At 41.7% G+C, this 136,371-nt stretch overlaps 1 protein-coding gene across 6 annotated transcripts; it reads left to right on the top strand.

The window, feature by feature from the left end:
• Positions 1-46,467: 46,467 nt before the first annotated feature.
• THRAP3 (thyroid hormone receptor associated protein 3) lies at positions 46,468-114,756 on the top strand. Of its 6 annotated transcripts, none has more exons than XM_088461233.1 (13): positions 46,742-46,770; positions 50,665-50,718; positions 71,766-71,823; positions 86,877-87,037; positions 95,222-96,076; positions 98,101-98,730; positions 100,606-100,778; positions 102,350-102,461; positions 102,572-102,656; positions 103,988-104,166; positions 107,315-107,516; positions 113,699-113,842; positions 114,407-114,756. In XM_088461233.1, exons 4-13 carry the CDS (start codon positions 86,910-86,912, stop codon positions 114,620-114,622), a joined length of 2,724 nt encoding a protein of 907 aa, XP_088317359.1. In that variant the 5' UTR covers positions 46,742-46,770; positions 50,665-50,718; positions 71,766-71,823; positions 86,877-86,909; the 3' UTR covers positions 114,623-114,756. The 6 variants fall into 6 exon arrangements, with proteins under 6 accessions (XP_088317140.1, XP_088317359.1, XP_088317066.1 ...); XM_088460940.1 differs by lacking the exon at positions 46,742-46,770 and adding an exon at positions 46,828-46,846; XM_088461148.1 differs by lacking the exon at positions 46,742-46,770 and adding an exon at positions 46,828-46,846 and having other exon boundaries at positions 114,301-114,499.
• The last annotated feature ends 21,615 nt before the right edge of the window (positions 114,757-136,371 follow it).

Below are 136,371 nucleotides of genomic sequence, written 5' to 3' on the forward strand. Positions count from 1 at the left end.
AACAACAGCAGCACAGACCCCCAGCCCGACAATACTGCACCCTTGAACAAAAGCAGCACAGACCCCCAGCCCGACAATACTGCACCCTTGAACAAAAGCAGCACAAACCCCCAGCACGAGAACACTACACCCTTGAACAACAGCAGCACAGACCCCCACCCTGACAACACTGCACCCTTGAACAACAGCAGCACAGACAGAGCACGTCTGTTCTGCACACTCTCTACAGCCGCAATGAAAATGGCACCGATCACCGGGACCGTTATAGAATATAAACCTGCGAAAATCCGACAGTGGGAGAATGACATTTTGCATTTGCGTTTTCGGATCCTAGTAGGAGAGGAAAACCCAAGCTGGACCATCTCTACTTGTAATGGGATAAATACTTTATATATATATATATATAATATATATATACAATCCAAACGGCTCGGCACTCACTATAATCTGGTGTAATGGACCTGGGTGCTCGCTGAAGAATGAAGTATATATAAACGAGGTGCAAAGTCACTAAACGTGACAAACACACAGCGTCACTCCAGGATTTTGAAAAATATATTTACTGCAAATACAACGTTTCACGGCCTTCTGGCCCCGTCGTCAGGTATACAAAACATACAAAACACAAACGTACACTTACCTAAATACCCCACCCAGTGATTGCTGAATCAAGGACTGCCGCTTAGCCGCGATCATGTGACCGGAGGGCGCGAGTCGCCTGCATAATGACGTCACGCGATTCCCCTCCGGAGGTTGCCATGCCAACCTGATACACTCCTGCGACCAGTGGCTGTCTGCAAAGAAACAGCACATAAATGTGTGTAAACAAGTGCTCATATAACACAGTACTGTCAATGTTAAGTACATCTAGTAGCTTATTGTGACATCACAAAGAGATGTATATCATAGCATACCAAACTGGAATCAATATAGTGAATACCAGGTGCAATATATGCCATAAACAGCCTATACATACTGATAGCAGAACAGAGGGCCCAATACAGGATAAATGACAGTGGCCCACATCTCATGATAGTATAATGGAGGGGACAAAATAGATACCCATTACCCTGGCCAAATGAGTAATTAACCACTAATGAATGATAAAAAAATAAAAAAATAAAAAATTGCATAATGACCAAATCAGCAACATGGCAAAAATATAAAAAATGTCAAAAAGATACGTCATACCCTCAACCAAGTGATAATGTTGAAAAAAGGTTTATAGAAATGAATTCCAGGCAATACGTTCATTAAGGCCATGGGGTTGTACGGTGTTCATTTTCAGAATCCATTTAGCTTCCAGCTCCGTAAGAGCTGCCACTCTGTTACCTCCCCTAGGTGATTCTGGAACGTGGTCTATGATCTTATAGCGCAATGTGGATAACTGATGTCCCATTAACTTGAAATGTTTGTCAACCGGCTGATCAATATCTCTTCCAGACAGAGCCATCCGTATGGCTGACCTGTGCAAAGCCATGCGTTCTTTAAAGGCACGAGAGGTCATGCCTATATAACACAAAGAGCATGGACATGTTATTAGGTAAATGACAAACTTGGTGTTACATGACAACACATGTCTGATCTTATATTTCTTGCCAGTGTGTGGATGATGAAAAAAGTCTCCTGTCTGCAAGAAGCCACACGTCACACAAGATGGACATTTATAACATCCAGGCTTTTTATGTATTGTCGTAGGGTCTCCAGACTTGTGATAATCTGTTATATCTGCATGAACTAATAGATCTTTCAAATTTTTGCCACGTCTATAACATACCATCGGTTGAATGTTCCGAAAGGTAGGAAGATCCTTGTCTCCTGACACAATAGGCCAAAACGCTCTCGAAGCCTGGGGTATTACTGCACTTGAGGTAGAGAAGGTCGTGACCCAGGGGAAACGATTCTGACCTGTTTTTTTTAAATTCGTAGTTAGCAAATCTTCTCTATTAAGAGCTAAGGCCCGCTGTTTGTCCCCTCCATTATACTATCATGAGATGTGGGCCACTGTCATTTATCCTGCATTGGGCCCTCTGTTCTGCTATCAGTATGTATAGGCTGTTTATGGCATATATTGCACCTGGTATTCACTATATTGATTCCAGTTTGGTATGCTATGATATACATCTCTTTGTGATGTCACAATAAGCTACTAGATGTACTTAACATTGACAGTACTGTGTTATATGAGCACTTGTTTACACACATTTATGTGCTGTTTCTTTGCAGACAGCCACTGGTCGCAGGAGTGTATCAGGTTGGCATGGCAACCTCCGGAGGGGAATCGCGTGACGTCATTATGCAGGCGACTCGCGCCCTCCGGTCACATGATCGCGGCTAAGCGGCAGTCCTTGATTCAGCAATCACTGGGTGGGGTATTTAGGTAAGTGTACGTTTGTGTTTTGTATGTTTTGTATACCTGACGACGGGGCCAGAAGGCCTTGAAACGTTGTATTTGCAGTAAATATATTTTTCAAAATCCTGGAGTGACGCTGTGTGTTTGTCACGTTTAGTGACTTTGCACCTCATTTATATATATATATATATACTGTATATATATATGTATATATATAATATATATATATATATATATATATATACATATTGAAAGTGGCTCTCCTCTAGTGTTGAAAGAAGCAATAAATAATTACAGTCCGGTGCCCTCCGAGCTATGCAGGAAGTCCGTGTAGCCTCATACAAACGATTCCAAACCGGCGACACTCAACAAAAATAAGACACGCAACAGGATATATTTTTCACCCTGACGAACATGCGTGAATAGAGCATTGAATCATTGGAATATATCTCATTGTGTGTTTTATTTTTCCTGAGTGCCGCCCATTTGGGATTGTGTATATATATATATATATATACATACAGTGGCGTAACTTCATCCCAGGTGCCCGGAGGCAAGATAAATGGTGCCCCCCCACCCCCCAAATTAAAATGTACCACCCCCTAGCACCTGTGCCAGCCGCAGCTACCACTACCCCCTATGCAGTTCCTTTTATACAGTGCTCCCAGTAGTAATAATGCCCCCTGTAGTAATTCCCCCTGTAGTAGTGCCCCCAGTAGTAAGGGCCCCTGTAGTGCCCCCAGTTGTAATGCCTTTGTAGTGCTCCCGGTAGTAATGCTCCCTGCAGTTCCCCAGTAATGCCCCCTGCAGTGCCCCAGTAGTAAGTGCCCCCAGTTGTAATGCCGTTGTGCCCCCAGTAGTAATGCTCCCTGCAGTGCCCCATTAGTAATGCCCCTTGAAGTGCCCCCAGTAGTAAGGGCCCCTGTAGTGCCCCCCAGTTGTAGTGCTCCCAATAGTGCCCCCAGTAGTGAGGCCCCTGTAGTGCCCGCAGTAGTAAGGCTGCTATAGTGCTCCCATAGGATGCCCCCAGTAGTAAGGCCCCTGTAATGCCCCCTGTAGTAAGCTCACATGCCTGCGCACACACACACAACACTTAACTTAAACCCGGTCCAGTGCCTGCTTCCATCCGTCCCTGGCACCAGCTCCTCGGAACTATGGGAGTGATGTCATGATAGCGGACTGTGGGACCCGGAAGCTGGAGCTCAGGAGTGAGTGCCGCTGCCGCTGGTGCTGGAGGGGGGGGGGAGCGAAGAGAGGGAGCGCCGATTAGCGGCGCTCCGTCTCCATGCAGCTCCTCCTCAGCAGTGCCTGGACCGGCCGGGTGACAATGGAGCCAGGCAAATTGTCTCCGGGAGTTCCACCACTGTATATATAGTATATATATATATATATATTTATATTGTGATAGGATCACTGGTAAAGTGGTCTGTGGCAGGTACATTTGTCCCAGATTCCTGTCATTATGTGTTTTAAACCCCCAGGAGAAAGTCTGCAGTGTAGCAGGCTTGAGTTTCGGCTTTTTGAAAAGCCGGTTTGGGACCTGGGGGTTGTGGGTGAGAGGAGAGGGAGGGCTCCACCCACGGCCACTCCAGGTTTTGGTTCTCGCAGCCTGGTAACAGGTTGTTAGTTTTCCACCTGAGAGTGGCCAATATAAGCCTAGTGTGTTTAGGGCTGATGGTCTCACCTGGGAGAGCAGACAGGGAGTTTGCTCAGAGACACTTGGAAAACCTATCTGTGAGTACTGTGCTGTGCTTTGTTGCTGGCGAGGGCATTAGGCCCTGCCAGGTTCTGGTAGTGAGGGAACTACCTGTGAAGTTAGTGCCCCGACAGGGCTAGGATTTATATTTATGTTTTCTTTATGTTTCTGACATTGTACAATAAAGACTGGCGCCGACCAGCTTGTACTTGCATCCAGACTGGTGTGCTGCTTCCCTGCTGCTGTGTGTGTGTGTAAGGAAGGAGTCCTCTACCCAGGAGAGGGACCTCCTAATCTGACTGTGTCACAATATATATATACTGTAGAATCCCTACAGAAAAACCAGATGCATTTCAGTGGACACCTTTAAATTTAGTAGAACCCTAAGACTAAAAGATCATTTCGGTAAGGAAAAAATACCTATTGGCATTACAGAACCACAGTGTGAAGGATCTACAGTAGGAAAAGCACTATTAAAATTTAGAAAACACTCAAAATTCGATCCAAATACATCAAATTCATCTATAAAAACATTTACAAGAATGCTTAAACATAAAGTTGGGGCAATACCAAAACAAAGGTCTAATCATAATAATTTAACCAAAGGAGAACATAAGGCACATAACATAAGGCATAAGGCACTACAGGACATCATAATTCGGAAAGCCGAAAAGGGGGGCTCGGTAGTAATTCAGAGTTTAGAGAAGGAGCTAGACCAAATATTGAGAACAGCGACTAATGAGGGGAACATAACTGAAGAAATTAGGGAAACTTTAACTACTGATTTCCCTATAGTACCCATCTTCTACATGGTGTCAAAGGTGCACAAATGCACCATAGACCCACCTGTCCGACCAGTCATTTCGGCCTTTGTACCAACCAGTATCTGTGTATTTAGATTTATTCTTGAACCCGTGTTTGCAGAATACCCCATCAAGGACACTTCAGACCTGCTTAATAAATTACAGTATAGGGGAAGGTTGCGCTGCGCTCAGCCTGGTGTATATGAATAGTAAAGAAGAGAATTATGCTGTGATCAGCCTGGTGTACAGTAGATAAATATTGCTATTCTTGGTGATGTTGCCCGGGGTCAGCTTCTTAGGGTAGGCAGTACGGTGGCCGGAGAAATAAGAGGTTAACTCCGGACTTGGCTATCCTCTAAGTGGAATCGGACAACAACGTAAAGCCTGTCTCCAGGCTCTCGCTGTGAGCGTGCTTCCAGAGTTCGAGTCTTGAGCCATGCTCAAGACCCGACTAGACCCAAGGGACTAGTCGGGTGTTGAACATAGCTCCCCGGGTCCTCTCTTGTTCAGAGACCATACAGACTGGAAATTATGTGCTGAGTATCACAACTTGTTTCTTTATATAAGATGGCTTGTTTAAACCCTGCTGGGGTTAAGGCTTTTTCTTAATGGTGTGCTGGATGTAGTCCTTGTTTCAACTGGACTTTTCTATTATATATATAAAAGGTCAACACAGAAAATGTTTACTTTTTTTTTTAATCCTAGCCCTCACCCTAGTATCAAACCCTAACTCTCCCCCTGGTGCCTAAACCTAACTGTCCCTTTCCTCAGCCTAACCCTCGGCCAAGTGTCTAACCCTAAAAGTCATAAAAAACTGTCAACCTTTTTCGTGTCGACTCGTTGACCTTGTCCACCATTTCCTGTTGACCTAAGTCACTTTGTATGGGGGAAGGAATTCCTATGACACTGCTTTCACTATGTGTCTAATTGTCATCTGTTGTCCTCTTCCCCGCTATTACAGAACATTTTTTACGTACTCTTGAACATATTCGTGAGTACCTTTGGTGTACTCATACCCCAGGTTGAGAACCACTGGTTTAGGGTATAGATGCAAACCTTTCTTGCCAAGTCCCTTGCCAACTGTGAGGGTTGCAGGTACTATGTGGGAAAGAGGGCTGGAGCGGCAGTAGATGCAAAATAGCATAAGGAAAAGTGTGAAGAGGATGTAAGTGACTAGATTATTTGTGAAGAGTATAACAAATAGTGACACTATAGTAAATACCACCTCAAGTACCCTATTAATGTCATGACTAATATCATTGACATATGTATAAGAGAATCAGCAACAGTTTATTACTTTTAAAATTTATATTGATCCAGCTGTTGTGCTTCGAAGTGAAATACAAAGATAATTACTGTCTTTGAAAGTAATCACAGAGAAAAATCCTTTTTATTATGATTAGTCTTTATTATGAGCAGCTGTATAATATACATGACATTTACACGTTTGTTTTATAAACAGTTGTTGCCCATAGTACAACAAATTGCAACTGGTAATATTCTGTTTCATCTGATATTTGTATAGTAAAAGGTGATGACAGATATTTCCATTAAGTCTAGGTCAAAGTATCGTTTCTAATATGAACATTTTGAACATCATCTGACACCCTCTTTAAAAAGTATTTCTAAACATCTTATTTTAGTAGCTGGCTCCATGCTCCTGCTGGTAACAGACCTTCGTGGACTATAGCCAAGTACTGGGACTTATGCCACTACAGTCATCTTCTCCTTACGGACATCTGAGGACTGCACTGAGCCTGTTAGGTTCATCTTTCAGGTCTTAATCAGAGTCCAACTGTCACTCTGCCCAAATATTTTCATGACATCTTACAGCTCTATTTTAAGGGCCTTTTCTGATGCTGATAAGCCATCTCCACAATATATTGCTGGACAAAGGTTAGGAAATTGAATTTCAGTTTGCTATCATCCCCCATAGTAACTAAAAAGCTCCTCTGATCATCCATTTTTTATTACATGTTAATGGGGGCAGATGATAAGGAGTCCTTTCATTTGCAACTGGACCCGGTGACCTGGCCATATCTGTCCATATACCCTAACTCTCACTCTAATACCCTAACTCTTAACACTAATACTCTAACCCTCACCCTTGATCCTAATACCCTAACCCTTAACCTTAAACCATAATATTAAAACCCAAAACCCTCTCAATTAATCCTACTACCCTAACGCCCCAAATCTTAACCCAAACCCTATTATTCTAACATTAATACCCTAACCAAATCCCTAATCAAAAACAAATACCCAAACAGCCTGTGCTCCAGGACTGCAGCGCAGTCCTCACTCAGGAGGACCACACCTTGATATATACAGTAGACAAAATGAGTGGTCCAGAGGGCGCTGTCATTGTATGTAGTGTAGTGGTCTTTTCTATATCCCAGATATAGCAAAATACATCCCTCTCAGAGAAAAGAGAAAGAACATAGTCTGTGGATTAATCCAATGTATATGCAAATATTATAATATGGGACCAAGAGACCTGTAGTTAACCCACCTAATTAAGGTGAGGTGCATTCATCAAAATGTAGCTTTGCTTTTCTCAATCTTCATTAGTGTGTGCAGTAGGTAAGTAATATAAACATGTATCACCCTTAAGGAAATTAACTCACCTGGGTACAGATATATGCGCTCCCCAAAAGGTTTCTTTGTATATCCCAATGGTACAATTGCAATCTTGAGAACTTCATATGCTTTAAATGTAAAACATTAAGTCCAAAGAGCCCAATAATTTCCAAAAATATATATTTTATTCCACAAAGAAGAAAAAACCTCATATGGACCACTCAAATCCCTAATCCAACTCTACCTCTAACCCTAATAACTGCACCCTTAAAAGGCAGACTAGATGTGCCAAATGGTTCTTGTCTGCCATCAAATTCTGTTTCTATGTGACTGTATCATGGTATGTGGTAAGAGGTAGATAGTGGAAGCAGGACCTACAAGACTGCAGAGCACAGATGTAGTTCTATAAGCATCAGCACATTCTGACAACCACTGGCAACCAGTAATTGTACATTTATATTATATATTCTTTGATTGTTTCATCAAGTTAACTAACTTATCTTTACAGTGTGTGCATCAACACATGGGTTAAAACAGTGGTTCCTGAACTGGGTGCGTGGCACTCTGGGGTGTTGCAGGGAATTTGCAGGGGTGCCATTGGTTGTTTGTCCAGTGCCATGGGTTGGTGTAGTTCCACAGCAGCTTAAGTGCTGGAGGTTGCCTACCCCTGAATTACCAAGTGCTTTGATTATTGTTCCAATATACAGTCTTTGGGTAGGGAAGACTAGGAGCATGCTTCTGAAAATTCATCTAGCTAACATAAAGAAAGAAGAAAAATAGTAAAGGAATTAGAATGGTTTGGAAAGAGGATAAAGTAGTAAGTAATGTTAAACAAAGTAAACAAACATTCATGGGCCTTATGCAATAGCCTGTAAAATACAGACACAGGCCCGATTCTAGTCGAATCTGCTTGTATATTTACAGTAAACAAATGTTCCCGACGCTAATCAAAAATAAATTTGTAATCTATTTATATTAAAGCAATTGTGCAAAGGTTCTTAATATATCAAAAGCAGCAGGTCATTGATAGTGAAAACAGACTGCGCTAATGAAAAATTTACTATAAGATGACAGAATTCACATGCATATAAGGACCAGTCATGGCTCCAAACTAAAAAATAAGAACTAATAATTTTATTATTTTTATATTTATTAAAATATGTAAATACCAATATTCAATAAATGTATTAGTTCATTATTATTTTTTAGTTTGGAGCCATGACTGGTCCTTATATGCATGTGAATTCTGTCATCTTATAGTAAATTTCTCATTAGCGCAGTCTGTTTTCATTGTTTTTTGTCTGTATATTTACAGTGGCAATAACTTAAAAGGCAAAACGGGCAGACTCGCTGGAATCTCCCCTGTGTCTGCATCTCACATGCTATGGCATAAGGCCCTCTGAATGTTTTAATTACTAATAAATTAATACATAAATCTTCACTAACCTAGTTTTAATATTTGCTATATTAGCTGCAGTTAGAGTTGTAAATCTAGCATTCCTGCTAGGATTCTTTCAGGTGGCACCACACCCTGCCCCTTTTTTAAAAGTCAAATGCACCCTGCCACTTTTCCAGCGCCCTTCTGGGACCACTGCGCTGACAGACTGCAGAGCTGTCTCAGGGCCTGATTCAGGCCCGCTAGCGAGCGCTGAGCGCTCGCAAGCGGGTCGATGGTGCCCTAATGCGCATGCGCACGACGAAGGGAGCTCTGTTGTGCGCATGCGCGAGACCCGAATAACGACGGCCAAGCTGTCGCTATGGGTCTCGCACCAAAGGGGGCGTGCTGTCGATGGTGATTGAGTTCCGCCCCCCTCCTCGCGGCCTCTGCTGCATGTGTACAGGCAGTCGGCAGACCGTCCATTCACACTGCCCGATGGACAGATATATCTGCAGATATGTCTGCCATCGGCTGTGCAGCACAGCCGACGCAATATGTCTGTGAGCAACGTCGTTCACAGACATATCGCTGGTACACACTGGCCGATTGGCACCCAATATATTGGCCTTCAATTTATCGGCCAATATATCTGTCATTGTGTACCCAGCTTAAGCAGTGCTGATTTGTACTACAAATCGCCAATGTCATCTGGCATGCCCTTAGGAAGGGATTACAGTACTGTATTGATTATTCAGTGAAGAGAGAACCTCTACCCTTTTTAGATATATTTTAGATGCTGCTGGTGTTATGCTTCATATTGTTCTATTGTTTTCCTAGCACAACCTGATGCTTATTATGAAATACAGGGCCTGATTCAGCAAGGATCGCTATTGCGATAGCAGCTCCGTAATCGCACGTATAGAAATTATGCTAATGAATGATATTGCAATGCCGGCACACTGCCAACATAGAGACGCCCACTTCCTCCCACTACTGCATTCGCACATGCTTATACATCGGGAACATCGAGTAACATCGGTTCCTCATGCAGATGTACATCAGTTCCTCATGCAGATGACCGTACTTAGAAGTTGCTAACCTCATAGCACACAGTGAGTACTCAACCTGGCTAATTTATGCATGCCCATGCATCGGCGTTCAAACGAACAGGCACGCCTGCGTTTCTTCAACCACAGCCCGTCACCACCCCCAAACGCTGTCCTGACGTCACTCTTTCTGCGATGGCTCTGTAACTCCGTGAGTTGATCGCAGAGCAATCGCAATGCTAACTCACACACGCACACTGCAATCCATACGCATGCGCAGTACACAACAATCAGTCGTCTGCGTACGCTATCACAATAGCGATCCTTGCTGAATCAGGCCCACCGTACATACTTCCCATATACAAATAGTGAGGTGATAGTAACCTCACTACTCAGAACTGTAAGAAAACCTAGACAGTGAGGGGTAAATTTACTAAGATTTGAGTTTGGTTGAGTTTTTTTTTTTTCAATCTCGATTTGCATCGGTGAATCTCAGGTGATTTTCCTGTTTTTAAACTCACAAATTTACTAAGAAGTGAGTTTAGGTGAAAGTGAGTTTTCCGTTGGTGAAGTAGATCAAGATATCTCCCCAGAGTTGCAAGTTTAGATAAGATTACTCACTTGAGTTTGCAGTGTTTTCTCTCTGCAAAACTCTCCCGAGCTAGCAGTCTGCACATATCAGTGAGATATGTGCTGGCTGCTTGTGTGTTATACCTGTTAAAGAAGAGTTAAATCATTAAAAAAAAATTACGTAGGGTCCCCCCCAAAAGCATAACCAGCCCCGGACTGGTCAGCCAGTCCTGGTTCCAAAAATTACGGCAAACAAAATGAGTAGGGTTCCCCCGTGATTTAGGAACCAGCACCTGGCTGGCACGTGAGTCCCAGCCAATGAGCGGACGCTACATGTAAAGCTATGGTGGTGAGGATCTATCCTGTTTCGTTTGATTGACATCCACTCTTGAAAATATAAAAAACGGACATCACCCTTTTTCCTTTCCAGAACACATAAGGATAAATTTATATTTTTTTTGTGTATTGACATTACTTCACATATGGTTTTTTTGTTTGTGCTTGGATTTCATATATTCCACGGAGTGGATCATCGCTAGAAAAGGAGAAATCTTCATGTCAACGACCTCTATGATTTAAGTATATTATTTATATCTGTATCGCCTTAGATCTTTTTCCCACTGTTTTTTATTCTGTATTCTTTTACTTGTCTGGGCAGGTATAGGGATTTAGATTGGGCTGACACAATTATCGTGCGCCAGAGTTCTACCTTTTTTTCAATTTTGTGCTACATGTAAAGCGGCCGCTGATTGGCTAGCGGCCTGTGGGAAAAAACAGATGATTATGGTCATCTGTCATTTCGCGAGGTGCAAGTATTCTGTGACACCCGTGGGAGTCAACCCTGGGAACTCCAACTAGCACTACTACAACCAGCATGCCCTCCTAATACTGGATCACTCATGCATCTCATAACAACAAACACAAAATGGCAGCTTCTCAATCAATCTGGCAATATTATTCAGGTGCATGAAAGGAAGGGGTCATACCAAGTAGAAAAAAGAGGGGGGTTTAACCCCTTATTGTTACTCAGCACACTGAATTATACTTGCAACAATATATGAAGATTATATGGTAATAGGAATTCAGAGATATTAGTTGCATGCATTTGCAAATACATGGGAAGCTGCTAGGCCGCGTCACGGCTTCTCTGTCACTAGCAGTCTCTAACACTAAGCAGTTCACGTCCGGGGAGCAGGGCACCCCAAAAAATGTCCAGCCCAGGACCCCCCCAGGGCATCACACGGAAAAAGGAAGAAGGGTGACAGTGAAGTGTAAAGTATAGATGTGTAAGTTTAATTAATAAGTGTTGAAAAAGGGGTTAAAATATATGTGAAACATTACATGAATAAAAGACAAACATTAAAGGTGATGTGAAAAGTAACTATGTGTATTAAGTGGTGATGCCATGTGGAGGCCCAGCCAGAGCAGCCTTGGGGGCCCTATGCCCAAACGCTTACCCCAAATGTAATATATTCTTGCACCTATTCGTATGGTTCACGCAACTTGTTTTCTTATTTTGCCAAGAACGTGGAGGACAGATCAGCTGGTGCAGGTAAGTATGTGTGAGTTGGTTAGGTGCCTGTAATAAAGTTTTACTGGATTCGGTGTGTGTGTACTGTAGTTTTTTTAACTATTTATTTTACAGTGGGGGTATGAGGGAGCCCACCAGCTGGCACTTGTAGTTCCACAAGTGCAAAAGGGCAGGCATGCTGGACCTGTAGTTCCACTGTAAAATACAATAGTTTGCTACTATTTTACACATTATTACCCCCGCGCCTACGGGTGCGGGGAAGAGCTCCGGGCTTCAGACCAAGAATGGGGTTTCGGTAGGGTGTACCCCTTTTTTGGTGGGTCCCCGACTCCCCTGGGAATCCCCAGCTTGGAGTGAGAATGCTTTGGCCATGGAGACCCGGTAATAGGGTCTCCTGGCTGTGGAAGTACACCCCGGTCGGTTTGGGTCCGGTGCTATTTTTAAATATAGGGGGACCCCTACGCATCTTTTTCCCTCTATAATTAAAACCAGCACTGGCTCTGCAGCCAGGTGCTGGTTCCTAAATTATGGGGGAACATACATAAATCACAATGATCTGTGTATGTTTCTGGCAAACTCGCAGCTCAGGTGGGTGAGTGTTTGAAACTTCAATTTCTCTGCGAGTTTGCTCTAAGCTCACCCGAGATTGAAATCTCGAAATCTTAGTAAATTTGCAAACTGATTCTTTTTCATGAAAAGTAGTTCCGAGTTTGCCCGATGGTGAGAAGATTCGAGTTTGCGATCTCACCCGAGTTTTAGGAGTGAGATTAAAGAACTCTCTCCCAAACTCATATTGTCATCTCGACCAAACTCGAATCTTAGTAAATTTACCCCAGAGAGTCCAGCCCTGCAAAAAAGTACCACCAGATCTTCACTGTGTGGGACAATTATGGAACAAGGAAACATAAAATTGGGGGATACTGGTCTAAGGTACAATTATTGCCAATAAGTTCCTGGGACAAGAAAGACTTTCAGCAGAGACAGCTTTATCTGATGTTCTATTTGTTGGTGGTGGTGGGTGGAATAATGTTAATGTGGTTTATTAAGGAACATTCAGCAAATGGGTGCTGGTTGCATTTCAAAGTCAATAGCTTGATGTTTTTATGGATTAGATCTAATGCCTAATTGAACATTTTGTGAAAGAAACTCTGAAGTCCTCTCTCAAGGGTCCGTTGTTAGTTTTCCAGGTTGCTACACTGTAATGTGCCAGTATAGTTTGTTTATGTGCATTCCCAGCTTGACTTTCAGCATGAATTCATGTTTGACATGCACATAAACAAACTATACTGTACTAGCACATTACAGGAAATCAACCTGGAAAATGAACAAGCGTTCAAAGGTAGACTTCAGAAATGGAGGAACTTTCTTCTTTCAATCTTTTACTGAATTAAACTCCAAGTTCAAAATGTAATAGGGTGAGAGTTTAGAAAATGTGAGAGTTTAGCAGTAAACCAGTGATTGCAAAATACGCGCTATAGTGCGTATTTACACGCTACAGCAAAGGATGGACTCAAGTGAGTGGGTCCTGCAGGACGCGCTCTGTGCACACCGCAACAGCCAGTCCAGTAGCTTACCCAGCATCTCCCCATCCAATCAGCGCCGGGCGGCACCGTCTCCTCGTCCAATGAGGACTAAGATGTGTCCCATTAGCCGCCCGCCCCATCCCCGGCTCGCCGCCCGCTATCTTTTGGATGACACAGTGAGAGCCGAGCACCAGCTGCTGCAGCAGCTCAGTGCATCGGGTACTGTAGGATGCAGTGACACGCGGAGGTGGGCATGGCTGTGATGTATCTCCTTTGCAATGAAGTTCCTTCAGAGCCAGCGTCTGATGCTGGGAGGAGAGTATGGTGGAGTTTCCTGCTGCTGCGAGATGACAGCAGAAACAGGCGGCTCCTGTCCGGGGGAGGATATAGGTAAGGAAACCCCCGTGGCCCCAGGAGTGACACCGCGTCACGCGGCTGCACTTCTCTGAAAGTGCACACAGTTGCTGGTAACGGCTCCAGGGCAACTCGGAGACATAAGAGCCTGGGGCTTCAACCACAAGAGGCATCTCCAGCACCAGAGGACAGCTGAGAGAGTGACAGAGGGTGCACTGTCTTTGCGGCAGCCTTCTTTCTGTGTGACTGCACTGTCAGGTGTATATGTTCACTGACATAGTGGATAACTAAGTGTACTTGTGGCAGTACTGTTTGGGTAAAGCTGTCGTGTGTATGTTATTCCTTTCCATTCACTTATTGTTTTTCAGGTACAGGGCTGCTAATCACAGCCCTGTTGCCCCCCACATACCATCATATCATCAGAGCCCTGCACCCCTCACCCCATTATGTCATCACTGCCCCGTGCGCCTCCACCCAATATATTATCACTGCCCTGTGCCCTTCCACCCCATCATATCATCACTGCCCCGTGCCGCTCCACCACAAAGTCATCACTGTCCAGTGCCCCCAACGTCATGTCATTATTGCCCCATGGGACACTACTGTGCAGTGCCAGTGTTTGCTACAACACGATTGAGCAGTACCGCTAGTGTGTGGTGGGACCCGTCGGTGCAATGCCAGTGAAAGCCCATAACCCCGTACTTGCCCCTCAGTACTGCCAGCTGTTTACCCTTGCCCCCTCCCTATCCCCCTCCTTGCCCCCCAGCAAATTCTGTCTGCATTTACCCCCTTACTACCCTCAGCACTGCCTGCCCTTGCTCCCCCTCTACCCCCAACTGCTGCTTGCCCTTACCCCCACGACCCCAACTGCTACCTGCTCCCAGAACTGTCCCATCTGCTGCATGTTCTCACCCCCCATAATATGTGATGGGACCCAGAACCAGTGGAGTAGGACCCCAATTTTTAAAAGTGAGGGGTCCCTGGGACCCACAAATTGTTTCCTCAGCGCGATCACTGGTAAACTCTCACATTGGTCGACTTTTATCTTCAAAATGGAAAAACATTTGGATGAGAGTTTAAATCATTCGTTTTTTTAGTCTAAAATCATACGAGTTTGCATATTCTTAGACTCTTACATTGGCCGAGTTTAAAAATTGTGAGTGTTTACTGCTAAACTCTCACATTCTCTAAACTCTCACCCTATTACACTTTTAGCCTCAAATGTCTTTTACTGGCAACGGACAGTTGATCTTATTATTTAGCAACCCCTGTGATGTTCTATGTTGCTGCATGGCATTTGGATATGCACCTGCTATAGCCCTCTATAGCAGCGAGTAATGGTCTAGATGTTAAAATTTGTCTTTAATGTCATGTGAAATCTAGTATTTAGCAATAAGCCTAATGCATTCATCCCAACTGATGACAGGAAAGTCTCAATATGAAGGACAGCTTTATGCTGCAGGTCAAAATTGTTTGCAATTACTGTATAGTCCAGTGTTTCCCAAACTTTTTTGAATAACAGCGCCCTAGAGTACCAACATTGTTTTTCACAGCACCCCTAAGTTTAAGTTTGTTATTGATAAATTCAGAAGTAGTAAAACAGTAAAGTGAAGTAAATTGTGCTTACCTGTCACCTTTATGTTCAGTTATGTGGTGGTGGACTGGTTTGAACTTCTGTTTGTTCACATATTTACATTACATTGACCATAAATAATTTGATTTGGTGCTGGACCACCAACATGAGGCACCCCTTCAAGTGTCCCAAGGCACCCCAAGGTGCCACGGCACACAGTTTTGGAACCACTGGTACAATATATTCTATTGACAGTATCACGGCCAGGGTATTTCAGCATGGCGCTAGGCGGGTGTTACCTGTGAGGTTGTTGTGGCGCATGCTGTCTGGTGGCGGAGCTGGTGTCTGGCGGGGGACTTTGGCTGCGCGCGTTGTTGTGTGAGCCTGTAGTCACTCTGCACCGGTAAGGCCTGGCAGCGTCTCCGTTCCGTTTGGCATGGGCACCGCCATCTTGCCTTCTGGCCATGTGATGCGGCTGGCCAATCCTGGTGAGTCACATGTTCCCTCCGGCCAGTAACAGCACGGCATGGGGTATTTAGGAAGGGTCAGTGCCTTCCTTCTTTGCCAGTGCAACGTGTATCTCAGCCTAGCTGAGAGGGAGTTCTCTGTGCTTATCCTGTTCCTGTGAATTCGCTGTCTGCCAGTCAGCTCCTAGCTTCCGCTGGACTAACCCGCTTCCTCCATCACCCTTGCCCATACCTGAGTGCCTGAGCCTTGCGACATGCTGCTCATTTGCCTTAGTTCACTACCTGCATTCCTGCTTGATCATTTTCAGTCTCACTACCTGCACACCTGGACAGCTCTAATTGTTTCTACTTGGACATTAACCCATTACTCCCACCACAGAACTCTTGTGCACATTTATATATTCCTGGACTTTTATTTACTGCCATATTTTATGTCTATTCAAGCACATATTAAAAAACCTAGGGTCTGATTCAGACCCGGACGCAAGTGGCCGATCGTACGTTCGGCGTACGTGCCGAAATCTGTAAATTTAAGCGCTTGCACGTAATTTCGAACGCACCGAAAATTCCACCCCAAAGTCTACCGACCCCTCCTCTAGCTAATGAGCGAGCCAAATAGCGAGCGTACATCCACAATGTGGCTTGCAGGGAACGCACGCACAAGTACAAACCGGAAGTGGGCCTGTCAGATTCCGATTACCTGCTCGTTTATTCTGCCTACCTCCTTCAATCGTATCATGCCAATCAATATATCAATTAGCTTAATTGCTCTTCACATGTGTTCGTTTTTTTTTTTTGTAATTGCAATAAACTTTACTCTTGTCCGTGTTTGTGTTTACCCGCAGAATACGTACGGTTTAAACAATAGCTTTCTTTTGCCAAAATACATGTTTGAGCCAATTATCCATTTGTTTTCCGTGTTTTTACCCACGCATATTTTACTGGGTTCATTTCTTTATTTAAATTAGCTTACGCATGTCACTGCATCAAGCCTATCATAACTCACAATAGATTATTGGCCCTGTCGAACACATGACTCATACACTAACCAATAGAATGGTTCCTATTAATTTCCCAACTACATTAGCCAATCAAAATTATTTTCTGGTCTTTATTAAAACTGTTTTATTAAAAATACACCATTGCCATCATGAGAGCCTCTGCATTCACCAAGCGAGAGCTTCTGGTTTTAACAGAGGTGATGGACAGGCGGATCACCAGCCAGCCTCCCCCCATCAGCAATCGTGAAAAGCGTGCCGCCTATGCGGAGGTTCGCGGATGCCTGCGTTCCTTCGGCTCACGCCGACAGATCGGCAAGCTGGAGCTTTGGTTTTCATGTTTATCTTTGTGGCCCTATCTGCGTGTGCATGTTTTCTGGTTTGGCCTGTTTATTCTTTGCACTCATATCTGCGTGTGCATGTTTTCTTGTTTGGCCTGTTTATTCTTTGCACTCATATCTGCGTGTGCATGTTTTCATTTTTTTGGGTTAAACAATTAGCGTTTAACAAGGTGATGTTCTAAACTAACCTCAATTTGTTTTCCATCATTTAGGGGCCGAGCGAAGACTACGGCGTCATCGCCGGCAAAGACGGCGCTCTCGTCCCCTCTCCCCAACCCCCAGCCAAACCTCCTCTCCCCAAAATTCCCCCTCCTCCCCAGCCTGCCCAGACCCTGTCGCCCATCCCTCTTTGCTATTTCCCCTCCATCCCAATTCCCCCTCCCCTCAACCCACCCCTCTCTTGACCACCCCATCTCCTGAATCGGTGATAACCCCTCCCACCTCCTTGGGAAATTTGACCACCTCCGAGGAGGACGAGGGAGTGGTTTCGGGGCCAGCCGTCATTCATAACGGTATGTTTCCCTTTTATCCTTTTTTGTTGATGAAAATGTGTTGATCTAATCCTTTGTCTGTGCCTTTTCCTTTTGTTTGGTTTCAAAAAGTTTGGTTATATATCTGTTTGTATTTACATTTCACAGCTGATTTGCCCATACACATATCCCACATGGCAAAACAGTCAAACTTGTATGTCTGGCTTACGGTTGCTATTTTTTTATGGTTTTTTGTTTGTACATTTTTTTGGGGTTCTGGGTTTTTTGTTTAATGTGGTTTTTGCAACACTATTATCACTTTTTGCTAACTCTCTTTTGCTTGAGCATTTTTTGAGATTCATAAATCATGGATTCATTGTAGTAAGCACCACAATTTTCTAACCCACAGAGGACCAAAGACGTTTGGCGGACCTAGCCGGGTGCGTCCAAGTTATGCGGGGGCACGTGATCGGCCTGCTGGTGGTCCTGGATCGTATGGCAGGGATCCTGCGTCCCTAATTTTTTTGTTTTAACCCTCAAATTATTTTTCAAAAATAAAAAGTTACATTTTGAATTCAGTCTCATTCCTTGTCTCAAAATCTTAGATTGTTTAAACTTACATAAGTAGACTCTTGCAGCAAGTATTTGCAACAAATGTCACTAAGATTGTGTTATGTTGTTTTTTTAAAGCAGGCACATGAAACAGCTAACACTAACAATAGGTTTTGCGAGTTTCCAGATGTTTTTTATTTTTATTTTAAAATTTACATGTAACAATTTTGTGTGAGACCTGCTTAGGCCGAGATTCCAAAGCATACTGATTCTACATAATACCTTCTGGTGTTGGTTTTGACCCACAAAGCATGGTTAAATAATGTGCAAATTGCCACATTACAGGATTAACCATTAAGCAAATTTTACGTGGGTGAACCTGCTTACACTTGCTTGTAATGTACCAAAAATTTTTTGGGATTCCAAAATCAAAAAATTTAATCACCACATAAAAAAAACACAAAGTGTTGGTTCACAAACAATACACACAGTGATAACAAAATGTAAAAACCAGCAAACACCATAATAAAAATTACAATAAAAATCAAGAACTGGTTGACGAATGAGCATGCCAACATGATTCCACACATGTTGCGTTGCCAAATTGGGTCCAGAATATATATCCAATGTGTCCCCATGAAGTAATTTTTTGGGAGCAGGAAGTAGTCATCGTTTCAGTCCAAAAGATTATGAAATAAAACACAAGATGGGAAATAAAAAAACAATTAATTTGATGGTCCAAAAAATTCCTTTCGACATTGTGTCAAATAACTTCTTTTGCGCCAATAATTACCTAAAGAATCTGGCCACCACATCATCGCGTATGGCCCCCCACATACTGACCTCCGACCAACCTCGGGGGGCCATCCTCAGGCAAGGCATCCTCTGGCTGCATTGGGACACCACTCCTTATGGCGATGTTGTGAAATATCCCACACAGGACCACAATTTTCGAAACCATATCCGGCAAATACATGAGTTCGCCACCAGAGCGGTGGAGGCATCTGAATCGGCCTTTTAAAAGGCTGATACAGCGCTCCACCACTTGCCTGGTGGCTGTAAGTGCGGAATTAAAATTACTTTGTGGCCCTGGTGTGGGAGCCAAATAAGGAGTGAGCAGCCAGGGCGTGCAAGGGTAGCCACTGTCTCCTGTGAAAAAGAAGTGACAACATCAGGAACACTGTGTATCAAGCTTAGCATTGGTATGTACTAAAGGTCTCCACTTACCCAGAAGCCACGCATCACCAGCTTGTAGGTTGTCTAATTTTTGCCATATCCCTGATTGCCGGATGACGAATGAGTCATGTGCACTCCCGGGTAATTTTGCATTCAGGGACAGGATCTGGAGGGAGGCATCACATACCACCATTACATTCAGTGAGTGATAGTGTTTGCGGTTCCTAAAAATGGCCTCCAGCCGTGCTGGAGGCTGAAGTGGTATGTGAGTACCATCCACAACCCCTATGATGTGTGGGAAGCCAGCTATTTGGTAAAAATTGGCCTTGGCCACACTAAGGGCACCCATATCCAAAGGCATTTGAATAAAATGATGGAGGTGCTTGAAAAGGGCCTCCATCACTGCCCTCAGGATCCTTGAAGAGGAGGATTGGGATATTCCCGCAACTATTCCCACCGTAGTTTGAAAGGATCCTGAGGCACAGAAATGTAACACCGCCATAAATTGCGTAAGTGGTGGTATTGCTGTAGGACTGTCAATTTGCCACTCAAGATCACTCTCTATTAATGAGAGAGTGTTTATGATGATTTGGGGCGGAAGACGGTAGCGCCTTAACACCTCATCATCGGGCATTCCAAAAAGGGTGACACGTGTTCTATATATCTGGGGCCTTGCACGCCTACGATGCCTACGCCTGGGACGAGATTGAGGTTGGTTGGCTTCCGGGAGCATGGCCACAACAATCCGACCAAGATCAACCTTAAATGGCAAGAATTGAATTTAAGGTTTGTTTGCCCCAAAAAAGAACGAAAAATACTTATCTTTACGATACAATCCAATGATGCTTACATGCCGGAGTATTGCCATGATTTACAAAAAATCAAAATACCAGAACAAGGACAAAATGTTTGGTGGCCATTTAGGATTCTTAATTGGGTAAAAGACAAAACATAAAAGGGGATAAACACAAATTTCTCCAAAGAACAAACCGACAGTGCGCAGACTTCCACAATTTGGGGCCCAAACAACAACCAAGATTGGGAACGGTAAATATCACCCAATTTAACTAGAGAAAATAAGCAGACAAAAATGCGCTAATTAGTTCGCAATTTAACTAGAGAAAATAAGCAGACAAAAATGCGCTAATTAGTTTGCAATTTAACTAGAGAAAATAAGCAGACAAAAATGCGCTAATTAGTTCGCAATTTAACTAGAGAAAATAAGCAGACAAAAATGCGCTAATTAGTTTGCAATTTAACTAGAGAAAATAAGCAGACAAAAATGCGCTAATTAGTTCGCAATTTAACTAGAGAAAATAAGCAGACAAAAATGCGCTAATTAGTTCGCAATTTAACTAGAGAAAATAAGCAGACAAAAATGCGCTAATTAGTTCAGACATTTAGGAAACACAAAAACAAAGAAAAAAACTGTAAGGTCCACAAAAGATGCGTAAAAAAAGACATGAACATTTAACAAACAAGTGAAAATCCAAACTTACCAATACAGGATATAGAAGTCACCGAACAAAAAGGTCGTTGGGGCAGAGCCAAAAGAAACCTACAAAAGGAGAAATTTTAAAAAATTTTGGAGCCAAAAAAAAAAAAAAGGATAGCCAAATTTAACAAAAGGAAGACGGAAAAAAACTTACCAAAAAAATACACCACAACTAAAAGAACCACACCAAAAAAAGCGAACGGAAAGATAAACACAAAAAAAACGCACTGAAAAAATCGCCAAACACCGCCAAATAGAATTCCCGCCAACAATCCACTCCGACCAACGTAACCTCCAACAAACAACACCCGCCACCTAGACTCGAGTCGGCCAAAGCCATAAATAGTGTTTCTTTTCTCGCTCAAATTAAGGAGGGATCATAGGAACGCACAATCAATGATGCAGACAAATAATAAGGACGCATGTATAAATACGTCACGAGCAAAAAAAAACGGTCTGGTGTATTTCTTGTTTTGGTATGAGAAATGGCTAGAGACCAGCCAAACAATGGCCAAGAGGCGGCCGGTAAGTTTTTCGGGCATTTCCAATCAAGGATTATTTTGAGGCAGAATATAGTGAAAGTTGGCCAGCTAAAATTTCACAATTTTATTGAAAATAGGTGTTGAGGATGACATGGAAGAGGCTGCTGGGCCCAGTATTCCGGGCAAAGCAGGGAAAAAGAAAAGGCAGCCACAATTCACAAGAAAGGAGATGGAGGTTTTGGTTCAGAAGTGTGTGGACATCCTGCTACAGGCAGACAGGAATATGGGTGCAAGCCAGAAGTGGAGAATGTGGGAGGAGATAGCCAGTGCAATAGGGTGGGTGATTATGTCCGTCTAGCCCGGGATGTCAAACGGCGGTAAGTAAAAACTTGACCACCCAAAAAAAACAGGGTCAAATAATGCATGAATAATGGTTACTTTTTCACCCACAGATGGCAAGACTTCAAATATCGCCTGAAGCAAAAAATGGCTGACAGGGCTAGGCATGCAAGGGGGACAGGTGGGGGTCCCACCCCTGTGTCATTGGAGTTTAATGATTTGGAAGAGCTGGCACAGGGGTGTGTGCAGGATGTGGAGGTGTTTGGCGTGTCCAACATGGATACGGGCATGCCAGACTTTGCGGCTCCTCATGTTGTCCCAGGTAAATGTTGTGATGTAACCAACTCTGAAATGTTAATGTGACAATATGTAGATTGTAATGTTCCTCTTTTCTCTTTTTTCTCACAGAGACACAGGAGGATGAGTCTGCTCCAGAGGGGAGCCTTGGCCGCAGAATTTCTGCTGGCTCTGCAGGGGAGGAACCAGTACATCCGGCTGAGGACCCTGCAGAAGCCAGTCCTGGGCAATCCCCCTCGCAGGCAGTGGCACTCCTCACAAAACTCAATTTTAAATCGGATTCCCATACGGAGATTCTGCAGAGGATGGACGCCAGTCTGCTACGGGTGGCTGAGGCCCTGGAGCAAAATGAGGCGGCCAACATGACCATTGGTCAGGCCCTGGCTGAAAATACCAGGGCCAACATCAGAATCGCCAATGCCCTGGAGCAGCTCGTTCGCCAGCACATGGTGGAGCCGACCTCCCTTCCTGCTGGAACATCAGGATCCTCCACCTCTGGCACAACAACAGCCATTCCTCCAAATGTGCCTAGCCCTGTGCCTAGTCCAGAAGCCACAACATCTGCCTCTGGACAGGCCAGCCAGAGGACATCCCGGAGCCGGTCTGGCGCCCACCCTACCCCAGCCAAACGGGGAAAGAAACGATGACAGCACTGGCTACTTTGCCCACACTTCTTCTGTGCTTGCCCCATATTCCTTTCTGGCCAAAACTTCCCTCTCCTTTCTTGTGAATTGTTTTTTCTATTTTTGTCTTTTTTGAACCAAAAATATCATTTTACAAAAATAATGTACCAAAGATTAGTGGGTAACAATGACCCCAAAAATGTACGTGACAATGCACGATTTGTTTTAAAATGTGTTTTGAAAATAAAACCTACAAATTGTTCTCAACTGTATTGTGACATTAATTGAAAATTGGTTTCTAGTTAATCCTGTCCCACAAGGAAAAAACAAAATCTGAGTTTGGGAGTTTCCAAAAATCAAGGGTTAAAACAAAATGTTACTTTAAGGAACACTTTGGAAAAAAAAAAAAATCCAGCCCAATGCAAAAGGTTACAATACACACAAACATGATTACAATATTGTTACAAAATCCAAAAATACTAACAAAATTGTAAAATACATTCCTACAAAAAAACGCTAATTGATTGTGTAATCCTGAATTAAGCAGCCGAGATTTTCAGCTGCGTACGGTTTTGTGCTATTCCAAAGGAAAAAAAAAAAAACATTACAAATTGGTTTTCAATCCAAAGTTGATTGTTTATCTGACAAGCCGTGATAAATCGATGAAACATCGAGGAGGCCCGGGCCAAAGGACAAGGCCATCGCCATTGTGGTCGAGTAATCCAGACCCTAAGCTGTGCGAGCAGTTTGAACGGAAAGAGGATCAGCCAGTGACGTATGAGTTGGTACGAACACATTGGACGTTCGCATGAGCTAATTTATGTACGCCCCAAAAACGCCTCGCCACGCCTGCGTTTTTCCATCTCCACCCCCGTCAATGCCCAAAAATGGCCTGTTCTGTCAATCACATTTGACATGTCACTTCCTGTTCGCAATTTGCCGAACGAGTGACAAAAAGCTCGCAATCTGCCGTACGCACATGCAGTGTTACACCGATGCATGCGCGGTTTCTCAACATCGGAACGCAACGAGCGTACTGCTGTTAACGAGCGGCTCGGAATGAGGGCCCTAGTTTTTTATTCAAACCCGCTTCTGTGATCGCTCCCGCTACCACCCCGGGTCCACAAACAACCCAGAACATAACAGTTTGCACTGGCAAACATGGAGCCGGCCACGGATCAGGAGTCAGGAGTGGATTTGCTCCGATGCATTTCTGGTCGTTTAGAAAATCTGGAAAACATGCAGCATCAGATGGCTCAATTTCTGCAAGAGATGTCCAAGCGACAGGATAGTTTGCAAACTTCCTTTTCTACCCCTGGAGTACCAGCATCTACATCCGCATCAGCGTCTGGGAATACAGGAGGCAGATCATCTCCCCGCTTACATCTTCCTTTACCAAGTAAATTTGACAGCAACCCTAAACTCTGCAAAGGATTCCTAAATCAGTGTGACAGACATTTTACCCTGCAGCCTGACAACTTTCTAACTGCAAGAACTAAAGTGGCTTATAAAGTCTCTCTGTTATCCGGCCAGGCGTTGGAATGGGCTTCCCCACTCTGGGAGCGCTCGGATCCGCTGCTGGATAATTACGCAGGCTTTGTGTCATCCTTCAGGAGGATTTTCAAAGAACCTGGGTGTACTGTATCAGCATAATCAAACATCATGAAACTGAGACAAGGGGTCCATCCTGTCAGTCAATATGCCGTGCAATTTCAAATTTTAGCATCAGAGCTCAGATGGAATGAGGAGGCCCTCACCTCGGCCTTCTGGCATGGGTTGTCAGACCGACTAAAGGATGATCTAGTCACTCGAGAGCTTCCTACTAATCTGAACGACATGATTTTGTTGTGTATCAAAGTTGACCTACGCTTCAGGGAACGTCAGACTGAAAAGCACAGAACTCACCGGCAAAGGATATTTGCCCCTTCCATTTCTACCCATCCCATTCCTTCTCCTACTGAAGAGGAGCCTATGCAGGTGAATCATACACACCTCTCCAAAGAAGAACATCTGAGAAGAATGCAAAAGAACCTCTGTCTGTACTGCGGAGAGTCCGGTCACCTGCTCATCTCCTGCCCCCGTAAACCGGGAAATGCCAAATCCTAACTGACCCTGGAGACATCAAGTTAGGAGTTATGAGCCTGTCTCCAAAAATTAAAGATTTCACGATTACCCTAGCTTTGGATCTTAAACCCAAACCTGTCTTTGCTACTGCTTTACTTGACTCGGGAGCAGTCGGAAATTTCATAACGTCTAGTTTCATAGATAAATTTCAGATTCCTTGTTTGTCTCTCAACCATGCCATCTCTCTGACCTCTATAGACGGACGCCCTCTAACTAACGGGATAGTCACCAAAGAGACTCAACCAGTATTGGTCCAAATTTGGGCACTTCATTCTGAGTGCTTAAAATTCCTGGTGATATCAGAGGCCTCTCAAGAAATTGTTATTGGTCTACCCTGGTTGCGTCAACATAATCCCAGGATAGATTGGACTTCTATGCAGATTCTGTCATGGGGTATGGACTGTCAGAAATCCGTATTCCAAAAATTCGACCAGTAAGAAAGAAAGTTCCATTCGTTTCTTCTGCCATTCCCAAGGAATATCAGATGTTCGCCGACGTGTTCTCTGAGCAGCAAGCAAATATCTTACCTCCTCATAGGGAATGAGACTGTCCAATTGAATTGATACCTGATAAGATACCACCTCGTGGTCGTACCTATCCGCTGTCCTTACCTGAGACTCAAGCCATGACTGAGTACATCCGGGACAACCTGGCAAAGGGGTTCATTCGCCCCTCTACTTCACCTGCCGGAGCTGGGTTTTTCTTCGTTGGCAAGAAGGACGGTGGTTTAAGACCATGTATCGATTATCAAGGCCTTAATGACATTACTGTAAAGAATCGATATCCTCTTCCCCTGATTACTGAGTTGTTTGATAGGGTCAAGGGCTCTGTCATTTTTTCTAAATTAGATCTGAGAGGGGCTTACAATCTCATTCGTATTCAAGCTGGCGATGAATGGACGACCGCTTTTAATACCAGAGATGGACATTTCGAATATTTAGTAATGCCTTTTGGATTGTGCAATACCCCTGCTGTCTTTCAGAGTTTTGTTTAATGAGATTTTCTGGGACCTGTTATTTGTTTCAGTTGTTGTCTATCTGGACGATATACTGATTTTTTCATCCTCTATAGCTAAACATCAAAAACATGTTAAAGAAGTTTTGACACGTTTGAGAAAGAACCACCTTTACTGCAAACTGGAGAAGTGTGTCTTTGGAGTGCCCAGTGTACCTTTTCTCGGCTATGTAATTTCTGGCTCCAGTTTAGAAATGGACCCCAAGAAGGTACAAGCAATTCTGGATTGGACCCGACCTCAGACACTGAAAGCCATCCAGAGATTGTTGGGCTTCGCCAATTATTATAGACTCTTCATTAAGGGATTTTCTACATTGCTGGCTCCCATTACAGCCTTGACCCGCAAAGGTGCTAATCCTGCCCAATGGTCACCTGAGGCAGAGTCTGCCTTTCATCTTTTAAAACAGGCCTTTATCTCAGCACCAGTTCTTCGACAACCAGATCTGGACAGGCCTTTTTTGTTGGAAGTAGACGCATCATCTGAAGCTGTGGGAGCAGTCTTGTCTCAACATTATGAGGACAACCGAGTCCATCCTTGTGGGTTCTTTTCTAAAAAATTCTCACCTGCCGAAAGGAACTACGCCATAGGTGAGCAAGAACTACTAGCTGTAAAGTTGGCGTTCAAGGAATGGAGATATTTGCTAGAAGGCGCCAAGTTTCCATTTACTGTATTTACGGACCATAAAAATCTCCTATTTCTCAAAAACCTTCAATGTGTGAGTCCTCGTTTGGCCCGCTGGGCAATATTCTTTGCGAGGTTTCAGTTCACCCTGACCTTCCGGTCTGGAGCACTTAATCAGAAGGCTGATGCCCTATCGAGATCTCTCCTCTGTGATGATCAATCTGAAAATCAAAGCAATACCCCTGTCTTGGAATCAAGAGTTTTCGCCACATTACAAGTTCAGCCTCCTACAGGAAAATCGTTTGTGGCCCAGGAATTAAGGAAGCGGCTTCTCCCTTGGGCACATTCCTCTCTCTTCGCAGGACACTGAGGCACTCGAAAGACATTGGAGTTCCTGAAAAGACACTATTGGTGGCCTTCTATGAAGGCAGATATAATGGAGTTCATCTCTTCCTGCTCCTCCTGTGCCCAACATAAATCATCACGACAAGCTCCAGCTGGGGAATTGCTTCCACTACCTACTCCATCAAAACCATGGACGCATCTCTCCATGGATTTCATCACAGACCTGCCAGTCTCTCAAGGCTTCAATACTATCTGGGTTGTAGTAGACCGATTCTCTAAGATGGTTCACTATATACCGTTGAAGAAGTTACCTTCTGCTCCTGACCTGGCACAGTTGTTCATCCAACACATATTTCGTCTTCATGGCCTTCCTGCTGAAATTGTCTCTGACCGTGGTGTGCAGTTTACTACAAAATTCTGGAGGGCTTTGTGTTCTGTTCTTCAAGTGAAGTTAAACTTTTCCACGGCCTACCATCCGCAAAGCAACGGCTCCACCGAGAGAGTTAATCAAGATCTAGAGACTTTCCTAAGAATCTTTATGTCATCTTCCCAGGACAATTGGGCTGTCTTGCTGCCATGGGCCGAGTTTGCACATGATGCTTCCTATCACTCGTCAACTAACCAAACGCCATTTCAGGTTGTTTATGGCCTTCATCCTCGTGTTCCCGAATTCCGAAGCCTGCCTGGTTTTGATGTTCCGGCCGTGGAGGACACGGTGTGGAATTTTGCTGCCATCTGGACTCAAGTACGGTCTGATTTGTTGAAGGCATCCTCTCGCTATAAGACCCAGGCCGATAAGAAGCGTAGAATAGGTCCACGCATGCAAGTTGGAAACCAGGTCTGGTTGTCTACCCGGAACCTTCGTCTAAGAGTTCCTTCAATGAATTTTGCACCCCGCTTCATTGGTCCCATCACCATAACAGAAGTCATTAATCCAGTGGCCTACCGTTTAGTTACCCCCATACCTAAAAATTCCTAATTCCTTCCATGTTTCCTTATTAAAGCCCCTGGTCCTGATTAAGTTCCATAATGCTCTACCTGCTTCTCCTTGAGTCCAGACGGAGAGAGGAGTTGAGTTTGAGGTCACCCAGGTCTTGGACTCTCATCTACGCAGAGGTCATCTACATTATTTGCTGGACTGGAAAGGTTACAGTCCAGAGGAATGTTGCTGGACCGATGCTCGTGATGTCCACGCTCCCACGCTCATCAGGAGATTCCATTCTGCCCATCCGGAGAAGCCTGGTGAGTGTCCTGAGGCCACCCCAAAAGGGGGGTACTATCACGGCCAGGGTATTTCAGCATGGCGCTAGGCGGGTGTTACCTGTGAGGTCGTTGTGGCGCGGGCTGTCTGGTGGCGGAGCTGGTGTCTGGCGGGGGGCTTTGGCTGCGCGCGTTGTTGTGCGGGCCTGTTGTCACTCTGCGCTGGTAAGGCCTGGCGGCTTTCCGTTCCGTTTGGCATGGGCACCGCCATCTTGCCTTCTGGCCATGTGATGCGCCTGGCCAATCCTGGTGAGTCACATGTTCCCTCCGGCCAGTAACAGCACGGCATGGGGTATTTAGGAAGGGTCAGTGCCTTCCTTCTTTGCCAGTGCAACGTGTATCTCAGCCTAGCTGAGAGGGAGTTCTCTGTGCTTATCCTGTTCCTGTGAATTCGCTGTCTGCCAGTCTGCCTGTCAGCTCCTAGCTTCCTCTGGACTACCCCGCTTCCTCCATCACCCTTGCCCATACCTGAGTGCCTGAGTCTGCTGACATCCTGCTCATTTGCCTTAGTTCACTACCTGCATACCTGGCTTATTATTTCCTGCATCACTACCTGCATTCCTGCTTGATCATTTTCAGTCTCACTACCTGCACACCTGGACAGCTCTAATTGTTTCTACTTGGACATTAACCCATTACTCCCACCACAGAACTCTTGTGCACATTTATATATTCCTGGACTTTTATTTACTGCCATATTTTATGTCTATTCAAGCACATATTAAAAAACCTAGTTTTTTATTCAAACCCGCTTCTGTGATCGCTCCTACTACCACCCCGGGTCCACAAACAACCCAGAACATAACAGACAGTGATCCATGTATGCTGCATTGGTGTATAGGTGTTTGGTGGGATAAATACACGAGACAAGCCCTATCACAATTACCAGTGTTCCAATAATAGTAGTAGTGTAGAAATGTACATTCTGACAGTTGCAAGAATATTTCTACATTGTAAGGTGGTCACAAGAGTTCTCCCTGTATTATATATCGGTCACAAGAATGCTCTATATAGTGTGGCAGTCACAAGAATTCTCTCAGAACTATTTGACAGTCACTAAGATACTTTCTGCATTGTATTGGAGTCTCAAGGATGCTCTCTGTATTATGTGGTGGTCACAGGGTTACTCCCCGTTATGTGTCATAGTCAAAAGAATGCTTTCTGGCTTGTGTGGCAGTCACAACGATTCCCTTTGTAATGTGTTGTGGTCACTAGAATGCGCTACGTATTATGTAGCATTCACAAGGATGTTCTCTATTGTGTGGTAGTTACTCTGAATGGTTGCTGTAATGTTCGACAGACATAAACATGCTCCCTGCATTGTGCATCGCTCAATGTGCAATGCTCTCTGAATTGTATCTTGGTCTTTTGGATGGTGTCATGCATTGTTTATAGATCAATAGTATTCTCTCTCTTAGTGTTCACTCTAGCACTGGCAGCAGGCAGGGCGCCGGAGCCAGAGAGGGCACCTTTGTGTGCGTGCCTTCGGTGCGTGTGCCGGAAAAGTTGTCATGGCCATTGAAAAGGGGGCGTGTCTATAACATGCGTCCCCTTTTCGTCACTCTTGGGTGCGTGCCCGGCACTTACGGACATGCCGGGCTGCCCCTAAGCGCTGCAGACAGGTAGAATAGATGGAAACTGCGACCCGCGGGTGAAGACGGCACCTGCAGGCTGTGAGGGCAGGGCGCTTTTTGCCCTCCTTCTGAAGGGCAGGGTGCTTTTGCCCTCCAGAAGGAGGGCAGGGTGCCCCGCCCCGCTAAAACAGCTCTGTATTTTGCAGGGTCTGCATTATCCTTAAGGTGACCAGATCCCTATATTTATAATAAGTTGCTCACAGCAATCTCTGGCTTGATATCGCAGGCAGCAACAGAACCACTTGCAGGATTGCATTGTCAACTAAAAATGGCAACTGCTCAATCAATCTATTAGTATTATTCAGGTGCATGAAACTAAGGGGTAATACCAAATAGAAAAAAAGGGAGGGTTTAACCCCCTATTGTTCCTCAGCACACTGAATTATACTTGCAACAATATATGAAGACTATATAGTAACAGGAATTCAGAGATATTAGTTGTATGCATTTGCAAATATATGGGAAACCTCACCTTTAATGTTTGTCTTTTATTCATGTAATTTTCCACATATATTTTAGCCCCTTTTCAACACTTACTAATTAGTCTTACACATCTATACTTTATACTTCACTGTCACCCTTCTTTCTTTTTTCGTGTGATGCCCTGGAGGGGGTCCTGGGCTGGACATTTTTTGGGGTGCCCTGCTCCACGGACGTGAACCCCTTAGTGTTAGGGACTGCTAGTGACAGAGAAGCTGTGACACGGCCTAGCAGCTTCCCATGTATTTGCAAATGCATGCAACTAATATCTCTGAATTCCTATTACTATATAGTCTTCATATATTGTTGCAAGCATAATTCAGTGTGCTGAGGAACAATAGAGGGTTAAACCCCCCTCTTTTTTCTACTTGGTATGACCTCTCCCTTTCATGCACCTGAACAGTACTGCCAGATTGATTGAGCAGCTGCCAATTTTTTATTTGTTGTTGTGAGATGCAAGAATGAGCCAGTATTAGGAGGGCATGCTGGTTCTAGTAGTGCTAGTTGGAGTTCCCAGGGGTGACTCCCAGGTAAGCTGGCTCTTAATTTCAATGCATTTATGTACGTGCCTTTATCATGAGGCCTTACATTTGACAAAATATATATGTGCCTTTATTATGAGGCCTTATAATTGATATACAGTCAGGTGCATAAATAGTGGGACATTGACAGAATTTTCATATTTTGGCCTCTATTCACCACCACAATGGCTTTGAAATGAAACAAACAAGATGTGCTTTAACTGCAGACTTTCAGATTTAATTTGAGGGTAATTACATCCAAATCAGGTGAATGGTGTAGGAATTACAACGGTTTCTATATGTGCCTCCCACTTTTTAAGGGGCCAAAAGTAATGGGACTATCAACTCAAAAGCTATTTCATGGACAGGTGTGGGCTATACCCTCGTTATTTCATTATCAATTAAGCAGGTAAAAAGTCTGGAGTTGATTCTAGGTGTGACATTTGCATTTGGAATCAGTTGCTGTCGACTCTCAATATGAGATCCAAAGAGCTGTCACTATCAGTGAAGCAAGCCATCATTAGGCTGAAAACTCAAAACAAACCCATCAGAGAGATAGCAAAACATTAGGTGTGGCCAAATCAACTGTTTGGAACATTCTTAAAAAGGAAGAACGCACCGGAGAGCTCAGCAACACCAAAAGACCCGGAAGACCACGGAAAACAACTGTGGTGGATGACAGAAGAGTTATTTCCCAGGTGAAGAAAAACCCCTTCACAACAGTTGGCCAAATCAAGAACACTCTCCAGGAGGTAAGTGTATATGTGTCAAAGTCAACAATCAAGAGAAGACTTCACAAGAGTGAATAGAGGGTTCACCACAAGATGTAAACCATTGGTGAGCCTCAAAAACAGGAAGACCAGATTAGAGTTTGCCAAACAACATCTAAAAAAAGCCATTACAGTTCTGGAACAACATCCTATGGACAGATGAGATAGATGAACTTGTACCAGAGTGATGGGAAGAGAAGAGTATGGAGAAGGAAAGGAACTGCTCATGATCCAAAACATACCACATCAGTGAAGCATGGTGGTGGTAGTGTCATGGCGTGGGCATGTATGGCTGCCAATGGAACTGGTTCCCTTGTATTTATTGATGATGTGACTGCTGACAAAAGCAGCAGAATGAATTCTGAAGTGTTTTGGGCAATATTGTATGCTCATATTCAGTCAAATGCTTCAGAACTCATTGGACGGCGCTTCACAGTGCAGATGGACAATGACCCAAAGCATACTGCAAAAGCAACCAAAGAGTTTTTTAAGGCTAAAAAGTTCAATGTTATGCAACGGCCAAGTCAATCCCCTGACCTGAATCCGACTGAGCATGCATTTCACTTCATGAAGACAAAACTGAAGGGAAAATGCCCCAAGAACAACAAGCAGGAACTGAAGACATTTCCTTAGAGGCCTGGCAGAGCATCACCAGGGATGAAACCCAGCGTCTGGTGATGTCTATGCGTTTCAGACTTCAGACTGTAATTGCCTGCAAAGGATTTGCAACAAAGTATTAAAAAGTGAAAGTTAGATTTAGGATTGTTTAGTTTGTCTCATTACTTTTGGCCCCTTAAAAAGTGGGAGGCACATATAGAAACCGTTGTAATTCCTACACCGTTCACTTGATTTGGATGTAATTACCCTCAATTTAAATCTGAAAGTCTGCAGTTAAAGCACATCTTGTTTTTTTCATTTCAAAGTCATTGTGGTGGTGAAAAGAGGCCAAAATATGAAAATTCTGTCACTGTCAAAATATTTATGGACCTGACTGTATATTACATTTGGGGTGAGAATTTGGGCATGGGGCCCCCGAGGCTACTCTGGCTGGGCCTCCTCATGGCATCACCACTTAATACACAGTTACTTTTCACATCACCTTTTAATGTTTGTCTTTTATTCATGTAAATTTTCACATATTTTAACCCCTTTTTCAACACTTATTAATTAGTCTTACACATCTATACTTTACACTTCACTGTCATGCTTCTTCCTTTTGTCATGTGATGCCCTGGGGGGGTCCTGGGCTGGACAATTTTTGGGGTGCCCTGCTCCACGGACGTGAACCCCTTAGTGTTAGGGACTGCTAGTGACAGAGAAGCCGTGACGCGGCCTAGCAGCTTCCCATGTATTTGCAAATGCATGCAACTAATATCTCTGAATTCCTATTACTATATAGTCAGCATATATTGTTGTAAGTATAATTCAGTGTGCTGAGGAACAATAGGGGGTTAAACCCCCCCTTTTTTATTACAGGATTGCATTGTCCTCTGATGAAGCAAATAGAAAATGTTGCACATCAGCAAAAAACTAAATGGAGCGCAGAATAGACAAAAACCAAGATGGAACAAGAAGCTGTTTAAAAATGACCCAAATTAGGTATTTTTCAACGAGTACAAACACCTTCAGGTTCGTAAACTGTGGAACATCACCAAGTACAGACTGTATTGAAGACCTTTCAACGCCCATGCTGGTGTCATGCTCAGAAAATGAGGTAGTATCAATGGCTTTAGTCATGGATAATATTCATTATGAAGATACCCTTCTGCCACTGCCAGCCAACAGCCAAACAAACATAGAAGGTTAGTCAAGTTCATGAACAAACACAGCCTCACCAGGATGACAATGTTGGCTTTCATTTACCAGTTACTGCAGCACATCCAACGGACAGAGCACACTACCCTGTAAACATTGTTGATCCAGACATTAAAGCTTTCATCATAGAACATGGATCCTGTAGGCCTGTGGGACCATTTCCACGTGATGAAAACCGTAGAAGTTTTACTGAGTTCTACTATGAGAAACTGTCAGATTGTGGAACGAAAATACCAAGAATGTGGCTATGTTATTCACCAATACTACACAAAGTGTACTGTGAACCTTGTTGGCTGTTTGCGGAACGTAATAGAAAAGGATACCAAGAAAGCTGGGCATCAAGAATTTCTGCTTGGAAGGGACTGTCTCAAAAAGTGACGGATCATGAAAATAGCGCCATACATACAAGTGCTTGTTGCGTGTTTGATCAATGGAGGTTGCATGGAAGAATAGACAAGGAAATGGAGAGAAGAATACAAAATGACAAAAACCTTTGGAAGAAAGTCTTGGATCATCTGCTAAATGTTACATTGACATTGGCAGTTTGTAATTTGCCATTCCGTGGTCATCATGAAGATATTGGGCAGCCGAACAGTGGAAATTTTCTTGCAATTGTTGTGCTTTTGGCTGAATACTATTCTGTTCCTAAGTAACTTTTGGGGAATTAGTCTGGTGCTGCTAAGTATAAAGTGAAGTACTGTACCTAAGTCCAAATATTAAAAATGAGTTCATTCAGGTACTTTCCTCATATTGACGAATGAGATGGCTGAATAAACATTCTATTCAATCCTTATGGACACGACGCAAGACATTTCTAAGTGTGATCAGATTAGTGAAATTTTCAGATATGTAACTGTAATTAAGGATGAGAATAGCAGACCAACAGAGGTACTGATTAAAAAGACATTTCTTGGATTCCAACGGATCACTGACCTAAATGCCTTGGGACTGACAAAATTCTGAATGGTTTACAACAAAAAAAATTTGATGTGTCAAAATGTGTTGGCCAAGGGTACGATGGAGCTGCAGCGATGAGTATCCAAGCTAAGATTAAAAAGGTAGAAAATGCTTTGTATGTCCGCTGTGCATCCATAATCTGAATTTGGTTGTGAATGATAATGTAGAAGAAATTCCAGATGTTCAAAAGTTCTTTGACGTCTTGCAGAAGTTGTACACTTTTTTAGCAGTAAGCATTAAGCGTTGGAGTCTTCTAGAACCGTACCATGAATTTAAAAGTCTGAATATACATGGTCATTCTAATGTGACATTGAAGAGATTGTGTCCTACTCGGTGGGCTAGTAGGTTTAATGCTGTAATGGCAGTGCTGCACAGATTTATTGTAATAATGAAAGCACTAACACAGATCATTATGGTAGGAAAACCAGATGAAAGAGCTGAGGCTAGCGGCCTGAAAAAAGCTATGGAATCTTTTGAATTTGTTTTCATCCTTGTTATTTGGTACAAGGTCCTGAAATCAGTTCAAACAACTTCTAAGTTGCTTCAGGCAAAAGATGTGGGCTTATCAAAAAGTGTAAACTTTCTGGCACAGGCTACCAATGACATGACTGAACTAAGAAAGAATTTTCAGCCAACCAAGGAGGAAGCTGTGGCATTAGCAAAAACTTGGAAGACTGATGCCAGTTTTAGCAAAAAACGCTCACGCACTGTATCAAAACACTTTGACGATTTGGCCCAACACGAGCCCTTCAAAGACCCCGAAGATGCTTTTAGAGTTAACATGTTCTATGCCACACTTGATGTAGTTAACGCACAACTCAAAAACAGGTTTAAAGGTATGAGGGAAGTTGTAGACAGATTCGGCATTCTTATATCTGCCAACTTGTTAAAGGCAAGTTGTAAAAGAAGAACCTCCGCACAGGATTTATTGTTGACTATAAGAAGAATTATATATATTAAACCAACAGTACAGAAAGGCAAAAATAATTAACTGGGATTGTAAAACAATTATCAATGTTGGTGGTGCTCCCCGGATAAAAAATTACATCAGATACAGACGTTGTGTTCTCTGCTACAGAGCAAAGAAAAAAAAAGAGTAATTCCTTTGTGGGGGCACTCGTATCAAATATCATATAGTAGTTAAGACTTAACATTTAATAGTTTAATTAAGATTAAATGCATCATTAATCCTTAAGATAATGATTCATACATCTATGACATATCCAAAGTATTATAGTAGGTGTAAGTGGTTCGTATATTTGAACCAGATTAGTTCCTAGTATGTACAATGATACCAGGAAAGGGTCACATATAATATGGTGATCAAGAATATTGAGAAATAAGTGAGGTATAAAAATGACAATTAAATTTGTCTAATATGATCCTGTAGGGATAGAGATCCTATCCACCATTCTAATCATGTCAGTACATTAGTTTCTCCAGATCATATATAGTGACAAACATAAACAAGCAAAAAGGGTTTCACACTGCAGTCTCATACATAGAGATTATCATGTGTTGTCTTCACAAAATGATAGCCAATTGAATTGTCAGGAACTGCAAAAGCGGCAATTCCCTTAAATAAACAGTTCAAGCAGTGTATGTATATACAAATAAATAAATCACATAAGAAATTCCCCGCTTATTATGTACCGTATATACTCGAGTATAAGTCGACCCGAATATAAGCCGAGGTACCTACTTTTACCCCAAAAAACTGGGAAAATTTATTGACTCGAGTATAAGCCTAGTGTGGTGTTGAGGGGTGTTTTTTTCCTTCCTTCTTTTCCATTTGTACACACCGGCCATTGCCAGCTTGTTTAATCCCAGTATATCTGAAGCAAATTATTCTATTTTTCATATAATAACTATCAGGTTATAAGTAACATAAATATATGAACTTCGCAAAGTGTTAACCAGAATTATATACCTTTTAAATCATTTGGATAATTTCCTTTCATAAAGATAACGATGCACACAGTGTTATAAGTAATATGTTTTTATATTCTTCAAATCAATCTTCATAAAATCAATGCTTTTTAAAATACAATATAGACGAGAGAGAGAGAGAGTGTAATATATATGATTGCCGAGTGTGTGAGTGGGGGTTGTTGGGACCCTTTGTCCTATTGTTCAAACCGCATGGTCTCTGAACACAAACTCCATTTTAAAAACTCACATTGAAGACTCCCATAATGCCATGTTCTGGAATACCAATACCTTCACCCACTACAAATGTGTGATATCTTTGGACCAAAACAGTACATTATATTGTATACCAGTGTCTAATATTTTCAACTTCCATGATATAACACTGCATCCACTATACTATACAAGCTTTTCAGATACTATAATGTTGTATAATACATATAAGCTGATTCCTCTGTAATAGTTAAAAATACCACTATACAACTCATAGTACACAATTCTATCATAATACTATAAAGCATCCACCAACCACATGGACCAACTTCAATTTCCATTAGAGACATGGGTCAATGGGGGAAGGGGGAGAGCACATGGAATTTCCTTTGTTCATACCACATGGAGGTAGCATCTTTAAATTCCCAAACTATGATAATATATAACTTCACAATACTATCACAATATGGCTAGCAATCTGCAACTCCCATGGAACCACAACCACTAGCTGATATCAAACAAATATACATCTACAGATTGCAACATTTCACCCAATCTCCATCCCAATCCCAACCACACAATGATACAGTCAGACCACAAGAATACAACACACACCAAACCCATCCCACTCAGACTATGCCACTGTCCAAGCACATGGGAAGGAAGGGGGAAAAAGTACACCTATATCACAGCCAGCTATATGTATAAAACTGAACCCAAATCACTACAAACTATCTATACAAGCTATAAACAGATTAAATCAAAGTTAGTTACAAATACCCATTATAGGCTAACTAATGTACAGTTTACTTAGCCATTATGAGCAGATATCTCCAGGCGATTGAAGCTGCATCTTGGCAGTCTTCTGGGGAGAAAGTCTGCTGTCCTTGTGTCTCCCTGGTGTGTCCTTGCAAGCATGTGTGTTTCTCCAAGTGTGTGTGAATGCCATCCTGCTCTCCCTCACCTGTGTCTCTGTAGAGTGTTTGTGTGAATGCCCTCCTCCCATTCCTCACCTGTGGGATCTTGCCCATAAAAGGACATTCAAACCTTATTGTATAGGGTCTTAGGCAGGAAGCTGTGTCTTTTAGCTAGGGTAAACAAATGCTAATTAGATTGTATTGTGAGCTGGTTTCTCTGTTGATATTTCTAAGCTCTGGGAAAATTATCACATCTCATTTAAATATTTTGGTTTTAGCTGTATAAGGAATTATTATTATTGATTTTAATATACACACTGTAACATTTCCCCCTTTTGTGAGTTCAATGACATCTGACAGTTGAACTGACATAAGCTTGTGTATTATCACTATTTTAGTGTATGTGTTATGTGTATGTTCGTTGATCGTACAGGTGGTGAGAAGAGAGAGTATTCAGTTTGGAGAGAATCATAACAATGTAATTTTCACAGTTCAAAATAAAAGGTAATGAAAGGGCGGAGAAGTATTGGTCCTCTCCTGCTTCGCATATGTAGATGGAAAAAACCTTCTTTGAGTGTATGTAAGGATAAAAAATCTTTCATATGTGAACCAAACCCTTTCCTAATTTTTATTAACATTTGGAATCAAAAGCCTATAGTTGTCATCTTCGCCACATGGGATGAGGGCGCACTTCTGGAGTGTTGTCATCTTGGACATCTGCTTTGGATGATCCGTATCCTGGTCCTTCCGATCTGTTCCATCTGATCATCTTCCGATCTGTGTTCCGTCTGATCATCTTCCGTTCGATCATCTTAGGGTTTGTGTAGTCATCTGTCAGGAATATCATCTGTCTGCAGCTGGGCCTTGTCAGCATCTAAATAAGAAATTGAGAGATATCAGTACTTTTGAATGTCTCCATCTTTCCTACCAAATCTGATGTCTTGTCTTCCATACGATCTGTCTGCAGTCTTCAGATATCCTGCTGTTGACTTGACTTGCCTACATGGACGAAAAACAGATTCTCCGTGCATTAGAAGTCCCTCCCACCCACTGTGATAGTTTCGAATTTTGTCTGCTCCATATTGGAGTTTCCAAAAATCACATATCATTAACATTGACGAGTGTTACAGACTCAACTTTACATCGTTTTCTCCACTAGGTGGCATTCAAGATCCTACAATGCCTTTGTTTTTCTCATTTTCTATGAAAATCTCCAAAAAAATATCCCTAATCTGGGAAATTCTAAATTTCCAACCTTCAAATACCCATGTAACACCCCCCCTTTTCTCCTGACAATAATCTGTGTATTAATTGTTGAGGAGAATCAGGGAAGTCTTGGGCCATTTGATCTACTTTAACCTGCATTCCGATATTCAGCGAAAATAGAAAGAAATGTTAGTTTACATAATACAGACATGCCAATATGTAACTAATTCCTATCTATTCCAAACATATAAACAGTTAATAGATATACCCAATTACTTATTAGTAATAACAGAAAATCATTCTGTGGAACCTGTTTAAATAATAAGACCATTTTAAAACAACCTTAAATGTAATTTTTTTTCATTAAAAACCCTTAGCAATTCCAGGCATTACCACCTCTGCTGGGAAATGGATGTGTATTTCCCCTTCTACAACTGGTGTTTCTGAGAAAAAAAACGTACATTCCGCTGAGTTATTGTCACTGCAACAATTTAAAACAGTATGATCATATGCATATTTTTATGATCTATGGCAATCCCCCTGTTCTGGTGAATGAAACCTCCACCATTGGGTTATCCATAATACCTACACCACAATTTAACTAGATTTTACAGGGATTTATGAACACAACAATATCACGTTTGTGCATGTTACTAACTATCACTTGGGATCTATAAACACAATTCCTTATGACCTGTTACCAATTACAACAGTTCCGATGTCATTTACCACATACGTCACTTCATGAGATATACACAGTATTTTCAGCTATTAATATTTCCAAGATCCTACAAAAAAGACCTTGTCCACCCATCTTCCAATTTCTTTGAATTTGGTCAGGGGTTATAATACTTACTTACTACCACTAGGGGATTTTTGAATCCTTTACTCCGATATACATAATTTATACCATTATACTTTACCTGTATACACCTGGGATTTAAAATGAGCAGGATTTTATACCACCTGTCTGTTTTTAACCCATATTATACCATATACAGTCTTAAGAACAATTGCATATACCATAAACATTGCTATAAGCATAAAAGTTAAATCCATTATCACCTGTCATCAGTATCATAAGGACGTCTCCTTATTTACTGCTGTAACGACAAATCTAGATTTCCTTATTTCTGCTTTTCATATGATATCCCTACTTCTAAGGAACATCCCATGTCCAACGTTCTGAGTATTACGCATATCACATTGTTCATCAATATTTATAATGTTACGTATATCGCTGTCTAAAAAATCATATTTCCTGCAGTCATATATATCTACCTCATGACCTGTTTACCTAAAGGGAAACAATTATTTAGACATCCTAACATCTGTGGCATCTTAAATGAAATGATCAATTTTTACCATTATTACAGACTTCGCAAACCTGCGATTTAGTCTTTTTCAACCATTCTGCTTACCAGTATATATAGAACGATTATTACAGGACTCATTGCAAACCTGCTATAGGATCCAATTAATCATACCCTGCTTAGCAATACATCAACTGATTCTAAGCTTCACACCGGTGTCACCTATATATATCTGTTACAGAACTAAATAAATGGGTTAAACACAAATACCGCCCTTTGCGAGTTCCTTAATCTATTTATGGAAATCCATATCTATCTGAGTTATGACTAGTATACAGGGTCAGACTGGACCATAGGGGTACAGAAAACCTCCGGTGATCCCCATTGTTCCAGTCTGACACTGCTGGTGTATTACTTTTTCCTGTCTGTAATGGTGGAAATGAAGTCCTCAATCCTTACTAGATTGGAGAATTTATTTTACAGATCTGAGATCACCCAGCGAGAGTAGCTAATTCACGCCATTCACAGGTTCTCAGTGCGCGCTTCTCTGCTCAAAATTCTTACCGCGTCGCCAAAATGCAGTACCCGCTCAGACAACTATTAAAGACATGCTTCTGTAGGAAGTAATGGTTAGAATTAAAACAACAGAATGCCTTACATCATAAGCAATAATTGCTTTACCGTTATTATGGGTCATGTCAAAAATATCCATGACATCTCAGATATTCATAAGCATCTTAAATCTCTTTGAACCTTGCTAACCTTTCCATACAGTTTTCTTACGTATCCTATCCTATACCACCAGACCCCAGACACTGGGTCGTCATCGCTTATGCTCTATGCATGTATAGCGACCAAAGCTTCATGTGAACTAAACATGCAAGCTTTCACAGGGCTAATACCGCCCTTATATTCCTTGACAAAACACATCAAGTCCCTGATTATCTTAAACAATGTATTATGCATATTAACAAACCTTCAAACCATAACTGTAAGATTATATGTGGTTTACATGCGATCTAATACACAGATAATACAGTATAACACACCACATGTTAGAACTTACTCAGAAGTGAATTTCTTAACCTAAAATAAATCTATAAACTGTTGTATTGCAAGGATTTTTCAGACATGCTAACTACACACAGGTGAGTACATACAAACTCTACACAGAAATCGTGTGTACAGCACAAATTTCTCAAAACTCCTGTATTGCAGCCATGTGTGTGTTCAGTAATGCCATATTACACATATCCCTGTTTTCCGAGATTGTGTGTAAACCTCCCCCCCTTTTGTTCAAAATTAGACATTGAGAACAACAGAAGGTAATGATTGCAAATCATAATTCACATTGGTGCTGAATTCTAGCTCCTGTATAAATCATGATTATTCTACCAAACATCATAAAATTTGCCAATTGTAATGTATGTTTGTGACATTATCAGAACACACAACATTGGAACAATCCTGCAATACATTGCAGTGCAATAGGTAAAATAATTTTACCATCACTAAGATAAATTTCCAATTTACATTCATTTGCTTCAAATATATGGAAAATTAATATTTTATCAAAAATTATTATTCATATTTGTGTTTTCTGCGATTAATTATGAATTCTCCAGCACTTCAAAACATTGGTACAGGTACAGTGCATGTTTTAATGTGTGACCTTAATGCACAAGTTTCACTGCAGATATCTGGCAGACTCTCAGCGGCTGCTGATTACACCAAACACGCAGCTGCCGGCTCCGGCGGCTGTGTGTTTGGCAGTGTGTAGCGCTGACCGAACTCCGTCCGGTCAGCGCTACACTTGACTCGAGTATAAGCCAAGGGGGTACTTTTTCAGCACAAAAATGTGCTGAAAAACTCGGCTTATACTCGAGTATATACGGTAAGTCTAAAAGTACATAGATGCCCTGTATTATACTGCCAGGAATATCTGCTTTCTAATCATATGCCACAAGGGCAGTGGATGATAGATGAGAGAATCCATGGTAGTTGTTCCATGGCAGAATTATAGAAAAAGTAGGACACTTCTGCTGTCTGTATAGGAGTTAACTCCTAAAATTCCTTATTGCCAAACATTGCAGGGTAATGTAACGGGACCAGATGAGAGGGTGTCAGAATACCTTATGTTCAGCAGTGTGCTGAAATATAACAGTCCTGTCTGTGCAGACCAGGTACTCCTGAGGAAGACTGTCATTATAGTTGAAACGTACGTCGGGCTGTTGCAGCGCTGCTGCTTATCACTATATAAGTAAAGGAACATTTCTACCTACTAAGAGTAATAAAGTGCAAGGCAGCAGTGTTGTGAGAAGCACATAAACCATTCAGCATTGAAGATATTCAAGTTGCTCCACCAAAGGATCATGAAGTTCGCATAAAGATGATCTTGACGAGATCATAATTACCACTGGATTCCCATTGAATGATCCAAGCTTAAAAGCATGTATAGGATCATCAGGAGACTCACCCTCTGACAAAACCGTCATTACCTGTAGCGGAGAAACGCATAAGGGGTCTACCTTGTTTGCTACAAGCTGTTTTTATGCTCCAGCCACCAACTGCTCCAGTCAGGCATTGAAGTCTATGTAAGATCCTAACAACACAAGGTCCGTCAGCGATGATAGATGAGTTCCATCTGATGCATACAAATAGGCTGTTATAGTCTCTTCTCTAGCCGGCCAGCGGTAAGCATTTACCATTTCAACATTGTGATGAGCTAATTAGCCCCTATATATCTTCATACGGACTGTGATGTAGTACTATTGACGCCAATACATAAAACTGTTACAATCATGTTGCGGTCTGCTCAAACAGTTCAGGCTGATCACCTGCTGTTCATGGGTATTGAACTTTGTAAAGATACGGACACTAATTATATAAACAGGGGCTTTTAATACATAAATACCTTGGTGCAGACAATTATAAGTTTTTTCAAATACCACCAAACACAAATATCACTCAATCATCAAGCAAATAACCATATACAATTTTTTTTTTTACCTATCTGGATGTCAATTAATATTGTGTGGAGCTGAAACGTAAAATGGCTGGACACCGTATTTTAACAAGAGGTGATTCCCTTTTTTTTTATATACAACAGATTTGTGAGCTAGCATTGGAATATATCAGTTTGTATTCTTTATATGTGTGTATACATTCTTCTTTCTTAATGTATTCATATTCATGTTTTTTATTGTATATCCATGTAATAAACTGTTACATTTTTTACATATATAGCGCTCTTTGTCTGAATAAGTCAATCTAAACTTACTAATATCAGCCACTTAGGCAACCCAATGTGTGAATCGACAATGTTTTCAGGCTATATGTCCTTTTAAAAGAATCAGTGAATTCACATATTACTCACTTTTAGGAGCAGCTTTTTAGGTACCATTTTAGTTAGAAACACTAGACCTTGTGCGCCTGACTTCTATGTTGTCATATTTTTTATATGCGTCATGCCTATATTCTGTGTGGAACTGCGGGTGTATCTGCATGTGAAATGCTACGTTACAGTGTCAGTGGCTGTAACAGCCTAACATTGCAATAGATTATTATGTATTGCACTACTATTACAACTCTGTACACGACATATTATCCTGTGATGATTTATCCTGTGGTGCAAATATCCATGCAATGTAATGCATTTCCAAAACTATGACTACAAGTTGCTGTGTTGTTTTTAATTTGTTCAATTGTCTGCTTGTTGTTTTTTTGCATATATTTTAGCCGTTTTCATTTGAGTCACATTTTACACAGACACACACCTTTGTGCTTCTTTGTACCATTGTATGATTATTTATTTTTCACACAATAATCTGCTTCATTATTAGATTGTGATTTGTGGATGTCTGTCATAGAGCATATGTGATTATTTTACAGACATCTATTGGATTTGAGAAAAATTTTTTTTTTTTCTATTGAGAATGTTCCTTATATGTATGTGGTGTTGATATACCTTTTAGAATTTGGATATGTTTTAACTGGGATCTCTAATAATATAACTTTTTCTTCCACAGTTTGACAGTTATGGCTACCTTACAGCCTGCCAAACCGTACCGGGGTACCTTGCATAGTTTTAATCTGCTGCCTTGTTCAAGTTGGTAACTCGCAACCTGTGAGAATAATGTACTTATAAGCCCGGTATCCTTACACCATACATATACACTTCCATGTAGTATACGAAAGCGGATGGTTCTCTCCATGTGTGGCTGGATCACTCTGCATGGTCAGCGTTTCTGGCTGACAACTGGGCAGTTATCGTGTGGATGCATGGCACAGATGTGTGTCATGGGAGTGTAGTCTGACAACCACCCTTGTTTGAGACTTGCAGGTGGAGATGGAACGCCTGTTTCAGAGGAATCTATTGCACCCAGCATGGGTGAGTTCAAGTGCAGATACTAATGAAGCAGAGGGTGTAGTTATGCATATGCATTAAAACAACGATACTCTCATTAGCATAATGTAGTAAATCAGGCAGCCGTCGATGTCCACATATGCCAGCATTTCATGGGTCAGAATTAGGCCCTAAATGTAGATATTTACCCATATGTTGTGTTGTATGAATCTATGCAAAGGATCCACCCTATCCCTATGCTTGGTTTCAAAGCCATCATTATAATCAGAGGGGTATAAGTATGGAGAGCACACATGCTGAGAAACATTTGTGTGTTTATGACACGTATTTTATAGACAGCTGGGGTACAGGTATAGGTGAGCACATATAGAAAGTGATTAGTATGTGCACTTAGGGGATCATAGGAAAGTCAGGTCTTTAAATGAGACATATGCACTGTTTTAATTATATTTTTGCATAGGCATGGTGAATAAAACAGCTTTCTTTCCTTAGTAAACAGTTGTCATTCCGCATTAAGTGATATGTATAGTGAGGTACAGGTATTTGAGAAAGCATGTGTAAACTGATTACTGTGTGCACTTAGCGTCATTGGCAGCGTGCGAGGCAGGGAACTCTGCATCCACCAACGGAGACCCTGGCCATGGCCCTTGTGGAAAACGGGGGCAACGCCTCCATTTCTGGGAATGCAGCCCAAGCACACGTTTGGGAGCAGGATCACAGAACGGGTCCAAACAATCAGGTTAATGTACTAATCTGAATCAGGCCCATGGAATGGATTTATTGGGGTTTTGTTTTTGCACTGAACTGTTCACAGGCATTAGATTGTATGTCATTCTGTATATTAGGTTGTGTACCTTGTTTCAACATTATTTTAATAAATGTTTTATATACACCTATGGCCTATATTCAATTAGAGGCGAAAAGTCGGAAAACTTTCGCCTGCCCGACTTTCCGCCTCCTTCACCTGTTTTAGAGGCGGAAACTTTACGTACTCGTCCCCGCTTTTCTCCATATTCAATTCGTAAACAGGCAAAACGGAAAGTGGCGAATGCAGAAAGTAATGTCAGAAGTGGGGAAATCAGTCTATACCCCCCAAAAAGATGCACGAACATAGGGAATCAATGTAGATGTGTACTAATAGCCCTAATAAAAGTGTTTGGGGTACTTGTGTACTTTACGGACTCATTGCAGAGAGAACCCAAGTTTCCTGCACTCATTATTATTATCATCAATCATGGCAATGTATAAATCCCCTTTATGGAGAGGACCCTGACGTCAGCAGCCAGTGTCATTCCCTACCATCCAAGTGGGCATACAGGGGGAATATAACCCTGTGGTGAGCCCAACAAGCCCACGAGGGGACAATAGGTGTGGACAACTATCGGTACTTGTGTACGTAAAGTACACAAGTACCATTTAAAACATTCATTGGGTTCTCTCTGCAATGAGTCCGCAAGGTACAAAAGTACCGTATTTCAAATTGCTTTTTAGCGTCTTTGCAAAAGTGGTGAAGAATGGCATAAAGCAGTAATTTTTTTGTGAAAATAAGTAGTCCAGTCAAATTTGGGGTACTTGAAAATGGGTGCTAGCATATTTTTATGTCTGTAAAGTGAACTTTTAAAAAACATGAAAAACCACCCTCATACATGCACCTGCAATCTCAAAAACGCTTGGCCCCTCCTTACAGCACCCCAAGAAGTCTATTTGGCTAGTTTTTATAGTTGTTCCCCACTTTTTCGCCCCCAAAACAAAAGTAGTGTTTTTTGGTTGATTTGTCCTTTGGGGGGCTGTTCCAAGGGTTCTGAGTCATTTCCCCACGTTTGCACCCCAAAATAACCATTTTGCACTTTTTTTCACCTGCTATTCATAGGAGATACTTTTCCGCCTATTACAATGCATTGACTTTCCGCTTAGGCGAAATTGTCCTGAATATGGAGATACTTTGAAAACAGGTGGAAAGTCCAAATCCCCGTAAACTTATCTCCAAATTACACTTTTCGGCTCTAATTAAATCCGGCCCTACAACTGAAAAGGCGGTCTAACTCCTGTCTAGTGTCGTTTCTCCCCCTAGCCATTTCTTGTTTCCTTTTTGTAGGTGACTAGCCGCCCAGTATTGGATCAGCATGGCTCTTTGAAACATCATCAGGTATTTTGTGTAGTTTACATTTTGCATCGATACTTTTCTGTGATTCTATCTGCAGGAAATGCGTCTCAGGCAAAACCCTCATGCGCCGCAGCGGATTGGACGATAGTGTCGGCCATGATGAGGAAGTTATCAACTACGTCTGACGTATATTCCAGTCCCCCCTCTGTGCTGCCGCCGCCAGGCGTTACTAGCAACTTAATACAGTATAGGTATAGGGACGGGACTCGTATTCGTGCTGCAGGGGTCAGAGTGACCCAGTGTTCAGCCCCGCCCCCCAGGGAAGGCGTCACAGTGAGCGGTGTGCTGCTGCTGGGGACTGTAGCCCTGAGTTGCTCTTCCTGTTATTGTAGCGCCAGCGACACTTCCCAGCATCCCCTACGCGCCGAGCAGTGCACCCTGGGAGGTCTCTGGGGCAGCACCTCGCAGCTTTCCACGAAGTCTGCGGCTGCGCCGATCGTATAAGGAGGAAGAGAGCAGTCTGCATACACCAGGTGAGCGGTCAGCGCCGTGATGCGGAGGCTCCGGGATGTGTCTATTCGACGCCCGATCCTCAGCTGCTTATGCTAAGTGCGTTACAGCTAATGGGCGCCATTTTATTCCCGGGGCTTTTCCCGCCGCAGCCGACTACCTGGCCTTAGCCAGTGCTTTACGTGACCCCCGGGTCATTGTGGCCGGTTCTTCTACGTATGTGTTGTCTAGATGGTGGACAGACTGCGGCCTGCCCCCGGTGTACACTGTACAGCAGGGGAGCCCCCTCACGGGCCCCGGCTCTCTGTGTGTAAACAGCAGTTCTACAGGGGGCAAAGGGCGCCGGGGAGGCGGCTGCTGGCGGTATCAGCATAGGGGGAGGGCAACATGGAGTTTGCCCTTTTTACCTGCGGAAAAGTCTGTCTGTGTGTGTCGTAAGGTGCAGTCATTATAAAACATCTTACACGCAAGCAGTAATTATACGTTTCATGTGACTGAAAAAATAAAATCTGCAGTCATCATACTAGATCCATAACTATACGTTTTAGTGAGAATCAATTGCCCCCCTCCTTAATCATTTTGGAAATAGATGAAGTAGCCATCGGAAACCAATAGTTTGCAGCCATCAATGTTTCCAATCAGATGGTAATGCATTTATCATGGTTGCCGCCTTTGCATAATTTTCAAAGGTGCAATTCACAGATGACCTGCGACAACTGGTGGAGGAGAAGGGTTCAGAATATGGGGCCAAAAGTGAACCCTTGCAGGTTCGCTTCGCCCGCCACGCGTTGGACATGGTTTATATTCCCCCTCTGTCTACGTGGATAGTAAAAGTGGTAGCTGACCGGCTCTGTCGTAGCGGTTCACATTGGTTGACGCCAGATGTCCTTCTGCCAACTTGGATCTAGCATCAACCCATTTTGTACTTGATGGAATGGGTCATGTTGGTGGGTCTCAATTCAGTAGAAAGGAAAAAAGTACTTCTTTGTAGGGCACACTATGGAATGAAGAAAAAATATATATATATATTTTTATTGTTGGACTCATTTTAGATGGGAAGTCCGGACTAGATTTCACTTGGTAATCTATAATTCAAGTGTCCGATATTCCAGGAGGCAATTATTAAAGTACATATACACTAGACAAATTGTAAATCGAAAGGTGAAATATGTGATGGATATGTAGAAAAATAGGAAATGACAATAATAGTATAAAAATATGCCACCTCTGCCTAACATAAACAATTGAATGGACAATCACTTTTTAATTAAGGTCCTGAGTGTCCGTACATATGAATGAATGCATTGACAAATTAATGCAATGGAACCGCAAGGTATGAAAGATGATTAAATATAAAGTAATAAATAAGGACGTCCCAAGGTATATATGTTTATACCTTTTGCTCTACACAAATATAGAGCCTGTTAATCACACCATCAAACAATACTATATTCAAAATCAATCAGTTTTGAGAATAGGTTTCAATAATATGTATTTGTCAAAATATATGCAACCCATAGAAGGATGAGAATATCAATGGTCAGAGATATTGATACTTATGCTGGGCATACACTCTACAATTATCTGTCTGGTGGGAAGGAAATTCTGGTCCCTTTTCTAGTGTTTGGGAGCAAATTTCTATTGTTATTTGCTCCCATACATTACCAGGTTTTAATTCCAACCAGCCAGATTGGACAGATATCTGACAGATAATTGTAGAGTGTATGCCCAGTATTAGCAATTATGTTGAACAAAGTACCAGCAGGAGCTGGTTGCAAGCATAATTAGTGCAGTGGCTCAAATCGCAGTATATAATATACTCTGGGCCGTATTCAATTAGCCGCGATAAGCTGATTTCGGCGAAAAGTTTCCGCCGATGACGTAATTTCGTTAGGCGAGAACTTATCCCTGTATTCCATTCCAAAGGCTTTTCGCCGGTACGGAAAGTCAATGCATTGGAATAGGTGAAAAAGATTTGCCTATTAAACCAGGCGGAAAAAAGTACAGAATTGGGGTTTTGGGAGTACAAACTTGCGGGAACCAGCTTGCACCCTTGGGACAGCCCCCCAAAGTTAAACTGTGTCAAAAAAAGTATAAAAAAAAAACAAACTTAAGAACACCCCAAAAAAGTACTTTCATTTTGGGGGTAAAAAAACCCCCAAAGTTGGGGGCAAACTAAAAAAACTAGCGAAATAGATTCCAGCGGGGTCCCCAAGTATGCCCCAGGTGTTTTAAAGTTTGCAGGTGGTTGCGGCAGATGTATTTTTAACGTTTTTTTTAAACTTCACTTTAGCAACTTTAAAATATGCTAGCACCCATTTTCATGTGCCCCAAATTTGCTGGGACTACTTATTTTCACCAAAAAAAACTGCTAAATGCTATTTTTCACCACTTCTGCAAAGATGCTAATTAGCAGCTATTGAGAGCATTTAAATACCCTAAATACATTTAGCAGGGCTATTTGGGGGTATCTAGAGTGATCCCCAATGTCAGTGCATCTTTTGGGGGTGTCAGGCTGAATTCCCCAAATCTGACAGGACTTTTCGCTGGTTTCGAATTCACCAGGTTCAGTTTTCACTGATTTGAAATTGAATACGGGAATAAGTGGGGATGAGCACGATACTTTTTCGCTTGCAAAACCAGCGATGTCAGCGAGAAGTCTGGGACTTTTCGCAGCTAATTGAATATGCCCCTCTGTATGCAACCACTTGAAGCTTCGATATCCACTAATTCCTGTGAGTATGTGTCAGGGGTATTATTGCAGGAAAAATTTACAATTTTATTTGGTCAAATGCCATCTTGAGCATATAAACCTTTGGCTAGACAACCATTAGAAAAAAAAGGTGTGTTAATCAAACCTGGACTTGAAGGTTCCAGGAATATTTGGGGTCCAATGCCTATATATAATATATATATATATATATATATATATATATATATATTCGGAGCTCTTACAAGTCGCTGACTGTTGCTGTCCCCGTTTGCCTTGGCATTGGACGGGCAATGAGCGCGTCTGGACCCGGGGATCTTGGTAGTTCTCATGTTTACCTGCTACACCTCCTGACTCCAGTCTTCGCAAGGTATTTCCTTCTCTGCTGCACTCTCTTCAGGCACGCTGCTGTGCTTGTCCTGTGCTGCGGCTGTATCAGGACATTACACAGCAGGCACACCTGACAGCAGATGCAGCTCTGCCCTCAAATTTTAATTTCTCTGAGCCATTGTGCCTGCCTAGTGTTCACTCTGGGTCCAACGCCAGACCTAGAGAAAGGAGGCGTGTCTTTAAGGCGCGCACCCCTTTCATCACTCTTGCGGGCATGCCCGGCACTTACGGACATGCCGGGCTGCCCCCAAGCTCTCCCTTCTCTGTGAATAGATGCCGGGCACATGCTCCCGGCATCTATTCACTGGCGATGGTCTTTACTCTGCCGTCTTCCCCACTAGCGGGCTGCAGGTGAGGATGGCACCCACAGGCTGTTTTAGCAGGGCGCTACCAAAAAGGGGCAGAATGCATTCTGCCCTTTGAAATCGGGCAGGGTGCAGCGCCCCACTAAAACAGCCTAGCGGGAATGCTACTACCCGCTCATTGCCCGTCCAATCCTTAGGAAAACGGGGACAGCAGCAGTCAGCGACAGATTAGTATGATCTGCGCAGTACCTCTGGTACTGGAAAAATGTCGAGGAGACCCTCCTATTTTCCAGTAACCAGAACTTAACCAGCCGGGGGGCTTACACTATAGCAGGGTGACACACGGTGAGGGGTCCCCCTGCCGTACTGTAAAACCAGCCCTAAACTATGGTTCTTAACAATCTTTCGGAATGATGAAGATAAATCCGTTTACTTGAACTTTTGTTTAATAGAGTTGTTAATGTTGGACTGTTTTAATTGCATTTATGATAAATCTCTGTTTTCCATTTTAGGTGTGAATCCACTGCACTGGTGAGAGTTAATAGTTTAAGACAAGGCACTGTTTGGTAAGTGAGAAATACACATTTGTCGTCAATTTTTCTGGGTATATTTTAGGGGTTTCCAATATTTAATTGTTTTGTACATACCCTCCTATATTTTTCTAATGGTTTTTTTTTTTAATTTAGAAATTTATGGAGCTTTTATGTTAACAATTTTCAAACTCTATACTCAGGGCACTATAACAGTCCAGATTTTAAGGATATCCATGCTTGAGCACAGGAGACTTAATACCTCAGTCAATTTGATTTTACCACCTGTGCTCAACCATGGGTTTTTCTAAAACTTCAACTGTTGGGGTGCCTTGAGGACCGCGTTTGGGAACCTCTGGCTAGGACACTCGTGTCATATTGGATGCACTCCCATGGCAATGAAATATGTAATAAGAGAATAAAAAATTAATGTAGAGCTGCTAAGTGGGACTCGTCCTAAGAACTGTAGAGGTTCAACCGGGGGGGACATAACTTACCAATAGGCTCCTTCTAAAGTTGATGTCGCCTGGTACCGGGAGGGGACCAAGCTTGATCAGTGTTCCTCCCAGAAAATTTTACCAGTCGGGTGGCATTAAGAAGTAGTCGGATGGGGGCAGTGTAATACCTTGCAATAATAAAAAATGCTGATAAATTTTTAAAGACTCTTGCAGATATTGGCCACTTGCTGGCTGAACACAGATATAAATTTTGTCCAGCAATGAACGCTGATACACAGTTCATGTTTACACTCTCCATCTACCCTCTCTGCAATGTTCCTGCCATACAAACTGTGCCCTGCCTCTTAAAGATGGAGGAGGGAACTCTGATGGCAGGGAGATCTGTGTCTCTGCCTGTCACAGTAACATAAGCGAAGCACAACTCTGATCTGAGACACAGTCACAGATCTCCTTCCCATGGGAGATCTCTCCCCTGTCTTTAAGAGTCAGACCCCATCAGATTGCTCCCGCAGAGTGAGCAATCAGCAGAATTTTGCAGTTATGTGACCTACACAGAGCTCAGCCAGTAGCACCCCATTGCTAGGCTAGCAGTGGGGCACTATTGGCTGAACTTTGTATCGGTTACATGATCGCAATGGTGGTTATGCTCTGCCTAGGGTACAATCTGGGGGAGCTATTTGATTGGTGTCATCAAAGTGCCGGGTGGCATGTAAAATTGTGAAATTGACCTTGGGGAGAACACTATTGATGATATCAGTAAGCACCACCACTTCCATGATAAACATTACAGCCTTTAAAAATCCAGTAAATAGAGGAGAGATAATGAAGTGCTTTATCTTCCCCCATCCTGGCATCCACCTACTCATTGCTACCCTCTTTTGAAGAAGGGGGATCTCCTTTATCTAATGATGTGACTTCTGTGAAGTTATTCTCTGGTGAATGTGTTATCACCAGAGAACACCCTTCACTTCAGAAGTCATTATGAAGTCCACAAACGGGGATATGTCTCACATCCCAGCGTGTTTCCTGTTAGCGGTTATTATATGGCGATCACCAACAATTTCAACCTGGGGGAGAGCGCTTAATGTGTGTGATTTTTTCCATCCTGGCTCCTACGCATTCGGGGTTACCCTCAGTAGAAAGAGGGGGGTCCTTTCTTTCAAACAATTTGCCTGCTTAGTGTTTATTTATTGGTGATCACTAGATAAAAACTGAGGTCTGTCCTATTGGGTCATGCGAGCTTTTCTCATGACAAACTTGCAGCGTGAATTGGAAATCCATCGAACTTGTATTGATTTTTCAGAAGAAATTCAAATTTTTTTTGTGCGCACCCCCCTAAGTAGATGAAAAGATAGGGAAAATCTTTAGTTTATGGTAAAAATGTCAGGACAGTGTGGAACCTATGGTGCGCACCTCACAATGAATAATCACGCACTTTTGTTTAAATAGTATACTTCGACCAATAAAGACATGTGCTTTTTGAGGTGATTTTCTCTAAAAATCTCAATGGGGCTGTTAAGCCAACTAAAGGATTTCTTCCGCACCCTCTCGAGGATGCGAGGAGAAATTCCATTAATGTGCCAGCTGCAAAGCTATTTACAAGACCTCGGGGCCGGCACTTTAGGGCCGTACTCCATTAGACGCGAAAAGCCGAGATCCTCGAAAAATGGGTCCGGGAAGAAACCCGATTAATGTGCTGGCCGCGAGACTAACGGCCTCATGGCCGGCACTTTAGTCAGGGAATGCTGGTTCATGCGACTAAACACCAAGGTTAACTTGTAAGTGTCGGACTAAACAGTGCGCTGATTTGAATAGCTCCGGGACCAACTTCGTGGCCCTATTCAAGTCCCACTGAATTGAATCTTCCCCTTAAGTTGTTGTAGTCGATCAATTAAATAGCTCTGGACACAAGTTACCGGAGATATTCACAGCGTGCTGAATTGAATCGGCTCCTGTCAAAGTTTAATTGATGATACAGGTATGTGAAGGCTTTTTACCTTTTACAACTTGTATTAAAACACAAAAAAAAAAAACAACACTTTACATAAATTTCTATACCCCACAATACTGGAAAGGCTTAATTTGATGAAAAACACTTGCTGGCTATCATTTTTCCACCACTAACAGTGCAAAAACCAGCCATTTGACATCTTTTAAGAACCTCCAGTACTTTCCTTATGATCACAGTAAAAAAAAAAACCAATAACTTTTTTGGCCTTTCTTGGTAAATTTATTTCTTTTGAGTAGAAATAGATTAACTATCTAGGCAACAAGAAAAATAAATCAAGAAGCACATTTTCTTTTTGTTGTCCCGGGGGTACAAGAGAGCTCCTCTGCATTCAATCTTTTAATACCATTCAGTATTGTGTCTTTGCCAGTGTAACAAGTTTTGCCCGATATGCCGGCTCCCTCCTCCCCCACCTGAATATCGCTGCATAGGATTGCACATCGCATCCCTAGATCAACTGAACCTGCAGTAAGATATGGGGGTGTGATGTAGGACCCCACGGGTGCGCGCTCTGTCTGAAATCATGCCCATACACGGTACGATAGAGCAGCCAAATCTTGCCAATCCGTCGTATCGGCTGTTTTATCGCACTGTGTATGGGCACCTTAACTTGAGCCAAATGATTTTCGGTCCGGAGTTCAGCATGCAGTTCATATGCCCATGATTTGTGGCAAGCGTACTTTGCAAAGGCTAGCTATCGCTTATCTCTGAGAATGGCCTCCCAGCCTAGTATAACCCCTGACCTGATGTATGAATGTGGATATAATTTTTCTTTCTACTGCAGGGTCCATAGGGCTCCACAGGAGACCTTGGGGTATAGGCTGATGACGTGAGTAGTCGAGCACCTCTAATAGTTAAACTTGTGCTCCCAGGATGCACCGGGCTCTGCTCCTATACCCCGCCCCCATGCCAAGGCACCTCAGTTTCATAGGTGCTCGGCACTGAGTCGGATCACCTCAAGGTGGGCTGCGGAGGCAGCACCTGAAGATAGTTTATTTTATTAGAGTGGTTAGCATGGGCTGTCCAGTGGACGCCCAGGCTGCCACTCCGACACCCCGCCGGCGCCGAGAGGCTGGCACGGCGCCAGGGACCGCGGCGAGCTTCTGGGGGTTTTGGCTAGCAAAAGCCCCCAGAGACTCAGGGCTGTGGCCGGACGACACAGGATACATAAGGTAAGCAGCGGGCGTCCACAGCAGGCGCCTGCTGGGAGCACAGCCCATTACTTTCCAGGGTTAGGGCCCCTGGAAAGAGGCATGTGTTATCAGGCACTGCGCCTGCTCTAACAGTAGACCACCAGGGTAAGGGGCCACAGTGTGCGGACGCTCTGGCACCCAGGGGGTTAATTGTATGCCAGGGGAGCGGGCCTTCCCTGTACTGTACAGCCAGCCCCTCCCCCGCTGCCCTGCGCTCCTTTCCACAGCTGTCTGGCGGTTGCAGGCAGCTCTCCTCCCTCAGACACGCCTCCCATGAGACCTCCGGCGGCCATTTTATGTGCTTGAGCGCTGGTATCACAGGGAGCTGCGGAGCCTGGGTCCCCTTACATACCCCTCCTGCAAGAGCAGGTTGGTGTTTGTAGCACTATTCCTACTAGACACAAGGTCTAGTTCACAGGTTCTCAAACTCTGTCCTCCGGACCCCAAACAGTGCATATTTTCCATGTCTCCTCATTGAATTAACAGTGATATAATTATCTCCACCTGTAGACTTCTCAATTGTGTCAGTGAGTAATGAATACATCTGTGCACCTGCTGGGTGACCTGGAAAACGTGAACTGTGTGGGGTCCTGAGGACCGAGTTTGAGAACCACTGGTCTAGTTAGTTGATGATATTGCAATATAGTGCAGGTTTGTTCTTGGCATTGTATGTGTCTGTCTGCTAGCACTGTCTGACTGTATAACTCAATTTCTCTCTGTCAGCCATTTTATCTATCCCTGTACTTCTGTTTTCACTAGCCCTTGCGGTGACAGTGCTGCTCAAAGAGGTGAATTTACTTCACAGTTCAAGTGTTATTGTACTGAGAGGTTTGGACACATACATTTATAATGTCTGGCAGTGAGTCCGGTCAGATTGATTTCCCCCTTACACAGTCCTGCAACAGATGTTTGGCTGGAATAAGGGAAGGAGAGATTATTATGGGAGGATTGTGTACCCTGTGTACAAAAATGCAGGTTTACCTGCTGCACCCAGCTCTTCTCAAGAGCCGCCCCGGGCTTGCTTTGCACAAGCTCTGACTACCCTGATAGGTCGGCTTGCTGCATCTCCGGTGGCCCCACAATTGGGGTACGCTCCGCAGGTTGCTACATCTACGTCACAGGGGATTTCCCGACAGTTGGTTGTGGCGCATAATATGCCTTTGCAACCTACCCCCTACCAGGCATCACCTGAACCTGTTTGGGTTAATACCCTCTCCAATACGGTGCAAAACCTGACGGAGGTATTAGTGTCTTTCCAGCGCACTGCCAGGAAAGAGCTACTGTCTGCCCCATCCACATACTATCAGGATGATACGTCGACTGATGGGGAAATTCAGCACTTATCGGATACAGAGCTCCCTCAAAAGGAGGCGGAGCCTAGGTCCAAGATTTATGTACGCTCTCTCATACGTGCGGTCCGTGTAGCCATGAATATTGGGGATCAGGATACCCCAGCAGCCAAATCCAGACATGCTTTCTTTAAAGAAGTCAAAAGTTCAGCGACGGTTTTTCCTCTGTCTGATCAGCTAGTCGAACACCTGCAAGAAGCCTGGAAAAACGTTTGAGGAGAACTACTTCTCTAAATGGGAAACTCCTCAGGTGGATTCACATATTACTCGCCTTGTCAAAAGTGCGTCACTCCCTATACCGTCCATGTCATCGCTAAAAGATGTTACAGACAGGAAAGTGGAAATATGCCTAAAGCCCATTTATTCCCTCTCGGGAAGGGGGGGTCGCTAGGCCAGCTATGGCTATATGCTAGGTGGCCAGGGCCATGGAACATTGGGCTAATGCCTTGGAGACGTCCTTGACTGTAGAAGCTACCAGTGAGCAAATTGAACTGGTAGGTTACCACAGGGACTCTGCTACATATGTAAATGAGGCTGCGCTGGATATCAGTCTCCTGACATCTCCCATTTTGTCGGCCGCAGTGTCGGCTAGACGCTCTCTTTGGTTACGATCTTGGAGAGCAGATGCTGAGTCCAAGAAAGGGCTGGAGGGGTCACCCTTTAATGGCCAGGTCTTATTTGGACCTGATTTGGACAAAATTGTGGACACATTCGCTGCTGCTAAGTCTGCTTGTTTGCCTTCGGCACCAATGCCGTCAGGATCAGGTACTCCGTCCTTTTGGACCTTCCGTCCACAAAGCTCAAGAAACAGGCTTGGAGTACCAGGTGTCCAGCTGCCAAGCCCGACGCTAAACCCACAGCCTGACGGGGCGGGCCTCTCCTTGGGGGATCCCAAGGTGGGAGGCCGACTTCTTTAATTCGCCCAGCGTTGGCGGCACACCACAACAGACGCTTGGGTAAGGGAAGTGGTCTCTCAAGGTACGCCCTTTCCTTCCAACACAGACCTCCTCATCAATTCTTCCCTATGGAACAGATGAATCAGGAAAAGGCGTTGGAACTGCAGAAAGTTATACGGTCTATGGGCCTGATTCAGAGCTGAACGCTCTGACCAGAGCGCTCGCTCTGAATCAGGGCCGTCCCAGCTAAATTTGGAGCGGCCTCCTGGCCGCTCGCATAGCTGTGGGTCACCGCCCACAGCTTATGCGAGCGGCCAAAAAGATGGTCGCGGTGGTCAAAGACCTTCGCAACCATCGGGCTTGCGACGAGACCCTGGGTAGGGTCTCGCTTCCACAAGCCCCGGAGTGATTTTGGCTCTATCAGAGCCAAAATCACTCCCACTGACATCATTACTGATGTCAGTGGGGCCGGACTCAGACGGTAGGCGTTCCCATGGGAATGCCTCCGTCTGGCAGTCACGCCCACCAAAGGGGGCGTGTTGTCAATCAACATCGACTTTGGTGCGAGACCCGGAGTGACGGAGAGCCCGTCGCTATCCGGGTCTCGCGCATGCGCACGACGGAGCTCCCTCTGTCGTGCGCATGCGCAGTGGGGAAACATCGACCCGTTTGCGAGCGTCCTTTGCTCGCGAACGAGTCTGAATGACCCCCTATGCTCCTGCAGGGAGTTATAGCTCCGGTACCCATTTCCCAGAGGGGAATGGGGTATTATTCCACTCTCTTTTTGGTTACAAAACCGAATGGTACATTCAGGCCTATCCTGAATCTCAAGTCTCTCAACAAGTTTCTCCGAATATCTCGGTTCAAGATGGAAACCCTGCGGTCGATTATACTGGCTATGGAACCTGGGGACTTTATGGTGTCTCTGGACATTCGGGATGCCTACCTACACATCCGGATAGCTTCAGCTCACCAGAGGTACCTCAGGTTTGCAGTGTTACAACACTTCCAGTTTCAGGCCCTGCCGTTCGGACTGTCCACGGCACCCAGGGTGTTTACCACGCTTATGGCGGTCATAGCGGCCCAACTGCGGCTGCAGGGGCTTCGTCTGTTGCCTTACCTGGACGACCTGCTATTGTTAGCCAGGTCCCCAGAATTGCTTCTCCAGCATCTACAGTTGACAATAGCGATGCTGCAAAACCACGATTGGTTGATAAACTGGAAGAAGTCCTCTCTGACGCCCTCACAGCGGATGCTACATATCGGGGCATTGCTGGATTCCAAACAACAGCGGATTTTCTTGACCAAGGATAAGATATCCACGTTGCAACAGAGGATTGGCAGTTGCTTGCACAGTCGCCGGGTGTCGATTCACTCGGCAATGCAGTTACTGGGCTCCATGGTGTCGACCTTCGACGTGGTAGAGTATGGTCAGTTCCATTCTCTGCTTCTACAGAACCTGATCCTTTCCAGATGGGACGGATCTCCACACCGGATACAGACCCAGACATTGGTACTATCTCCGGAGGTACTTCTGTCTCTGACTTGGTGGCCCCACACCAGTCACCTTGCCAAGGGCCGACCCTTTTGGATCCCGGAGTGGGTCCTTCTGACAACGGACGCCTGTCCTCGGGGCTGGGGTACAGTGACAGGTTCACACCTCTTCCAGGGAAAGTGGACATTGGAGGAGTCCGTGCTTCCAATAAATATATTAGAACCGCCCTGGTTCTAAGGGCTCTTCAACAGGCAAGACTCATATTTCACGGAAATCCCATGCAAGTCCAGTCAGACAACGCCACCACAGTGGCCTACATAAACCGTCAAGGAGGCACTCAAAGTCAGGCGGCACTACTAGAAGTGTCCCGCATTCTGTCTTGGGCGGAGATGAATATCCCGGGAGTTTTGAACTGGGAAGCGGACTTCCTAAGCTGTCACGATGTACATCCAGGGGAATTGTCACTTAACCAGCAAGTATTTCAGCTTCTGGTGGAGAAATGGGGCCTTCTCGAAATAGATCTGATGGCATCTCGGCACAACAAAAAGATGCCAAGGTACGGCTCAAGGACAATAGACGTGGGGGCTCTGCTGATAGACGCTCTATCGGTCAAGTGTTCATGTATCTGTTCCCTCCATTCTCGCTTCTACCTCGGGTCATTCGGAAGTTGAAACAAGAAGGAGGTATGCTGCTGCTGGTGGCTCCAGCATGGCCCAGACGTCACTGGTACGCAGATCTTCCGGGTCTGTCCATAGACACCCCAATGCTGTTGCCTCAACGTCGGACCTGTTGTCCCAGGGTCCTTGCCTCTACCCGGATCTGAGCCGTCGGTCTTTGACGGCGTGGCTATTGAGACTGCCCTCTTAAGTTCCAGGGGGTTCTCCAACTCAGTGGTGAACACCATGCTCAGGGCTCGCAGACCTACGTCTGCGAGAATTTATCACAGTGTGTGGCACACCTTCGAATGGTTTCGCCCCAGAGGTTATAATCCTCAGACTTTTGAATTATCCAGGATATTGGCGTTCCTACAGATGGGCTTATATCTCAGTCTTCGCCTTTCATCTCTGAAGGTGCTGGTTTCTCCCCTGTCAGTATTGTTTCACCTTAGGATTGCTATCCTTCCGGATGTTCACACTTTTATGCAGGGGGTGCTTCGCATCCAGCCTCCTTTTATCCCTCCGGCCGCTCCGTGGGATTTGACTGTGGTCCTTATGGCTCTACAAGGACCGCCATTTGAACCACTGGAGATCAGATGGATTACAATTAAAACTGTTTTTCTCCTGGCCATAGCTTCGGCCAGAAGGGTGTCAGATTTGGGGGCTCTTTCATGTCGTCCTCCCTTTCTGATTTTTCATAGGAACAGGGCTGTCCTTCGTACCCGGCCTGGTTTCCTACCTAAGGTGGTGTCCAGCTTCCACATTAATGAGGAAATTGTTGTGCCAACCTTTAACTCCCTAGACCTCTCAGCTGGTGAGGCCTCTTTGGATGTGGTCCGTGCTTTAAAAATCTATGTGGACCGCACCAATTCTTTTCGGAAAACGGACACATTGTTTGTCCTGTTTGGCTTTCGAAAGAAAGGATGGCCTGCCACTAAACAGACTTTGGCAGGCTGGATTCGTCTGGCAATCTCAGAGGCTTACCTTCAGGAGCCTCCTCTGTCAAAGCTCACTCTACTTGGTCTGTGGGTCCCTCATGGGCAGCTCGTCGTGGTGCCTCGGTTGTTAAGGCGGCCACCTGGTTTACTGTCCATACATTCCTAAGATATTATGCATTCAATACTTTTGTCTCTCAGAATGCCTCCTTCGGGCGGCGGATTCTCCTTTCTGCACAAGATCGTCCCCACCCTTAAGGAGACTGCTTTGGGACATCCCCAAGGTCTCCTGTGGAGCCCTATGGACCCTGCAGTAGAAAATAAGAGATATGGTAAGACCTTACCTTTTGTTATCTCTATTTCTACGATGTCCATAGGGATCCACAGGATTCCCGCCCTGTTGCACCTGTGCTGCAGTTGGGCTGCGTTATGGTCACCGGTTTTTCCGTCTCCTTCTGTATGTGAGAGTGTGATACTTGCATGTTCCAGAAGTCTTCCTTCTCTCTTATCCTCCTCCGGCCATTGGCTTACTACGAAACTGAGGTGCCTTGGACTGGGGGTGGGGTATAGGATGGGAGCCCGGTGCATCCTGGGAGCACAAGTTTAACTATTAGAGGTGCTCGACGACTGACGTCATCAGCCTATACCCCAAAGTCTCCTGTGGATCCCTATGGACTTCGTAGGAATAGAGATAACAAAGGTAAGGTCTTACCATATCTTATTTTTTTTAAATTTACTTGGTGTTCTATTTAAATATGGAAATTGCACACAGGTTTCAGTGTAATGTTGACATGCTGTTAACTTAATCTAATAACCCTTTTACATCAAAGTCCCGGGTCTGCCCCGGGATTTGGAACACGTTTCCAATCGAGGACAAACCTTTTTCACACTGCTGCACCAACCTGGGGTATGCCTGTGTCGGCAGCGGAGCAGGGTCTGCAGTGACCCGGCTATTTTTGGTGTTGCAGTGGACGATGTAATCTCCAAGCTCCACAGATGATGTAATCTCCAAGCTCCACTGAAGCCGGCCAATCGGGTAGTATGCGGCATGACCTAGGTCATCGTGACCCGGATCACACTGATTACACTGCAGGGTGACACGGGAACGACCCGTGCCCAGCCCTGCAAGCTACTAGAGTTGGATCCCCGGGTCACTGGACCATTTACATTGGCAAAAATCCTGGGTTGATGCGTGTTCACGTGACATGCTTGCAAAAGCTGTGTATGAAACCTGATGACTTGTTCAGATGGAGCTGTTGTGACCATTATAAAAGCTTTCCTCATACTACTTTCTAATTGAAGTGCTGATATGAGGAAAGTGCTCTCAAAATGTTGTGAACAGAAGTGCTAAATGTGGATCAGAGGCACACGTAATAAACTTGTGCATACAGCATTTTCTTTGGCTTGTGTTTAGCATTGCTATTTGTGTGGCATGTGTTTACTATAGTTATGGCACGGGGATCATTCCTTTGCTAGTAGAATATTGTAGAGCCTTACTTGTGTCAATACTTTACTTTTTTTAAAGTTTTTCTAACAATAAATTATTGTGGGACGTTTAAGTATGTAAAATTAATGTAGGTGTTGGTTATATTAAACCTAAATGTACCCCTTTTGTGACATTACTATAAACTTTTATTTTCTATGTAATTCCGTAATTTGAAAACCATAGTTTGGAGGGAATTCAGTGCGGTGACCGCCCGTCCCGATGTGCTGATATATCTGCCATTAGCTGTGCTGCACAGCCGACGCGATATGTCGGAGAACGACGTTGTTCACAGACATATCGTCTGTATTCACCTTGTCGATGCACACACAATATATCGGCCTTTTAGTTTGAACAGCCGACATGTCGCCAGTGTGAGCAGGGCCCTCTTCCCTTGTGTACTTTCCCTTTCCTCAACTAAATCATCATCTCCTCCCCTCTGCCTACAACTGCACCTATCCATTGGACTCTGCTGTCCTTCTGCGTATTTCGGCATTATGACTGCTGTTGCAGCAATGTTTATAAACCATGTCATGCAATGGTCTGTTCTTTAAATCACTTTGTTTTGTTCGTACTGTTTCTGTACTTTGTAAGGTACTGCGGACCCTCTAGTGGCGCCATATACATAAAGGATGATGAAAACAATAATAGATGTTTGCACAAAAATTGTCAATCTTTGGCTCCAGTATTAAGCAGTATATTGCACTGAATTTAATCATTCCCCCCCCCCCACCACCACCTTATGGCGTAATCATTAAGAGGATCAAATGTGCAACCTATAAAATACTGGAACTGTTGTTTATGGTTTGCCCCAGCTGTTCAACATTCCTGATATCTTCAGTCAGTGACACTGGCAGCCAAAGAAAACATTTGTATTAGAGCAAGCAATGTGAAAAGAAAAATAAAGTAAGCTGCTTAGAAAAGTATTGCACCAACTTATTTTCACGCATAGTAAAAGTGGAGCAACTTACCTACACGGGGATGCGGTCAGCATGTCGGTGGTCACAATGTCGACATTATGGTTAATTTTAGTGATATACTTACCACTGCAAACGCTGTTTTGCCACCTAAACTGCAACTAAAGCAGCAAACGCCAAAACATGAGCTACAGCCGCCGGGTTAGGCTTAGGGTACTTAGAATAGCCTCTGACAATTGTCAACATTATTAGCATGTTGACACATCATCAATGATGACTATGAAAATGCTGACATGCTCATGTCTACATGATGAATGTCAACATCTGAGCGGGGAATTTAATCTCTCTTCTAAAGTGACCGGGAGCTATTAAATAGTTTATTGCTAACGGGCGCAAATGCCACTGGCACCCATTATTTTTGCTAGCACCCTTCTGAGGTGGCGAGCAAAAAACCGAGAAAAGTTCTACTTTGGGTGCCCAAACTGCCATTTGGATAGAGCGCCCATTACTTTGCAAGGGTTTAGCCGCTTGACGCGACTAAGATCACCTGCCAGGAGCCCGTTACTTACAGACACGAGACAATTGAATTCCCACCTCAACATTGACAAAATATACCAAACCCACTACATACGTCTTCACATTATGCATATGGATGCCTCCTGTCAAAATACCGACAGCTGCATCCCTATGGTCGGAATCCTGACAGGGGTTAGGTAAGTATACTTACCCTCCCCCCTTCTCTCACTAACCCTCCGCACCCTAACCCTCTCCATTAGTGCCTAAACCTAAGTCTCCTCCCTTCGTCCCTAACCCCCCTCCTAGGGGTGCCTAATCCTAAACCTACCGCTAACCCTGCTATGCTACCTGAACCTAACTTCCCCCCTCGGCTAAGAGCTAAGACACCACCGGCTTACCTTGATTGGGCTGGCATCTTATCTTATCTGTATTCCGGTGTCGGGATTAAGATAGGCATCGGTATTTCGACTCCTATCTTAAGTCTCGTGTCAGACTTCCAGCGTTGGAATTCAGACCAGCGGCATCCCAGCCACCGATCTGCTAACTACATCCCATACATATATCCCACCAGGTAGAACTGTATAGTTTCTTCTATTTTGGTCTCTTGTCTACATGAACTTAGCTATATAATGTGCAAATGTAAATATTTATCAGTATTAATGAGTGCTAAGGTGCGTACACACTGTGCGATCAGGAAAGATATAGTACGACTACGACATTGTAATCGTACCGTCGTTCCTGATCTTCAGCAGTGCCTACACTGAACTATCAGTCGTTCAGTGCAGGCACACTCATCATTCCTGAACATGGGCAATCTGTCGTTATCAGCCGATTGTCCATTGTCTGAACATGCAGGCCAATGTCGGAAACGACCAGCGTCCGCGCGCATCGCTGGTCGTTTCCTACATGTTAGTGCACGATTACTGAGCGATTGCACGATTATGATGTCGTAAAAAGATTTAATAACTATTATTTTGAATTTGGCATTGATCATAAGCTGGGTACACTATATGATGTGTATACAGCTGACGGAACGTCCACACTACATGATCTGGTTTACGACTGTGCGATATATCGTTCAATGCTCCAGCATGGCGTTGTTCACCATAGAAGATGGGACAACACGACGAACGACCAACATGGTTGTGCAATCAGATGTACACACCATACGATCCGCACAATATATCGTTTCGATCTCCATAGGAACAATAGTGTTCCCTCTAGCTCCGGCGGCAGGCAGGGCGCCGGAGCTAGAGAGGGCAATGTTGTGCGCGCGCGCCGAAAAGGGGGCGTGTCTATAAGACGCGTCCCCTTTTCGTCATACTTGGGGGCGTGCCCGGCGCTTACGGACACGCCGGGCAGCCCCCAAGCGCTGCAGAAAGGGAGAATAGACGCCGGGCGCATCGGCGTCTATTCTCCGGCGGTGACCGGGTCACCGCATGTTTGTCCACCCGCGGGACACTGCGTCCCGCGGGTGAGAACGGCTCCCGCAGGCTGTTAGGGCAGGGCGCTTTTTGCCCTCCAGAAGGAGGGCAGGGCGCCGCGCCCCGCTAAAACAGCCTAGCGGGAATGCTAGAACAATATATCTTAAGCTGGGTACATCGTCTAGTGTGTACCCAAGATATGTGCGCTCCCACAATTCTCTAGTGACATCGCCTGCCGGCCCTACTGCAGGACTGAGTGCTGTTGCTAACTATACCATGACACCTAGTCTCATAGTCTCCCCCCGAAGTGTCTCCCCACCCCTTCGCCGGACCCCGCATCGGCAAGTTTCTATGCACTTGCCGCATGCTTGGTCCTGGCTATGTTGTGCTGGGTACCCAGCTTAATAGTGTGTACCCAGCTTTAGATGTTCGTGAAGCAGCAGCTGCTCTTCTCTGACAACTGAAACATGTTTGTGTTGATACTTTGCAGCTGTTGCTAAAGGAATCAATTTGTAGGGGGAATCTCCGCTATTCATATGTTATTCAGCGTCTTACCATCATGAAACTGGATTCTTGCTTAGTCATGCTAACTGGTACGCCTTAGATGAGTAACTTGCAGACGCTCCCCCAGTTGTATAATGAAAGCGCTTTTGTTGGCAAAAGATGCCTTATTTGCTTTCTTTGCTGCAACATTATTGAGGCTTGTTTTTATTTCTGTTACTGGACTTGAGGGTAGATATTCATCAGGTTTACAAATCTGCCAATGATTGGTGACTTTGACTAATATTTTTCAAGGGCGCAGGTAATTAGTGTTGCACCTTGCTGATTTAGCATTAATTACTATTGACCTTTGAAATCCATCAGTCAAAGCCGCCGATTATCATTGATGTTGTAAAAATCTACCCCATGGTGTGTAAAATACAGAAAGATACTGTTAACGATAGATCGCATTGGGGCCTGTTACTATGCTCAGCAGATGACTGCACATAAAATACCAACAGGGGTCATCAAGTATTTCAGACAGTTTATCTTATAGGGAAAACATTGCTTCAGGGACCAATTAGGGGTTAATGGTTTATTGCTGATGGAAAATTTCTATGCCGAGTTGAATTACTGGCTCTTTACGAAATCAGTAAATACGGAAATCCTTTCAGATGATCAGTCATGCCCACCACCTGCTGTCACCCTTCCTCACTCAGAAGCCCACCACGTACCCGCACTCTCCTTATCCCCCTGCTCTAAATCAATCTCAACCCCATGCTACAGCAACCCTAACAATCTCCTTCTCTCTCCTCCCAACTCTGTCCCTCTCTCCTGTCTCCTCTGGAATGCCAGTCCTGCCTATAATCTACTGGTCCCTGTCCATTATGGCTTCATATTCAACTCCTTCAATCTCCTAGCCATCACTAAATCCTGGACTTACCCATCTGACACCACTGCTCCTCCAGCGATCTCCTTTGGGAGCCTCACATTCTTTCACACTCCCTGGCCTGGAGGTTGCCACAGTGTTGGTGTTGGGGTACTTCTATCATATTGTCACTCCCACCAACTCTTGCCTTCTAAACTCTCCACTTCATTATTTGCATTCAATGCTTATATCAGTTGCCTTTTCCAACTTCCTTGAGTAGCTGACTTTCCTCATCCCCCTGGCCTTGACTCAAAATTCCATGTTAACTTTGCTTCTTGGCTTCTAACCTTGAAATGGGCTCTCAAGACCCCTTTCTTCCTCAAAGCTTTCCAGCTCTCATCCTAACCCACTACTCCATGTTCCTTCCTCACAATCCACCCCTGTTTGTCTGTCCCCTCCCCTTTAGAATGTAAGCTCTCACGAGCAGGGCCCTCTTCCCTCATGTGCTTCTCCCTCACTTACTCCTACTTTAATTTACAACAGCACCTAACCCTTGGTTGCTGACACCATGCTGCTTATTTAAATGTTATGCAGCAATGTATAAATCATGTATTTGTCCCGTGTTGGTTGTACTGTTAATACCTGTAACTGTTTTTCTTGTGTGCTCATTTTGTACTTGTCTTTTGTGTGCGCATTTGTTTTTGTACTTTGTAAGGTGCTGCAGAACCCTTGCGGCGCCATATAAATAAAGGATGATAATAATAATGTGACCAGGATGGCACAGTTTGGGTTCACTTACAGATAAGATTTGCTCTTATCCTATTTATGTGCATTTGGTTTAATCAAATGCATCTTACATAATATGGTTCTGTTTCCAGGAGTGCTTATGTATGTTATTTTTTAAGTATGAGAGATTATATAAATAGATTACTTTGTGGTGTTCCCCCTGTAAACTAAAGTCCTTTTTTCAGGAATTGCCTTGGCCTCTTTCCTTTAAAGACACAAACACAAAATTGTATTTCGAAAGTAGGTATTCAAATAGGAACACAGGAAATTGAAGCATCTGGCCCATATTCTCTACTGACATGCAATCCCTACAGTGCCTCTAACCATTTTGGCTTTCTGCCACCTTCTCTCAGTTCTCCTGCGACTGGGACATGACAGGTACTTTCTGTGAAAACATACAGGGCCTGATGCAGAGTTAAACATACATCTGTTGGCGTATTGTATGTTTCTGCACTGTGCCTGTTCTAGAACGTACACAAGAACAGGCAATTCAGAGTTGTGGCAATTTCAATGGCATCTGCCATTGACACTGAAGAGACCTAACTGGGCTGTTACTGGGCGTTTTCACTTAGACAAAGTTAAGTAAGGGTGTGTACCTGTGGGCTACAGAGCTGAATGTAAATGTAGATGACACATTTCCAGGCCTACCATTTGCACATCTTATCGGTTTGTGCCTGTTATCTGGTAGCAGATCAAGCCCACGTATAGGAGGTTGGCACACAACATAATGCGTATAACTCTGCATACGGGTGAATATAGGCATTTTGATCCATGCTCACAATGAGGGAGCACATACAGCGGTTTTCGTCTAACTGCATCATGCGTACAGAGTCTAGCATAAGAGATCCTGCTCACTATAGCCTGGAGTTCACTGAAGATAGGCGTATTTCTTATATTGGAAAGACTGCTCTGGCAAATAACATTAAATTGTTTAATTAACGGTAATTAATGGGCACCTAATGTTGCCATTCATTAAGTATCGCTCTTGTAGCGCCCAAATAGACCTGGTTGAGCTGCGTAAAATGACTAAACTCGTTTATATTCCAAGTTATGGTGCCCGCACATTTCTGCTCACCTCCTCAGGAGGGGGCAAGCTGAAATGTCTGCGGCTTTTTACACCCGAACAGAGCAACAACTGAATTTCTCCATCGGGCACTCTGCACTGACAGCCGCCAGCGAAAACATTTCAATTGCCCCATCTGTCCAATTCATTTAGGTGGTTAGTTATATTTGCATTAATACATTTTATTTATCTGATTTGCTTTTTTTTATTTACTACAGCTGCATGTTGAGTATCTTCAGGTGATACTCTGCAAATATACACACATTTGAACAGACTGCAGATCATCACAATGTGTTTCATATTTGTTGATCTTAAATGGCTAATTTGCCAGCTGTATTAATACAGAATAGAAAACTGTTTGCTTATAATAATTAAATCCTCATTAAATTCTACAAGAGCTTTTCAGTCATATAATTTCTTATTGGACTAGAGATGCATTTATGTACTCTGACACATTTTCCCATATAGCGGGGATTCAGTTCAACACATTGTGCCGCCAGTCAGTTTTGTAATGCCTGACGGTGCACATATTGGGCACTTATAGTAGTGTTGGCATCGAAAGTTTTCCTTCACACCTCTATGCAATGCTGGTGGGTGCAATGTCACCCACCAGCACAGCATAGAGCACAGCACAGCACATCGCAACAATGTCAGAAAATTAATTAATCCCCCCCCCCCATGGTTCATGAAATGCATTTCTGCAACCTTATGGTGCATTACACACAGTTAGATTTGTCAGTTCTTCGATAACGTTGAACGATTTTTAAAACTATTTGAATGATTTCATCAACGATGAACGATTTCTAACAGTATTAAAATAAATGAAAATCATCCAAATCTGTTTGCAAACAGTCTGTGTCAGATATTATCTGACATGCGGGCAGGCACATCATTGGTCGATGCATGCCCTATATGTCAAAGATATGAATGATTGAACGATTTTTACAATCGTTGTCGTTCATATCTGATAAGAAATCTGACCGTGTGAATGCACCATTAGAATAATATGTAAGATGCTGATGAATGTGGATTTCTCCACCCATCTTTAGTCTGGCCAAGTCAAATCAATGTGTAATTTAATATTATTTATGGAAATTACTATTTTCTCCTTATGTGGTCCGTACACACCAAATGATCTGGTGACCGACCGCACGATATGTCGTTCACGAGCCGCAACCAAATGCATGGGGTCATCCATCACTTTAACAGATTGACAAACAACATGTATGCAGATCTGTTGATATGCTGAACGACCCTCTGGGAATGTGCATGGCCCGACATAGTGCGTGTCACTGGCCGATGTTGACCCAATCTACCCAGCTTTGTAGAATTTATCAGTCAGATTTTTTTTTTTTCCTTTCCATTGTTTGAGGTACTTTCTTCCTTTTTATTTTTTGTCTTTCTTGTAAAATGAAACATATATAAAGCATGTGTTAATTCTGACTTTGGATTGTTTGTCCATGTAGTGTTCTTTAAAGCTGGATATATGTAGATATCATTCGTTCGAATGATATTTCGGTAGCGGATCGGTAGGTGTGTGCATCCGATGTGCCTGTGAACAACGTCGTTCAGACATCAGGTCAGCCCTGCAGCACGGCCGATGCCTATATATCAAATGGGTAGGCAAATTTAAATGCCCGCCCAGTTGTGATGTCTGGCCAGACATAACGAACGGCCCATTAGTAAGTGTGTATAGCGTACCAAATCAGCACGACAGCTGATCGGACGCTTCCTTTGGTAAGTGTATACCCAGTTTAAGATACTTATTGCAATCTTGTCTGCAGATTCCTGAAAACCTTTTCTTTACAAAAAAGTAGATCGACAGAAAAATAAAAAAAATTCTGTAATAAACAAACATGTAATGTACTGAATGCTTCCTAGTGCTCTTCATTGCCAAATATTTTGGTGGAATTATGTAATAACATTGGAGGTAATTTAATTATGTATGATGTACATGATGTGCCATTCCGGAACGGCACATCACGCCTGCTAGTGATGTCGCCCTTACCGTATATGGCCGATTTGTGCGCAGCCAGGCATCACGTTGAATTGCATTCCCCTCTATAATGTAGAAAGAAACATTTACTGGACAAAACAAGTCTGAACAATCTTACTCAATATATCAGTATTTTAAAATGCTTCCTTCTATTAAAGCATAATTATAGCCAAATTATTTCACATGACTTGAGTTTCAATAGAATATATAAGGGCTGATTGAAAAGTAATGACTGCCTTTGTTTTTCTGTCCCATAGGTAGACGTGGCAGCGATATGGTGGTTAATGCGAAGCTCGTACATCGATGTGTCTGAACCTGCGGTTGCACTGCCGAAGTAGTTTTTGTTTGGTCACAGCGAGTGGAAGATCTTCGTACATCTCATCATGGAGGATGAGGAAGACATGACTATGAGATTACACCAGAGATGTGTGATTGAATTTTGTATTAAACTTGTAAAAAGCGGAAATGTTTCCATACACCGGACTGTTGATTGGATTCCAGATTATAATGACGAAACCACGATTCGTCACACGTCACAATCGATGTCAGGAAATCGGGTATCCTCTCCGACATTCAAACTGTGTTCTTGCACGATTCAACTCATCGTCGCATTTGCTGTTCTGTGAGATTTCTTTGTACCCACCTGGTGCACACGCGATGCATTTTCAGTTCCTTTGTCACAATATGCTGAACCCTTTCGAATGAGATGCCAAGTGAAGCCAAAAGTTTGCGTAAAGTTAACCACCTGTCATTTTGCAACATCTCCACAGCTTTGGCAATTTTGACATCTGAAACCGCGGTGGATGGTCTCCCAAAACGCGCTTCATCAGTCACTCACGTATTACCCTCTTTGAAGTGCTTCCACCACCGAAATACTGCAGTACGGCTAATTGTTTCTCCACCATATGCTTCCCGCAACATTTCATGAGTTTCATTTCCAAGTTTAACACACAATTCAATCACACATCTCTGATATAATCTCAGACACGTCTTCCTCATCCGCCATGACAAAATGTACGAAGATCTTACGGCAGTGCAACCGCAGGTTCAGACACATCGATGTATGAGCTTCACAATAACCAGCATAACGCTGCCACGTGGGACAGAAAAACAGTCAGTCTCATCACTTTTCAATCAGACCTCGTATATTTTTTTTTATTTGAAAAGATGAGGTTTGATTCTGAAATATCTTAGAAAATAATTTGATAACTGTATCAGAATGGTTCTATGAGGGACCTGTCATACTTAAAAATGTGAAGTTTTCATGGATCTTTATGGAGGAGTCAGTGTGATATACTCGAACTTTGAAAAGTGTTTGAAACTATGTTGATGCATAAATACAGAATTCTAGGTCTAGGATAAGTGTGTGTGTGTATGGGCTTTAAATTCAATAAACTTGTAGAGCTTTATCTGTGTGAGGTATACTTTGAGCTTTGCAGTTAATTTAGCGTTAAGCCAGTTCCATTAAAGCATATGCACATCAGCTAGTTTCAGTATTACTTCTTGTCTCATGACAAGTCATTACAGTTGTCTAGTTTCCAAGCAAAATCCAAACAGCCTTCTAGCTTTTGTCTTTAAACGAGGTGTACATTACTCTCAGCAACAGCTGCAATTCAGAGCTCGGCTAGCCTCTCAGTACTGTAAATCCAGAGTATAAAGTGTTCGCCCGTTTCAGCTTCACAAATAATCATAGTGCTGGAGGTTTTATTTTAAGATAAGTAAGTGCATGGCAGCTGACTTTTGTAGGTCAATGGAAACTGGTCCATTTTCTTGTCTACTGATGTCATTTGCTATTTCATAGTGATGAAGTCAATAAGATTGTAGTATGTGGGTAAAACATATTTATTTTTTGTTGTAAAACTGAGCTGTTGGCAAAACCTTAAGGGGGGTATCCACTAGACGATAAAGTTGAACGATAATTATAAAATCGTTTGATAATCGTTCAAACATCGTTTGCAAATCGTGCAGTAATTGTTTCTAACGATGTACGATGCGCGCTCCCGCTGGTCGTTTGATCGTCTCCTCCATCGACTAAACATGCAGGTCAATTTCACTTGATTGCTTACAAATCGTTTACACATCATTTACACATCGTTCAAGCTGAACGATCAAACGATGAACCACTATCTGCCCACTATAGCTGAAATCTCTCAATCACAGACTGAAACAACATAGTTTATCGTTAGATCTTTTGCATATCTTTTACAAATCTTTTGCAAATTGTTCAGAGTGGAAGATCAAATTTCAAGGGAAACTTCAAGGGAAAATCGTTAAGAGGTTGGACAGGGATAAAATTGTCTAGTGGATGCCCCCCATTACTCATGATCTGACACTTTCTTTCTTTTTTTTTTTTCTCTTTGCCATAAAAGAAATGTATTTAAAATTATATTACCTTTTTTTTTAGCCAATAAGGTTTCCTGCTAAAACCTTGGGGAGAAAAAAATAAAAAATAAATGTCTCATTAGTCAAAGCATATTACTGGAAAGCTTGAATTCCATTTGTCATATTTATGTTAGCAGCTGATTCCTCTTACCATTTATTTGTGTTTGTGTCTCTTCAGTGTCACAGCATACATCTGTCTCCTACATGCGTTAACATTCATTTGGAGCCCAGCTAAGGTAACGTTCTATATAAAAAATATTGTTCTCCTTTTCACTGCAACTGTTGGCTGACATTCACCAATTATTTTTTAGAACATTTCTTATGCTCTGTAAAGTTAAGGCCTGTACTCTCATGCTTAAGCCCTTGCCACTACTCCTGGTGGTAATGACTATGGTCCAGTGCTGGAGCTGCGATCTGTTTAGCTGCTGACTTGTTGCTTACTGTTAAATCTAGTTTAATTATCTTTACTCTGAATGCCCCGTCAATCTTACAAAGGGGAAGTTATCTTATTTTACAAAGGAAAAATTCTAATTCCCATTGAAGCTGATATTTGAAGTGCATTAAGAAATTGTGCTGGTGTTTGAGATACAATTTTTTAAAAAGTAATTGAGTAACTTAAGTGCTTTTCAGATGTTAAACCTGTAATACAAAATAGTGGTTGCTCATGATCAACTTAATAGTTCATCACAGGTGCTTGTAAAGGGAGGTGTTTACTCTAGGCTAGAAAAAAGAAAAAAAAATTCCCTCCAGCACACTGCAAAAAGTCAACAGAGAGACTTGAACACTACATAATAGAAATTCAGAGATCTTGGTTGCATATATTTGCAAATACATGGTTAAGCTCTGTGCCACATCAAGGCTTCTCTATACCGACGTCCCTAATGCTACATGATAATAGCACCCAATCTAGGTCGTATAATTGCATACTGTTGTGCCAAATGATATATTTAAGTTGAGAGCCAACTCACCTGGAGGTACCCCAGAGACCTCCATTTTTTATTTTATATTTTCTAGCCAAGATGTTAGACCTGCAACAGGACATGTTAATGCAACCAGTAACTACTTTACACATGTACAATCATTTAGGCCTGTGCTGATTAGGTTTAATAATCAAATTGGGATACACATCAAATATGATTTTGGTTTGTCTCTTTTAAGTATATGAATTTATATTTGTGAAAAGTGTGCGTGTTCCTGTGGTTCTCATGTTGTGAAGAAGATCTTGTGAATGCGTTTTCTCTATTCCGTTGGTACAGGGATGGTAGGCAAGCAGATCATGGAGCATGTGCTGATGTGACTTAATATGCAGGGCCAACTAGTGTTCACTTTAGGAATTTTTTAGGGCAGGGTGCTGATTACCCAGGAGGGCACATCTGTGTGAGCGCCTAAAAAGAGGTGCTGGTAGGGGGCATGGTCCTTTGACACGCCCCCTTACTATATTTTGGGGGTGAGCCTAGCCTGAACGCTATAGTTCACAGTGGAAGACGAACCTGATTAATACAGGGTAAGGGCAGCTCCTGCGGGTAACAGTCCAGGATGTGCAGACAACTGCTTTGCTGGTACCTATCAGGGACTCCCAGGACACACCACCCACCTATACTCGCACTGTGGGCAGAGGTCATATTTAGGCAGGCACCATACACAGAGAATCCAACCCCTATTAGCTTGCAGCAGTGGCTCCCACACCTAGTGTTCACCTCCCCCCAGGAGCTCATGTTTTCGGGATTTCTGTACAGAGTAAGTCACCTGCACATGATTGAACCTGGAAAACATAGGCTTACTGCAGGGGATCTCTAGCCGTGCTTAATATTAACCATAAAGTACAGTTACCTGGCGCTGGTCGCATTGAAGTAGGGACAGCAGACCAACCAAGCTTTGACCGTGGTGTCTTCCAGTCACTGCCGCCTCTCTCCTCCCAACTGCCACCGCCATGGCCAATCCAGAGCCGACCACACTATGCCTGGACCGCTGACTCTGCACTTGAGGTTGGAGAGTGGCTGCACTGCTCCATGCCTGACCCCCGAACCTAGCCCATTGCTGTCATGGCGACCTGCCAGCAAATCAGATTTTGTGCTATCACTGCTCTGAAGGGCAGGAAGTGTTTTAGCAATTTAAATATTGGGCAGGGTGAGGCGCCCTGCTAAAACTGCATTAAGTAATTAACTTCTTAATCCTCCCAGGTGACTAAGGCCAAATAACTGAAAATATGAAATAATTGCAGTATATGTCTGGGGTAAATTAAGTGACCCTTTTCATTAGTGAGAGACACATTTTAGTTGCTTGTTTCTGCTATCTGTTGCTGCTTTAGGTCTACAGTCAGCACTTCTGTGTACTTGATTCACCATCCAATTTATTGCTCAGTTGATATTGTATACATGGAGGACATCAGCAGTGTAATGTTTGTTACTAGTGACCACAATGGGAATTTTCTTTGAGTCATTAGAGTGTTTGTTATTTCCCCGAATTAGGGGGAAACTTTCAATATAATTTCTATGTAGAAAAAGGAGGGGGGATGGGGTTAACCCCCTATTGTTCCTCGGCACACTGAATTATACTTGCAACATTATGTGAAGACTAAATAGTAATAGGAATTCAGAGATAGTAGTTGCATGCATTTGCAAATACATGGGAAGCTGCTAGGCCACGTCACGGCTTCTCTGTCACTATCAGTCCCTAACACTAAGGGTTTACGTCCCAGATGCTGGTTCTAGTAGTGCTAGTTGTAGTTCCCAGGGTGACTCCCAGGTAAACTGGCTCTTAATTTGGATGCATTTATGTACGTGCCTTTATCATGAGGCCTTACATTTGTTAAAATATATATGTCTTTATTATGAGGCCTTATAATTTGTATATATTACATTTGGGGTGAACGTTTGGGCATAGGGCCCCCGAGGCTACTCTGGCTGGGCCTCCTCATGGCATCACCACTTAATACACATAGTTACTTTTCACATCACCTTTAATGTTTGTTTTTTATTCATGTAATTTTTCACATATATTAACCATTTTCAACACTTAGTCTTACATATCTATACTTTACACTTCACTGTCACCCTTCTTCCTTTTTCCGTGTGATGCCCTGGGGGGTCCTGGGCTGGACATTTTTTGGGGTTCCCTGCTCCCCGGACGTGAACCCCTTAGTGTTAGGGACTGCTAGTGACAGAGAAGCCGTGACGTAGCCTTGCAGCTTCCCATGTATTTGCAAATGCATGCAACTAATATCTCTGAATTTCTATTACCATATAGTCAGCATATATTGTTGCAAGTATAATTCAGTGTGCTGAGGAACAATAGGGGGTTAATACCCCCCCTTCTTTCTACTTTGTATGACCCCTTCCTATCATGCACCTGAAAAATACTGCGATTGATTGAGCAGCTGCCATTTTTTGTTTGTAATAATTTCTATGCCGTTTGCTTTTCTGGTAAGTATAGTAGTTTTTATTGCCTCCTACAAATTTAGGATGCATATACTCCTTTCACAGTGGATGGAGGAGATTCCATTGTTTTTTTGCGCACTGCTCAGTAATGTGTGCTCGACAGAGCAATTCAATTGTAACAATCTGGCGCAAGTGCCGTGGTTGCTGACATTTCTGCGCGCAGCATCCTGAGGTGGTGAGTAGAAATGTGTGAAAAATCTGTTCTTTGAGTACCCAAATGGTAGTTGCCCATAGCAATTGAATTGCTCCATCAGGCACCAATTAATTATCACTGCCCAAAAAACAATTGAATCGCCCCCAATGTGTTAATGTGTCTTAGTTGCCTGTACTGTGCTAGCAACAAGTATGATGTAGCCATGTAAGCATTATATCGACTTCTCTTCCCCATCCTCCTCCTCATGTGTTAACCAGACCATGATGACCTCTCCATTGATACAATACCACAATTGAAATTACAAATGTACTTGTGTAAGTCTCACTCTCCCTCATGTGATTGTAACATAAGTGTTTACTAGAAGGATGCAGTTTGACATTCATTGGGGGCGATTAATTTAGCACCGCTGGGATGTATCTCCTGGGTTAAGTGTACAGAGCTATTATTTTACTCCTGCTTTAAGCCCACTTCTATGAACATTAATTCTTCCAGAGGGTGCAAGCAGAAATCCACATTAACTAGTGCCTGACACTTAACATGGGAGGTGCAGATAATTACGACTATGCCCCGGGAATTAGTTACAGTAAAGTGCCGGACGCAATGCAGTCAAATGAATAGCTCCGGAAGCTAACTGATATCGCCCCCATTAAGTCTACACTGAATGTCTAAACCAGTATACCGACAATATTAAAATGCAACTATTTTAATGGTGTTGCTAGTATACCTTGTCCAGCATGTTTATTGTTATATTACTGACAATGTTAAAATGCTGCAAGTTGCATTTTAATGTTGTCTATGTTTTGGTGCTGGGAACCTGGCTTCGATACATGTAGTGTTTGCATAATGGTTGTCGAATGTCCATATTTATTCCCTGCTCAATGTACTTCTCGCGCAAATTCTAAAGCAAATGTAATAGAGAACTGCAATTTCTCCTTCAAATCCATGAGACTTGATGTGCTCAAAGTTCCAAACAAATTGTAAACTGAAAAATCCAAAGTTCTCAATAGCTGATTATTTCTACTATTACAGCACTATTTTGTTATTACTATAGGAATCTGTATGTAATCCCAGCGGCTGAACAGCCGCCGGATCAAATACCGACAGTGGGAGACCCGACGGGCTGGTAAGCACCCCAACCCTCCCTTAGTGGTGCCTAACCCTAACCTCCCACTGTTGGTGCCTAACTCTAGCCCCACCTTCCCGCACTCTCGACCTAACCCTCCCGGGGGGTGCCTAACCCTAACCTCTCCCTAGTGGTGCCTAACCCTAAGTCCCCCCCGGTGGTTCCTAAACCTTACCCCCCACCCCAGCGGTTACAACCTAAGACACCTGGCTTACCTACGCACGGTATGTCGGGCGTCGGGATTGAAGCTAATGATGGGCGTCAAAAATTCCGACGCCTATCTTTAGTCCCATGTCGGGCTTTAAGTGTCTGGGCACCGGCCGCCGGTAACCTGACTACATCCCTTACTATAAAATGTTTCATTTTGCAGATGTTTAAGTACTATTCTTAGTGCTGTAATGATTCAATTATACCACTTTCACATCGCAAACCCGGCTCTGCCCCGGGATTTTGAACACTGGCCCAACCCGCCTGCAACCCAGGTCAGACCCTTTTCACACTGTACCTTCGAGTAGGCCCTGTTCACACTGAACCCAGGTCAGCCAAGTAAATCCCTATGGATGTCATTAAAAATTTACTTTTTCAGGCTCACGAAGATAAGATCACGAAAGGGAACACGAGGGAGGGGTGGGGACTACTCACAGCATTACAGGAATCATGGCTGATGGATTACCACTGTGTAACCCTGAGTTCATGAGTGTTTGTGATTTACTGCTATTTGATTCAGCCAGTGAGAGTATGATGCAGCTTCTGGCAGCATAGTGTACAGTTCACTTCTACATCACTCCAATTACTGTAATGACAGTAGTGGTATTAACCCCTTTCAGACTGCCGGAATGCTGCCTCTGCTGTGTGCTGACTGTGTGTATGGCTGCTGAAATCATCAAGTGAGACCCAGGAACATCCAATCAGCGTTGTTTGCGGAGTCCCAGGTTGGATAACCCTGGCAGGGCCTGTTCACACTGCACTTCAACCTGGCTTGTTGCCGTGTTCAGCCCTGCTCGATTGCAGGGTTGAAGTGCCAGGTTGCTTGACCCAGGATTTTTTTTGGTGGCGCGTTCACACTGCACCTTAACCTGGGGCAACCCAGCAATATACCGAGTTGTTATTGCGATGTGAAAGGGGTATTGGTTTAAACAAACCAAAATGTGTGTATACACCCATCAGTCATAACCGTAAAACCACCTGCCTAATATTGTGTAGTCGAGGCAAAATCTCTGAAGGTGTCCTGTGGTATCTGGCACCAAGACATTTGCAGCAGATCATTTAAGTCCTGTAAATTGCAAGGTGGGGCCTCCATGGCTCGGACTTGTTTTTCGAGCACATCCCACTGATGCTTGATCGGATTGAGATCTGGGGAATTTGGAGGCCAAGTCAACATCTTGAACTTTGTTCCTTGAACCATTCCCGAACAATTTTTGCAGTGTGACAGGGTGCATTATCCTACTGAAAGAGGTCACTGCCATCAGAGAATACCATTGGTCTGCAACAATATTTAGGTAGATGGTATGTGTCAAAGCAACATCCAAATGACTGCCAGGACACAAGGTTGCCAAGCAGAACATTACCCAGAGCATCACACTGCCTCTGCCAGCTTGCCTTCTTCCCTTAGTGCATCACAGTGCCATCTCTTCCTCAGGTAAACGGCGCACACGCCATCCACATGATGTAAAATGAAATGTGATTTCACCAGACCACCTTCTTCCATTGCTACATGGTCCAGTTCTGGTGCCCACTGTAGGTACAGGAGTCAGCATGAGCTCTCTTGACAGGTTTGCAGTTACGCAGCCCCATACTCCGAAAGCTGCAATGCACTCTGCGTTCTGACATCTTTCTTTTATAGTAGCATACTTTTTTTTCTGTAACATCGAACCAGACGCATCACTTATTTGTATGATCTATTACTGAAAATACAAGCTCAAGACATCAAGAATTTGTAATGGGAGAGAGAGAGGAAAATATACACAACAGGTCTTTGTTGGCAAAAATGAAAACCTTTTGCCTTTTCACATGGTACGTGTGCACCTAATTATTTAATTGATCATTCAGAAGATTTTATACATACTGCACTAGGAGGTGCTTTTTGTCACAATTATTTCCAGATTTCCAACCAATGTGAGCCATTGTATTTGATCACAGAGCTGCCATCTGAACCAAACGGGGAGTGCAATACATGAAAAAAGATTGTATTTATTATATTGTCTATATTTACAATTGTATTTTTTCACTTTGGGTTGATGTTGTGTGTTAGCGCCACAATCATCACCGTGTGTGTGTATGTGTATATATATATATATATATATATATATATATATATATATATATATATATATGAGAGAGAGAGAGAGCGCTATCCTGCTTACACCAGTAGCAGCTGTCAGAGCCAAATGCCATGCAAGTAATGCAAGTGTTTAGGGTTACTTAATTAGACTCTTATTAGTGAGGTTGCTGTGCCTTCTTGACATTAATGATTATGCTCGAAAGTTAACATTGACTCGTGACTATGCGGCTCTTAAGAGGTAGGAAATTATCTGTTTCTTGCCAACATTTTTAGTATCCTTTTTTTGATGATCATACCCATGTGTACATCATTGTGTGGTGAAAAATAATAAAATGCATCACCAACTAAAGGTCTGGCATATAATACCAAATATACTATATCAGTGGTTCTCAAACTCGGTCCTCAGGACCCCACGCAGGTCACGTTTTCCAGGTCACCCTGTAGGGGCACAGGTGTATTCATTACTCAGTAACACATTTTAAAAGATCCACAGGTGGAGCTAATTATTTCACTGTTTCTGTGAGGAGACTTGCAAAACATGCACTGTTTGGGGTCCCGAGGACCGAGTTTGAGAACCTGTGTACTATACAAATGACATGCACAGTATGTCTACTGTATCAGCCCCTGTGATCCGAATTACCAGAGCTGCACACATTCAAGAGGTGGTGTAGTCTGTGCAGAATGACTTCTTATAGTAGCTATGGTCCCCAGGATGTGTCCTGCCATGTTCTTTACTATATGATGTCTTGTTACTAGGGCTATATAAGCATAAATATCAACAAAGTATATGGAGGGGTTTATTGCTGGACATTGGGCACAAACATCTTGGTTGCACAATCACCTATTCTATTATTCTGTATTTTACTGCTTTCAATTGGTTCCTTTCTTGCCAGAAAGCACTGGCAGCTCTTTTATCTTCTCAAACAGTAATTTATCTCTTAACATCAGCATCACGTATCCAGTATAATGTATATCTGTGGATGTAGAGCTGTAAAAAAAACAAAATGTTAATTATCCATTCAGGAAGTTAAAGCACAAAGATAATGGCAGTGCTCCTATATTTAAGGAAGAAAATCCTCCTCTTTTGCCAAATTTCTCAAGTAATGGAGGTATACCCATTTGTCACCCTGATGATGTGGCTAAAACCAGTCAGTAGAGATGGCAGGTCTTAAATAAACTGCCTGGGACCTGTTTTTAAGGGATGTTAGAATATAGGTTTTGGTGTTCTGTTCACTAAGCCACAGTTTGTTTCCTTAAGTGCGATCTTTATTTTTCATTCATGATTATTTCTATGAAATAATTGCTCCATCATATATTCTCTTGACGTTACATAAGAGAAACTATTTACATTAAAGCTGGACAATTGAATCGATTGTGATGTTGTGAGACTTTTAATATGGAATCATATATTTATTCTTGATGAAAATTAATTGACGTTTTTATAAGAATCAAATGAACACACTTTCTCATTGTGGCTTAATGTTTGGGATACGCACACTTGATATGATATCCTGTATTTTGGTCCATATGAATAATTCACTTATCACTTCCAAAAGCCCTGTCATCTGACAGTAACTGGGGGATTTCCAAGCCCAGAGTATTGATACTAAAAACAGCAGAAGCATTGTGAGATAGTTTGCATAGATTCCATTTCATACATTCATATCTTCCGGTGATGAGCCATAGAGCTGAATTTCAAGACTACCCAGTTTTAACCCCTGAAAGCAGTAATAATCAATAAGACTCAAGAATTCCTTTCTTTAAGCTTGTTCTTTGTAAAGTCCTATACTGTAAAATACAATTGATCAGTTCTCATACAGTAAACTATTGGCAAGAAGGTTTAGCACATATTAGAAACATTTGTTAAATTGGTTGCAGGTTTTTTTTTTTTTATACTTCAATTTTGTACATTGGAAAGGAACTGCACATGTTAGCAAAAGTATTACCTTGTTGTTAAATTGTTCTACTTGCGTGCACACAGTTATTGTACATATCTGCATAAATAAACAATAGAAATGCAGATCAATGTTAAAAGAAAGCTCTTTTTAAAATAATTTTCTGAAGTGCAGATGAAGAATAGTAAAGCTGTACCATGTCTAAAGTACATTTGAAATACATTTAACTCCCTTTATTGGACATTTTCTGCGGCAAATAATTGTATGCAAATGAATTTGGACACTATCAAACAATTAAAAATGCTTAAACTGTGGGTGTTTTCCTGTCCCCCTCCCCATTGTGTGCTAAAGCCCTATCAGTCTGTGTTGCATATGCCTGTAGCGTGTGTATGGAAAATGAAGGATTACTTTGTAGATGTATATAATATACATATCCACTTGTAGCAGGCTGCTTGTTCTTTATGCACTTGCCGTGTTGTTTCAAAGAAAATTGTTACAAAACCATTCAGCGTCTTCCTTGTCCACATTTTGCATCTAGACATGTACTGTGGCTAATTATACCAGAAGCACTATAAGGCAGCTTCTAGGAAGATTTGTTCCCTATATTTTCTTCGGGCACACCATGTCCAAATGCATTTCTGGTGCCAATATGTGACCGTGTATGAAAGTTGGTGGTGGTCTGCCTTTTGTCAAGTTAACGGGGAGAAATCAATTGTGTTCTCATGCAACTACATTGATTTCCAAATTTAAAGAGAATGATCGTTACGTAGACCAGGCAAAGTGTTTAATCTTCCTGGAGTTTGCCTGTTTTATTGTTACGCCAACAATTTGGTAACATAGAAAGTTCACCAAGATTTAGGGCTTATTCAGATGAGCCGCTATGACTAAATGCATGTGTGAGTGCTGTCTAATAGTCCCCTTCTGGAGTGACCCATTGCTGCTTACAGACTACTTCTGGTCTATTATATAGTCTTCAAGTCATTTATATCTCAGGCCAGAACAGACAAAGCTATTTTTTTCCATTTGTTACTCCAAAAAAGCACTTTTATTTTTCATGAATAACCACCTCCATATATTTTTACGAGTTTTAATTTTCAGTTCTCTTAATGAACAATGGAGGTTAGAACGACGAGCTGTCTTTCCACTTTAATAGATTGCTGGGTGGAGTTTAAACTGTGCAGATTTGCAAGTGTTTTTAGAGGAAAGCAGGAAGGAAATGTGACCTTTCTTGTGCTGCTAGTGAGGACCTCTCATCTCTCCTGCTTCTATGGACTGTAAGTTCTGGGGGTGTTTTTATCTTTACTCCCCTGTCTACCCTGTTTTTGGTGAAGAAAGTCAGGCTGTAACTACATTCAGTGTACCCCCCTCCTCCCTTTGTCCCCTTTGTATCATCGTAAAGTTAACAGCCCCCTCCACAGCCATGCTTTTGAAACACTTTCGGTTTTGCTGTAGTAAATGACAGATCATTTTAAGCTTTCTCCACAAGCACATACTGTATAAATTGTATGTAATAAGCAATTTGTATTCATGGGGGAAAAAATCTATTTCTGTGATAAAATAATTGTAATGCTTTTGTATTCATATGTAAATTGTTGCTATGCAATCTTGCGCACTAGTATGTGTTATTTATGTCCTGTAAACTTGACAAAACAGCAACTATTGCCGTGACCATAAGACTTATAAAATATAATTCGTATGCGTAGCAGTCACCACCTTTTTTGCTCGAATGAGAAATGTATTCTGTACCCATTAAACTTTACCTTCTTTTCTATTTTCCTTGACATGATAGTATTTCAAGAATGTTTAAGTTCTTACATTTTCTTTGCTAATACTATTTATGTTGAATTAATTATATTACTTGCACTTAATCTGTTATGCGGACTATATGAATACAGTATTTATTTCAGGTTTGCACTTTGACATCTTTCCAGAGTGCAAACATTCTTTTACATTTACAGTGCATTTAGGCTGCCTACATGCAGACAGACCTTGGCTTTTATAAGTGGTGTATATTTTAGTACTCTACACACTTATGCTGCCCATACACCTACCCGACAAGCATAAGATCCGATTCATACACGATTCCCAACGATCCCCTGGAGCTCCCTGGCAGTCCCGGCAGCATGTTGTTTGTTGTTCTTTAGCACAGGATCTGTCGTAAGATCGATCCTGTGTCTCACAGACTCATAAAAAAAGTAATTGAAATGACTTGAATTGCTGCACGATGGATCGCATGAACAAAATAAACGCCACAATCTGCACAAGATATGATGGACAAGATGTGCTGCTCATCTGATCATACGATCCGATTATAGGAGCTGAGGGAGCGCGCATCGGATCTTATCTTACTAAAATAATACACGATTTTCACAAGATCCATCTTATGACTCATTGAAAATCGGGCAATCGGCCCGAAATCGTGTAGGTGTATGGGCACCTTAAGTTAATGACAAATGTTTAAATACTCCCAAAAACAATTGCAGCGAGTCCAATAAGCTACACAACTTGTTGCCCTTTTTAATTTTTATTACTGCTCTGTAGAGATTCCCAACAGTGTTTTTATTTATCTCTCCCTCTTTTTAACAAATAAAAGAACTTGGATTTCAAATTTGTGTAGGAAGAAAAGATTAACCCTTAAACTACAATTTAATGCTAGCTCCTCCTTGTTCCTCAGGGTGGAATGACACTTTTCTAGTTTGTGATTTATCACTATTTGTTTTTGTGACCCAAAGAATCCTCTGTCCCCCCAGGCAGTTAGTTCCACCTTCTGTCCGCAGGTGTGTACCAGTTTCTCATGGGTATCCAAACAATAAACATGTTTCAGTCTTTCACCTGCTGTTTCTTTGCTTGCCAGCTAAACTCCAGGGAGCAACAGAAGGGGAAAATCCTGTAAGCTAGGCTGAAAATAGCTGTAAAAGTGTTAATAGTAAACAGTTATGGGTTGCTGACTGGTAGTATTAATAAAAATAAATAAAATGTCCAGTATTTGCATAGCTAGACAAATATGAGGAAACAGGTACTAACTTTTTGGGGTGTAGATCCCCCTAATTGGATCCTGAATCCTCACTAATTTGTTAGTTTTTTTTAAATGAACTTGTCTTTCCTGCTTAATATATTTTTTGACATCCATCAAATAAGTTTTCCATGTAAAGTTTAATCATGTAAATTGAAAGAAAATGTGCATTTAAATCTATAATTCTATGACCATAGTGAAGTGGTTCCCAAACTTTTTCGAATCACTGCGCCCTACAGTATCAACTTTTTTTTTTTTTTTTTTTTTTTACGGCACTCCTGGGCCAAAAGTTTCTTACAGAGAAAATTATTAAAAATTAAATTGCTCTTATATATCACCCTTAGGTACAATTATGTGGTGGTTGACAGGGCTGTGCTTTTTTTTGTCCACATTTTTTGCATGGCAACCATTAGCAGTGGTTTTGCCTATCACAATGACTATTTGGTCTGGACCACCAACCTGAGGTACCCCTGCAAGTGTCCTGAGGCACCCCAGGGTGCTACGGCACCCAGTTTGGGAACCACTACCTTAGTGTTCTCTTATGCATAATAAAATGGTTTCCAGGCCAAGGGCTGGCACTGATTATTGGGCATTAGACAGCGATAATTGGGAGCACCACAAATGCTGTCATTCTAGTACAGGCATGTCAAACAATCACGTGGCCCGCATAAACATTTTATGTGGCCCGACAGTGTGGGCCCAAATATTTATAATATGCAGCCCACACCCCTGCCACGCTCCGATCGGGCAGTGTTTATTTAAAACTGGCAATGCTGGTCTTTGCAGTGATCAGAGACTAAAGAATCCTCTGATCGCTTCAGAGGCCAGCGCTCCCAGTTATGCAGTGCACGGTGAGAGGAGCCTGCGCCTGCTGCTTTGGGTCTAATTAGATCCAGTCAGCGGCAGAGTCTACGCGGGACAGTGGAAGTGATGACGGCGTGGACTGGAACAGTGCCCAGCGGCCCTCGTAAGGAAAGGTAAATACTGCACAGGTGAGCGGGGCCTTTTCTATACTGGGAGGGGGCACAGCATAAGGTGCACTACTAGGGACAGTTTTGGGGCACTACATAATAGCCATTTCTGGGGGCATTACATAAGGGGCACTACTAAGGACATTACTGAGGGGGCTCTGCATAAGGGGCATTACTGGGACATTGCATAATGCGCACAACTTCAGGGGGCATTGCATAAGGGGCTCTAATACAGGAGGGAATTGCATAGGGGGCACTACTAAATGGGGCACTGCATTGTTTTTTATTAATAATAAACCTTTCAAAATTGCATATAAGACCTTTTTTGTTGCGGCCCGTACACTCTTAGACATTGAATATTCGACCCGTTTGGTATTTGAGTTTGACATGCCTGTTCTAGTACTATGGTCTATTTTCCATTTAATTCTGTACAGAGGGTTCATTTTTTTATAAACCGTTAGGGGCATATGTATCAAGCTGATTTTTATATAAAATTATGCAGAAACTGTAGTTTCTGTGTAAATTTTATGTATTGTTGCTATGTATTAAAAGCACAATGCAGGAGATTTCACAGAAATCTCCAGCAAAGTACTAATTGGCACTTCAGATCGCAGTTCCCATTATTGTCAACGGGGACTACGATCTCACCCCTATGTACTAAATTCCAAAAAGCTTTTTGGCGTTTAGCCGCGGTAGCTTAAACCATCTTCAGATGGTGTAAACTAAAGGTGGGTACACACCTGACAGATATATCTGCAGGTGATGGTCGTTCATAGACACTGAACGGCCATCATCTGCTTGTGCCCTCGGGTCTCGGCGACCAGGGGGCGAGACCTGGTGGGTGGGTCGGGGGTGTGTCCCGCCCCCTTCTCGCGGCTGCCGCTGTGTGTGTGTACAGGCGGTGTGCAGACCGCCCGTACACACTTGCTGATGGACAGATTTGTCTGCAGACATATCTGTCCATCAGCTGTGCAGCACAGCCAATGCGATATGTCTGTGAACACCGACGTTAATCGATATATTGCGGGTACACACTGGCCGACGGGGAGCAGATATATTGGCCGACCAATTGATCGGCCAATATATCTGTCAGTGTGTACCCAGCATAAGCCTATTGAGGCTCCAGGGGCAGGAGAGAGATCTTTCGATCTCTCCCCCTCAGCCCCCGGCCAGCTCCAGAAGCTGACACTGTGCGCATTCGCAGCGTCAGATTCCCCCGGAGAAGTCCATAGTGCTGCGATTATTATTACATAGACCCCATAGAAACACAACAATAAACACTGTGGCTGACTGTTTTATAGATGGGAGTTAAGGTTGGGTTTCCTTATAAATAAGTACTGGCAAACCTTTTGCTGTTTCATTAGAGCAGCATTTTGTAGCTACAAGGGGCCAGCTCTTATTTGTACCATGATAGTTTTCTATATGAGCAGGCATCAAATAAAAACTTAAATATATAGACAGGTGCTACAGAATAACCAGGTAATAAACAAAACAATCAGAGGGAATGACTTTAGCATATAAAGTACTCCATTGGAGCTGCTCTGGAAATAGCACACCGACAATGTGTGTATATATTAATGCTTGAAATACAGACCCAGTTTCAGAAGAGGAATATTAATAGAATGAGGGGCACTGGTTTTGAAACACGTTTTGTTTTTTTCAGTACTGATTTTAGTTTTCAGAAGTGAAACATCACTAATAAAAAATACAAAAATTAATTATGGATGACTAGGTTACAGTGTTCCTAGTAAATATATATTAATATAAAAATATATATTTCACCTATCAGATGTGTGAAATAATTTCTGGATCAGCTTATTAAACTGTTTTGGAGAATTCTTACACATTGCAGGAACATGTGTGAGTGTATTCCCTCTTAGTGTTGACTACAAGATTTGTTTGGTACAGCTGTGCTCTCATGATCACTTACAGTGTACGTAACACAAGATTAGTCCAGCTTAGGTCAACAGGTGACAGTTTGTAAATATTTCATGAAACACTGGTTATAGAAGGGTGCCTCAATAGGTCTGTGTAATTTGACTAGATTCAGCTGTTAATTGTTCAGTAGCAAACGAATCCATGTGCTTAGTGACAGAAGGAGAATTGATAAACTAAATTCAAATTAACAGATACGGCACAACAAACCCAGATGTTCTAGTTACCAGTGAGTACAGCAATTGTGCTTTCATGTAGATGTGGACATTGGAATTTTTAGTTTGTAATATTTATTTTGTATAGAACTGACTATTTTGTACAAATAACGCTTATATTTATTTATTTTGTTTGTTTGGTTAGGTGCATTACTTATGAAAATAAATATTTTAAATAAAAAGTCAACATTTTTTTAATTATTTTGAAATGCTACTCTTTGTTATGTTTATCAATTACAATTGTTCTTTTACCATTTGCATTTAGGTTACCACAAAGGGACTGTTTGTTTTTGAAAAAATGTCTAAAAACAAGTCGAAGTCCAGATCGGGATCATCCCGTTCCATATCTCGTTCAAGATCTCGTTCATTCTCTAAGTCACGGTCACGATCAAGGTCTCTCTCACATCCAAGAAAGCGTAGGCACAGGTAAGACCACTGCCTCAGACTTGCCAACAAAATTCAGTATACCTAGAATTTTCTTGTAGAGGTACTTTCATATACATTACACTAGTGTGGTGCAAACACAAAATAATTAATTTACTCAGGTATTTTTTTTATCAGCTGGAGTCCAGTATATAGAATTAATGTTTCTCTGTATATTAGTATGTATATTGACCTTTTATGTTGGTTCCAAAGCTCCCTTCCCTCTTTAGAACAGAGGTTACATGATAGCTCTCACATGTGCCAATTCAGCTCTACTAATACAGGTGTAAATGCACATCTGTTCATCTTTACACACATCCTTGTCTTGTTGTTCTGTCTAAACATAACCTTCCCCCTTAGAGCCTAACCCTCCTCCTAGTGCCTAACCCTAATCCTAGTACTTACCGTCTGGATGCCAGCACTGGGATTTTGACAGGTGTCTGGATTCTGGTGCTGGCATTCTAAGCGCCGGCATCCCAACTGTCGGTATTATGACCACATACCATTAAATAGACGTTAACTGTATGGTAGGACAAATAAAATTGTTACAAGTATTAGTCCACGAAGTCTGGTCAATGGGAAGTGTCCATTACTTAAATGCACCAGATCAGTAGTGAAGTCTGTTAGAGGAGGTTTTAATATCCTGCAAATAGCTTTGGTTACTCATCAAAGTAATAAACTAATAAAGAAGGGTTTTTAGTATTTAAAATAATGGTTAACACAACAAATCGGGCTTTCCCAGGAAACGTCTGCATTAAGTTACAAGTGGTTTTTATGTACAGTATTTACACGTATGACATGATGAAGCTGTTGCTATTTATGACTGAGCACAGGGAATAAAAGTTATTTTCTATTTGAGAATAACCGTTTAAAAGGTCACAAAATTCTAATTGGAGAAAGATCACCGAAATCTTAACACAAATATAATATCCTCTTCTTTCTCTGTTTATAACCACATTTTCAGCATAAATTAAGGTGCTAAAAGTCGCATTTTAGCGAAAAGCGTTCGCAGGTGTGAACTTTTCGCACATAAGTGTGTATTGCGCTATCCAATTCCCGAAGTGTTCGTATGTGCCATAGACAGAAACAGACGAAAAGTTTTCACCATCTCGGAGCAGGTGAAAAAATTAGCAAAATCACTATTTTTGGTTAAAAATTTAGGGGCTTGGTTCAGAACCCTTTGGACACTCCCCTAATGACTTAATAGGCAAAAATAATTTATTAAACTTAATTCCCCCTAATAATGACATGTCATTTTTGGGGTGAAAATGTAAAAAGTGTTGGAAAATCTGTACTGGGTCAGGTATTTTGGGGGCCTGTATGGATGGGACAGGTGTTTTAAACATTGCAGGTGGCAGCAGCAGGTGTGTTTTTAACATTTTTTAAAAGTGCACTTTAAAGACACAAATATACTTGCACCCATTTTAATGTACCCCCAATTTAACTGCAGTAATTTAAACTAAAACTGTTACTTTTTATTAATTTTCCACACTCATACGCAAATATGCATATAACAGCCAATTTGCACAATTTAAGAACCCAAAATACTTTTATTAGAGCTAGTAATACTTCTATATTGATTTCCTATGTCAGTTAGGGTTTTTATGGCGTACAGACGGATTTCCCCAATATGCACTGTACTTTTCGCCTTGCGCAATTATCGCACTCATGCGATTTTAATGTGTTGAAAAACCCGAGCGCTCATTGCAAAAAGATTGCACCAAAACTGGCAAATAGGGCGAACACTTCTCCGGCAATAAGGTTTCTTTTTATCGTGGCTAATTGAATACCGCCCTAAATATGTATATGTAGGATGTAGTCAGAATGTCGACATTCATAGGGGGCGATTAAATTCAGTGCGATGTTAAATAACGCTGGGACTGATTATTCAATTGACCCCATCACGCCCTGCCCTTAAGTCAGGAGATGCAGGTTATTTTTGCATTATGCCAGGTGCTTAGTCGCAGTAACCTGCATTCCCCAAATTAAATACTGGGCGCAATGCTGTTAGCGCATGCGCTTAGCCCAAAACAGCATCGCGGCCCTAGTTTAGTTGGATTTCTACTCGCTCCTCAGGAGGGTGCGAGCAAAAATCCTCTAGTCGCAGGTTAACAACAGTCAATTGAATAGCTCAGAAAGCTCCTTCCCGGCATTATTCAATATCGCACTGAATTGAATTGCCCCCATAATGTCTACACTGACAATGTTGCCCGTTATGGCCGTTACACACTAGACAATATGTCTAGTGTGTACCCTCAATGTCACTGACTCCCGAATGCAGGTCTGACGGGCGACATAGTTAGCGTGCAGCATGAAACCCTGCTGTCGCTCCCAACATCGGCAAGTGTGTATGCACTTGCCGATGCCGAGACCCCCGTCGAGTCCAGCAACACGATAGGTCGGCTGGGTACACATCGTTAATGATATTCCTTTCGCAATCTACTTATCTCATATTAACTAAAGTTTTAAATTATTTTCCTTTTTTACCGTTTTAGTTTTAAAGTATATTTTATTTGGGAGATTTGTTTGTTTGTTCTGCATGTGCAAATTTATTGCACTGGAAGGTTTAATTCAATGCAGAAGTAACCCAGGGTTTTCCCAGAGATCTGTAACTATGATCCCTACAGCAATAGCCAAACATTCTATATTTTGCTTGTGTAACAGATTTGTTCTGGTTTTGAGGCATTGCACTAGAATCACTGTTGCTGCCTTTGCAAGTGGTGCCACTGGGACATGGCATTTGCGGTTGGCATATTTACATCATGTTGCCAACGGCTTAGCACAGCAGAATGAGGAATATTCTGAATTGACATGCATTCAAATAAATTTTATGTCTTCGTAAAGTCAATGGGAATAATCTCTACTGTTTTCTTCATTGTCATCCATGTGTCAATTAAGAGTGTTTGGCATTGCAGATTATGGATGCATGAATTTAGAGCAATAGAAAGCTATACACAGCATCCATATATTTGAGGGCATTTCTGAAAGCTGTTAATAAGTCCTTTGTATAATGCAGTATTTTAATACTTTTATTGAAACAATAGTGTTGCCCCATTATGTTTTTTTTAAATTACTGTTTTTATTTTTCTTGCCAAATGCTCTCAATTTGTGTACCTGAAACTTGAGTTTCAGAGGTTAATTTTCCTGTGGTTCATATGGGAAATAACTGAAATCCCCAATGATACACTGTGAATATAATTGAATCTTACAGGCGGAGGCTCTGTTCCCTCAAACCATTTGACAAGTGGTTTAAATTGATAGTCTCTGTCCCATGTGGTATCTGAACTTGGTACTTGAGCTTCTAAGCAAAGCAGATCCTCATATCTGTATTGTGTGACACACGTTAGTCATTCTGTGGCAGTATCTCCTCTTTGCCAATAGCAACCAAACGTCTTGGCACCAGGAGGTGCTGAAATTCTTAGCATTTTACTCCTAGTTTCCCCTCTCTTAACTGCACTGCTATCATTTTAGTAGCTCAAGGTGGCAATATTATATTCTCCTGGGAAAAGTGATTCTCTCCTGGGTATATTTTGGACCCGCGGTGCACAAGCTTGTAGCTTTAGTTTAGATTTCGTCAGCAGCCCAATTCTCAAGCACTTGGTTTTGCTCTGATGGTAATACTAACTTGAATCAAATGAAATCCAAGAAGAGGTAAGATATTTAGGGATTTGATATACTGTTTATTCAGCCAATTATGTGCTATTAAGATGGGATAATATGCTAAATTTAAGTATCATTTTTCCCCTTCCTTTTGGTAATCACGGTGCATGTTTTCATAGTTATATGCAATGAATAATGGTGCGTTTTTAAAAAGCAAGCTTTAGACTATACTTTTTAGTAGTGGTATGCATGTATGTTTGTAGAAATCTAAGTGCAGCATGATGTCCGAGCGCTAAATCCTAGCTTGGAATCGGTGATAACTAAGCTGTTAATTGGTATTTGTTCCTAATGCTTTTACTGCAAACCGTTGTATCTGGTGCTGTAGTTGGGTTCCCCTCTGTTACTCCACTAGGCTACATCTGGTGCAGAGTAGTTTTTTTCCCCTTCTATTTCCTTGCTCTCATCTAGATGATATATGAATTTAAATAACCTATATACCTTTTAGTTTAATGTATATAATTGGATAGATATCCGCTGCAAAGAGGCTGTACAAAGGCTGCTTTTCGCCCAATTCTGATCTGAGATACTGCTTAGCTACAAGGGAAACCAACTGTACAGAAACATTTCTAGCCGTTATTTTTGTGTGCTCCTTTATTTTACATTAGGAGAGACTCCAAGTTCCTTATCAATGAAATACAGTAAAGTTTAGAATGAAAGAGAGAATTTTGGAGCAACCAAGCCATCGTCTTATGAATATTTATAGACTTTAATGGTTTGTAAACCTAGAAAATAAGTGTGTGTAAATGTATATGTGTATGTATGTGTATATAAATGTGTGTGTGTATATATACATATGTGTATATATATATATATATATAATATTATTTTGTAGCCTGCACAACAATTGAGTGTGCTAAAGCCAATAATGAATTTATAAAACAATGCAGTAATTTAGCAATGGCACAATAAGTTGTTATTGTGTATTCATTTTTGACTTTTGCATACTCACTTAATGTGCAGGCTACCAATCAAATCTGGATTGGTGTGAGATATATATATATGTGTGTGTGTGTGTACACCTGGATACAAAGATCGGGTTTATGTTTACTTTTTTTTATTGAATTTTGCAATAGAGGGAAACTAGGTAAATGGTACTTACGAAAGTGAGCAATGGGTTGCAGCACATTTGTTCAGGACTTAACAGATTAGAGACCTTTTTCAAGGACAACATAAGTTAAAAATTAAACATCTGTTATGCTTTTATGCTTTAATATTTTAATGCACATAATACAGATATATCCGATATGAATACTTATACAAATGTGTGAATGTACTATGAAAATAAAGCCTAGAACAAATAAACAATTGGTGATTAAAAAGAAATCTGATAATCATTTTGTTTAACACAATTTTATCTACATTTTTGACTTCCTGAAGTAGTCCCCTTTTGTACATCTAACCTACAAAGCCACTTGTGACATTATTTCTAAAATGAAAATCAAATATTGTTTAGGAAGTTCTTTCCAACACTGTTGCAGACGCTTCCACAAATGTGTAGTCCTTGTAGGTTGCTTTGCTTTCACCCTTCTGTCCGGTTCATTCCAAAACAGCTTGATGGGGTTCATGTCTGGAGACTGTGCTGGCCATTCCATGATTTAAAGCCTATAGTCTTGTTTTCCTCATAGGTAGTTCTGACCTAGCCTGGGGGAATGTGTTCAGTCATTAAGACCAACTAGGCATAGGTAGAGGTTATTGTATGGAGCTGCATATTGATGTGGGTGTCCTTTTTGGTTAATGGTGCCAGTCACTCTGTAACAGAAGATAAATAATTAAAAATGGCAACATTTTTTAAAATATGATGTAACCCGCAGTAATCGGATCTTTGCTTCTATTTTTAAGCTTGACTGAATGGCAGAAAATGACTGATTGCTATGAGTTGCAGCATTTTATTTTGTTTTTATTTTTTAATTTTTTTTACAACTACTTATTACATTTCAGAAATGTCTCCCAATATTTCTGAAATATGTTGAGCTTCAGTGTAATAGCTCTAGATAAAGTTTATTAGGTGAATGGCCAAGTGTTTTTAGTAAATGTCTCTCTGTAAACGTATACCATATACAGGTGTGTCCTGCCTCATCCTTGCTCTTCTCGCGTCATACAGACTCCTTAGTCGCGGCATGAAAATATTGTGGGTCGGAGCGGTAATACGCTAGAGAATCCATGACATGCAATACATAGCTTCACTGCTAGGGTGGCCAGCGCTGTACTGAATTCAGTATCAATGGATGGAGTTGGCACACGTACAGTGTAAACAGTCGCAGATGTAAGTCACCGAAGCAGCAGTGGACAGGGATTTTTCCTGCGAAAAAGTCGCACAACCGACTGCTACTAAGTCGCACACAGTAAATGAATAAAGTTGCACACGCAGTGGTTAATGAAATTATATGTTTTCATTATGAGACTTGTACTGCTAACATTGCCACTAGCAGCTCACAGAACATGTTGCTTTTGAAAGTGTACAGCAGCTACCGTGCAAAGTCGCACCTTAAAGACTTCTTCAAAGCGCAAGCTTCTCTGACTGGTAAAGCATAGGGACAGACCCCTATGTAATAACAGTGAGAATAATCAATAAAGGGGGGCAGGAGAGGACAAATATTTTATTACAGTAAATGGCATCACAAGAGGGGTGTTCAGCACCTAAATAGGCAGCTGCCGTGGGTTAGTGGTATGGTCAGTTAGTGTTCATTCTAGAGGGGCAAGGCATTTGGTTGGCAAAAGAGCACTTTTGTGAGTTCCCAAAAAAGACACTGCAGCCCGTATGTGGGGATGGCACCCGGTAAACTGATTCAGCAGGGCGCTGCCATAAGGGCAGGGCACAGTTTTGCATTTTGAAATCTGGCAGGGCGCCACACCCTGCTAAAAGAACCTAGCAGAAACACTAGTCAATGTTTAACATAACATTCAACTGGGGTTCTTTTCCTGTTAAGGACAAGAGTATTAAGGAATAATTTTGAATTTGATTTTGTTATAAATATTATATATTTTTAAAATTCATTTTAGATTGCTCTTCAAGTGAACTATTGACAAGACATGAAGGTTTTTATATGAATACTGCATGTACATCATTACTGCAGAGGTTACCAAACTCTGCCATTACAGTGCAGGTTTTAAGGATATCCATGTTTATCAATACCTAGCGACAAGTGTTTTTTGCACGGGGCTGACCACCACTCGCATACAGTACAATAGAACTTAATGTAATTTGTTCTTTTAGTAACTGGGCACTGTGGAGGATGAATGACTATCTCTGTGGAAGAATGTGTAACAAGTTGCCGCCCCTCTGATTTTTTTTTTCTAATTACCTGGGGAATTTGCTGCATGAAAACATGCAACATTAGCACAAAAGTCACACAAACTACTGCTACTTGGTCGCATAGTCATTGAATAAAGTCGCATGTTGACTGCTGAACGTATCCTAAATCGCACAGATGTACTCTAGTTGACTGCTGACAATTCCACTAGCAGCTTATAGAACATGTCACTTTTGAAAGTGTACAGCGGCTACCGTACAAAGTCGCACAGACACTTATTCAAAGAGCGAGCTTCTCATACTAGTGAAGTATAGGGACAGGCCCCTATGCAATTATAATGAGCATAATCGATAAAGTACTAAAATATTTGTCCTCTCCTGCCCCACTTTATTATTTCTGTCCAGGGATATACTGTAAATATGCCTTTCGCTTCTCAGTGTTATTGCATATTGGCCTGTCCATATGCTTCACCATTATGAGAAGCTTGTGCTTTAAATAAGGACCCTGTCTCTGCGGCATTATTGCAAGCAATACTCATCTGTGCAACTTTGCACGGTAGCCGCTGTACACTTTTAAAAGCGACATGTTCACATCTAATTTTATTAAACACTACGTGTGCAACTTTATTTCATTACTATGTGCCCAACTTATTAGCAGTCTTTTGGCTGTATTCTTTGCAGGAATAAACTGAATTAAATCCCTGTGCTCCAGTGATCTACAGTACAACAGCATGTGCGACTTTGTACAAAAGAGCTGAGATACTTCCCTGCGGCATTCGCGTATATCTAATTTTTTTGCACAGTCGCTTGTACTAAATTGCAGATAAAAGCATAATTTCACTCCATTGGATGTTTCACGCATATGCAATGATGTTTATCAAAAGTGACATCTGGTGGACCTAACCAGTATTGCGCTATGCTGCAACTACGATGCGTCTTTGTGCGGGCTTAATGGACGCAGCTAGCTCTGCATGCTACATGTCATATGGACACTAGATGAGCAAGGACACATTTATAAGTCGTCTGTAGTTTCTATGTATGCTTATGTTTTGGTTTTTTTTGCCTTGAATCTCCCCATTTGATGATCTCCATATTTAAAGATATGCTCGTAGAAAAGTTTTGCCTTTTTATTATGTCTAATTTTTTGGTTAAAATAGAGATTGATCCATTATTTGGTTTTTCTTGCAACCTTGAAGCCATTTTGACTGCACTTTAGGTATTTAGTGTACATTTTTAAGTTATTTAAATGTTCATCTATATGTATTTTTTCCCTCCAGCTCTCGCTCTCGCTCTAGATCTTACTCACCTGGGTATAATAGAGAGAGAAACCACCCAAGAGTGTATCAAAATCGAGATTTTCGAGGACACAACAGGGGTTATCGGAGACCATACTATTTCCGAGGTCGTGGAAGAGGATTTTATCCACGAGGCCAGCATAACCGTGGTGGTTACGTGAACTATCGACCAAACTGGCAAAATTACAACCGCCAACCATATAGTCCTCGCAGAGCCCGTTCTCGTTCTCGTTCTCCTAAAAGGAGATCCATGTCTCCCAGGTCCAGGAGCCACTCACGAAATTCGGACAAGTCGTCTTCTGACCGCTCTCGGAGGTCGTCATCCTCTAGGTCTTCCTCCAATCATAGTAGGGTGGAGACGAAGCGTAAATCAAGAAAGGAAAAGAAAAGTCATTCAAAGGACCAAAGAGGCTCAGTCCAGGCAACAGATGATGACTCAAAGGAGCAGTCTACATCTGCAGCTGATACTGGCAACAAAATGGAGTCAGGCAAGGCTTGGCAGGATATGGAAGCATATGACACCAGCCCTGTGCTCCAGCACAGTCCTGCAGAGCGTGCACCAACACTTAAAAGCTCTGTTCAATCTGTGGTGGTTAGACGCTGCTCACCCAGGCCTAGTCCTGTGCAGAAGCCTAGCCCTCCCTCTCCCACCTCATTACAGGGAAGTGGTCCCTTCAGGGCATCATCTCGTCAGAATATATTTGACACTAGTTTAAGCCCTCCTAGGAAGAGTCCTTTGACAAAGAGCCCACCCACAATGGGTTCGATTTATGGAAATCAGAGAGAAGAAAGCCGATCTGGCGAGATGACCGCACCAATAGGCACTGGATATAAACGGTATGTTTTGTGTTTCATAGCCCTCTTAATATAACCATATTCTACTGACATACTGAGATTAATAATCCTCCTTTAGTTACAAGATTATGATTGTATATTAATGCACTACTTACTGTGGTAGACACATCTGCTCAGATGAAGCCAATGAGGTTACTGAATGGCATTTTAATTCAGCAGTTGGTAGTCTGTATATAATGGCACACAGATATATTGTCAGATACAACACAATTTTCCTTATGTGAGGTGATAAAGGCCCGGTTTGAACGTTCACCTATGCAGCATAGTGGGAACATATGTTTTAACTAGCATATCTAGCCAGAGGAATGCACATCGAACTAAAAATCTTTTTCCTTTAGGAATTTATTTGCTTAGGAATTTAATGGGTATAAGTACCATGTGATATTGTCTAAAATTACGGCTATGCGACCCTGTATGTTAAATCCACTACCCTCTGTGAGCTGCAATGTGAGACCAGCATAAATTCTTATTAATTTTTCTAAAGAACATGTTGCATGCATGACAAATTGCCATTACATTTTTGCTTGTAAGCAATTCTTCAGTTACTATATAAATATAAGAATAGATAGTTCACATCGCCCTACGCTCATGTCACCCTATTCTTAGAAATTTGCCAGCATTAATTTTAGCATTTGTGTTTTGATAGCTGGTATTTCCCTGTACAAAAATACTTGTTTGCTCCCCTGACATGGTTATCGTAAAAAATGGATCTGTCTTATGTAAATTTTTATTTTTTAATGGATAATGTTTAGCCTGTTAAATGTTATTGACAACGTCTCAAAGTGGCTGCTCTAGGGCACCAATCATGTAGAAGTAATACAACCTTGAGGCTATAAACCGTGCTCTATTCAAACTTATACAATGTGGGATGTGTTTCCTCTATCATACACTTGTTTTTTTATATATATCTATTTTTTTGTTTTTATTTTGTTTACAGTGTGCAGGCAATTTTTAAACCCTGTAGGAGACTTGCATCAGTGTTGACGTATATTTTGCCTGTTGAGGCTTTGTTTTTCCAGTTTGTGTTCTTTTAAAGAGAAACGCTCCGAAGCAGATGAAAATAAATGTATCAAGGTCTCAAAATGCAGACCAAATAACCTAATCAGATAGAAAAAAAAAAGCTCACTCAAAAATGCCGTTCTACCAAATACAGGTTGGTAAAGTGACTGCGGTAGTTTGGATAAAAGCATAATATCTCTCTTAAGATCCAAAAGATCAGTTTAGGACAAGAAATGGTAAGTATCTGTTTTTGATTACGCTCAGACACAGGGTTCGCATATATAACTCCACCATCATTTAATTCTAAAGCAGCAGTTCTACCAAGTCAAATTCAAGCCGAAGTTGAATTAATGTACCCTTAAAGTGCAGTTCAGCTCGTGGCAGCACGAGGGAGCCATCATCATTGTTGCAGCTTCTGTGAATTTTCATGTGAAATGTTTATTTTTTTGGACGCACATATACTTAGTGTTTATAAACTTTGGATTCCTTGTAAATGGTGCATATTTTACAAAAATTAGCCCTTTGCCTACTATACACAGAAAAATGGGTATGTGCCCTAGAATGCATATGATTATTCTGGTTGCTTCTAAGCTGGAACATTGAGAATGTGACAAATAGATAGGTGTCTTCATCAGGCATGTAAAAGGCAATGTGCATGTGTGGAACTGCTGCTTTCAATGTATTGTGCCATCAGTGTCCATGTGTAACTTTTCTTCCATACATTGTCATCTTCAACGATGGGGGTAACTTCCAAGCAAGGGTTTGTGTATTTAGCGTGAAGGGATCCTTGTGGGCCATAAACAAGACTGAAATTACCATAAATATTACTGCTATTTCTCTGATGCTGATCGATAAGTGTATACGTTGCTCATAACTGTTTGGTTTCTTTAAGTTATTTTACTAATGTAAATTGCATTTATGTATTTTATATATCGGGGCTTGAGTGTTTATGCATAGATTACTTGCATAGGAGGTAATCCCCTATGCATTTTTCTTTTATCCTGAAGGTTTATGGAAGAGCAGAAAAATAAGGCATCTGAACTAGAAAAAGAGAATGGAAAAGATAAAGAAAAGATGACTAACTTGGAAAAAACAAAAGATCGTAGCAGCCCTACTGATTTTGCTATGAGTGAGCTGGAAAGGTCTTATAGGAAGAGCATATCCCCAAAGCGCTACAAAATGCGAGAGGATTTGGAAAAGATGAAGTTGGCGGAATTGCGTTTTGCAAAAGAGGAAGCAGAGAAGGGTCGTGCAAGGAAAGACTCTGATAGCGACTCGAAGAACCAGGACCCATATGATCCAGCAAAATGGGAGGAATTGTCCTTCATACCAAGCGCAAAGGAGAAACGCAAAAAGTCAGAGGAGATGGAGGATGACATTTACACAGAGAGGCCCAAGAAGGAGGAGAAAGTTTCCAAGTCCAGTCATAAAGGGTTTCTACCTGAGAAAAATTTCAGGGTTACAAGTTTTAAGGCTGCAAAGGATAGGAGCGAGTCCCCTCCACCTAGGAAATCTTCAGAAAGCAGAGAAAAGCTTCTATCCAAGGAGGATCTGTCTTTTTCCAAATCAAATTTCTCGGTTAGCCGAGAGATGGGACCTAGTGTCCGTCTAGACTCCTTTGATGAAGATCTTGCACGGTAAGTAGCTCTCATGATTTAGACAGAAAGCAGAAAGTTCTTAGCTGGCTAAATTACATTTTTATATGGAAATATTATATGGACTGTTATTTAAAGCGTGTTCAGAACACCTCTACTTTTCATTAATCCAGTCAAATGTGGTGATCTGAAGAACTGTTTTTTTATTATACAATAGAGGAAATTGGTAAAACTGAAAATAAATGATAGAATGTTATTACAACATGCACTGATGAGATACTGCAATACAAACATGCAAGATGCAGAAACACGAACACAGTCTACAAACATTAATAAGTCACATTTCCAAGAGTATCCTGGAATACATACTCCCTATCAGCAGATCTATAATGGCAAATTGAGGGATGAGAAACTCTCCATCGGATGCTGGCTGAGAGGAGCATGGAAGTGGATAGATCCCCTTCAGTATTTGTACCCTGATGTCATCAGTTACTGTCCAACGTCATTCCCTATCCACTTGGACAAAGAGGGAGAATATAAACTTGTGGAAAGCGAAGCGAGCCACCATGTCTGAATCGTGGCCAGCGAAGCGAGTACGTGAGGGGACAAATTTCTTCTTTTGATGGCCTTTATGGGCATGGAACCGCACTTCCGCCCTCACTTTACGTCACTTCCAGGTACAAATACTGAAGGGGATCTATACCTTTCCAGAGGTGCACATGTGTGTGGATGTCTGGCTAACCATGTAAGAAGTGACATGGCTGCCTCCAGTAATTACCCAGAATACCCTGAGAACTGAGTTTTGGTAGCCTGTGAGGTTCACAACTACACTACTTCTGTGCTGACCTCTAGATGGGGTTGATATCATGAATGACTAATCAGAACTACATATGCTGGAGGCATGACATCCACTGTGCGGCACTGTGATTTTCTAATACTGACCCTTTCTCTATGTAAATGCATTAAGCTATTTGTACAGTGTTTAAGTGCTTGGAGGAGTTGCAGTGGCGAGTGCAGAACTTTCCAGCTTGACTCAGAAACTAAGGGAATAATGCAGTTCCCAGCGCAGCGATGTTGCTCCCGGGATGAGTGCCTGGAGCTATTCAATTGCCCACATCGACCCCTGCAGCGAGATGCAGTTTACTGTAACCAATGCCAGGGGCTCAGTCACGCTAAACTGCTTTTCCCGGGCACAATGCTGTTCAAAAACAGTAGTTAAGTCGGATTTGTGCTCGCACCTCAGTGTATGAGCAGAAATGCTCTAGTCGCGGAATTACAGCGTGGCCAATTAAATAGTTTTGGGCTCTCATCCTGGGAGCTACATTGCCGTGCTGGGAATTTTAATTGCCCCCTAAAAGTTCAGTAATTTATACATATTGGAAAAACTTAGAGGGGATTCTGTGTGAATATTAGTGAGAAAATGGGATATGTTAAGCTGGGCATTCACTATACAATTTTCTGTCCTATATCTGTCCAATCTGGCTGGTTGGAATGAAAACCTGGTAATGTATGGGAGCAAATGACAGTCGTCCATTTGCTCACAAACACTGGAAAATAGCCAAAAATGTTTGTTCAGATAAATTGGATAAAACGCACAAATTTAACCAATTTGAACAATTTTTTTGTCCTTTTTTCAGTGTTTAAAACCATATGATCGACTGTCACTGGCTCCCATACATTACCAGGTTTTTCATTCCAACCAGCCAGATTGGACAGATATCTTACAGATAATTGTATAGTGGATGCCCAACTTTACTCTGCAGTATATTCTGTACTTAAAAAAAAGAAAAATCAGTAACCAGCCGACAGGTCCAACATTTAGAGGTGACCTCCAGCACTATTTAACAATTTTTTATTTTCTTTCAGTGTGGTCCAATTAGTGCAATGTGATAATTGTGTGGCCTCTTATATTTACAGTCCAAGTGGAGTAATGGCTCATGAGCGGAAACTGTCACGTGACCTTGTTCACAGTAACAAGAAAGATCAGGAGTTCAAGTCCATTTTCCAGCACATCCAATCTGCACAGCCTCAGCGCAGCCCATCCGAGCTGTTTGCACAACACATTGTGACCATTGTGCATCACGTTAAAGGTAGTCTACTTGATGTCAAACTAACAAGTGTCTGCAGATAAATACACCTATTGTTTGTTTTGTAATGCATTACCAGCAGACTGGAAGTCCTTTTTATTTGCGTTATTTTTCAAATATCGTATGCCTGCATAGCAGGATGGAGAGTGATTGTAGATAGCCCTTCTTCCTTTTATTTCAAGTATGGAACCTATACTTCTCTAATGTTTTATATATCAATACAAACACACATACTTATAATTTTCTTTAAACCATTTGCAACCATCTACATATATGTATGTAAATATTGGCATACCGTTGCAAATCTTGGTACAAGGCTGTTGGGAAACTGCCTTTCCTTTTGCTGGTGCTGGGATTATCTTGAACATGTTTTCCCTACAATGTTGACTTCCGTCTGAAGTAAGATGCTTGAAATGGACAATTTAATTCAAACCAACAATACTTGCTGAGTAATTTCTACACACAAATATTTGCTTCAATGAACAGAAGAAAGCAAAATTATCTTTAGTCCGAACACCTGAACGTGAAACACAAATATTATCTACAATATCCTCAATCAGTTTATGTTGAACTGGGCTTCATCCGTGTGTTAGTGACGTGCCCCATGGCCAGTCTAAAACAAAATGTTAAGGTCTACATTGATTGCTTGTGTTTACCTGCGGTCTCCATCTTTTATTCTTAAAAGAGCTGTAATTGATTGGAAAATTCCATTTAATGTCAGATATATTTGAAGATGTTTCTGTGTTCTCGTGTTTCCCATTAGGGAAATCTGGGTAAGATGCAGTTGATTCTAAGCATAAAAAGTAGAAGCAAACTGCAGAACATTGAATTGCATCTGGTAATTGTGATGCTTTTGCTCAGAAGCTTGAGCATTAGTCACCAATTCTCTCTTGTGCTTCAGTTTGGAATGTTGTGATGTACAGAATATAGCTGATGACTTGGGCAGCACTGACATTTTCTATCCTGGCAAACTACAAAATGTGCAATTCCATAAATGTCAATGCATTTAAATAGTTGGCAGTAATTTCCCTAAGTACTGGGTAATTATGTTTTTATCAGGCGGTTTTATTAGGATTAGAAAAGGTTATTTGTATAGAATATACACTCCAACGGGACGTGTCTGGGGACATGCATAGTATGTGAGTTCCCCTCGCACATTTCATTTCATATGATGACAACCTATGCTGCTTCAAGTTATAGGCATATATTGTAATAGTGTGTTGCTGGCAGGTGGTGGCCAATTTCTGAATCACTGGACTAAGCGTATCTTGTGAAGTGTGATAGTACTGAGCTCCATTCTGGGTGCAGTGGGAGTTGGGTGTTACAGGCTAAATTTGGAATTGAGTTTAAATATAGTGCTACCTTATACAAAAGTAATACTGAGAAATTGTAGCACTGGTGATCAAACCATGGATGTACTGTATTTAGAAGCATTAGTATCATATTTAATAGAAATGTACATATTTATATAATGGTCAGTCTATTCATTTTACACCGCATATTAAAACTGTATTTTGACCATATTTATGATTTATGTAATTCAAAGGTCTTTTTCTGCCATTGTTGTTTAACAGAGCACCATTTTGGGCCCACAACTATGACGCTGAGTGAGCGTTTCTCTAGTTACCTAAAGAGGACAAAAGATCAGGAGCCGTCAAAAAGTCGGAAGAGTCCAGAAATTCACAGGTACTGCTTACACCAGTAGTGTCCATGCTGCGTTCTTTTTGTATACATAGTATGAATAAGCACTGTGCCCTAATTCCCATCTCTTACCGTACCTGTATTGTCTCTTACAGGAGAATTGACATTTCTCCCAGTGCTTTTAGAAAACACGGATTTTTACATGAGGATGCAAAACACACTAAGGAAGGAAGCCACAAGGTAAGATATTGGTTTCATCTATTACAACCTTTACGTAAAATAAAATCTTAAGAACTAAGTAGGTGTGTTGTGTCTCTTTAAGACGTGCTTCTCTCTTGCTCTCTACTTAAGTTTGTGTTTTTCTTTTAAGGATGTGAAATATTTCTAAAAAAAATGAGCTGCAAAGTGTTAACATTTTTTATAAAAACAAAATCTATATATCAACAACCTTTGTGAAGTGGTTTAGGATATGGTAAAAATGAAATCACTCCAAGGTCTATTATGGTTGAACTTGAAACACAGAGGAATTTTGGATCCAAAATCTCCAGTGATGAGCAAATGACCCTAATATATTTTTGGGTTCTGCTTGTAAGTATTCCACTCTATTGTATACCAGACTCATTGTGTTAATAACAGCCAGTTGCATGTCCTGGAGGGTGGAGATTCCATCTGCACATTGGTAGAATTCTGGTGACTGTTACCACAAAGTTATCTGTGTCGCTTTGGCAGAGATTTCTCTGTAAATGCAAAGGACTGTGATGGCATGCTGAAGATGCAACGAAATGCTGGTTACATTTCATTGTGACCTACCAAGCAAACATTTACTGAATAGTACTGATGACATCTGCCAAACATCAAGATGACTGATGGAAGTCATTATTCTGTTCTGTTAGACACTAGTGGTTAACTGGAAGACTGGGAACAAAGTAATCAGAGAAGATCTAATTTGTGTTTCCTGTACAGTTTTGTATATTTTGGAGAGATCTTATATGCTTTTGAAAATTCTAATACTTCCTCATATACTTGTATAAAATATAGAATGATCCCAATTTTACCGCTTAACTTCAGCTGCAATGGTTTCTTGTTGCGGCTTCTGATAAATTTAGAGGACTGGAACTACAAGCATAGATGGGAAGGAATGGTGAAATCCTTTCATATAACAGGAATTCATATTTGTAGTAATACATTTAGATCATTCAGTTTAAGATTATACCATGCATTGTATACTGATGATGTATAATTGTGTGTGTGTGTAAACAATATGTTTATTTATGCCAATATGTAATAAGATGAAAAGTTCAGTGTTTATTTGAAGTTAGATAATTAGTTGAATATACTGTTTTCACTTCCCCATAATAAAAATAATAGCAGAGCATTTCTTATGTTATGCAATGTACTATTTACATCAGTCACAATATAGATTTTTCAAGTGGAAAGTGTTTCCCAAGTATGCTACAGAATTGGATTACAGAATAAACCTCATCAGACTTTGCACTTTTCCAGTTTTGCTTAGTGCACTACAATATCTTGGTTAGTCATCAAAGGTGGTCTAATTTGTTCTGTCACTGCAGGGAGAGGGGAAATACAGAGAGGAGCCCTCAGATTTGCGGCAGGACATAGAACGCCGCAAAAAACATAAAGACAAGCGTGATCATTCTCGGGACACTGGGGATTCCAGAGATTCGAGCCGGTCCAGGGAACGGTCGCCCGAGAAACCTGACAAGCCAAGGAAATCCTCCAAAAAACACAAGTATGTAATATTGAGTGCCCTTAGTTCGTTTCAAAACTCTAATTTTTTCCCAGAGCTAGAGTAATGTGTATTGCATTTTATGGATTGTCACCTCAATGAGTTTCCAATTCTCTGATTAACTTTCCTTCCTTTTAATGTAAAAAAAGATTCAATGCTTTAAATCATGAGATTACTGAAATTATCTTATTGATCCTGGTGATTAGAAGTGTTTAGGCAACAAAATGTCATCTTATTATTAATTGTGATCTGAAATCTGACCGGTATGTATCTTAAAGCCCACATTTTGCATTGTGTTCTCAAGCACCTGAGGAATACATATTTTCTACCTGTCATCACAGCAGCGAAGCTTTCAAACTAAGAGGGGTATTCATGTAGCAGTGAAATGCCCCGTTTTGTGAAGCAGTACAGAAAACAGGGCATTTTATTGCTTCCTGGTATTCAAGAAAAGGTATACCGTTATAGAAGTCTAGGATTTCTCCAGTGGTTCCGCTGATTAGTATTAGAATTCGCTTCCCCCAGACACTAGTATAGGAAGAGCGATTCAGAGAAGAATGGAAAGGTAATATTTCAGTTTTGCTTTTCAATTTCATTCTGCCATCTGGAGATGGTGAAATGAGCTGAAGTGCCTCTCTGTAGGGGTATTAGCTGTGAAGTTCATTGCTTTTTCCCCATCGCTACACCCCCTTATGTCCAGTGGCAACCATGTGACGTGGGCGAACGCTGGAGCGCAAGGCACTGCCAGCGCATGTGTTGTGGGAAGACGACATATTGGACTCCCTATTTCTTTCTTTGCACTGCTTCCCAGGATCGTGGAGGGGCTTCGTTTCTTAGGATGTCGCCGGACAGGTAAGTTTTCATGAATGGCTACACCACATTCATCTATATCGCATTTATATGATGCAATATATAGTGATATTTTCCAGTAGCCAGTTCCTGGTCTATATGAATAGACCCCTAAACACCTAGAGGGTGTAAAGTTTTGCAGTTCTATGTTTTATTATTCCTGAAGTAGAATAGCAATCACGGAATTGGTACTCTTGGTAATAGGCATAATTAAAGACATGGGGCAAAATTTACTAAGCGGCGGTTTCTATTCTATCCTAAACCTCAGCGGTTTGGTGGCGGTTTTTATTCTAAGCCCCGGGGGTTTGGTGGCTGTTTCTATTCTAAACTCTGGGGGATTGGTGGCGGTTTCTATTCTATTCTAAACCCCGGGGGTTTGGTTTTGCAGCAGTTTCTAAATGACAGCCCTATTCTATTCTAAAATGTGTTTTTACTGTGGTTTGGCGGCGGTTTTGCTATCTCCAGATATACTAAGGGCAAAAAATCCTGCTGCAAAACTGCCATCAAAACACATTTTAGAATAGAATAGAATAGGGCTGTCATTTAGAAACTGCTGCAAAACCGCCACCCAACCCCCGGGGTTTAGAATAGAATAGAAAGCACCACCAAACCCCCGGGGTTTAGAATAGAATAGAAACCGCCGTCAAACCGTCGCTTAGTAAATTTTGCCCATGCTCTCATTTCCAGCTACTACAGCATTGTGTTAGACAAAGCAATGTTGAACATTTAATGGGACTTATTTATATATTTTTGTTCCGATCTTCTGTTTTTCATTAAATGTATTGTACGTATCCACAAGAACAATGCAGAGCAGCTAGGTCTTGCTTTTTGGTATTCAGCAATTAATAACACACTTTGTTCTGACCTAGACCTTCTACACCATAAGTGTTAGCTAATTAGTAGTGTATACACTTATGTGCACATATGTCCTCATCCGTCTAGCCTCAATATGCCATGTGCCGCAAGTTGCCGTGCATCTTTTTTGTCCCAAAATGTGTATGACCATGGGCCGTATTCAATTAGCGTTGAAAAGTCGGAATCCGCAAAAAGTATGACGTAATTTCGCTAGGCAGAAACTTTACGTCCTATACAATTGCAAAGACTTTTCGCGTACGCGGAAAGTCAATGCAATGTAATAGGTGAAAAAGTTTCTCCTCTGAATAGCAGGCGGAAAAAACAAACTGCAGAATTGCGGCTTTGGGTTGCAAAGGTGCAGAAACCGCTGTGCACCCGTGGGACAGCCCCCCAAAGGATAACTACGTTAAAAGAAAAGTGAGGAACACCCCAAAAAATTACTTTGTAAATGGGGTTGAAAAAGTACAAAGTGGGGGGTACAAACACAAAAAGTAGCAAAATAGACTTTTGGGGGTCTGCAAGTATGGATGAGGTGTATTTTTGATTGCAGGTGCTTGCTGAAGTTTCGTTGTTTGCGGCACTTAAAACTTCACTGTAGCAATTTTAAACCATGCTTGCACCCATTTTCAAGTACCCCAAATTTGATAGAACTACTTATTTTCATGAAAACGTACTGCTAATGCTATTCTTCACCACTTGTGCAAAGACTCTATTAGCTTCAGTAGGGCTAATCGGGGACATCTATAATGATCCCCAATGTTAGTGCATCTTTTGGGGGGTGTCAGGCTGATTTCCCTTTTTTTTACAGCACTTTTTCGTCTTGAGTTTCGCCGGGTTGCGTTTTCGCGTCCTTTGGAATTGAATACGGCGAATAGCGGGGGCGCACCCGATAAGTTTCCATGGCCAAAACACGCGATGCAGGCGGAAAAGTATCGCGGGTGCGGAACTAATTGAATACGGGCCTGAGTCTGTATATGAAGCACAACGGAACTTGTAGTGGAAAAAAGTTGCGGCATATTAGCACTTCATATACAGATTCATACTCCGTCTCACACAGATATACAAGTGTTGCATATCAAATTAATCAGCAGAGTCTCTGGTGCATACTAGTCACATACTAGTTACATCGCATTGCGACACAGACACATTTTCTGACAAAAGACCCCCGGTGCTAGCAGTCGCACAGGACCTAGCGTGCCAAGAGTCGCTGTTTGGCGTGATTGCAGCAGGAATGTATAAGGTCACTTTTGTACTTTTTTTTCACGCAGTATGGTGACAATCCATTTAGAATGAGGTAGACAAGATAGAGGTAACATTTACCGTATAGACCGGAAAAAAATTCTGTTTGCCATGCTATGCTCTTAAGTTTGAGTGTTTAAGATCTCGCGGACACTTAAGAAATCAAGTCTGAACATCAATAAAGTTGTTTTTTTCTCTTTCTCTGATACAGGAAGCACAGGAAAGTGCGTGAGCGTTCTCGTTCCTCCTCTTCCTCATCACATTCCTCCCATTCCTTACGGGCCCCAGCAACAGAAGAATTCCCTCCAGAGAGCGAGGACAAGGATGAAAATGGTGGAAGCTTGGATAAGGCACGTTCAGGAAGCAAGGATTTCCAAGGAGCCAGTGACCGAGGCCGAGCGCGGGGAACTTTTGTAAGATAGCTTTCTGGGGAGCAAAATAAAGCGATTACACTGGGTTTTTATAAATGATTGCTGTTATTGTGTGCCATGGGTTAGTACTGCAAAATTATTTTTTTTCCATTTGTGGATGGAAGTCCTTGATGACGAAATTGCAGAACCACTTTGAGAGACTAACTGAACATTTGTTTTAATGCATCCTGTTGTTAAACTTGCTCTATAGAAAATGTTTCCCCTTTTACCATTAAAACTTGTTAAACCTAGCCACTGTGCTTTGTTATAGAAGTGTAAGATATTGTCTAGTTTTTTTTCATGAAGTCAGGGTCCTCTAAAATTGTAAAACTTTGTGTACTGTTGTGGTTACTCTTTGTATGGAGGTTGCGTTTCTGTCTGTTTTTACTCTCAATGGAGAGCCACCATTTAGTTTCCCAATCTTTGTCAATACTTAATTTGCTTTGCTTGGGTACAAAACAGATCCTATAGAAAAGCATACATACTGGGTTTTCATATGGGAGGATAAATCTGAAAAGAAATAATCAAAATCTTCACCTGTATAATATAATTGCATTTTTAATTGGCAAGTTTTGCACCTCTTTCATATACGGTTATGTCTTGTTTCTAGTAATCTGTACTATAACTTTGCAGGATTGATTTGTGTGGCAGATTTATATGGCTGCTACTGCAAATAAAGTCTGTCTCCTGAACTGGCCAGTCAGGAAGCTTCTTGGTGAGCAGATAATGGCAGAAGGAGGAAGGGAGTGTGGTTTATTCTGTAAATAATCCAAAGCCTCTCTGCTCACAACATCAGTTTGTTATTTATTAGCCACTGATGTTTTTCACACCCTAGTATTGAATTTATTTTGCCATTTATTGGCGTAGTCACATTCCAAAATCAGTATCGGTAATTTGTTTATGCAGTACCCAGGGGGTTTGCAGTAGAGATGTTCGGTTTTACTCAGATATGTTCTGAACTCAAAAACGGCATCATATTGGCTATCCAGCTGTCACATGTTTTAGATAGCCAATAAGATAAATCCGAACTTGTGCTAATGTGGTGAAAAGAACTGAGTAAATCCGATCCCGCACATCTCTAGTTTGCGGAAAGGTTTGAATGCTCAGAAAACTCAGCTTTTGATTATTCCTCTTTTTTTTTTTTTTTTCTCATTGAGGTTGCAAGAAAGTGAACTAAAAGCAAATGTGTATATTTTAAACATCATCAAGAAATATTTTTGGTTCATGGTTGTGTATCCATCTACCTTTCTAAAATGGCAAAAATCAGGATGCTTTTATGCAGGGTCTTCAATTAAATACATAAAATGTGTATAAAATAATCATTTTGTAAAGTAGACAACCTACCTCACTAAATGTGTGTTGATGACCTGATGGGTGTTATAACCACCAATCTTTATGGTGCAGAGTGTTATTGCCACCAGATAATAGCACGCTGCATATGCTTGAGCACATTCAGTCCTTCCCCAGCTCCTATTTGTAATTCTGTATTGTAGGGTATTCTTGTCTGGTGATCATCCTGATCTTATCAGATGTGTGCAGGAAGAGTCCCACTTGTCTTTAGCCCTGTGGAGGTTAAACCCTGTGTGTTGCGTTACAGAGTAATTTATGTTAATATACCTCATCTTTAGAGGTGATTAAACTTTTTAAAATTGAAATAAATCCATGCCATGACATATAGCCTATTCAAAATTTTTCTGAAATAGTACTACTTTCAAGTGCTATTAATGGATATACACACCTTAATAGCAAGGAGGCCTGCAGCACCCCAGTATACTTAACTAGATGGCAATAAATGGAGCATCAACACCTTGTTGGTATGTTAGAGATAGTTTGACCCTGAAATTTATGAAATTTAAAAAATTATAATTACATGAAAAATATGCCATCATTTAATATCTGTGCCATATTAAATTTTGAGGGTCAAACCATGCCGTCCGCTTCATAAATTTACCTTTTGTTTTGTTGTTTTGTTTTGTTTGCAAAACCCAAAGTGCAATGGTCTCCAATGTTAATTGAGGTGTGAGCTACTTTAGAAAAATTAAACCTCCTGAAGAGCTACTAAAGTTGTAGAAAAAATAAATCTGGCTAAAAACCGAACAATTTAAGGTAGTTTAATGAAAATGAAAAAAAATGTTTCATAAAAATGCATTGAATTATCACAGTGATATTATTGTAGTTGTAAATAAAACTTAAGCACAAGCACATTTCACTGTTGATTACCGGCTCCAAAGAGGTACATGCAGTAGAGGAGCAAAAGATACTGTAGAGGCAGGGCTGCTGTGAGATTTTTCTGGCAGGGCTGGGCAGAAGTCACTCGCTCTGCCATAGCATAGACGTCGTGGGTGGAACCACGGGGAAGCACGTCAGGTGATTGCTGTAGAGGCTTCCCTGTGGCTCCACCCATGTCATCAATGCCACGGTGTGTGTGTGTGTGTTAACATGTGGGACAATGCCAAAATAAGTATGTAGCTGTGAGGTGAGCTAAAACACCAGGATATTATCCACAGTGATAAAAACAAAAAACCCACAGAACAGGATACTTTAAAGCTACTGGAAATAAAAATAAAATTTCCTCATATAGTCAGAAACAAAATGGCCGATTTAAGTTTCAATTCAAGAACTTGGTGTAGAGACCTGTTATGGTAATAACTTTTTGGTGTTCTCTTGCAGCTTTTACTTTGCACAGAAGAGTCACAGAAAGAAGCTAGCAATATAAAGCATTGTCTATACAGGTTGAGTCTCCCATATCCAAATATTCCGAAATACAGAATTTTTTGGGCATAATTAGATAATGAAACCTTTTTGATTTTTGATGGCTCAATGTACACAAACTTTGTCTAAGGCACAAATTATTAAAAATATTGTATAGAATTACCTGCAGACTGTGTGTATAAGGTGTATATGAAACATAACTGAATTTCATGCATGTACACAAACTTTGTTTGAGCCACAAAATAATTGAAAATATTGTACAACATTACCTGCAGGCTGTGTGTATAAGGTGCATATAACACAAATGCATTCTGTGTGTATATGTGGGTCCTATTCCCAAGATATATCAATATGGTATGCAATTATTCCAAAATACGGAATATTCCGTTATCCAAAATACCCCTGGTACCAAGCATTTTGGATATGGGAGACTCAACCTGTATATCTTCATGTCCTGCCTTTTATTCTTGTAGCTTCCGTAGGATATGACGCAGCTTAGCTGTGTTTTCTGCATTGGGCATATTTGTTTCCAGAGATCAGCTTTAGGTTGTGTTCCTCTTGAAATAAAGATATTGCTGAAGAGTAAAGAAATGTATTTAGTAAAAGTTGCATGTGGGCATTTACAAGTCAATAGACTTGTAATCTAAATGCATTACGTAGAAGTTTGGTATTCTGTACATCATAACAAATCTTTTATATTCTGGGCCTTGACAGTAATAGTGCTGCTAATCAGATTATAAATATTAGGGCAGTTAGTGCTCTCTTTTTCTAACCCACCCTTTTTTACCCCTATTTACATTCTCTTTACATAGGGCCTGACTAAGATATAGGCGCAGTGGCGATCGTTACACATTTGAGCAATGTTTTGCTACATGTGTAAAAAGTCTAGAAGACCCTTACTGTGTGTTTGTGATGAAGTTCACTGTTGTGTTCAGAATCGCTAACACTTGAAGAGTTTACGATCCCTGGGCATATCCGGGTTGAGACTGATAGGTGACCTAAAGTGATCGCAAAAAAGGGGCTGTTTCATGGACGTGCTATGGGAGTATCACAGAAGTGTCTGCTGTGTTCCCATTCGCAAATACAATACTTCAGATGCATGTTAGTTTGATTAGTGGAGAGTAGCTAGAGTAGACCCTAGGCTAACTCCGATGTCAATGGTGCAACTGATGTTGGTGTGTTTACAATTTCCACCGGAAATGCACAGACCACGGAGCTTGAAAGTTGGTGTTTCAGCACTCGTACAATATCGCACCGTCGAGCACAAATGGAAGGCTGAGATTAGCATTTGCATATCCCACAACAAATGCTGCGAGAAGGGTTGCAACACCTACCATCTCTGAATCAGGCCCAAAGTACATTCAAATGATTCCATTGTAGATTACAAGTTAATGGGATAAAGCACCCACTACTGTGAAATAGAAGTGTAATAGAAATAGTGACCCTGTGTTTGAACGTTTGACGTTACAGTTGGCAAAGTACAAAAGTAGTTGTTATATTATGTGGCACAAGATTAATAGCAACTTAAACTGTAAAAGGCAGGTTCATATCTTTTTGCATATTTTTTTTTTAAGTGGTTATTCTAGAATTATGTTTATATGAATGGACAAATATGGATGATTACCGAAAACATCTGTTCCCATCTATGACCATTCTCTCAAAAAAGGATCCCAAAATAAAAACATCTAAAATGCGAACTGTAAAATTGTGATTTACCCTGCCTTTCCTGGCACCATCTGTCATCCTACACGTCACAGCACCCAGAGCTCTGGACTGATATAGAATGCACAGATAATGCACCTGAGAGAGACTGCACTGAAGATTTGCAGCTCTGTCCGGGGACTACTAAAATGTGTTTAACGTCTGAGAGTCGTTGGGCTGAGCTGTTCTATCGCATGCTGCCATGCTCCCACATGTTACTGCGATCAGCATTTTCTTTTACAAGTCTAGAGCACCTGGAGCTTGTGCTTATGCAGGTGGTGAGGAAGCACTGGAGCAGAATAAGAGAAAAACTTCTCAATTCCCAGTACCTCTGTGCTACCTTCAATGGCGTACTCCTTATTCACTGATGCAGGAGGAAACCTGTTTTGTCCTGCCAATCACTGCACATCTCCCCTTGAATAAGTTTGTAGAGGAAGCAAATTGTGCTGCAGGTTGGTTAAGGAGCCAGGCACACACAGTTTGCCCATTGCACAACGGAGAAGTTGAATTAGCACAGCAGTGGAGACAAAAACTAGTTTGACATGTTCCTGACTGCAGCCAATCGCAACATGCCTTTCCCAAGCTCTTCAACAAAGCTGATAACAATGTATGATCAAAGCCTAATCTACACAACACACGCTATGTATGAAGAGGAATATGTAGGTTGAGCAGAGAACGCGAAATGTCGCAGCTTAATTGTGTCTGGTTTATATGCAAACAATAAACTTAAAAATGCGCTGTATTCCCCACACCTTTTTGGTGATTTTTTTTTTTTGTTGTTGTATACATTGACATCAGTGTCTCAAAGCCCAATTTGCCCACAAAACATGCTTGTGTGCCCCAGAGTTATAATTTAATACATAAAGGACCACAAGAGTGTACAGGTAATCTCTACTCCTTGTACAGCAGACCAAGGTGCCGGTTATTCTGTCTGGCATACACAAAGTAGTCCAGTGATGCGGCTCCCATTGAGGATTTGGATTTAGAGGACTGTCTGGAAATCTTGTTGAACATCCCCACTTGCGTTTGAGACATACGCAACTATATTTTAAATAATGCTACAATCTTACCCCTGCTATGCTTTCTTGCTAAATTTAAATCCGACTAATTCCAGTGAGTTTAGGTGTCCTAAATATTTCATCTGTCTTGAATCGTGCCCTGGGACTCATGTTTTTTACCTGGGTTCCCTAACCCCCAAAGTATGCTTTTTTTTTTTTTTTAAATACAACTCTGATTTGTCCTGAAAATGTAACCTTTGTGAACACTTGTTCCTGGCCAGGAAGATGATGGCCTTGTGGTTGACAACCAGTTATGACCTCTAATGGCTGAGACTAATCATAATCTTCTATGCGAAAGCTAATCTACATTAACAGGGTCTGCCCATTAATGAATTCAGTGTGATAGACTACCCTGAGATGATGGCAATGTCAAGTCTCTTATGGAACTAAGGCTAAATAATTCTCTTCCCCCTACGTATGCTTTGGTGTTTGGCCCTGCAGTATAACAGCCAGAGTGACTGCTTTGCACATATGAAAGGCCTTAAGGAGCGCATTAGTTTGGAGGCCTCCAATAACTGCAGTGGAATAGTTTTTGTTAAGACTTTGTTTATTGCTTTCTTTCTAAAGCACTACAATAAAATTAAATAATTAGATGTATTCTGCTAAGTAATTTGAATGTACAATCATGCTGAGCAGTTTTTATTAGAAAAAAATCCCATATATAATGTAGCTCTTTCAATTTAAAAAATAGCCTTTATTATGTGTCTTTTGCAGCAGTTTCGTGCAAGAGGTACAAGACCATGGAGCAGAGGTGCATTTCCTGGCAATAACAATAACAACAACAATGAGTTCCAGAAACGGAACAGAGATGAGGAATGGGATCCAGAGTACACCCCCAAAAGCAAAAAGTATTACCTGGTATGTATCTTTCCCTTACTCCCCTTGCGGCTCCTCTTCTCCCAGTAGCTTACTGTCTGCACATGTCCATGATTGCTTGTGACTTATTGCAGGGAGCATTGTGCCTTTTGTGTCTTTGCAGCAACTTGGTACAAGGGCTTTGCACTATTTCTCTCCATAGTCGTCATCCTGGGAACTTAGGAGTGCCCTGAGGAGAACGTTATCAGCACTATTAGAATTTGCACAGAGTTGTGTATTTTTCCTATTACTAAATGCATTCTGACAGTTTGTATCCACTTTATATAGTTAGAAATAATTTGTACAGAATATCTGTGTCCAGTTAGTCTTGTAGCATGTATAGCATTACGTACGCATTGTGATCAGTGGCCAGTCACAGGATAGCGCTAGTGGTATTTGTGTGGGGGGGAAAGGCCACGATTAGAAGTGTTTGCATTTTATAGCAGCGTGTTCATTTTCAGGTGCGGTGGTAAACAAAAGGCCAGTGCATTTTGTGGAGGCGTCCATTCATTACAGTGACTGTCAGTATCCCGTCTCCCGTCCTGATCCATTCTCATCTCTCTGCAGCACGACGACCGGGAAGGGGAAAACGAGGAGAAATGGGTGAATCGCGGGAGAGGCCGCGCCAATTTTACACGTGGAAGGGGCAGGTTCTTGTTTCGAAAGCCAGGCACCAGCCCCAAGTGGGCCCACGACAAATTCAGCGGGGAGGAGGGAGAAATAGAGGAAGACGAGAGTGGATCAGAAAATAAGGATGAGAAAGGCAGCTTGCAAATGGATTAGCCTCATTTAAGCTGCATACATTGTGTGGAAGACTCTTTCCTAAAAATCTATTATATGGAAGATCCTGAACTGCAGACCTTTTTTTCCAGTAAAACAATCTACTGCATTAAAACCGCTTTAATTTTATATTTTAACTTCTGCATTTATTGATGATCATTTTTTTTTTAAACCACATGTAATCTTTTTGGATCAGATAATATAGTAAGGGGACAATGTAGTCTTGGATATTGACATACTGCACTTCATCATGCATCAGCAAAGAACTTCAGATGACTTTCTGTGTAATTTCAATATGCCATCCCTAAAGCAATGCATTCATTGTTCATCTGTTCTTGATCTCTGTAAAGATTTTCTTTTTTCGTTCCGATTTTTTCTTTTTAATTTTCTGTACCTGTTTTAAGCCTTCTTAGTAATACCAGTTACTCAAGTTATGGTATTCTTTTAGAGAAATATTTTCAAGCTTTTTCCTAAGGTTTGGAAAAATGTTGAAATAAACAGTAAATGGGTACAAACCACTGTGTGTTTTGTGGTGATTTCAAGTGCATTTGAACCTTGCATCCTTTTCATCAACATGACTGTCCATATCCCGTCCCCATCCTGATCCATCCTCCTCTTTCTGCAGCACAACGACCAGGAAGGGGAAAATGAGAAAGGGGTACATGCTGCCTCATAATTGTTAGATTACGTCTACAGCTTGATAAATCCGCTAATTATATAAAAAAAAAAGCATTTAAAATTGACTAACAGGTGCTCTTATTTGACTAGATTTAACTCTAAAATTGGATTCTGTAGCCTTCTTAAAAATATAATTTACAAACTACAGAAATACACTCCTGCTCTTTTGCAAGAGCATCAATTTGAATACCATATTTACATCCTCCTTGAGGCACACTACTAATGGTGGAGTGTAGAGGGTGCAATACAGGATTTGGCACTCAGAGGGAGTAGATAGCTACTGGTATGTTTAAGCAGCAGTTCAAAGAGTCAGTTTTTCTGAGAACAGATACTGAAGTGGAAATGACTCATGTCTTCACACCTAGCAATTTCATCAGGACACGTCATTTCCACTTTTTAATCTGTCTCTCGATTGCTGCTTAAACAGAATTTGTTGCACTAGGTTGAAGAATACTGATTTACATAACAGAAAAAATTGTGTAGTGGTACTGCTTACACTGACTGTAAGAAGTCAGTGATTTCTTTGTGCAGAATATTTAGCTGGACATGTGTAGATACTTATAACCTAGACACGCCTGCTAATTTACATAATGCCCAAATGCATATTTTGCTTCATTCAACACAATTCTAAAACCTGCTAAGAGAAGGAAGTCATCCATGTCAATATTTTTGCTCTTTGATGTTCCTGTACACCAAAGAATAGTGTCTAGACAGTTACACATTTCCAATATAAAGTGTATATACCAATACAGATTACATAAATACAAAACTTCCTTTAAAAAATCTAATTATGATCTTTCCAGCTGTAATCCAGATGATTAGATACTATTGGCAATCTGCAGCAACTAGCTAGTGCTATATCATTGTGTATGGTTACACCAGCAATGACAAGAGATACACATCCGTGTCCAGGTCTATTTTAGTTGTAGTCATATGAACATGCAGTTACTATACTTGGCTTATGCTTACCTGCCTCTTCCATCCCGTCCCACTTCTCTAATATGCCTTTCACATCGCAATGCTGTGTCGCACCCAGGATTTTGCACACAGGCCCATCCCGGGTGCGATACGGCTGAGACCCCTTTCAGACTGGGGGCCCTCAGGTTGTGCTGAGCCGGCGCTTGGAGATGAGGTCCTCTCCAAGCGTCGGCCCTTTCGAATGCTGTGAATGGGAATTGACCCAGGTTTACCCGTTCACACTGCATCGTGACCCGGGTTGAACCCGTATTCAACCCTGCTCATTACCAGGGTTGAAATGCTGTGTTATTATTTCAACCTGGCCCTTTACACTGCACAGTAAATCGGGTTGCTGCGCATTCACATGCAATAACCCGGGTTATTGCTAGTAGTGTAAATGGGGTATAAGTGGGCAATTCCCTTTAATAAGAGACACCTGAAATACAGATTCTTTACATTATCCAGCCACAGAATCTGTGTAATTCATGTGTGTACCTTTATTAAAGGAATTATCTGGCAACCCTGGCTATGGGTGATGTTGACTTATGAGCACTGGCACCCTACATTGTATTATATCTTGCAGACCCATAAGGGAGCTCATGTCCATTTAATGCTAGGCTTTAAGGATATCCGTGCTTGAGTCCACATGGTTAAATCAAATTGACTGAAGTACTAATTAAATTACCTGTGCTCAAGTATGGATATCCTTAAAACGTAGACTGTAATGACAGTCTATGGCTACTATATATTATGGAGGTTGCAAAAGTGAAAATCTTTTAAGCTGTATTTCCACGAACACGTTAGTACTGCCTGGTGGTGGGTTTTCAACATGAGTTCGAGAAGTACACTTCCTAAAGTACCTCTAACAGGACAGATTTAAAGGGTTCATGTCAGTGGTTGTAATTGATTTAAATTACTTTGATGGTAATTAACCCATGTTCTTACGTAGTGAATGCCTCACAATATGACCTGACTAGATGCTGAAGGAAGCGAAACGGATCTGTTACAATAGCAGAGAAAGAGTTCAGTGTTAATAACCTCTTCAGTCACCTGATTATATGTTCAGAGAGGTATCATCCACTCCACCCACATTCCAAGCTACAGTACTATGCCTTCGTGACTGACTTCCTTCCCATGCCTAACTTCTGATCATCCATGAGTACAGATTTTAGCTGCAGTTCTTCCAGTTTGTCTTGAAAAGCTGTCTGGCTTTTCAGAAAACTTATGATTACTTTTTTTTTTTTTTTTTAAATCATACCGCTGTTTGAATAGGGCAAAATATGGAACCCCCTGTTCCTTCCACTTTCTAATTCCATGACACTGTCCCTGTCACATTGACTGCTGCTAAGTTACACGGTTTCCATAACATTGGAACTGTGAGTTGATGTGACCTACTTCTATACTGTGCACACTGACATCTGAGAGACAAAGATTGCTATAATGGGGGTATGACTAATTCAGTGGTCTCCAACCTGTAGCTCGCAGTCTAAATTTTGGTAGCTCACCTAGCTGCAGTACTGCCGAGTAAACTAGGAGGAAGTGACCTCTGCAGGGCCGACTCCAGGGGTAAGCTGCGCCCTGTGCCATGTCGGGTTTACTGCGACTATGCTGTAAATGGGGTCGTGACCTAATTACCAAAGGCCAGCCCCTAAGTGACGTTATTTGGGGGCGTGCCTGAATGGCACGCCTCCCGTCTAACTTCAGGCTGGGGGCAAGCCCAGCACTCCGTCACTAGCTGAGCTTTCTCCCGCGCTCTCCCAGCACTGAATGGATACCGTGCGCATGCGCGCAGCATCCATTCAGCTACTCTGGGGGTCTGGCACCGCCGCACAGCGGTGGGGGTACTATGGGCAACATCTCCACTTCTAAAAACACTCACTTTATTAAATATACCCCTAAAGCTTAGAAAAATGTCACTTTCAGCAGGACAATAGGCCTGAGTTGAACGCTAATGCTGCTACGTTTGTGTACGTAGAGTAGGTGTGAAAATATCCAACTGTTGTTGACGCTGAGGAATTTGAGACGCCCACCTGTGGTTTTGCACCTCCAAGCATCTGCATACAAAGATGCAGCATTGATCACAGATAATTTGATTATTGTAGTTCCGAGCAGGCTTATGGTCACACCAAATGGACGTCTACTGAGTCGCCAGAGCCACTTTCACAGTGTACAAGATCACAGGCGCTGGATGTGACATGCCCCTGAAACGCTTGCGACACACCTTCATTCTTTGCCGCCACTCCCCCTCACCTCCCACAAATGCTCCCTGACTGTCAATCACACTGCGAGTAAACAGCTGCCGTGAGCGACTACGGTAATGTAGCATGCTCTGAATCAGGCCCAATGATCCCAAACAAAAGGCGAAAGCAACACTGGGGTGGTTGAACAACAAAAAGGTGAATGTTCTACAATGGCTAAGTTAAAGTCCAGATCTAAATCCCATTAAGAATCTGTGGCATTATTTGAACACTGCAGTCCACAAGTGTAATCTAACCTGGTGCAAATCTGTGGAGTGATTTTTTCCCATTCTTCCTCAAACAAGTGTGCAAACCTGGTAGAAATTTACCCCAACAGATTTAAAGAGGTTACTGCAGCAGAAGGTGGTTCTTCCAAGTACTAATCTGCAGGAGTTGAATACTTATGCAAGCAGCATTTATCAATATTTTAACAATAAAAAAAAACTTTGGGGCAAATAACGACTTATGAATATATGCAAGTGTCATTTGTGACAAATCTGTTGACTTTTTAGGGAGTTGATACCTTTGGAGGGGACAACATGCTTTTGCTTTTATAGTTTTAAGATGATCAATTTACACCAAATTCTTCCCCTTCTGCCCATTCCTGCTCCAGATCTGTACATAAATCTAGTTTTTAATAAGGGCACTTCTATGCCTTTAACTGGGTTGAGTCTTTGTAGAACAAAAATACAAACAATTTAATGACAAAATACACAATGAATGAAATCAATAAATATGTTGCAATAAAGAGTACACTGCAATCCCTAATTGGGAGGTGAGTTGGAGATATGTATCTCTCTATTGAATGAATAAAAATAGTCAATGTCACTCAATTAATCCAATATGAACTGATATATGGTGATGACTGTATACACCAAACGACAGGCAGGTATAGATCTTCAAAAAGGGTTGATGGAGTAGAAGCCGTGAAATGAATAGAATATATGGCTCACCTAAGCCTGAGAGTGTGTCCAACCTTCAGTAAATACACACAAGCCGTGTACATATGCCCTGGTGCCTGCACGGGAATCGATCTGTGGCGTGAGGACATCCGCTGTAGGCGCTCTGTCCGTACACGCTAACCACAGCTGCTGTGAGTGGAGCTGGAAGTCACGGCCGCTGACAATGCATGCGGGTGCCCGGTTCAGTAGATGGTGGAAGATATCGGCACTGTAGTACTCAAACAGTGAGCAGAAGGTACGTCCAGCCGTCAATCGAGCCTGTATGAAGCAGCTGCTTTAGGTTAAAGCTTTGGCATCTACGTAGTGTCAAACGAGTCTCCTCGGCTGGAGCTCTCCAAATCAGAAGTGGACATCAAAAAAGGCTGGTGTATATGCGGCAGTGTACAGCACAAAATGCCTTAACGCGTTTCTCCGGGACAGCACTCCCGGTTTCCTCAGAAGGTGGGCTCGATGGTTTGCACTTCCTAGCAGAGCATATATTGGCTCCACAATTACACACCTCTTGGCAATAATCATTTATGGAAGGCAATTTTAATTAAACCATGGTCTCACTAGAATACACATGTAAGCATTATGCAAACATTAAAAGTGGATGAGGACATACTCAGGAATAACAAATATGAATATAAACATTATTAAACATACAGATAAAAAATTATGAATATAAAAAATATGAAAATGACAATATAACATTATAAATATAATGTAAAAATAACAATATAAAAATCAATAAATCACGCATTATAGAACCGAATATTCCTATATGAATAAAATACATGTAACATGTAAACAGAGACAATTAAATATGTCTAAAAACGCAGAATGATAAATATATCATGATATGAATATAATTATAAATATTGAATCTAATACCTCATTCTATTAATTAAGGAAACCTTATGCCGTTATTGGTGAATAATGTATGGTGGTCTAAAGGCAAATAACGATATATATGAAAAGATTATTATAAGGAAAAAAGGACAGAATATTAAATAAACAGAGGAAGGGGTTAAGTGTTAAAAATCTAATTCAATATTTTCGTTGTGTCCTTCGGGAAAAGTGTATGCATTATGTAAATCCAATACGCTTCTCTAGCACAAAGTTTTCGAAATCTATCACCTCCTCTTTCTGTGTGTCCAATCTGCTCAATTATAGTAGCAGTCAGGAGTTCAGAAGCAGAATTGTGTGTCTCTGCAAAATGACGTGACAGACTATGGTTTAAATATTTCTTCTTTATATTCCGACAGTGTTCAAGGTATCTCACTTTAAATTTTCTGGTGGTGCGTCCAATGTATTGCTTTTTGCAAGGACATGAAAGTAAGTATATCACATAATCTGTCTCGCAGTTTACAAAGGATTTGATTGGATAAATTTCACTTGTTACTTCACACACAAAAGTATTTTCCCTATTGGTTATGAACTTACAGGTGGTGCATCTATTGTGGTTGCATCTAATAATCCTATTGGTCTGGTAGCCCAAGGTATAATCGAGGGCATCTGAGTATATTACTCTTATTCTCCCTAAAATGGCTAGGTGCAAGCTTAGATTGTAGATTGTCTGCTTTTTTGAAAATGACAGTCGGATGGTCTCCCAACTCTTTTTTTAAGGAATTACAATTTATGTTGCTGTCATATCAAGAACTGGGTGTTATATCCAAGGAGGAATTTAATTTTCTTTTTTGCACTCACCCTATTACACCTACTTATTATCACCTTCCAAAGATTCACAAATCACTGCACAATCCACCTGGGCGTCCAATTATCTCTGGTATAGGTTCTTTAACCACTAATCTTTCACATTATGTTGGTCAATTTTTAAAGATGCGTGCAATAGCCTTGAAATCTCATTTACAGGACACTACCCACTTTCTTAAATTAATTTCTGGCATACAATGGGAATCCGATTTTTTATTTCTCACTTGCGATGTTTCTGCACTATATACTAACATTCCACACGATTTAAGTTTAATAGCGGTTGAAGAAAGTCTGATAAAAGATCCAGGGGTCTCTGAGACACAGCGTTCATTCATTCTGACCTCTATCAAATACATATTGACTCACAATTATTTTATTTTCAACTGTGTTTATTATTTACAGACCCTTGGCATGGGATGGGGACCAGATTCTCACCAAGTTACGTCAACCTATATATGGGCGCCTTCCAACAACGCCATATATGGGATGGGGCTTTTGGGGCGAACCTGGCCCTCTACGCCAGATACATAGATGATTTGTTTTTCATTTGGAGAGGGGATTCACGTTCTATTACTCAATTTGTTGATCACTTGAATTCTAACACTTTTTCAATCTCACTTTCACGAGCACTTATCACTCTAATCGTATACATTTCTTGGATATCACACTTGAAGTGTTAAATAATAAAATTATTACATCAAATTACAGAAAGGATGTCGATTGCAATAACTATTTTGAATATGGGAGTAATCATCAAAAGGCATGGTTAAAAAATATCCCCAAAGGACAACTGCGCAGACTTAAACGCAATTGTACCGATGACAAAAAATTTAGGGAACAGGCACTAGATCTTATGACCTCCTTTCAAGACAAATCCTATCTGTCTAAATTGCTGGAAACAGCTTATAAAGATGTTAGCAATATAGATAGGTCCTTATTACTTTTGTCAAAACAAGAAAAAGTTGAAGCGATGATAACAACACCCCCCCATCCACAATTAGACAGATATATAGTATTTGTGTCTAAACAGAATAGTGCTTCATCCAAAATTAAACAGATTATCTATAATAATTTCTCTATTTTACAATTAGACCCTATCCTTAAAAAAGAGTTGGGAGACCATCCGACTGTCATTTTCAAAAAAGCAGACAATCTACAATCTAAGCTTGCACCTAGCCATTTTAGGGAGAATAAGAGTAATATATTTACTCAGATGCCCTCGATTATACCTTGGGCTACCAGACCAATAGGATGTTTTAGATGCAACCACAATAGATGCACCACCTGTAAGTTCATAACCAATAGGGAAAATACTTTTGTGTGTGACGTAACAAGTGAAATTTATCCAATCAAATCCTTTGTAAACTGCGAGACAGATTATGTGATATACTTACTTTCATGTCCTTGCAAAAAGCAATACATTGGACGAACCACCAGAAAATTTAAAGTGAGATACCTTGAACACTGTCGGAATATAAAGAAGAAATATTTAAACCATAGTCTGTCACGTCATTTTGCAGAGACACACAATTCTGCTTCTGAACTCCTGACTGCTACTATAATTGAGCAGATTGGACACACAGAAAGAGGAGGTGATAGATTTCGAAAACTTTGTGCTAGAGAAGCGTATTGGATTTACATAATGCATACACTTTTCCCCGAAGGACACAACGAAAATATTGAATTAGATTTTTAACACTTAACCCCTTCCTCTGTTTATTTAATATTCTGTCCTTTTTTCCTTATAATAATCTTTTCATATATATCGTTATTTGCCTTTAGACCACCATACATTATTCACCAATAACGGCGTAAGGTTTCCTTAATTATTAGAATGAGGTATTAGATTCAATATTTATAATTATATTCATATCATGATATATTTATCATTCTGCGTTTTTAGACATATTTAATTGTCTCTGTTTACATGTTACATGTATTTTATTCATATAGGAATATTCGGTTCTATAATGCGTGATTTATTGATTTTTACATTGTTATTTTTACATTATATTTATAATGTTATATTGTCATTTTCATATTTTTTATATTCATAATTTTTTATCTGTATGTTTAATAATATGTTTATATCCATATTTGTTATTCCTGAGTATGTCCTCATCCACTTTTAATGTTTGCATAATGCTTACATGTGTATTCTAGTGAGACCATGGTTTAATTACAATTGCCTTCCATAAATGATTATTGCCAAGAGGTGTGTAATTGTGGAGCCAATATATGCTCTGCTAGGAAGTGCAAACCATCGAGCCCACCTTCTGAGGAAACCGGGAGTGCTGTCCCGGAGAAACGTGTTAAGGCATTTTGGGCTGTACACTGCCGCATATACACCAGCCTTTTTTGATGTCCACTTCTGATTTGGAGAGCTCCAGCCGAGAGGAGACTCGTTTGACACTACGTCGATGCCAAAGCTTTAACCTAAAGCAGCTGCTTCATACAGGCTCGATTGGCGGCTGGACGTACCTTCTGCTCACTGTTTGAGTACTACAGTGCCGATACCTTCCACCATCTACTGAACCGGGCCCCCACATGCATTGTCAGCGGCCGTGACTTCCAGCTCCACTCACAGCAGCTGTGGTTAACGTGTACGGACAGAGCGCCTACAGCGGATGTCCTCACGCCACAGATCGATTCCCGTGCAGGCACCAGGGCATATGTACACGGCTTGTGTGTATTTACTGAAGGTTGGACACACTCTCAGGCTTAGGTGAGCCATATATTCTATTCATTTCACGGCTTCTACTCCATCAACCCTTTTTGGAGATCTATACCTGACTGTCGTTTGGTGTATACAGTCATCACCATATATCAGTTCATATTGGATTAATTGAGTGACATTGACTATTTTTATTCATTCAATAGAGAGATACATATCTCCAACTCGCCTCCCAATTAGGGATTGCAGTGTACTCTTTATTGCTACATATTTATTGATTTCATTCATTGTGTATTTTGTCATTAAATTGTTTGTATTTTTGTTCTACAAGCGCTACATTTGTTTCTTCTTTTTTACCTCCATGTTCATTTTGGTGGGTTGCAGTTCCCACATATTGTAGCAGCTATTTGTAGATCATATTGTTCTCAGGGTGAGTAATATTGCGCACCATTCCCCTATTTCCATTGGGTTGAGTCTTAACTGCTCACAGCTTTTAAGTGCAAGTAATCCCCATACAATTGCAGTTATTAGACACCTTCGGGTAGATTTACCAAGGAGCAGGTTTTAAAAGCCACCAATAATCGACAGCTTTGACTGATATATTAAAATGGCAGTAGAAATAAAAGCTAAACCAGGCTTGGTATTTACTTCTATTGCCGTTTTAAAACTATTGGTCTAAGCCACCGATCTACCTCTTTAATAAAATCTACCCCCTACTAAGGAATCATCTGACTGATACAAGTTGGATTAAGAGCAGTGCTATAATAAGGATTTGGACACAACCCATTAAAACAACAGAATCAGTATTGTGTAATGCCTAAAAAAAAAATGTAATCGCACGTAAAGTAAATTAAAAGTGAGGTGCAAGAAGGTTGTGACCACATGGTATAAACAAAAACACATTTGAATACATTAGAATACAGAGTAAAACTTTGAGTAGTTATAATTATATTAATAATGTTTTGGTGAGTGCAGATAATCAATGTCTTTGTTTATAGCGTGTTCACACCCTTCCTGCAACACCTTAGATTTTTTGTGCACCCTTTATAGTAGGCTCATTCCATGAAATTGTTATGTCAGCTAAAAAAAGCAAAACCCATAAATTTAGAATTTATAGCTATGCAACTCTCATAACAATTGTAACACTATAAAGGGACTATTTTGAATTTTAATACAAGGCCACAATTTTTTTTTGTAACTGATGAAAATGTTGTTATGGATTGAGCTAATTCTGAGTTGGGGGGCAAAGCAATAAAAAGATGTAACTTTACACCTCGGTAAAGAACAAAGCAGATACAGGGCCAAATGTAATAAGGTGACAGTTTAGCAGTAAACTCTCACTTTTTAAACTTGGCCAATGTAATAGAATCCAAGAACATGCAAACTCGCATGTTTTTAAACTAAAAAAACTCACGATTTAAACTCTCATCCAGATGTTTTCCCATTTTGAAGATAAACTCAACCGCTGTGATAGTTTCATGCTAAACGCTAACATTTTATAACTCTCACCCTATTACATTTCGCCCACAGTGGTAACTAAAGTGGCAGTACAAGTAAAGACATTTAAAGAAAAACAACCGTGACAACTGCTCCTGTGACAGTGCAATAGGGTCTATTCTATTTATTGGCCTACATGTAAAGACATTGGTAGATAAAGGGCATGGGCATTTGATTACCACAGGTTCCAGGAAGGAATGGTTCAGGTTGCATTGCTAGGGTAGGAGGCAGTAGATGAATGGATGCAGCTATCTTGGGCCAGGCCATCCATCAGCTGGATGCAACATCCAAGCCTTTGATCTTAGCTTAAGTATGGCCAGGGCCTAGAACTAGGCTGCTTGACAGCATGGGTACCAATGCAAGGTGTGATCAGTCCAGTTGAGGGGCTGTGATGCAAGGTCTTCAGTGTAGGCAAAGCAGTCAATAGCGTGGAAATGCAGTGCCAAACAGATCTGCAGTTGCCGTGGACAGTAGACTGGACTAAGTGAGTACCTGGAGCAACCATCCATAGGTGGGGACCAATCATCAGCACTAGGCCAAGGTGGGTTGCAGGCCACAGAAGACACTAAGGCCCGTATTCAATTAGGAGCGAAAAGTCTGTTGCCGCACTTTCCGGCGTCATCATCGCTTTTGGGTGCGAAAAAGTATCGCGCTCATCCCCAGGGTTCACTATGGGTACCCCCAAATAGCCCTGCTGAAGGTATTTTGGGTCTTTAAATGGTCTCAATAGGTGCTGTTTAGCGTCTTTGAAAAAGTGATGAAGAATAGCATTTAGCTAGTTTTTTTTTTTTTTTTTAAATGAGTAGTCCCAGCAAATTTGGGGTATTGAAAATGGGTGCAAGCATATTTTAAAGTGGCCAATGTGAACTTTTAAAAAAACGTGAAAACTCCACCTGCCATCAAAAAAATCACCTGGCGCATACTCGGGGAACCCCCCTGAGTCTATTTCACTAGTTTAGACGTTTGTCCTTAAAATTAATTTACTTTATGGGGTGTCCTGTGGTACTTTTTTAAAATTTTGACACAGAATAGGGGGACTCTCCACGGGGTGCAGGGTGGTTATTGGAAGTTTGTACCCCAAAATCTCAATTCTGCACTTTTCCTTGCCACCTATTCACCAGTGAAAAGTCGGAAGAATTGAATACGGGGACAAGTCCAGATTGTCGACAGTGACGTCATCAGCGAAAAAGTATCGCCGATAACGCCTTTTCAGCGGCAATTGAATATGGCCCTAAGATGTAGAGCTGGTTTAGATGATTGCTGGGTATCAGGACAAAGACCACCTAAACAAAGATCTGAGATGACTGTCAGGGGAGCTGGGTCTTGTGATCCCGAGAGAGACTTCTGGCCTGTGTTTGTAGAGGAGTTGATATGCTGGAAGCAGGATCGTTGAACATGTGTTCCTCATGCAATTCGTGGAGCAATTGGACCGGCAATAGGGGTTGGCTGATACTCAGAACACGCCAACTGTCTACACCAGGCACCCCCTCAAGGGAGTTTGGACCTGGCATCAATCGACGTGCATGTTGCGGCACCCTGATTAGGTTCCCCTAACCTGGTCAGAAAGACGGGGTAAATTTACTAAAGTGAGAGTTTTTAGAAGTGGAGATGTTGCCCATAGCAACCACTCAAATTCTAGCTATTATCTTTTAGAAGGTGCTAGTTAAATGTTAATTTGAATCTGGTTGCTATGGGCAACATCTCCATTTCTAAAAACACTAACTTTAGTAAACTTACCCCAAAGAATCTTCTGGAGAAGAGGAGACTAGAGAGAACAGTGAGTTTTTTTTTGGTAGGAACCAAGGGTATGGTTAATAAGCTAAGACCAACATTGCGGAAATATCGGCTGGGTCCGACGTTGCAATTATATCGTCTGGAACCGAAGTTGTAAGAGTATCGGCTGGGATCAATGCTGTAGGAGTATCAGCTGGAACTGATGCTGTAGGAGTATCGGCTGTAACCGATGTTGTACAAGTATTGGCTGGGACCGAAGTAGTAAAGTATACAGGAACAGCAGCAGAGCCGTAGCACCTGAAGCCACTTCTTGCAGGGGTTTCCGATGTTTTACTGGCGTCTTCCAGAACTCAGAGCTCCACTTTTAGCCCCCCTGCTATTGGTGGACACATTCATGTGACCAGGAACTTCCCTTCCATTGGCTCCTGTGCGGTCAGCTGACCGGGAGCAAGATGGCAGCGACCATGAGCAAGGCCATGACAGAGCAGGACTGTATTGAAATTTCAGAGACGCGCGCAAGCTGAGTGCCCACGGAGATAACCACCGAACAGTTAAGAATGCTGCAGTGCGGCACGAAGTCCTGACAATGACTAAATAAAAGAGGAGCTCTGGTGCACATCAGTGGCGAGCTGTGGTCCAATGCAAGAAAGAAGGCCACATACATCAGGAGATAAGTTCACGATTCACTACAGATTAAAGGACTGGACATCGCATTCAGTTGACACATGGTCTGGCATAAGTCGGCGAACATACTGGGCACCAATAGAATAAGGCTAATGCCAAAATATGCATTTAGGCGACTAAATGTAGGGTTATTGTGGAGCTCTTTGAGCATGTGACCATCCTCGAAACCCCCACCCCCTCTCTGGCGACAATCAGTGTATTATTTACTATGATTGTACTATTTTTTATTTTATTAATGGTATGTTTTATTTATAAAGCGCCAAAATATTACTCAGCATTTTACATTGAGGGGGTCTTAAATTAAACAATGTAAGTGGGGGAGACACCTGATACGTAAGTTGGCAGAAGAACAGTTGTAGAGAGACAGTGCTAGATCCTGGCTCCGCACAGTTGGAAATTGTAGATATAGTGCTGGTTCTGGGTGTTGTTGTTGACAATTATGCTATTGTTCTGTAATTAAAAAAAATTATATTTAGAGTATTGATTGATCAACTTATATAACAAATATTCACCATTTAAATAATTATTTTCAATTATTTCCAGGTAATTCTAATAATAATAATTCACAGCAATTTATGTATCTCTTTATTTAATGTGACATAATTAACTGTAAAGAACATTGAGGAACAGAAAAAATAAGTTTAATGAAGACACAAAACAAGAGATCTAAATTTATGGGTGGAAAGAGCCTGACATTTGCTGTGGTTTTTGCTTAGATGGAAACAACTTTTATTTAGTGTTTACATATCTAAAATTCTAATTTTCAATGTAAAAAAAAATCTTTTGAACCATAAAAATATTGTTTAGTGTTTAAATTAAATGTCAACGGGATACTTTGCTAGAAATAGATTTCAGAAGATCAACATATTTAAAGTTGACGTGGCATGTTTAATTAAAATGTTGTTTATATGTGGGTTAATGCACTCCCTAATGTACATTTTACATTAGGGGGTGCAATTTATAGAGAATATTACAATAATTGAAATATTTCCTCTAAAATGTAAATGTTTATTTACTTACAACGTTCACCTGGATGATAGTTTCTTTACACTGAACGGCAAGTGATCCTGTTATGAATTTCAAAATAGCAAGTTTTCTAAATATTCAAGTCAGGTGTTCGTTAAATTATAATGTACGAACACTCTGAGTATCCAGTACTGTATATTTTAGACACTTGTCATTGCCATATAGTTTGACGCCATATTATGTACAGGCATTGCTATATAAAGCAAATACCAAGAGATCAAGTTTGTGTGTGTGTGCACTTCAGAAGAAAAATGGGTAAAACAAAAGATTTATGGGGTAAATTTACTAAAGTAATAGTTTTTAGAAGTGGAGATGTTACCCATAGCAACCAATCAGATTCTACTTAACATTTAACTAGCTACTTCTACAAGATAATAGCTAGAATCTGATTGGATGCTATGGGCAACATCACTACTTCTAAAAACTCTCACTTTAGTAAACTTACCCCTATGACTGAATAAGGCATGGTAGATGCCAGGCATGACAGCATGAGTGTGTCAGGAAGCTCTGATTAAAATCACAGCTGAGTACCACAGTGATGCCAATACTAGAGGCATACCAGATACACAATTTATATCCTGTCACGGATTGGGAATAACTGTGAGTGACTCAGTTCTACGCCAGTCAGTGAAACACAAGAACATGCAGATACTGGTAGCTTCTAAACACAATCTTTGAACACTACATCATTTAAAATTGGTCTTGTGAATACTCATTATTGCTGTTACATGGATAATTAGATGGTCAGGATATGGTGAGAGCCATAGATTAATCCTGCTGGGTTTAAAAAATACAGGCAAATGTGACAATGAAATGGATCTGGTGAGTTTTCATGACACACATTGGGTTTTATGATATGAGTAAAGCAACGTTTGAATGCCACATGGTATCTCAACATCACTACAAATCAGTTGCATGCATTCATGTAGCAATGTAACCATCTGTGAATGTCTTTTTCAGCAGTATAATACTATATGCCCTGAAGGTTAGTGAACATGGGCCAGCACCAGGACTACAAGAATTGTTGGAAAGCCTGTCGTCATCGTCCCCCGGCCCCCCCTCCTCATTGCTCATTGGCACACATCATATTTCACAGGAAAAACACACACATTGCCTCCCCACAGTTAAAAAAAATGAATGTTGGGACACACACACACACACATGGCCCCACAAAGGAAAAAAATTGCAGGTAGGTAGGAGTTAATGTATACCTAGGTACAGAATGTCATATACAGTGCCTTGCAATAGTATTCACCCCCTTTGCATTTTTCATGTTTTGTTGCCTTGCAACCTGGAATTAAAATGGATTGTTTGAAGGTGTGCATCATTTAATTCACAGAACATGCCTACAACTGTGAAGTTGTGTTTTTTTTATATTGTGAATCACACAACATTTAGGACAACATAACAGAAAACTTCAGCATGCATAACTATTCACCCCCCCTAAAGTCAGTACTTTGTCGAGCCACCTTTTGTGGCAATTACAGCTGCAAGTCGCTTTGGATAAGTCTCTATGACCTTGCCACATCTTGCCCCTGGGATTTTTGCCCATTCCCCAAGGCAAAACTGCTCCAGCTCCTTCATGTTGGATGGTTTCCGCTTGTGAACAGCAATCTTCAAGTCTGACCACAGATTCTCAATTGGATTGAGATCTGGGCTTTTACTAGGCCATTCCAACAAATGTTTCCCCTTAAACCACTCGAGTGTTGTTTTAGCAGTATGCTTCGGGTCATTGTCCTGCTGGAAGGTGAACCTCCATCCCAGTCTCAAATCACAGGCAGACTGAAACAGGTTTTGCTCAAGAATATCCCTGTATTTAGCACCATCCATCTTTCCCTCGACTCGAATCAGTTTCCCAGTCCCTGCTGCTGAAAAACATCCCCACAGCATGATGCTGCCACCACCATGTTTCACTGTGGGGATGGTGTTCTTGGGGTGATGTGATGTGTTGGGTTTGTGCCAGACATAGCGTTTTCCTTGGTGGCCGAAAAGTTACATTTTAGTCTCGTCTGACCAGAGCACCTTCCTCCATATATTTGGGGAGTCGCCCACATGCCTTTTGGCAAACTCAAATTGTGTCTTCTTATTTTTATCACTAAGTAATGGTTTTTTTCTGGCCACTCTTCCATAAAGGCCAGCTCTATGGAGTGTACGGCTTATTGTGGTCACATGCACAGATACACCAGTCTCTGCTGTGGAACTCTGCAGCTCCTTCAGGGTTAACTTTGGTCTCTGTGCTGCCTCTCTGATTAATGCCCTCCTTGCCCGGGCTGTGAGTTTTGGTGAGTGGCCCACTCTTGGCAGGTTTGTTGTGGTACCATGTTCTTTCTATTTGATGATGATGGATTTGATGGTGCCCAGGGGGATCATCAAAGATTTGGATATTTTTTTATAACCCAACTCAGAATTGTACTTTTCTTCAATTTTTTCCCTGACTTGTTTGGAGAGCTCCTTGGTCTTCATGGTGTGATGCCTCTTGCTTAGTGGTGTTGCAGCCTCTGGGGCCTTTCAGAAAAGGTGTGTTTATACTGACAGATCATGTGACACTTAGATTTCACACTAATTATGTGACTTCTGAAGGTAATTGGTTGCACCAGAACTTCTGAGGGGCTTCATAGTAAAGGGGGTGATTACATATGCACATGCCAATTTTCAGAATTTATAAAGATTCTTTTTATATATATTTTTATAATTTCACTTCACCAAATTAGACTATTTTGTACAGATCCATCACATAAAATTCTGATAAAATAAATAAATATATTACAGGTTGTAATGTAACAAAAAAAGATAAAAGCCAAGGGGGGTGAATACTTTTGCAAGGTACTGTAAATTATTTGATCAAAGTAACTGAGTTGCATAGCAGTGTCAACCACATTAGATCAGTAGCAGAGTGAGGATCTGTTAACATGTATAAAACAACGCATTAATCATAGACTTTGGTTGACCGTGTAAATTTCTATATTTATTAATGCCCGGAGGCCAGCCCAGATCATTCTCCCATTTCTGGCCCTAATTTGCACTGCTAACAAAAATGTAGAGACCCGCTGAATGACGTGAGCACTGCAGCCAGGATGTTGAAGGGCAGGCTGTAGTGCCTCTCACTAAAAGAATAAGGAAAACTCCGGACAGTACAGAAATCTACACATTGTCCACAGCCTTAGTAATTCTGGATGGGCCATGTCCAGAAATTGTCATGATTTTTTTTCCATTCATAACTTAGCGGGAGTGGCCGGCCTGCTCCCGCCTCCTCTGCCGACTGTCCTTCTGGGGTATCATTACATGTAGTAATTAGTTTCCCTTCGCCGGAAAAGAGCTCATGATGTCAGTGGCTTGGAGGATCTGGCTGCGGGGTAACAGGCAATGGTGTGACTCATCGTACCTGGAGAAGGAACGGACAGAGGGGGAGATGTATGATGCTGTCTCTGCCACTGACCATTCATTCATCTGCCTGCACATTGGAGCTCTCTTGAAGAGAAAGCACACTTGTCATCCTGTTCGGTTCTACTACATGCAAGGAAGCAGTAACTGCAGCACTTAAAGCCCTTATCGTCCCTTCATACATCTCCCCCAGAGTCCCATGTGTTCCTACAGGGCAGTGCTGTGCAGCAGCTCTGTAAGCAAATTATACAGTTTTGGAAACCCTATGCACAAAAAAAGTAGGCGGTGTCTAAGAACACACCAGGGAGTGTATTTATAAACCACCTTTATTAAAGGCTCAAATATCAGTATATATAAACTTTCAAAAATATCAATAAAACTCCCGGGAGTTTAAGAAAATTATACACACAGTATGTATTTAAATGAATAACATGTCTTCAAATGAAGCACAACATTACAATTAAAAGATAAACAATCACAATAAAAAATCTATTCTCAAATTGATGGATTGAACATCTGATGCTTCAATGAGCCAAGTGAAAATGACCATGTTGGCAGCAATGTTCTGAATAACAGGAAAAAAAAATATTTTTATGTAGCAATGAATTGAAAGCTAAATGGCCCAATAAAACTAAGTAGCTGACAAAAGCCGCCTCTTGAAAAAGCCACCGGTGTGTGGAGAGACTAAGGACACGGACCACTTGTGAGAGCTGAACCCAATTGCTGCCGCAGACTCATCCCCTGGGACTATTTCCATATATCTCTCCCGCTCACAAATCATACACACAGCTGAAGCCCCGCGTGACCCGCGCAGCCTCCTGTGTGAGACACTCAGAGGACTGCGGATGGATTTCTCCATCAGGATAGACAGTAGTTTTGTGTGCAATATATATTTTTTATGCTGCTGGAGTCAGAGCTACCATCATCTGCAAGCCGCTGGAGTGGCGGGACCGTCAAGAGGGGAGTGAGCACAGCGGTGAACTGAGCTCTCTCATTCCGCATTATCACATTGGAAGTGCATATTCACAGGACATTGTGGAACATTGTCAGCTATTTAGTTTTATTGGGTCACTCAGCTCTCAATTTACTGCTGTTTAGCAGCTTTCTTCTCAGTTATTGGACACACTGTTGCTAATTGCTGTGGAACATTGTCAGCTACTTTATTTTATTGGGCCATTTAGCTTTCAATTCATTGCTACATGAAAATATATATATTTTTTCCTCAGTTATTCAGAACATTGCTGCCAACTGGGTCATTTTCACTTGGCTCATTGAAGCATCAGAGCTCAGATGTTCAATCCATCAATTTGAGAATAATAGAGATATTTTATTGTGATTGTTTATCTTGTAATTGTAGTTTTGTGCTTCATTTGAAGACATGTTATTCATTTAAATACATACTGTGCATAGAATTTTCTTATACTCCCAGGAGTTTTATTGATTTTTGATGTGTATTTCTATATTGTTGTTGGAAGTGTGGCAAAAACTTCCTGTGGGCGTGCTGCAATCTACACAAGGAGGGAGGTTAACAGCACACCATTACTGGCGCTTGGGCTATCTATCTTTTTTGGAAAACCTATGCGCCTTTTAACATTTATCCTTATATTCTTCTTATGTGAAAAAGTAAGAAAATATTTAGGGCAAAAATGCCTGTACCTAAAAAATTAGGAATATCTTTAATAAATCACACTGACATTCATACAAATAAAAATGTAACAAGTAATGCTAACAGGCATAAATTCCAAACAGATGAAGATGTTTGTCAATCCTCAGGCTTGCCGTAGCACTTCTCCTTCCACGATGGTCCACTTGTCCTTGTAAAGAAGACCTCAATGCTCCAGTACGCGTTTTGATACGTGCTATATCTTTTTCAATCAAGTTTGTAATGCGGTATGAGGCTAGTCCCATCTTTTAGCCAATCAGCAATACTATTCAAGGCATGTGATTAATTATGTCACATTACTAACATTATCTAAAACATAAAAAAACTTGTACAAATGTAAACATGTTAGCAGTGGTGTAAAATTAAAAATATAAAAGAACCAATCAACAACCACATTTTCCCAAATCTCACACTATAAAAAAAATGTTCCTGTTAAGATGCAATATGAAGCATTATAATCTGTTTGGTTTCTTTTTTACCAGAAATAACGCCATGACGGCTTTAAATATAAAACCCCAAAAAAGTTAATTATATCTTTATTGTCTTTGTACAAAGAAATCACCATATCATTGGTGGTCAAAAAGTGATGGACACATATACATCAGGACAAAGCCTTTGGAGGTATCTATCGTGTCATGGAGGGGATGCTATGTATTCCAAAGTTTCTCACTCATGGAGCCCAAAAAATGGAAATAACGACTGTGTATCAGACATTACCTTATAGTTAGTGTATTAAAGTGGTAGGTTGCCTTTAGAAAATGGGAGCTGAAAATTACATCTGCGTGTCAGGTGTCATATTTATAAAGAGCAAGCTGTGTTTCACATACGAATAGCTGTAAATCTTTTACTTAATGTCAATCACCTACTTCTACTTCAAACACTCCATTCCATTAGTCTTTGTGAATCTGCCCTCTCATGGTTCACCTCTTAACTTTGTAATCATTCCTTTTCTATCTCAACTTCCACTTCCCCCTACTACTTGTCCTTGTGTCTCCCAAGGCTCTGTCCTTGGACCTCTTCTCTTCTCGTTGTACACCTCCTCTCTTAGAAAACTCATCAGCACCTTCAGCCTCCAATACCACCTTTATGCTGATGATACTCAAATATACCTTTCCTCCCCTGACATATCTCCCCACTCAGGTATCTTTTTGCCTCTCAGCAATGTCAAATGTATAATAAAAATGTACTTTTATTTATATTGATTAAAACGAAATTAGGCAAAAATACATCGTATAGTCATCATATTCAAATCAAATCAAACATAGAATATTAGCCAATAATCGCAACTTATATGAAAATAGGAAGGTGTATTCATATGTGTTTGAAAAATACCATTAACATTTAAATGATTTGAATATGATGACTATACGATGTATTTTTGCCTTATTTCGTTTTAATCAATATAAATAAAAGTGAATTTTTATTATACATTTGACACACAGGGCCTGATTCTGACCCGCTCGCAAGCGGGTCGATGGTGCCCAAGTACGCATGCGCACGACGGAGGGAGCTCCGTCGTGCGCATGCGCGAGACCCGGCAAGCGACGGGGAAGCCGTCGTTATGGGTCTCGCACCAAAGGGGGCGTGCTGTCGATGGTGAGTGACAGCATGCCCCCTTTGGTGGGCGTGCCGGTGACGTGGCTGCCAGACGGAGGCGTACCATCTGGGTCCGGCCCCACTGACATCACTAGTGGGTGATTTTGGCTCTGATAGAGCCAAAATCACTCCAGGGCTTGCGGCAGCAAGACCCTACCGCATGGTCTCGTCGCAAGCCCAATGGTCGCGATGGTCTTGACCATCTCGACCATCATCATGGACGCTCGCATAAGCTGTGGTTGGTAACCCACAGCTATGCGAGCGTCCAAGAGGCCGCTCCAATTTTAGGTAGGCCGGGCCTGATTCAGAGTGAGCACTCTGGTCAGAGCGTCCGGCTCTGAATGAGGCCCAGTGTCCCTCAAATAAAGGAGTTACCTTTTCCTCTCTCCCTTTGAACTTTGGCCCTGATTCAGAGCCGGACGCTCTGACAGAGCACTCGCTCTGAATCAGGGCCTCCTGGCCGCTCGCATAGCTGTGGGTGACCACCCACAGCTAATGCGAGCTGTCAAAATGATGGTTGCGATGGTCAAGACCATCGCGACCATCGGACTTGCGACGAGACCCTTGTGGTAGGGTCTCGTTGCCGCAAGCCCTGGAGTGCTTTCGGCTCTATCAGAGCCAAAAGCACGCCCACTGACATCACTTGTGATGTCAGTGGGGCCGGCCCCAGACGGTAGGCGTTCCCATGGGAACGCCTCCGTCTGGCCAGCCACGCCCCTGGCACGCCCACCAAAGGGGGCGTGCTGTCACTCACCATCGACAGTATGCCCCCTTTGGTGCGAGACCCATAACGACGGCTTGGCCGTCGTTATTCGGGTCTCGCGCATGTGCACGACGGAGCCGCCTCTGTCGTGCGCATGCGCACTTGGCCAACATCGACCCGCTTGCGAGCGCTCAGCGTTCGCGAGCGGGTCTGAATTAGGCCCTTAGTTTTTTACTCCCTGGGAGCACCTTTGTCAGATACAGCA

This window comes from Taudactylus pleione, unplaced genomic scaffold (genome assembly GCF_031769625.1).
Source record: "Taudactylus pleione unplaced genomic scaffold, aTauple2 ptg000007l, whole genome shotgun sequence".
Lineage (NCBI taxonomy): Eukaryota > Metazoa > Chordata > Amphibia > Anura > Myobatrachidae > Taudactylus > Taudactylus pleione.

Excerpts from the sequence above, each read along its gene's own strand:
- THRAP3 (XM_088461014.1), top strand. The coding sequence starts at position 86,910 with ATGTCTAAAAACAAGTCGAAGTCCAGATCGGGATCATCCCGTTCCATA. Across the intron at positions 100,779-102,349 it reads CATTGTGCATCACGTTAAAG|AGCACCATTTTGGGCCCACA; the intron begins GTAGTCTACTTG and ends GTTGTTTAACAG. Across the intron at positions 113,843-114,406 it reads AAAGCAAAAAGTATTACCTG|CACGACGACCGGGAAGGGGA; the intron begins GTATGTATCTTT and ends ATCTCTCTGCAG.